This window comes from Bufo gargarizans, chromosome 7 (assembly GCF_014858855.1).
Source record: "Bufo gargarizans isolate SCDJY-AF-19 chromosome 7, ASM1485885v1, whole genome shotgun sequence".
Classification (NCBI taxonomy): Eukaryota; Metazoa; Chordata; class Amphibia; order Anura; family Bufonidae; genus Bufo; species Bufo gargarizans.
In genome coordinates, this window is record NC_058086.1 from 186,116,118 (window position 1) to 186,260,296 (window position 144,179).

The 144,179-nt window shown below is 46.0% G+C and overlaps 1 protein-coding gene and 1 long non-coding RNA gene across 2 annotated transcripts; one reads left to right on the plus strand and one right to left on the minus strand.

Annotated features, from left to right (window-relative positions):
- Positions 1-45,154: 45,154 nt before the first annotated feature.
- Positions 45,155-112,705, minus strand: IL17RD (interleukin 17 receptor D). Its single transcript, XM_044301969.1, has 13 exons — positions 112,575-112,705; positions 63,887-63,941; positions 62,327-62,448; positions 60,914-61,032; positions 59,784-59,904; positions 57,979-58,023; positions 57,726-57,877; positions 55,167-55,232; positions 52,950-53,004; positions 52,675-52,785; positions 52,411-52,595; positions 48,295-49,219; positions 45,155-45,289 (listed from the first exon to the last, which is right to left on the minus strand). Exons 3-13 carry the CDS (start codon positions 62,403-62,405, stop codon positions 45,183-45,185), a joined length of 1,965 nt encoding a protein of 654 aa, XP_044157904.1. The 5' UTR covers positions 62,406-62,448; positions 63,887-63,941; positions 112,575-112,705; the 3' UTR covers positions 45,155-45,182.
- On the plus strand, positions 45,163-57,712 carry LOC122943881. Its single transcript, XR_006390902.1, has 4 exons — positions 45,163-45,291; positions 49,163-49,248; positions 52,424-52,580; positions 57,380-57,712. It is a non-coding gene; the product is annotated as an uncharacterized LOC122943881 (long non-coding RNA).
- Positions 112,706-144,179: the final 31,474 nt, after the last annotated feature.

Here is a 144,179-nt window from a genome sequence, read left to right on the forward strand (position 1 = left end):
TCCTGATCGTGTGCAGGGGGCCTTAGGGCTCGTGCACACTGGCAGTCCAGCTCCACAGGCCCTGTGTACTGCCGTACAGGGGGGCATAACTTGCGGCCCTTGATACCATTCTGTGAGGGTCCCAATCATCCGACTCTTGTGTCTAGCGGCAGCGCAGATGTATTTTCCATGTATTCTCTCATTAGATGGGAGTCCTGGAAGTGCAACCAGCACCTATCAGACATTTATGGTGTATACATTCAATGTGCCACAACTGTGTCAGTTCATAATACCCCTTTAAGTTTTATTTTCGGCACATGGGATTGGTTCAGCCTGACAATGTGACCTCCGACAAGAAGAGCGCCCACCCCGTATGAGCTACAGTGAATGGAGAAATGCTTCAAGGGGAGGATGCCTCAATATCTATGGAGTCAGAGGGCTCATCTGCTCCTATTTTTTATTTATTTGATTTAAAGGGATAATTTTTATTTTTAAATCAATATTCATTGTAAACAATGTTTTTAAGAATCTTTGCCTTTTTTTATTTTAATTTTGGAAGTAATATTTCACTGAAAATGAAATAGCAAATACTGTCCTTCTGCAGCAGTCAACACACATGATAAGACCTAGGTAATCCATTGTCCGTTTGCTGCTGCTGTGAGGGAACGATTTTATCTGCATGGTAATCTTCATGATAATAGTAAGTGTAGAAGCTCTATTGTTAGGCCTGGATAAAGAAGAGCATTGTATTGATCAGTGTAATGTGTGATGCTCTCATTGAGTCACTCATCCTCTTCCCTCTCTGGTCTCAGTGATGGTCTGACTGAAGGAGATAAGCGAGGCTGTCTACTGTGCTAAATGTCCAATCAAAGGAGGAAGCTAAAAGGGTTATCCGACCCCTAAAATGCCCCACACACCATGTACTTACCTCACTCCCCGGCACCGGCGTCGATCCTGGTCCCCACACGGCCTTTGCTGCAATCATGGTGCCAGAAGGGGGGGGGGCAGCCAATGGCAGGCGGTGACGGGAATGAGCCTCCCTAGCGTCACCCACAAGGGAGATGCAGCGGCGGCCGTGCGGGGACCAGGAGTGACGTGGGAGCCGGGGATTAAGGTAAGTACATTGTGTGTGAGGGACCCAGGCATATGGGGGGAGCATTTCAGGGGTCGGATAACCACTTTAAAGAACCATAACAGGAAGTAGAATACATTGAGTGATTTCAAAAATTATATCCCAAAAACATCCACCTGTTTTTATAAAAAAATGACATAGAGTTTTCACATATAGGTTGTTCATATGTGATAATAACTATTGGAGGCATATAGAGGTACAGTATAGGGCTCATGGGCCTCTATGGCAACAGTATTAGGGTCCATTCACACGTCCGTTGTGTATTGCGAATCCGCAATACACCCGGCCGCCACCCCCATAGAACTGCCTATTCTTGTCCGCAATTGCGGACAAGAATAGGACATGTTCTATTTTTTTCCGTAGCGGCAGACCGGAAGATCTGGGGCAGCGCTCCGGAAATGCGGATGCGGACCCATTCTACGGACTTGTGAATGGAACCTTAGGCCTCATGCACACTGACCGTAGTTCAGGGTCCGCATCCGAGCCGCAGTTTTTGCGGCTCGGGTGCGGATCCATTCACTTCAATGGAGCCGTAAAAGATGCGGACAGCACTCCGTGTGCTGTCTGCATCCTTTGCTCTGTTCTGTGACCCAGCTAAAAAAATATAGCAGACCGCAAAAAACTGAACGGTCGTGTGCTTGAGGCCTTACAGCATTGTACATGCAAAATCACAGCCATAACCCAGCTCCTAGTCCTTATGCTGACCAAACACATAACCCAGCTCTGGCCTGAAAGCTCGTTCACCCTACCATGTATCTCCACTGACCTCTCCGTGATCCATATGGACCTGCATTGCCCAGGAGTAACAATGCCCTCAGGAAATGCCCTCTTAGGTTTTTATCGTGTGGGGATTCTGCTAAGGAAAATATTCAGTTCCTGCAAAAACTCAAAACCGCTACGGCTTTTGTTATACAAGCCAAGCGGGAAAACGTGATAGCCATAAACATACCCTTGTCCTTGTTTAACGTGGAGCCACAAAGCAAAGAATGTGCCTTTCTCAACTGACCAAAGAGCCAGATGTTACAGGAGAAGCCTTCATTAAAGCCGGTCAGCGGTTTATCCTAAAGTAATAAATTGTGCTGCAAGAAGAGCTTCTGCAGTAATAGGATACTATCTTGTTTCAATCACAATCATCTCAGAAGACTTTAACTACTTCCCTTATGAGGATGCAGCCAGATTCATCATAGTCTTAGGGTGCTTTCACATGTGCCAAACGGCACCGTCTTTTTGCCTGTCAGCAGTTTATACCACAATTTGCCTTGGTTCTGCGAGGAGCTTGTTCGGCCCGTAGAAGGCATACGGCCAAAAACGACACAAAACCATGCGGCAACTCACGGTAAAAAAGCGTTAGGTGTTGCTCTATGGTAATTGGCCGCTCACAAAAAGATGCTGCCACTCGCCGCGGGTGAAAGTACCCTTTACTATAAAATTGAGAGCACGCCTAATTCGCTAAAATACATAGTTGAGGTCCTAAAATGGACACTGCTTTAAAGGGGTGAAAGTGATAGCATGTCACTAGGATATGTCATTAATTTATGAGAGGTGGGGGCCAGTCCTCTGGGACCCCCATTCATCCTAAAAGTGAAAATAAGGTGACAGCGCTGATTCAGAATCTTTCCATCCATAATGGCACCCGGCCTTCGGTGTGCTTCCGAGTCCGTGCCGCAAAAGATAGGACATGCGGATCGTGGACCCATAGAAGTCAATGGATCCTCACCGCTTTGCAAGGTGCGCACAGACGGTGTCCTTGTCTTGAAGATCCACGGTTTGCAAAACAACCACGGCAGTCGCACGGTCCTGTGAATACGGCCTTAAACAGAAAATACCTCACCGACCGACTCCAATGCTCGACTCTGCAGATTCTGGACCTTCTAGTTCTTCCTTTCTCTATTTACTGTGTGGTAGAGATTTCTCTGTGAGTAATGATTCTCTGGGATGCAGGCCTAGTCAAAAGTGAGCATATGTGGCGTCTCACTTCCTCAGCTAGAAACTGACTGAACTAGGGGCAGACCTAAGTCCATCACCTAGCTTCCAACAAGGATTGTTAACCCTGACTTAGCCATACAACGTTATGAGGGTTATACAATCAAATGCATCATGAAATAACATCAGTTCCATTCAGTACACAATGGATGGAGCTTTTGGGTTCTGGCGCCAGAGCTACTCCATAACAGAGGATCAGCAGGAGGTGCAGAACCTCTGATTAGATATTCCTGGCCTATCCTAAGTACACTTGTAAAATCCTGGACAACCCATTTAAGGTTTCTTTCACACGACCATTTATTTATTTATTTCGTTTACGGGCTGCTTTTGCGTTCCGTATACGGAACCATTCATTTCAATGGTTCCACAAAAAAAAAAACGGAATGTACTCCGTATGCATTCCTTTTCCGTATTTCCCTTCCGTTAAAAGATAGAACATGTCCTATTATTGCACGCAAATCACGTTCCGTGGCTCCATTCAATTCCATGGGTCCGCAAAAAAAAAACAACGGAACACATACGGAAATTCATCCATATGCTTTCCGTATCCGTTCCGTTTTTGCAGAACCATCTATTGAAGATTTTATGCCCAGCCTAATTTTTTCTATGTAATTACTGTATACTGTATATGCCATATGGAAAAACGGAACAGAAACGGAAACAAAAAAACGGAACAACGGATCCGGAAAAAACGGACCGCAAAGCACTGAAAAAGCCATACGGGGGTCGTGTGAAAGAGACCTAAGGCCTCATGCACACGACCGTTTTATTCCGTGTCCGTTGTGCCGTTTTTTGTGATTTTTGGCGGACCCATTGACTTTCAATGGGTCCGTTGAAAACTCGGCTAATGCACCGCTTGTCATCCGCGTCCGTGATCCGTGGTTCAAGTCCATCAAAAAAATATAACCTGTCCTATTATTTTCGCGGAAAACGGTTCGCGGACCCATTCAAGTCAATGGGACCGCTAAAAAACACGGAGGCACACAAGATTGTCATCCGCGTCCACGCGTCAGTTTTTTTCCTATCATTTGCATGGCAAACCTGTCTTAGATTTTTTTTTACTTTCCTTTATGTCTGGTGATCCTCCAAAAATAAAGGAAGACACACGGAAACAAAAACGGATCACGGAACAACGGAACCCCATTTTGCGGAACGGAACACAACAACGGTCGTGTGCATGAAGCCTTAGGCAATAAAACGCTCCAAATTTATTCAGTATTAGGTCTCTCTCACACTACCGTTTTTTGCTTCCGTTTTGCGGGCTGTTTTTTGCGATGCGTATACGGAACCATTCATTTCAATGGGTCCGCAAAAAAAATATGGAATGTACTCCATATGCATTCCGTATTTCTGTTTCGTTGAAAGATAGAACATGTCCTATATTTGGCCGCAAATCACGTTCCGTGGCTCCATTAAAGTCAATGGGTCCGCAAAAAAAAATGAATGCATACGGAAATGAATCCGTATGTCTTCCGTATCCGTTCAGTTTTTTGCGGAACCATCTATTGAAAATGTTATGCCCAGCCCAATTCGCTCTATGTAATTACTGTATATGCCATACGGAAAAACGGAACCGAAAAACGGAACCGAATCGGAAACACAACGGAATGGAATCCGTGAAAAACGGACCGCAAAACACTGAAATAGCCATACGGTAGTGTGAAAGAGGCCTTAATGTGCGCTGACCCCTACCCTAGGAGATAAGTTGCGCTACCCTGCAGATGGTTTATTTTCCTCTTCCATCAGGGATGGACTGGGAATTTAAGGTGGCCCCGGAAAAAATACTAAAAGTGGCCCTGTTTAGTAGCGGGGTCCAAATTGATGGAAGGCAGGGCCAGCACAAGTAGACGGGGCCAGCAATACCATATTGCGACACATTATACCACCCTAACAGAGCCAAATACTACAGTCCATCACAAAATACTGCCCCCCAGCATCCCCATCCCCAAAAACTGTCCGGCTGTGAGGAGGGCTCAGGCGGACCCCTGGGGCATTTCCCTGTAAGGTCTATGGACAGGACCTGGAGTATGATGCACGGGTGAGCTGGGTCCTCCAGAATGAGGCACCACTTGTACTGGCTGATGGGGGCAGATATAATATAAGGGCAAGCTAGGTGATCTGTGTGGTCTTTTTACGTAGTTGGTCATGTTTGTACGTATTTGAAGTGGGATTTAACAAAAGTTAAAAACTAATATATATATATTATATTTTTTTTTTTATATAAAAAAATACTTCAAAAATACCTTACCCCTTTAACTGGGTAGAATAGCTCAGCAGACTAGACTCCTATTATGTTCATAACTCCTCCATCGTCTCTCCCACTACAGCTGATCCGTGCCCTCAGCCAGCTGGCAGCAACATGCCCGTCCTCGCTGCCTTACCCAGAAACCACATGAAGACATGCAATGCTTTCCAGCACATGTGTTCCTAAATTATAATGTCACTTGACACCGGGGCAGAGCGGGGCGAACGTTACTGTACATTATGTAATCCTACAGCAGCAACAAATAAATATTTTGGAATTACAAAACTATGATTAAATTGTTCCCTATGAGACGAGGAAAGGGTTAAAGGGTTTGCCCCCAACCTGTACCTGAACCGAGCCACAGGAAAAGTGATAAATCTAAGATGGTGGGGGTCCCCACAAACCACTATAAGGCCTCATTGCACACGACCGCACCGTGTTTTGCGGTCCGCAAATTGTGGATCCGCAAAACACGTACGCCGCCCTTTGCGGAACGGGCCGCCCATAAATAGAAATGCCTACTCTTGTCCGCAAAATTGACTATTTTCTTTGCGGAGTGACGGATGCGGACAGCGCACGGAGTGATGTTCGCGTCTTTTGTGGCCCCATTGAAGTGAATGAATCCGCATCCGAGCCGCAAAGACTGCGGACCCAAACATTCGTGTGAAGGAGGCCTAACAGAGGATCCGCGTTTCTGAAATTCATCCAAGACAGTGAGGAGAAGGGAAGTGGAAATGTTATTATAGACTATGGGGGATACAGAAACAGCCCAGTCCTAGTAATCAGGGGGTCACATCGGTCACAGCCCACCAATCTAACATTGATCGTTAAAGGGGTTGTCCGGGATTAGAAAAACATGGCCGCTTTCTTCCAGAAACAGCGCCACACTTGTCCGCAGGTTGTGTGGGGTATTGCAGTTCAGCCCAATTCACTTGGGGGGAAAAAACTGCAATTCCAGACACAGTCCGTGAACAACAGTGGCGCCGTTTTGGGAAAAAATGTCCGCTGAATATAAGTAGCGCTGCAATGCAATCGTCAGTCAATGCTGGGCACGTAACTTAACGCGTTTCTCACACATGCAGAACTGCCAAGCAAAGCCTCCAGTTTCAGGGCCAAAAAAAGTTTTTCCGTTTTCTAGGAGGAAGCCATGTCTTCGTGGTAATACCGCCAGACATGTGCTTATAATCCAGCTTATTACTGCAGCAGGACACGTGCCCAGCCTGAATGGTCTCTATGTCTCCTCGCGGGTCCCGTATTGCTGGGTAACTAGGAAATGGAGATGTTTATTTTTCTTCCAGTTAATCTCTTATAGAATATTCAATAGAGCGACGTGACCCCAGGAGGAAAAGAGCATTATACCTGCAAGTCGGGACATTAAAGAGGTTTCCGGCTAACGCGCTTTATGCCATGTCAGGCAGGCAGGTCAGCGAGGAGGAGCAGGCACTTGGGTTCTTTCTGATTCTCCCAATACCTGTAATGGAAAATGCCTGCGGAAAACAAAAAAGTCCCCCACCGTGTGCCGTGGTGAAGTCTCTACAGTGATGTCAGCAGAAATAAGCCGCCATTGTCACGTCATCTCACTGGATGACATATCGCAACGCAGCTTTCCAGACAAAGGACCAACCAGGCTGGTGGTAGAGGAACCGGCTTTACAAGATCTTATTTCAGTGCATCAAAAATGACACTTTTTAAAGGTGTTGTCTAGTTTTGAAAACCCATTTTCATACCTCTTAGGGCTCATACACATAAATGTGTTCCGGCCATGCCTGTATTGCGGACCCTAAAATAGCCGGTCGGCAATGTACGAGCCCCGGCCGTTTTTGCACCGCATCACTTGAATGGGTCCGCAATCCAGAAGGTCCGATGCGGAACGGAGACACAGAACCCACAGAAGCACTGCGGAGTGTTTCCGTGGAGTTTCTCTCCGTGCCTCCGCACAGCAAAAAAAATTGAACATGTTTTTTTTTTGCAATGCGGACGGATCACGGACCCATTCAAGTTGAATGCGCGTGGATCCATCTGCGGAATCTGCACGGGTGTTGCCCGTGCATTGGGGACCGCAAATAGCGGTCCCCAATGCATGGAATGGGGGACTAACAGCCGTGTGCATGAGTCCTTATTATGAGGGGTTCCTCTGCTTTTTGGCCAAAGAGCATTCCTAACCCTATGAAAACACATGAAAACCAATGCTTCCCTATGGGAATGGTTCTCACCTGGGCGTTTTACAGCGCGTACGATCGCGCTGTAAAACGCCCGATGCATAATCAAGTACTTGAGCTCCTTTGGGGCGTTTTGACGCGCGTTTGTGGCCATAGGACACTGCAGTCAATCACACAAACGCGCGTCAAATGCGCGTTTACTATTACAAAAAACGTGCATAAAAACGCGCGTAAAACGCGCGTTTGAGAAACGCTCAGGTGTGAAAGCAGGGTAAGGCCTCTTTCACACGGGCGTCATGTTTTTTGCCCGGATCCTTCAACTGCCACCAGCTGCAGTAGAAAGGACACGCCCCCTGTGAAAGAACACCCCCCCCCCCCCAAGCTGCCAGCTTCAAATAAATCTAGCAGAATAATTGCAGCAATTAACAGGGGGAACTCTGGATCCAAGTGAGGTACAGGGCTGGTGCTAGCTTTATTAGGCTTGTTTCACATATACGTTTATTATTTCCGACAGGGGAGCAGCCCGCCAGAGATGTCTGGATCCGGCACTGTGGGATGCTAACTGACATCTGCCTTTGCTTGCAAGGGAGATACGCTGCTGCCCCTCTTCCCAGGCAGAAGACATGCATCCCCAGCCGAACCGAGTTTGCATATCTGCCGGCCAAAGAGCATTTGACCATCAGCTCAGCTACTGAATGTGTATGGCCACGTTTCCACAAACCCCAGTGTCGGCCACGTGTTGCATCTTGATATCTGGTTTGGCTTTCCATTATTTTGAGCAGGATGTTTTTTCAGAGACTATATATTACGTTTGTCAGATCACTGTAATTACAGCGCTAGAAAGAGCAGAGACACAGCAGCGGGCACCCAGATCATCTGCCCCTCACTGCCTGTCACCCAGCACCCCCATACATTCACCCGCTGGGAGACGACTGTCCCGTACCACAGTGATACACATGAAAACGTGATGGGGACAATAAGGAAATAAGGCTACTTTCACACTTGTGTTTGCGGAGGATCTCAATACCGGAATTAAACGGATCCGTTTTGATTTTGCACATCAGGATGCATCTGTTCTGTTAGGATGCGGTTGTGTGAAAACTAAACGGAAAAAACGGAGCCTGCACTAAATACATTGAAAGTCAATGGGTGATTTAGTCCCCTAAAAAAACGGATCCGTCACTATAGACTTACATTGGTTTCAGTACCGGATTCATTTTTAATAACCGGAAACAAAACAAAATGCCGACGGAACGGATCTCTTCTCATTCAGAATGCATGGGGGCAAAACGGAACCGTTTTTTTTTTGGTACTGAGATCCTCTGCCGGATCTCAATACCGGAAAAACACAAGTGTGAAAGTAGCTTAAAGTAACATTCCAAAACTCATTTTTATATATTTACTAGATATATCTGCGGAAACGACTTATAACCGAGCAAGATTGTTACACCTGTTGTATATCTCTTTTGTAAGAAATTGATTATATAATAGTAATAATTTTATTGGATGGCTACAATCTACCAACGCAAATTATTTTTAGGGAGACAGAGATCCTTCCTTCCATGTAAAGCACCAAGGCAGAATATATCATATTATATCATATCATTATATCATGTTCACACTTGTTATATCGTGCTCACACTACATGCTGTAATTAAAGGGCATCTGTCAGCAGTTTTGTACCTATGACACTGGCTGGCCTGTTACATGTGCGCTTGGCAGCTGCAGGCATCTGTGTTGGTCCCATGTTCATATGTGCCCGCATTGCTGAGAATCATGATGTTTTAATATATGCAAATGAGCCTCTAGGAGCAACGGGGGCGTTGTCATTACACCTAGAGGCTCTGCTCTCTCTGCAACTGCTGCGCCCTCTGCACTTTGGTTGACAGGACCAGGCGTGATTACATTTACACTGGCTGGTCCTGAGTTCAGGATGCAGAGAGAGCCGAGTCCTTGTTGAGATTTCCAAAATCTCCAAAGCGCAGGGACTGCATCTGGGAAATAAACAGAATGATTTATATGTTTAGTGTGAAATAAGCAATACTCTTGGGCTGCCCGTACACAATGCGTTCCGACAGGCTACACCTGTACTTGTCAGCCCACGCCTATATGTGCTATTTAAAACAAATCACGTGTACAGGTGCGGCCTGGTACGTACAAATTGGTGGCGGCTTGCATGCGGATCCCACTGCCGGACCGCATTGTGTATGGGCAGATTAAGGCCGCATTCACATCTCCAGCAAGCTCTTCAGGCTGCCTGATCAGACACAAATGCCAGTTGTTGGCCGGACCAAAAAACGCTGCATGCAACGGTTTTTGTCCAGCCAAATCCCTGCATTTATGTCGGAAAGCGGCCGGATCACCACCAGATCCTATTATAATCAATAGGGATCCAGCCGTGATCTGTTACATTTACCAAAACAGCCTGCCGGAACCGTTCACCGGAGATGTGAACGTGGCCTTAATGCTGACCATACAGTCAAGTGGCGTTTTACCGGAGCAATGATTTCCCCCCCCCCCATACTCACGATAATCTCCACCTATAAATGGCACTTAAAGGGGTTGTCCCACAAAAATATTCTACAGTTTTTAAACCAGCACCTGAATCTGAATACTTTTGTAATTGCATGTAATTAAAGATTTAGAATAGTCAGGCTACTTTCACACTGGCGGCAGCAGAGTCCGGCGGGGGAACAGCCTGCCAGATCCGTGTTAACGCTAGCCCACTGTGCCGCCAGAGGTCCGCTTCGACCCCATTCACTATAATGGGGACGGGACGGAGGTCCAGCCACAGCGCGGCAGACACGCCGAGAGGCAGGCAAACAAAAACTACAGCATGTTGCGGTTTTCGTCCAGCGCCGGCCGGCCTCCATTGAGTTATTCAATATAACGTATCTATATAGCGCCACCTGCTGTTTGTTTTTTCTTATTTGTTTGTCCTACTTACTGAGAAGGCCGCACATGCTCAGTTTTATCCTTCAGCTGCTTCCTGAGCTGTGATAGGAGAGCTCCAGCAGAAAAGACACGCCCCCTAAGCTGTGATAGGAGGAGAGCTCCAGCGGAAAAAACACACCCCCTTAGAAAGGACATGCCCCCTGAGAAAGGACACGCCCCCTGAGCTGCCAGCTTGAAATAAATCTAGCAGGTCAATCAGAGCAATGAATGTGGAGATCCCTGGATCCATGTGAGGCACAGGGCTGGTTCTAGCTTTGATAGAAAAAGCTTGTTATTTACTATATGATAATCCCCTTTAACGAGCACCGATCAACATGCTGTGTCATCGATCTGTGTGTGTAAGGACAATAGGACAAAACCTCATTTGGCCAATGCCGATCTTTAACAATTCTCTCTACTTGTTCAATAAGGAGGGACATACAAGTGAATTTTTCACTGTAAAAAACATATTTTATATATATATATATATTGTAAGGGATCACTCTCTCTTTCAGGGGGTCGCAGTCATAGACTTTTTTGCAGACAACCGGATGTCCAAACTGGTGCTTTATTGTCGCACTTCAGCACCCGCACAAACATAGGCATCAAAATGAAACAAACACCTGCCCGTCTGGGCTCTAACTAATGCACAATAGTTTCCCTGACTCACCTCTAAGCACAGGGTCTCAGGCTCCAAGTCTTAGCAGGTCTGCTCATCAGACACAAGTTCATACAGGAAGAGATCAGGCTTCACATAGCCTCGTTGCCCCTCAGCCACATACGGTCCAGTAGCCTCCAGGCTGTGACCACACTAGCACCCTTGGAGGAGATGGTCCAGAAGTCCTCCCGACTCTAACCGTGCGACCCTCTTTTTGTAGGCGTCGCTGGGCCCCCCAATGTCTAGTGGCCCCTCAGCCCTCCTGTCTGAGACCACACAGAGCCTCTGTTTCCAAGTTTTCTCTCTCCAGACTGACACACAGAGGGTTGTTTTCATCCCTCCTTGATTACAGCAGGCCTCACCTGCGATCACCTCAATACCCGGACTGGCAGATCCCACTACCTAACCTATCCACCAGTCCAAATGAAATCCAGCCCAGAACAAAATGTAAACAAAACTGTCTCAGCAAACTATGCTTTTCTGACACTCCTGCAGCTTTCTGGATTTTATTAATCTCACCCAGCCGAGGAACCTGGGTGAGATATACACCCCTTCCAGGACTTTTACTGTACACATCGCCACTGTATATATATATATATATATATATATATATATATATACATATACCATAGTGTACATAGCATAGCTTTCCATGTTATTCTATATTATAAATCTGTTTGGTCTATAGAAATCTATGGGTAAATCCAGCATTAGACTATGGTGCCTAGGCCCCACCACTAAAATTCATTCTGGGGTCCCACTTTGAAGCTACATGCATATACTACCTGCCCACATTATCCAGTTTTTCATAAGGACATAGGCAATGTACTGTGTAACATCTCAGCCAGTCTACTGTGCCATGTGCCACTTGTGCAGGGGGTGGGGGACTAGGGGCCCACCTTGCTCAGGGGCCCACCGGGGGAGTCACCTGTACCCCTGTGGGCCAGTCCGAGCCTGGGTAGATGATTGTGAACTGTGCAATTCTTCTTTTTACCCAAAGCTATCCGGATGCAGCCGCTAAACACGGTGGGAAAGCGGACGAAGATTTTACTTTTTCCCAGCGTCGTTATAATGTCGTCCCTGAGCTTATAATTATCCATAAGACCTATTACCTATTCAATACAGATATGACGTCCCATAGGAAGGGGCGAAGTCCACTGAAAGTGAATATGCGGACAGCTCTAATCCCCTCATTAGATTCTTACTGGTAAAATGAACCAGAGACTTCAAAGACAACTTTTCCTCCATAGCGGCGGCCGGTGGCTGCTGGGACGTACACTAAAAGTGGCCCCATTGTTGTAGGCGGGCCCGAAGTGACAGACGGCAACACAAGCGGGCAAGGCCTGCAATACTGTAGTGCAGCATAAAATACCGCCCCAGCAGAACCAAATACCACAGTGCAGCACAAAATACCACCCCCGCAGAACCAAACACCACAGTGCAGCACAAAATACTGCCGCCTTCACCACAGTATTTTACCGTATCACTGTCCTGAGGAGGGTGATACAGTTGAGTTCAGGAGGACACCTGTGGTCTGGTACATGATGATCTGATGCTCTCAGCAGTAATTGAAGGGGATATCCAACCCCTATAATGCCCCCAGGGGTGCACCTAGCCTTTCTGCTGCCCGAGGTGAAAACTGAGACTGTGCCAATTTCTTAACCTAACCCCTTCCCTTCAGCCCTTGGCCCTTCGGCTGCCCCCCTCTTGCCCTGCCTAAGGCGATCTCCTCACCTGACCTCATTGATGGTGCACCCCTGAATGCCCCCCAAAATGTCCAGGCCCCTTATACTCCCCAGCCCCTGCGTCGCTTCTGATACCCACACGGCTGCCGCTGTATCTACCCGTCGCGCAGATGAAAACATCCGGGGGGGGGGGGGGGAGGGGAGGGATCGGCCACGAAGGGTGATGCTAGGGAGACTTGTTTCCGTTGCAACCTGCTATTGGCTGACCCCCCCCCCATATGTTTTTTTATCCTCGTGACAGGGAGATGCAGCGGCAGCCGCGTGGGCATCAGAAGCGTCGCGGGTGCTGGGGAACGAGGTAAGTATGACCAGTATGAGGGGCCCGTGCATTTTGGGGGGCATTATAGGGGCTGGATAACCCCTTTAATTACTGCTGAGAGCATCAGATCATCATGTACCTGGGTGGCGCCATAAGGAAGGTTTGGGCGGCCCCCTGGGCATCGGCCCCCGGAGAAATTACCCCATAGGGTCTATGGACAGTCCACCCCTGACTGGAAACCATCACCTGGTGTCCATTTTCAATGCGGCGAAACCACAAGTAAATTCTAAGTAAAAAACTGCGGCGGAAACCATACTGAAAACTAGACTCGCCATCGAAACGCCATTAAAGTCTACGGGCGCTGCTTCCAAATAAGCTTGTGACAGAGATAGTCGCCTCTTCATTCTAGTGATTGCTTGGGGTCCCACCTCGAGGATGTCCACCCATCAATACGAAGTGCCCCTAAATCTGGGTCCCTGTCTGTTTGTGCGCAATGTCCCCCACCACATGACATGGCGCAGAATACAGCGAACACTGCGATTAAAAAATGCCGTCTCACCTTGGTACTTACTAACCTATCGGGTGCTAGCATCATACTGAGCCATGTACAACACTGCCATATGTGGCCCCAGGTGTGCTGCATAATGTAGTGTCTGTGCGGCTGACTGGACCACCTCTATGTGCCTGACTGCAACACCCATCATTTCCTGACAGCAAAGCAGCACCTGCGGGGAGCTGTAGTCCATCCTGGAGCCACAAGCTGCCGTGTTATTAGTCACCCCCTCACCTCTCAGCCGGACTGTTCAGGCTTCCTCCCTGATGCATGAGAGCGGTGCCAGGCTGTGGGGGTCCAGGCGCTGCCTCTGTGGTGCCAGGCTGTGGGGGTCCGGCCGCTGCCTCTGTGGTGCCAGGCTGTGGGGGTCGGGCCGCTGCCTCTATGGTGCCAGGCTGTGGGGGTCCGGCCGCTGCCTCTATGGTGCCAGGCTGTGGGGTCCGGCCGCTGCCTCTGTGGTGCAGGCTGTGGGGGTCCAGCCACTGCCTCTGTTGTGCCAGGCTGTGGGGGTCCAGCCGCTGCCTCTGTGGTGCCAGGCTGTGGGGGTCAAGCCGCTGCCTCTGTGGTGCCAGGCTGTGGGGGTCCCTCTACCTCTGTGGTGCCAGGCTGGGGCGGTCCCGCTGTCTCTGTGGTGCCAGGCTGTGGACGTCCAGCTGTCTCTGTGGTGCCAGGCTGGGGGGGTCCCGCTGTTTCGATGGTGCCGGGCTGGGGGACCTCTGTCTCTGTGGTGCCGGGCTGGGGGGGTCCCTCTACCTCTGTGGTGCCAGGCTGTGGACGTCCCGTTGCCTCTGTGGTGACAGGCTGAAGGGGTCCCGCTGTCTCTGTGGTGCCAGGCTGGGGGGGTCCCTCTACCTCTGTGGTGCCAGGCTGTGAACGTCCCGCTGTCTCTGTGGTGCCAGGCTGGGGGGGTCCCGCTGTCTCTGTGGTGCCAGGCTGTGGACGTCCCTCTACCTCTGTGGTGCCAGGCTGGGGGGCACCCGCTGTCTCTGTGGTGCCAGGCTGTGGACGTCCCGCTGTCTCTGTGGTGCCAGGCTGTGGACGTCCCGCTGTCTCTGTGGTGCCAGGCTGTGGACGCCCCGCTGTCTCTGTGGTGCCAGGCTGTGAACGCCCCGCTGTCTCTGTGGTGCCAGGCTGGGGGCACCGCGGGTCCCCGCAGTTTACTTCAGCCCCCAGTAGATGGAGCGGCGCCGATGTAACGTCCGAGACTTCCCTGTCACTCTGCCCTGAGTTTGAACGCTAGACCCCGCCTGCTGCTCCCTCCTCCGCCCGGTCCTGTCACTGGGGCTCCCGCCCAGAATCACCGGCGCGGACTGCACACAGGAGATGAAAGGACAGAGAATGGTAGGAAGGTAGCTAAGCGCCGTGAAAGTGTCATTACCTACTGTCCCCATGACTACGAGCCAGAGTGCCCCCTCTACTGCATCCCCAATTACCAGAGTGCCCCCTCTACTGCCAGTCACAGTGCCCCCTCTACTGCATCCCCAATTACCAGAGTGCCCCCTCTACTGCCAGTCACAGTGCCCCCTCTACTGCATCCCCAATTACCAGAGTGCCCCCTCTACTGCCATTCACAGAGCCCCCTCTACTGTATCCCCAATTACCATAGTGCCCCCTCTACTGCCAGCTACAGTGCCCCTCTACTGTGTCCTCAATTACCAGGCACAGTGCCCCCCCTACTGCGTCCTCTATTACCAGACACAGTGCCCCCTCTACTGCCAGTACCCCAAGTGACAGCTAACGTGTGGGTGACCGTGCACCCATAGGTGCCACACAAAGGGGCCCTGGACCCCTTTAAGGCTCCCTGCAGACTGTCACTCCTGTGCATGGAGTAGACATCAAACATTTCCATAGGGCGCCATTTGCCCAACTGAAGCTAAAAGAGGGTTTGAGGGTTGGCCTGTGTCGGGCAGCACGTTGCCCTGGGTATACGACATAAAACAATATGGGGACGAAGGCCTGTAATAATTTGTATCGATAAGGGGCGGCAATCAACCTGCTGCATGGATTGGCGTTCCTTAAGGGGCAGAAATCGGACCACAAAAATAGGGATGAGCGAATTGATTTGTCTCACCAGCAAGAGTTCTTCACCGTTGAGGGGCTGTCCCCCCTGCGGAAAAAGCCCCCCTGCCGATTTAGGGTCCATTCACACATCTGTGGTGTATTGCGGATCCGCAATACACCCGGCCGGCACCCCCCATAGAACTGCCTAATAGGACATGTTCTATTCTTTTGCAGAGCCGCGGCCCGGAAGTTCGGGGGCGCTCCGGAAATGCGGATGCGTAGAGCTCATAGTGTGCTCTCCGCATCCATTCCTGCCCGATTGAGAATGAATGGGTCCGCACCCGTTCCCGATATTGCGGAACATATGCGGACCCATTTGCGGACGTGTGAATGGACCCTAAGTAGTAGCGCATGAACAGTTGCTGCTGGAGCACTACTTGGAGCAATGACATAATGGAGATGTCACAGTACAGGGATGATGCACACAGTGATACCACAGCACAGGGAAGATGCAGTTAGTGATGTCACAGCATAGGAATGATGCATAGTGATGTCAGAGCACAGGGATGATGCACATAGTGATGTCACAGTACAGGGATGATGCACACAGTGATCTCACAACACAGGGATGATGCATATAGTGATGTCACAGCACAGGGATCATAAACACAGTGATGTCACAGCATGAGAATGATTCATATAATGATGTCATAGCATAGGGATGGTGCACATAGTGATGTCACAGCACACGGATGGTGCACATAGTGATGTCACAGCACACGGATGGTGCACATAGTGATGTCACAGCACACGGATGGTGCACATAGTGATCTCACAGCACAAGGATGATGCACATAGTGATGTCACAGCACAGGGATGATGCATATAGTGATGTCACAGGACAGGGATGATGCACACAGTGATGTCACAGCACACGGATGGTGCACATAGTGATCTCACAGCACAGGGAGGATGCACATAGTGATGTCACAGCACAGGGATGATGCACACAGTGATGTCACAGCACAGGGATCATGCACATAGTGATGTCACAGCACGGGGATAATGCATATAGTGATGTCACAGCACAGGGATGGTGCACATAGTGATGTCACAGCACGGGGATAATGCATATAGTGATGTCACAGCACGGGGATAATGCATATAGTGATCTCACAGCACAGGGATAATGAATATAGTGATGTCACAGCACAGGGATGATGCACACAGTGATGTCACAGCACAGGGATCATGCACATAGTGATGTCACAGCACGGGGATAATGCATATAGTGATGTCACAGCACAGGGATGGTGCACATAGTGATGTCACAGCACGGGGATAATGCATATAGTGATGTCACAGCACGGGGATAATGCATATAGTGATGTCACAGCACGGGGATAATGCATATAGTGATCTCACAGCACAGGGATAATGAATATAGTGATGTCACAGCACAGGGATGATGCACACAGTGATGTCACAGCACAGGGATCATGCACATAGTGATGTCACAGCACGGGGATAATGCATATAGTGATGTCACAGCACAGGGATGGTGCACATAGTGATGTCACAGCACGGGGATAATGCATATAGTGATGTCACAGCACAGGGATGGTGCACATAGTGATGTCACAGCACGGGGATAATGCATATAGTGATCTCACAGCACAGGGATAATGCATATAGTGATCTCACAGCACAGGGATAATGAATATAGTGATGTCACAGCACAGGGATGATGGACATAGTGATGTCACAGCACAGGGATGGTGCACATAGTGATGTCACAGCACGGGGATAATGCATATAGTGATGTCACAGCACAGGGATAATGCATATAGTGATGTCACAGCACAGGGATAATGCATATAGTGATGTCACAGCACAGGGATAATGCATATAGTGATGTCACAGCACAGGGATAATGAATATAGTGATGTCACAGCACAGGGATGATGGACATAGTGATGTCACAGCACAGGGATGGTGCACATAGTGATGTCACAGCACGGGGATAATGCATATAGTGATGTCACAGCACAGGGATAATGCATATAGTGATGTCACAGCACAGGGATAATGCATATAGTGATGTCACAGCACAGGGATAATGAATATAGTGATGTCACAGCACAGGGATGATGCAAACGTTGTTTGTTGTTCAGGAGAGGCTTGACCAGAGGAATACGACATTTGAAGCCCATGTCCAGGATCCGTCTGTGTGCGGTGGCTCTCGATGCACTAACTCCAGCCTCGGTCCGCTCCTTGTGAAAGTCCCCAACACTTTTGAATGGCCTTTTCCTGACAACCCTCTCCAGGCTGCGGTCATCCCTGCTGCTTGTGCACCTTTGTCTTCCACACTTGTCCCTTCCACATCACTTTCTATTAATGTGCTTTTATACGGCACTTTGGGAACATCCAACTTCTTTTGCAATTACCCTTTGAGGCTTTCCCTCCTTACGGACGGCGTCAATGATGGTTTTCTGCACAACTGTCAGGTCAGCCGTCTTTCCCATGATTGTGATTCCTACTGAACCAGACTGAGAGACAATATAAAGGCTCAGGTCCCCTTTGCTCAGGGGTAGGGATTAATTAGCTGACTAGAGGGTGACACTTTGAGCCCAGAATATTGAGCCTTTTCACAATATTCTGAGATTGTGACTTTGAGATTTCATAAGCTGTAAGCCATTATCATCCAAATTATAACAAATAAAGGCTAGAAATATCTCGCTCTGCCTGTAATGAGTCTCATATGTTAGTTTCACCTTTTAAGTTGCATTACTGAAATAAATGAACTTTTACACAATATTCTAATTTTTCGAGTTTCACCTGTAGTGATGTCACAGCACAGGGATAATACAGTTAGTGATGTCATAGCCAGGGCCGTCTTTAACGCGGGCAAAACGGGCAGCTGCCCCAGGCCCAGTTTCTCCTGGGAGGCCTCTTGAGCCCCGCTGGCCACTGGTGACGTGGGGGGTGGCGGCAGGGCACAGGGAGATGAGTTCTTCCATTGTGGAAGCGCTCATCTCCATAGTCATCTGTATCGCCGTCCTCAGGACAGTGATACAGATAGATGTGCTGCGGCAGGGGACATAGAGGCGTCTCAGTTCCCCAGTCCTCTGATAGGCTGCAGGCACTAGGCCTGCAGCCTATCAGAGGCCGGTGCAGGCGGCGCAATGGCATCATCACGCCACCTGAGCTGTACAGCGCGGGACACAGGCCAGAAGAGGATTGCATCGCATCGCTGCCAGCCTGATGGAGGTAAGTATAAGTGTTTATTTGTTTTATATTGTACTACTACTGGCACATGATTGGGGGACATCTATGGGGGCACTTGTTATTGGCACATGATTGGGGGGCATCTATGGGGGCACTTGTTACTGGCACATGATTGGGGGCATCTATGGGGGCACTTGTTACTGGCACATGAGTAGGGGGCATCTATGGGGGCACTTGTTACTGGCACATGATTGGGGGGCATCTATGGGAGCACTTGTTACTGGCACATGATTGGGGGGCATCTATGGGGGCACTTGTTACTGGCACATAATTGGGGGGCATCTATGGGGCACTTGTTACTGGCACATGATTGGGGGGCATCTATGGGGGCACTTGTTACTAGCACATGATTGGGGGCATCTATGGGGAGACTTGTTACTGGCACATGATTGGGGGGCATCTATGGGGGTACTTGTTACTGGCACATGATTGGGGGCATCTATAGGGGCACTTGTTACTGGCACATGATTGGGGGGTATCTATGGGGGCACTTATTACTGGCACATGATTGGGTGGCATCTATGGGGGCACTTGTTACTGGCACATTATTGGGGGCATCTATTGGGGCACATCTTACTGGCATATTATTGGGGGCACTGTGGGGGCATCTATCTATGGAGGCACTTTTTACTGGCACATTATTGGGTGGCACTATGGGGGCATCTATTGGGGCACTTCTTACTGGCATATTATTGGGGGCATCTACTGAGGCCACAAAGAAGGGGTATTTTATATAGGGGGCTCTGTATAGGGGCATTTTATACTGGGGCACATTATGGTGGGTACTATGGAGAAGGGGAGAGAGGAGTACTATGGGCTCATCTATGGGGGGCACTAAGAAGGGGTATTTTATACTTGCAAATTATGGGGGACACTGAGGGCATCTACTGGGGCACTATATATGGGGCATTTTATACTGGTACATTATTGGGGCACTAGGAAGCAGGGGGAGAGGAGCACTATGGCGAATTTACTGGGGGCACTATATAGTTTTTTTTTTTATACTGGCACATTATGGGGGCACTATGGGGACATTAGCTCAACTAGGGGCATTAAAATGGGGGTATTTTTTGCTCTGGCACATAATAAGGATAATTATTACTACGGGGGGCATTATGGTGGGCTTTATTACTACTGGTAGTCTATGAGGAACATGATTGGCACTATGGGAGCATAATTACTTCTGGGGCACAGTGGGGACATGTAGGAGCACTATTACTACCATGTGTGCTCTATCAGAGAATTATTCCTATTGGTGGGACTTTTGGGAGCACTATTACTGTGGGGGCACCTTGGCACAGTATCAGCTTACCACAATTATTTGGGGGGATGTTAGTGTCAGGGGCACTATTTGCAGGGCGCAGTTATTTTAGGGCACTGTATGCCAATAATTATTGAAGGGCACTATCTGCATGGTACTAGTATTATCAGGGGGTTTATCTGTTTCTGCAGTACAGTATTGGGGACCACAGCGGCACAGTATTGGGGGTGGTAGGATGATTTGTCCAGAAGATGGGAGGATGATGGAAAAGTAGTAAACTAAGATTTTGTTTGTCAAAACTGCAGAGACGAGAAATGGCTGAAAACTGGAGGTCTGGTCTAAAGGTCTGAAAGGAGAAGATGAGGAAAGAGAACATCTACATCAAAGAGACATCACTGGATGTAAGAGGTATGAGGCGCTGTATTACCCTACAGTCATGTGAAAAAATTAGGACACCCTTTGAAAGCATGTGGTTTTTTGTAACATTTTTAATAAAAGGTTATTTCATCTCCGTTTCAACAATACAGAGAGATTAAAGTAATCCAACTAAACAAAGAAAACTGAAGAAAAGTCTTTTCAAGATCTTCTGTAAATGTCATTCTACAAAAATGCCTATTCTAACTGAGGAAAAAGATAGGACACCCTCACATGTATTCCCTCTTAAATTGGCTCAGATCTCACACAGGTATATCACACCAGGTGCACATAATTAGTAGATCGTTACTCTGCATGTTGAATGAGGCTTGCCCTATTTAAACCTCAGACATTTAGTTTGGTGTGCTCCTGACTGTTGAAGTGAGAGTGAGCACCATGGTGAGAGCAAAAGAGCTGTCAGAGGACTTCAGAAAAAAGATTGTAGCAGCCTATGAGTCTGGGAAGGGATTTAAAAAGATCTCAAAAGATTTTGAAATCAGCCATTCCACTGTCCGGAAGATAGTCTACAAGTGGAGGGCTTTCAAAACAACTGCCAACATGCCCAGGACTGGTCGCCCCAGCAAGTTCACCCCAAGAGCAGACCGCAAGATGCTAAAAGAGGTCTCCAAAAACCCTAAAGTGTCATCTCGAGAACTACAGCAGGCTCTGGCTACTGTTGATGTAGAAGTACATGCCTCTACAATCAGAAAGAGACTGTACAAGTTTAACTTGCATGGGAGGTGTGCAAGGAGGAAACCTTTGCTTTCCAAGAGAAACATCAAGGCCAGACTGACATTTGCCAGAGATAAAGTTGACAAAGACCAGGACTTCTGGAATAATGTTCTTTGGACAGATGAGTCCAAAATTGAATTATTTGGACACAACAGCAGAGGACATGTTTGGCGTAAACCAAACACAGCATTCCAAGAAAAGAACCTCATACCAACTGTGAAGCATGGAGGTGGAAGTGTCATGGTTTGGGGCTGCTTTGCTGCAGCAGGACCTGGTCAGCTCACCATCATAGAATCCACGATGAATTCTACTGTGTATCAGAAGGTGCTTGAAGAACATGTGAGACCATCAGTTAGAAAATTAAAGCTGAAGCGGAACTGGACCATGCAACATGACAATGACCCAAAACATACTAGTAAATCAACCAAAGATTGGCTGAAAAAGAAGAAATGGAGAGTCCTGGAATGGCCAAGTCAAAGTCCAGATTTGAATCCCATTGAGATGCTGTGGGGTGACTTGAAAAGGGCTGTACGTGCAAGAAACCCCTCAAACATCTCACAGCTGAAAAAGTTCTGCATTGAGGAGTGGGGTAAAATTTCCTCAGACCGATGTCGAAGACTGGTAGATGGCTACAAGAACCGTCTCACTGCAGTTATTTCAGCCAAAGGAGGTAACACTCGCTATTAGGGGCAAGGGTGTCCTATCTTTTTCCTCAGTTAGAATAGGCATTTTTGTAGAATGACATTTACAGAAGATCTTGAAAAGACTTTTCTTCAGTTTTCTTTGTTTAGTTGGATTACTTTAATCTCTCTGTATTGTTGAAACAGAGATGAAATAACCTTTTATTAAAAATGTTACAAAAAACCACATGCTTTCAAAGGGTGTCCTAATTTTTTCACATGACTGTATATGTAGTGGTGGATGGAGGGGGTAGTAGTACAGTACTATCTGCACATTGTAAAAAAAAAAAAAAAGTAATCTGCAAAATACTATATATTTGTGTAAGAAGTTGTGCTTTTTAAATTTTTTGAATAATGATACAGCCATTTTATTTGATACTTTTGTGCTGATTCTTTTTTCCCCCTCTATATTAAGGGACACTATAGTCACCAGAACCACAACAGCTAAACGTAGTAGTTCTGGTGTCTATAGCGTGTCTCTGCAAGCTTTTTAATGTAAACGCTGCGTTTTCAGAAAAAAAGGCAGTACTTACATTACTTCCAAGGAACACCTGTAGTGGCCACTCATCATTATTAAAGTTTACTACTCTACGAGGTGCGTGGATTTTGTGTGTCTATGTTGTGGTGGAGGGCGTGATTGCCTGCTAGGGTGTGGGAAGGCGGGATCCAGCAGGCCCAAGTAAATTCTTGCCCAGGGTCCAATCAATATTAAAGACGGCCCTGGTCACAGCACAGGGATGATGCATTTAGTGATGTCACAGACAGAGTATAGAGAAAATACAAAAATGTATGTGGCAGGCTGTCTAATGTGTTCCTTAGGGCCCTTGCACCCTCCTGCTCTTACTCTGTGTGAACCCTGAATCTCAGAGATACCTGGCTAAGGGACACAAGGGGGCAGTGGCGCTGCTCAGAGAGCTCTGCTCCTTTGGCCTTGGCCTCATGCACGCGGCCGTTGTTTTGGTCCGCATCCGAGCCGCAGTTTTGGCAGCTCAGATGCGGACCCATTCACTTCCATGGGGCTGCAAAAGATGCGGACAGCACTCCGTGTGCTGTTCGAATCCGTTGCTCCGTTCCGTGTTTTGCGGATCCGCGATTTGTGGACTGCAAAACACACAACGGTCGTGTGCATGAGGCCTTTCGGCGCCTCTGCATGTGGAGCGTGGTTCTCATACACTGTCTGTAGATCAGTATGCCACGTTTTGAAAAAACAAACATAGCCGATGAAATCCAAAGGGGCATGGCACTCTGAGCTGCCATTCTCAGCAATGCCATGACATATAATCTATCCTTGGCAAAGGACCACATTGCGTGGCTGAAAGCAGGCGTGATACTACAGCACAATCAGGTGTCTGCTGGATGCCACCGGTGGGCACGGCTGGGCTGAGTGTGGCCAAACGCACCAGGTGGTCTAACTATTATATTGGACTCAACTTTAATTTCTTAAACTGCTGTTACGCTTCTGACTAGGATGACAGCATATGAAGCTGAAGGGATACCTCCCGCTCAGTTATTGCTCAACTAATTATATATCATTTGTATATTTCACAATTATCCATGATCCTTGTGGAAAAAACATGTAAAGGGAAAACCACCCTAAATGTAAAATGGGTCATGTGTTAAATCCAAAGTGAGCAAAACAGAGAAGACAGGGGGCGCTACCCTCGTGTAATACCTCCAGTACAGCGGAGTGTTCCGGATAGCGCTAGTCTCCTTACCAGAAGGTGTTCTGCAATGCCGTACACAAGACTGGATCAAAGCAATAGTCCTCTAGAGCAGGCGTCCTCAAACTGCGGCCCTCCAGCTGTTGCAAAACTACAACTCCCAGCATGCCCGAAGAGCCTACAGGTATCAGCTTACAGCAGGGCATTGTGGGAGTTGTAGTTTTACAACAGCTGGAGGGCCGGAGTTTGAGGATGCCTGCTCTAGAGCATGGATCACCAACCTCCGGCACTCCAGCTGTTCTGAAACTACAACTCCCAGAATCCTCCTTTCACTTCTATGGGAGTTAGGCCTCATGCACACGACCGTTGTGTGCATCCGCGGCCGTTGTTCCGTTTTCCGTTTTTTTCCGCGGACCCATTGACTTTCAATGGGTCCGTGGAAAAATCGGAAAATGCTCCGTTTGGCATCCGCGTCCGTGAAAAAAATATGACCTGTCCTATTTTTTTCACGGACAACGGTTCACGGACCCATTCTTGTCAATGGGTCTGTGAAAAATCACGGCTGCACACAAGATTGTCATCCGCGTCCGTGATCCGTGTCCGTTTTTTCCTATCATTTCAAAGGCAAACTTGACTTAGATTTTTTTTTTTCATTTTTCATGTCAGTGGATCCTCCAAAAATCAAGGAAGACCCATGGAAGAAAAAACGAACATGGATCACGGAACAATGGAAACCGTTTTTGCGGACCGCAAAAAAAAACGTCCGTGTGCATGAGGCCTTACAAGAACAGCCAAGAAAGTGTGCATGCTGGGAGTTGTAGTTTCACAGCAGCTGGGGTGATGAAGGTCGCTGTAGAATCAAGGAAACCCAGGCCGCTGCACCTTCCTAGCGGACACTGCCAAAAGAGGCCAGAAGTTGTCGCACAAAAACGCGCAAAATCCAGGATAAACAGGGTCCCACACTGGATACTCTTGAAAGTACTTCTATGAAAAACAAAATACGATATACAAACTTGTTATTTTATTTATTTGTTTTTAATAAAAGTACTTCCAAAAATATCCAATGTTGTGCCCTGTTTATCCTGGATTTTAGGAGTTTTCATGTGAAATCCGAAGTCAGAGCAGGGTTTTATAAACATTTGAGGGTTCTTCAGCCCGGTCACCGAAGGTGTTTTGGCAAAAGTGACAACAGGTTCAGCCATATTTTTGTCATTTTTGTATTTGATTCGAAGCAAAAGTAAAAGTACTATCAAGAGTATCCAGTGCAGCGCCCTGTTTTTCCCGGATTTTGCGTGTTTTCATGTGTAATCCAAAGTTAGAGCAGGGTTTTATGGACTTGCGGCAAGTGTTTTGGCAAAAGTGACAACAGATCCAGCCATATTTTTGCATCTCCTTTTCAATAATTGATGATCATAATAATATTTATTTATAGAGCACCAGCATATTCTGCAGCACTGGATGATAGACTATCATTTGGTCAGCATGTGCTATCAGTATCGAACTGATCCTCTACCATCAGTTTCTAAGAAGATTTGCAAAAGTGAGTCAATCTGACAGCACTCACTGCTGCCACCTTTGCAAAAATGGCTGCTGCTACATCAAAACTAAAAGTAACAAGTTCCCCGTGAGTATATGCAACATGATTATGAGATGTTGGTTTCGCCTGTCTGATGTACTACTATGTGTCCAATGTTACACTTTGGGTGAAGTCCTCATTAAAAGGGGTTATCCCCATTGTCTGACAGGTGGGACCCGTGCCTATGTCGAGAAGGGAGCCCCGCAAGGTGATGGCTGGAGGACTCCGGTCCGGCCACCACCAAGCCGACTTCCCATAGAAGTGAATGGGAGAGTACCGCGCATGCACGGCCCCCGCTCCCATTCATTTCTATGGGCCCGACGGAAATAGCAGAGCTAGCGCTTGGCTATTTTCGCCGGCCCCATAGAAGATGAATGGAGGGCTGCTGTGCATGCGCAGTGCGCCCTCCTTCACTTATAGGGCTCTGTTCTCGATATAGTTGCGGGTCCCAGCGGTGGGACCTGCACCTATAAGACAATGGGGGCATATCCTAGCGATATGCCCCCATTGTTCATGATAAAACAACCCCTTTAAAGAGGACTTGTCTGTTTTACTAAATACTTATACTATCCATGAAATAAAAGTTCTGGGCATAAATTGACAACTGGATGTTACCATTTGCCCTGTATATGGTGCACGTCTAAGGGCATAGCTTAAGGGGTACAGAGGCAGCAGTAGCCCTAAGGAGGCCGAAAATACACCAGTAATATAAATGGCACACAGCGGGTGGGGTCCGTTGGGCGTGTCCCTACATACACTGTGCAGACAGTGTAAGGGCTCATGCACACGATCATGTGTGCGCCGTGCTGTGATGTGGAACGCAAATTTCGGTCCACAATGCACGGGCAGCGTTCGTGTGCACGCCGTATGAGGATACAGACCTATTCACTTGAATGGGTCCGTGATCCGCAAGAGACGGTCTGCACAGCTGAAAAATAGGACGTGTTCTATTATTTTGCGGTGAGGAGACACGGACCAGAATCCCACTGGAGCTCTTTGTAGTGCTTCCGATCCGTGCCTCCGCACCGCTCCATATTATGCGGATTGTGGACCCATTCAAGTTAATGGGTCCGCATCCATGACACGGCGTGTACACCTTACGGCCAGTGCCCGTATATTGCACGCCGTAATACAGGGACGGGGCACATGTGCATGAGCCCTTAGACTGTGTAGAGACACATCTTATTGACAAAGGGAATACTAACACCTACTTTTCAAGTTATTCATACATTTCCCAGAGGAATAACAGAGGAACAACACAACTGTAAGTGCTCAAAAGATGCCCCAGAATAGTCGTGTCTTAGAGAATAGAAGTATATCGTAAGTGGTGCCAGCTCTTCTTAAAGTCTTTGAAAGCACCCCTGGGCCTAGATGCCCCCCCTCCTTATCTGCTCGTGCCTATGCTAAACTTTCTAGTTATGTTGCCACATATATTGATGTTTCACACTCCGACACACTTGTGCAAGGCAACTATCTGGAACATTCTCGTGAAATGTGCTCCTGACAGCTGCGTGCCCGCGTTCTGCATCCATCGCCTGCAGGGTCATGCTATTTCTAGCATCATTGCCACAATAAACTTCAGAGACTTTGTGGAGGACTCAGTGTGTCACTGGATGATAGCAACGTAGGAAGATCGGGAACTAGAGGATACAGGCGGCCTACTCCCAGAAACTGCAGCATACGCAAAACGGCTGCCAAGTCTCCCAATAATGCCAGGTTTTAATAGGGATACCCACCCAAAATCTAGGTTTTGACATACCATAGGGATGTGTCATTACAGGGGCATAGCTATAGAGCGCACAGAGGAAGAAATCCATGCCAGGCTTGTACCTCCACTGATTTTCTAAATTTTAGTGCCTCCAAACCCTTTGGAACCACTTAAATTTTCATCAATAAACATTTCTGACACAACGCTCTGAGCAAATTGTGCAATTGAAAAACTAGGCCTAAGTTCACACACCGAGAATTTGGCGCTGATTTCATCACAGATGATGCAGAATATTTGTCAAATCCAATGGTATCCACAGGTTATCCTCAGGACGGGTCATCAATATCAGATCGGTGTGGGTCCGACAACCGGCACCCCAGGTGGTCAGCTGTAAGATGGGAAGGCGCGGGCAGTGTGCACAACCTGAGGAACCCCTTTAAGACCCTCTGTAGAAAACAGTTCTTAGTAGAGATGAATGAAGCAATTCGTCTCATCAACAAGAGTTCTTCAACTGAAAGGGGCTTCTTGGTAGCGGCACATGAAGCTGCTCCAGAAGCAGAAGAGCCCTTGGGCTTGGGCCTCAGGTGTGAGATTATTAGGGTCGGACGAGATATCTGGTCCTGTCAATCAAACAGCAGGGAAGTACTTCTTCAGCAGCGGGGACAATCCCACACACGTGAAGAACTCTTCATATGAATTAATTAGCTCAGGCATGCTCAACCTGCTGTTCGGGCATGCTGGGAGTTGTAGTTTTGCAACAGCTGGAGGGCCGCAGGTTGAGCATGCCTGAATTAGCTCATCTCTAGTTCCTAGTGATCTGTTTAGTCACAGAATATACCTAAAGGGGTTGTACCACAAAAAAATATTCTACAGTTTTCAAACCAGCAATTTATTTGTAATTGCATGTAATTAAACATTTAGCATAGCCACTGAGTTATTCAATAAAATCTATCTGTTGTCTATCTGTATAGCATTGGCGGATCCGGGGGGGGGGGGGGCGGTCAACGGGGTAGTGAAACATTTCGGGCCCAGCGGCGGTGGCAGCAGTCCTCCGGACAGCGATACAGATGAGCGGTGGAGGGCACGGTTGAGGCGTCTCCCTTGCCCGTTCCTCTGATACGCTGCCGCCTGAGCCGTACAGAGCGGGACACAGGCCAGAAGAGGCCTGCATCGCATTGCAGTGTCATGGAGGTAAGTATAAGAGTAAGTATATACTGGCACAATATGGGGGGGGAGCACTATGAAGAGGGGGGGAGAAGCACTATGGGGGCCCTATATACTGGCACATTATGAGGGAGCACTATGGAGAAGGGGGGGGGGGGGAAGAGCACTATGGGGGCATTATATAGTGGCATTTAATACAGGCACCAATTTTGGTGCCACTATGGGGAAGGGGGAGAGAAGCATTATGGGGGCATCTATGTGGTAAAGTCTATGGTGGCATTTTATACTGCCACATTATGAAGGGCAGTATGGGGACGGGGAGGAGCACTATGGGGGCACTAGATAGGGGCACTATGGGCACCTTAGCTCAACTGGGGGCACTACGTTTTTTTTTTTGTAGTGGCACACAGTACGGGTCATTGGAACACATGAGGGCATTCTGGGGACATTGACTGGGGGCACTAAGAGGAGGTATTTTTATTTAATTTTTAACTGCCACACAACAGGGCATTTTTTTTGTACTGGCGCACATTATAAGGGGGCTTTATTACAACTGGGGTAGTATGGGAGCATTTTTATTTCTGGGACACAATTACTGTTGGGGGCACCGTAGGAGCACTATTACTACTAAGTGCACTCTGGCACAGAATTATTGGTATTTTGGGGAGCACTATTACTGTAGGGGCACCCTGGCACAGTATCAGCTTAGCACAGTTATTTTTGGGGGACATTATGGTTACACTATTAGGGTCCATTCACACGTCCGTTTTTTCTTTCCTGATCTGTTCCGTTTTTTGCGGAACAGATCTGGACCCATTCATTTTCAATGGGTCCTGAAAAAAAATCGGACAGCACAATGTGTGCTGTCCGTTTCCGTTGTTCCGTTCCGCATGTCCGAAAAAATATAAAACATGTCCTATTCTTTTCCGCAAAAATCGGATCCTGGTACAATACAAAGTCAATGGATCCGCAAAAAACGGAAGACATTCGTATGTCATCCGTTTTATGCAGATTCTGTTCCTGGAAATTAAATCCTGCAAACAGAAACTTTTTTTTTTTTCAATTTTTTTTCAAAGAAATCCAAACAACTTTATTTGCTTATTGAAATTTATACGTTTCCGTTTTTTGCGGATCCGCAAAAAACAGATGACATACGGAAACATTTTCAGGAACAACAGATCCGCAAAAAACGGACCGTAATTCGGGATATAGAAAAATACTGACGTGTGAATGTAGCCTTAGTGTCAGGGGCACTATTTGCTGGGTGCAGTTATTTTTTAGCGCATTGTGTTCCAATAATTATTGAAGGGGGCGCTATCTGTGTGTAACTTGTATTTTCAGGCGGTTTATCTGTTTCTACAGTATAGTTTTGGGGGGCGCAGCATCTCAGTATTGGGGGTGCATAATGGGATGTTGAGAAGTTGGGAGGAAAAGTAGAAAACTAAGATGTCTGTCAAACTCTGCAGAGATGAGAGATGGCTGAAAGAAATCATGGCGGTCTGCTGAATGGAGAAAATGTAAGAGGTATGGGTGCGATATATGGGTGGGGCTGTGTGTGGGTGTGGCTTGAGGGTGGGCAGGGACACATGGGCCCCATAATCTTCTATTTCCCGGGGAAGTGCCCCTCCCGAGACCAGGCTATAGCGCCATCTGCCGTTTGTTTTTTTTTCTTATTTCTTTGTCCTGCTCACTGAGGAGGCCGCACATGTTCAGTTTCATACTTCAGCTGCCTCCTGAGCTGTGATAGGTAGAGCAAGGACACGCCCCCTGAGCTGTGATAGGTAGCGCATGGACACGCCCCCTGAGCTGTGATAGGTAGAGCATGGACACGCCCTCTCTTAGCTGCTGTAGAAAAGACACTCCCCTTGGGCTATCAGCTTGATATAAATCTAACAGAGGAATGAATGGGAAATCTCTGGATCCATGTGAGGTACAGGGCTGGTTCTAGCTTTTAGATGGAGATCGTCATGTCTGATTTTCATTTTTTACATTAGTCATGGAATAACCCCTTTAAATAATAATATAAGGCCCCATGCACACAACCATATTTTTGTTCCGCATCCAATCTGCATTTTTTTGTACATCGGATGCAGAACCTTTCATTTCGATGGGGCGGCAAAAAATGTGGACAGCACACCATGTGCTGTCCTCATCTGTATGTCCGCGCCATTACCTCGCAAAAAAGATAGAACATGTCCTATTCTTGTAAATTTTGCGGACAAGGATAGGACTCTTCTACAAAAGGGAAAAAATGGTGGCATGCACATGGCCAGTATCCATATTTTGTAGATCCACAATTTTCTGACCGCAAAACACATTCAGTCGTGTGCATGAGGTGGATAGTGTTCCTAAATTTTTATTGTAATATTTTAGCTTAAATGAATTGTTGGCAGTGAAAAAAATACCGTAGTGCCAATAACTTAGGATCCTCTTATAGTCCTCATTTAGATATCTACTGTACACTGAAAACCCAGAGGGATCGTATAGTATGGGACTGGCCCACCACCGTACCAGAGGATTCCCCGGTGGGCCCAAGCTTGGACGCAGTAATGGGCCCCTACTAAAACCTCAAAGAGCAACTTGAGCTGAGTGGATATACTGTACCATATGTGCAGCTGCACAGGGGCCCAGTAGAAAAAAGGGACCCAAGTTGTCAGGCTAACAGATTTGTTTTCAAGCGGAGGTGAGTAGTAGCCTGGACTGAGGGGCGGCTGTGGATGTAGTATTTTTGGATTTTGCAAAGACTTTTGATACTGTCCCTCATAGACATTTAATAGGAAGTAAGATCTAAAGGCTTGGAAAGTATAGTTTGTAATTGGATTGAAAACTGTCTGAAGAACCGTGTCCAGAGAGTTGTGGTCAATGATTCCTATTCAGAATGGTCCTGGGTTATAAGTGGTGTACCCAAGGTTCAGTGCTGGGTCCTCTATCATTTAATTTATTAATGATATTGAGGACGGGATTAACAGCACAGTTTCTATTTTTGCAGATGACACTAAACTGTGTAGTCCAAAAACTACAAGCTGACTTGGACAGTCTGAGTGTTTATGCATCAACTTGGCAAATGAAGTTCAATGTGGATAAATGTAAAGTTATGCATCTAAGTAGTAATAATCTACATGGATCATATGTCCTAGGGCAAATAACACTGGGAGAGTCACTTATAGAGCAGGATTTGGGTGTACTTGTAGATTGTAGATTAAATAACAGCATACAATGTCAATCAGCTGCTCCTAAGGCTACCAGGATATTGTCAAGGATGTAATATTACTAATTTACAAAGCACTGGTGCAGCCTCATCTGGAATATGTAGTTCGGTTCTGGACACCAGTCCATAGAAAGGATGCCCTGGAGCTGGAGAGGGTAGAAAAGAGAGCGACTAAACTGATAAGGGGCATGGAGGGTCTTGGTTATGAGGAAAGATTCTTTTAAGAATTACATTTATTTAGTCTTGAGAAGAGATGTCCAAATGGGGGACATGATTAACTTATACAAAGATATAAATGGCCCGTACAAAAATGTGGTAAAAAGCTATTCCATGTAAAAATGCAGTCTAAAGACAAGGGGGCACTGCCTCCGACTGGAGAAGAAAAAGTTCAGTCTCCAGAGACTTCTTCACTGTAAGAACTGTGAATCTGTGGCATAGTCTAGACGTGGTCACAGCAGGAACAGTGGACAGTTTAAAAAAAAAAAAAAAAGACTGAGATGAATTCTTAAAAGTAAATGACATTAAAGCTTATGAAAATGTGTAGAAATCTGGGTCTTACTCCCTTGTTCTAAAATTCACATCCCCACCTATCCCATGGTAAAACTTGATGGACCTATGTCTTTTTTTCAACCATATTAACTATGTAACCATCTAATCAAGAAAATGCTAATGCTTCCTAATGACTATTTAATTACATGTAAGGCGCTGTTAAAGGGGTTGTCCAGGTTCAGAGCTGAACCCGGGCATATCCCCATTTTTCACCCAGGCAGCCCCTCTGAGATAAGCATCGGAGCATTTCATGCTCCAATGCTCTCCCTAGCCCTGCGCTATATCTCACAGGGCAAGGGCTTTCGTCTAGCAGTGTTCCCGGTGACATCACCGACACTAATGGGCAGGCTTTAGCGCTGTAAACAGGCTAGGGCAGCGTTAAAACCCGCCCATTAGTGCCAGTGACATCACCGGGAACAGTGATAGATGTCCGTTACGTCACAGGATCTAATGAAAAAGCTGAGATGCTCATCTCACAGGGGCTGTCTGGGTGAAGATGGGGATATGTCCAGGTTCAGCTCTGAACCCGGATAACCACTTTAACTATTGTCATAGGTTTCTTGTGCAGGGGCCCTTTGCAGTCTGTGTAATAATAAAATCCATCAGCTCTTCAGACGTCTAAAGTCCGGCCGCAGGTATCAGGCCATCCCTGCAAGGACATCGAGGAGGCTGAACACTTTCTTCCCAACGGCTGTCAGACTGCTGAACCCACCACGCCCCATCCCATCACCCGCTCATAATCCCTCGCCCCTGCTGTGCCCATTGCAGAACCTTACCCTCCCCCTCGTGTTCCCCACCGCCTCTTGTCAACCACTAGTACTATTCCTGTACCTGTGCCTAACCCAATTCCGGGCACGATCGATTGTGTCGTCTTTGGCGAATAAAGCCGATTCTGATACGTCCTTCATGTTCAGTGATACAAATGACTTTGAATGGGCACATGTCCTGTATACAAAGAGGGCGAATCCTCATAATTGAATTTCGTCTGATGGGCCCAAGGAACTCAGTCTGACACTGGGATCGTATAAAAGGTTTTTGTGCTCACAGGGTGAAGAATTTTATAGTAAAAGATTGAGCCCTCGCCGCAGGACCTCATACCATAGAGGTGGTACGTCGTGCAACTGCTATGAGGCCGATTGAAAATCTGCATGCATTACTTGTGGATCGTGCTGTGAATTCGCTGTACGTTTCAACCCTCCTACACTGGAAGTGGCGAAAACCTGGAGCGTGCTTGTTTTTTTCTGTGCAAAAAAAGTCCACAGCATGTGCACGAGATTTGTAAAATGTCATTCATATGCCTTGCCCTGTAATCCGCCTTGAGTGAATTCACATTAAAAGGGTTTCTGAGACTTAAAGGGAACCTGTCACCAGGATTTTGCGCATAGAGCTGGGGACATGGACTGCTAGATGGCCGCTAGCACATCTGCAATACCCAGGTCCCATAGCTCTCTGCGCTTTTATTGTGTTAAAAAAAATGTTTTGCTCCATATGCAAATGAAACTCATATGTGTCCTGTATCCGGAGATGAGTCCAGCGGAAAGGAGCCCAGCACCGCCCCACGTCCTCCGAACCTCCTCCTTGCTGGCTGACGTCACAGAGCTGGAGCGGCGAAATCTCGCGATGCGCGAGCTAGCGCATGCGTAGTTCGTTCCCTGTGCTGATGCCAGCACAGGGAATGAACATGATGCCGACACTGCGCATGCGCTAGCTCGCGCATCGCGAGATTTCGGCGCTCCAGCTCTGTGACGTTCCGCCAGCAAGGAGGAGATTCGGAGGACGCGGGGCGGTGCTGGGCTCCTTTCCGCTGGACTCATCTCCGGATACAGGACACATATCAGGTTCATTTGCATATCGATCAAAACTTTTTTTTAACACAATAAAAGCACACAGAGCTATGGGGACTGGGTATTGCAGATGTGCTAGCGGCCATCTAGCAGCCCATGTCCCCAGCTCTATGCGCAAAATCCTGGTGACAGGTTCCCTTTAAATGCTGATGACCTATCCTCTGAATAGGTCATGAGTATCTTATTAGTAGGAGCCCGACTCACGGGACCCTGGCCAACCAGCTCTTTGAGAAAGCAACATGCTCCTGTTAGCGCTGCAGCCTTCTCCTTGCTCACCAAGCACCGCGACGTACATCGTATAGTGGTATCGCAGCTCAGCTCCATTCACTTCTATGCGCTGCTCCTAAGCCACGTGACGGATGAACATGTAGTCACTGGCCTAGAGAAAGCTGCGGCGCTACTGCGAGCACAGATACCTTCTCAAACAGCTGATCGGCAGGGGGCCCGGATGTCGGACTCCCACAATCAGATACTGAAAACCTATCCAGAGAATAGGTCATTAGTATTTAAGTCTCGGAAGACCCCTTAAAGGGTCTGTTCACACAGTGCAGATCCAGTGCCTGAATCTGCATCAAATCCAATGACAACCCTCCTCTGACGTATATGGATAAGGCTTCTTATAACCCTGTTCACATGCTCTGGAAGAGGAACCATGCAGATTATCTCAGGCAGAACATAAAACCGCACATCTGCAGCAGAAATGCGAGCGTCGGCTTTGGATCTCTGCTGCCGATTCTATACTAAAGGGGTCGGATTCTCCATAAGCAAATCCAACACGCGTGAACATATCCTTACACAGGGACTGAGGGTAAAACCGATAGAATCAAGTGCATGAAACACATAAGGCTACGATTATGCTCCGTGCAAAGCCTGCTCTGGTGAACACATGGGTTTCCAACAACGAGCTCCAGATTATGGTCCGGCGCAGGCCCATACGGTCACCAGGTGCCTACTTCATGTATGAGAACTAGGAATGAAGGGGTATGAAGACCGACTCGGGGTGTTCAGCACCTTGCAGATATAATACAATGTAAAACATATGACGCTTGTGTTGTTGAAGTCATCTGAGCGAGCTTTACATGACGATGATGGGAAATGATTCAGGAATAGTTCACATCTCCCTCTTATAAATCAATATAAAGGAGAAATCCCCCGTCATGTTGTCAAATAGCACAACACACACAGACTATGACCCGTCAGTTCAGCCAAACATGCATGCTATTTTAGGTTATGGCGACACAGTAGGGTATGGCTAGATGGCGACATCTCATATAATGTGTAGGACTTGGATGGATTTTTTGCCACTGTAATGTCGCAGTGCCTCTATTTCTAGGTGACCAAAGGATTGAATCTGCCAGTGTTTTCTCTGACATCTGGGGACCATTTACAGGGGTAATATACGCAAGAATGCCAGATGATCCTGTCGAAAACCTGGTGCATGGCATTACATGTTTAACTGGGATCTATTGTTGCATGGAATCCCATGTACACATGCAATTTGATTCAAACTTATAGAAATACAGTGCGGACAATAGCACAGAAAGATAAAGGCCAAATGGTCTATCATCTAGTCCAGGGATGCTCAGCCTGCGGCCCTCCAGCTGGTGCAAAACCACAACTCCCAGCATGCCCTAATAGCTGTAGGCTGTCCAGGCATGCCGGGAGTTGTAGTTTTGCAACAGCTGAAGGGCCGCAGGTTGGGCATCCCTGGTCTAGTCTGCCCTTGTATCAACACATCGCAGTCTAACAGTAACACATTAGGCCTCATGCACACGACCGTTGTTCTGGTCCGCATCCGAGCCGCAGTTTTTGCGGCTCGGGTGCGGACCCATTCACTTCAATGGGGCCGCAAAAGATGCGGACAGCACTCAGTGTGCTGTCCGCATCCGTTGCTCCGTTATGTAGCCCCGCAAAAAAGATATAACATGTCCTATTCTTGTCTGTTTTGCGGACAAGAATAGGCATTTCTACAATGGCCCGCCTGTTCCGTTCCGCAAATTGCGGAAGGCACACGGTCGGCTTCCGTGTTTTGCGGATCCGCAAAAAATTGAACGGTCGTGTGCATGAGGCCTTAGTGTGATAACTGTGGCAGGCCTAAATTTGGAAGGCACTTTGTCGCGATCAACCAAAAAAATTAGCCAACACTTGCTTGTTGGCTGAGCGGACAGTTTATTCTAAATAGGGGGGTATGCTGCCAACAAAATGTAAAAGCATGGTGGATGGATAATCGGATAAATCAGGGATGCCCAACCTGTGGCCCTCCAGCGGTTACAAAACTACAATTCCCAGCATACCTGGACAGCCTACAGCTATCGGGGCATGTTGGGAGTTGTTGTTTTGCAACAGCTGGAGGGCCGCAGGTTGGGCATCCCTGGTATAAATGATCGTTCATTCACCATGTGCTTTCCTCCAGCCTGTGTGAAGGCCCATTAATAGGACTCTTAGGCAACGAATTGGAGTGTACAAGTGAAATGTTGTCAGCACTGGTCTATCCTTCTGCTCGTTTTTTGGGTCTTTAAAAGGGGTTGTCCCACAATAAACTTCTTACAGTTTTTAAACCGGCACCTGCAACTAAATAGTTTTGCAATTCCATGTGATAAAAAATTTGTATAGCCACAGTTATTCGACACCAGGAACCCCCACCGATCAGCTGTTAGAAGAGGTTGGATACTCCATGAGCACCACATCCTCTTCTTAGACCATGTGACGTCACCGTACATTGGTCACATGACCTTAGTTGCAGTTCAGCCCCATTCAATTCAATGGAGTTGAGCTGCAATACCAAGCACAGCCACCATAAAATGTATGGCGCCGTGCCTAGTAAGCTACCGGGAGCCTATAGAGCCCCGACGCGGCAACTCCCTAAAATAGCTGAGTGGCAGGGGTGCCGGGACTCGGACGTCCACCAATGTGATAATGATCACCTACCTTGAAGATAAGTCATCATTATCAGTTCCCGGATAACCCCTTTAAATATTGTCAACCCTACAAAGACACAAATATCACCATTTGTAACAGTTATAGGTATGGACTATAAGCTCATGCCCACTAATGTTTTTTTTTGTCCTTGTCCGTTCCGTTCCGTTTTTTTTTGCGGACAGTAAACCATCCATTTCAATGGGGCTGCAAAAAAACGGAAATGTCTCCATGTGCATTCCGTATCCTTATGTCCATTCCGCAAAAAAATAGAACATGTCCTATTCTTGTCTGTTTTTCGGACAAAGACAGGCATTGTTACCAAAAAATCCAAAACAATGTGACACGGACGTCATCCATTTTGTTGCAGACCACAAAATACATAGGTCATGTGCATAAGCCTTATAAGTGCAATCAGATTGCGAGGGTAAAACAAAATAGGTGGTAAAAAAAAGCCACAAGCATTTAGCCGCGGTTTTCAGTGCGGTTGCCGGGTTGTGGTTTTTACATTTAATTAAAGGGGGTTTTCCAGGAGATATTGATAGCCTAGCCTCAAGATATCTGGCACCCTCACCAATAAGCTGTTTTGGGCAGTTTCAAGTATTAATTGTATTTCCAGTTTGGGAAGCTACTCCCAGCACCTCAGTTACATCAGGTTAGGACTAATTTATCTTTTGCGGGACACATTTTTGTCGGCGTCAGTGATACGACTTCCCTCGAGGCTGCAGTATCACATTTAAAATAACTTTATTAAACAGGTAATTTTCCAGATTAAGTTACAAGCTGAAGCTCTTCCTCGGAAAAAAAAATTCAAAAGCCTCAAACAGGATGAAATTAGAGTGGAAAAAAAGGGTTTTTGGAGCCAAAGGACTTATCGAGTTACCAGTCAAAAAAAACAACAACTTTGGGACCTTTGCAAGTCACGTACAGATTAACCCTTTCAGTACACATTTACTGGAAAGTAGAAGAATCTGATGTAAATGGGAATCAAAATTTATATATTACAAAAACAAACCTGAAAGGATCTCTCCCTGCAATCTGCAGCTTGAAAGGCCTGTGTAAAAATGCTGCATTAACCGCCACCGATACTGCACGCTGCTGTTTAAAAAACTGCACCATTTTCAACCGCACTGTGTGAATGAGATCATATTAAATTCTATTCATTTGGTCTCTTTCACACTTCACATGTACCCATTGATTTTAATGTGTTTATTTACACATTAGTGGTTTTCCACTCAATGCGAGTCAGTGGGGAAACCACTGAGACAGGCTCTACTTTGGTCCATGGTGTGGGCCAACCATGCCCATCGAAGGCTATGGGTCAATGAAAACCACTGACAACACGGATGGCGTCCGTGATATTCATGGACCATAGGTAGGAGACAGGGGCAGACTGGCTGTAGACCTTTCATGGAAATTTCCCAGCTGGGTCGATACCCAGGGGGCTGTCTGAGCCCTCCACATGGCCCCGGCCCGATACATAATGATCTGATACTCTCAGCTTAAGTAATGCTAGGAGCATCAGGTACTTATGCACCTGACAAGCAGCCACAGGTGCCCTCCTAAACCCAAATGTATCGCCATCCTCTGTACGGTGATAGAGTTGAATAAATACTGCGTTAAGGGGGGAGTATTTTGTGCTACACTGAGATATGAGTTTCTGCTGGGGCAGTATTTTGTGCTGCACTGTGCTATTTGATACTGCTGGGGCGGTATTTTGTGCTGCACTGTGCTATTTGGTACTGCTGGAGCGGTATTTTGTGCTGCACTGTGCTATTTGGTACTGCTGAGGCAGTATTTTGTGCTGCACTGAGATATGAGTTTCTGCTGCGGCAGTATTTTGTGCTGCATTGTGCTATTAGGTACTGCTGGGGCAGTATTTTGTGCTGCACTGTGCTATTAGGTACTGCTGGGGCGGTATTTTGTGCTGCACTGTGCTATTAGGTACTGCTGGGGCGGTATTTTGTGCTGCACTGTGCTATTAGGTACTGCTGGGGCGGTATTTTGTGCTGCACTGTGCTATTTGGTACTGCTGGGGTGGTATTTTGTGCTGCACTGAGCTATTTGGTACTGCTGAGGCAGTATTTTGTGCTGCACTGAGATATGAGTTTCTGCTGCGGCAGTATTTTGTGCTGCATTGTGCTATTAGGTACTGCTGGGGCAGTATTTTGTGCTGCACTGTGCTATTAGGTACTGCTGGGGCAGTATTTTGTGCTGCACTGTGCTATTAGGTACTGCTGGGGCAGTATTTTGTGCTGCACTGTGCTATTAGGTACTGCTGGGGCAGTATTTTGTGCTGCACTGTGCTATTAGGTACTGCTGGGGCGGTATTTTGTGCTGCACTGTGCTATTTGGTACTGCTGGGGCGGTATTTTGTGCTGCACTGTGCTATTTGGTACTGCTGGGGCAGTATTTTGTGCTGCACTGTGCTATTAGGTACTGCTGGGGCAGTATTTTGTGCTGCACTGTGCTATTAGGTACTGCTGGGGCGGTATTTTGTGCTGCACTGTGCTATTTGGTACTGCTGGGGCAGTATTTTGTGCTGCACTGTGCTATTAGGTACTGCTGGGGCGGTATTTTGTGCTGCACTGTGCTATTAGGTACTGCTGGGGCGGTATTTTGTGCTGCACTGTGCTATTAGGTACTGCTGGGGCGGTATTTTGTGCTGCACTGTGCTATTAGGTACTGCTGGGGCGGTATTTTGTGCTGCACTGTGCTATTTGGTACTGCTGGGGCAGTATTTTGTGCTGCACTGTGCTATTAGCATACAGGGCGCGAAACTAGAATGGGGGGGGGTACAGCGGGGGGGACGGAGAAGCCGAGCTGAACAAAAATAAACCATATCACATCTCCTCAATATGCCCAACCCTGCCAGGTACTTGTATTGTAATGTCAGGTCCTCTGGAAATTAGTTTTCAGCTTAGAGTGCATGTGGAATATGGATGACACACGGGCCAAACAATTATCCTTCACAGCCTTACAGAGTAGCGTATGGCCACTGAGCGCAGTTAGGGCCTAAAAGAGGACGTCTTTATGCTTTATCAGTACATGAGAGAACAGACGCCTGGTCTACAGCTCCTCTGCTCCTGTGTCCTTTTCACGACACTCCCTTTTAGGTGTTCTGCCAGTTTAGCTTCACCATTTGGGGAGATTTATCAAACTGGTGTAAAGTAGAACTGGCTTAGTTGCCCATAGCAACCAATCAGATTCCACCTTTCATTTTTCACAGCTCCTTTGAAAAATGAAAGGTGGAATCTGATTGGTTGCCAGTTCTACTATCCACCAGTTTGATAAATCTTACCCATTGTGCCTCCTGATCCCTAGCCGCATCAATGCCCAGATCTAAACTGCCATAAACAGGGACAACAACTGTGTAATTCAATCCCAGGTGTCTGTATCTACGGTATTTTGTACCCGTGATAACAATAAACTGCCGGCGCATACAACCCAAAGGGTTATCATGGGAATGCAAGAAAATGCCGTTCCTTATAAGACATACAGAAGGATCCCAAATCTTTTGAGGCAAACTGTGAATAAACATACACATTTTTATAGACATTATAGGCTTCTATGTATGAAAACTGTCCCAAGGAAAAGCAGTCTTGTGGGCCAAGTCAACCGCTTTCAAATATTTAAAAAGGGTTGTCCGGACGGAATGGTGTTAAAATAAGTTAAAATAGGTCATATTTACCTTCCGATCCACCTCAGCCAGTTATCAGTGGGGAATTGGTTATACCGGCGAGTGACCAGTAAATGTCAGAATGGGAGCGGCAGGGGTCGGTAAGGTTAGTATGACATATTATTCTACACCATTCTGAGCCTGACAACCCTTTAAAGTGTAAGGCTGAGTTCACACGGGCGTGACGGATTTGTTCAGGATGCGTCCCGGGTGTACTGCGGCAAACCCGCGCGAGTAGGTACCCAATTGCAGTCAGTTTTGACTGTGATTGCGTTCCGTTGTTCAGTTTTTATCGCGCGGGTGCAATGCGTTTAGCACGCGCGTAATAAGAAACTGACTGTGGTACGTCAGATCACATGGTCCAATCACATGGTCCATCACCACGGTGATGGACCATGTGATGTGCTGTCACCACAGGTCCTTTAGCCGGCAGCTCATGATTAAAGAAGTAAGAAGAGACCGGCAGCTACGCGATCAAGAGGAGAAGGTGAGTTAATTATTTTTTATTCTTTAACCCTCAATTGACCACCTACTAAGCATTCTGTATTAAAGAATGCTATTATTTTCCCTTATAACCATGTTATAAGGGAAAATAATACAGTGAATAGACTGTCATCTTAGCAACCATGCGTGAAAATCGCACCGCATCCGCACTTGATTGCGGATGCTTGCGATTTTCACTCAGCCACATTCACTTCTATGGGGCCTGCGTTGCGTGATAAACGCACAATATAGAGCATGCTGCGATTTTCACACAACGCATAAGTGATGCGTGAAAATCACCGCTCATGTGCACAGCCCCATAGAAATGAATTGGTCCGGATTCAGTGCGGGTGCAATGCGTTCACCTCACGCATTGCACCCACGCGGAAATCTCACCCGTGTGAACTCAGCCTAACAAAAAAAAAATTGTAATGTATAGGGGCAGTGTACCTTAACATTTTTGTAATATACATTAATAACTGAAATCGTATATTTCTATTAGAAAAATAGCCGTAAAGTAGCCCATTTTGAGCCTTCGCAACGCTCCTCTGTCTTCGGTCTACATAACAGGAGAGACTTGCTCCACACTGACCGTGTTATGCAGACAGTAGACAGAGGAGCGTTGCTAAGGCTCAAAATGGGCCACTTTACAGCTATTTTTCTAATAGAAATATACGATTTCAGTTATTAATGTAGATTACAAAAATGTTCAGTATCATTGCCCCTACACATTAGAAAAATTTAAAAAAGAAAGAATGAGACTTATACTTTAGGCAACAAAAGGTAAACTTTCCGATAACAGGTGTGACGTCTGATAGGTAAACCATAGAAAACTACCGTAACATTGCAATCGTATCAACGTAAATTTATCTGAAATGAGAGAACTCACTAATTGAATGAAATATTGGTCAAATAAGTGTTCAACATACATTAAATATGGAAAAAAAATTTACTATACAATATAAAGGTACCGAGTCACATGACATTGTTTCAATATTAACATATCCGATACAATCTAATTTATAACAAATGTACATTTCACAACTTGCTACAGCTCGAATACAGCTACAATATTTACAAAGAAAAAGTCAAATTATGTAAAGGGAGGATCAGAATTTATAAAAAGGGAGGATCAGTCGTTCATTTGGCCTTTTATTCCTGCTGAGTTTTTGTATTATTCTCTATTAGTCTCCTTTTATGTACGTTCGTTGCCAGGTTCTAACGCTGCCCATACAACCTGCAACTGCTGATACACTTAAAGGGGATGGACCATCTGGGACATTGATGGCATATTCTTGCGAAATGACATCAATGTCATATAGGTGCGGGTCCCACATCTGGGACCCACTCTTATCTCCAGAAAGGGACCATCGAAGTGAAGGAGAGCGGCGGCTCATGCACGACCATCCTCCATTCATCGCTATGGGAGGTCTCAAAATAGCAGAATGCTGGCTCGACTATTTCCAGCAGTCTCATAGCGGTAAATGGAGAGGTGGCCGAGCGCGCTCACTTGGCAGTGACTTCAGGCGCCAGTCAGACTCTCCAGGAGCAAATTGGATTTGGTAGCTCAGTAATAAGAACCTTCATAGGCATCTACAGAAGTAACTGGTTACATGACTCAAAATCTATGAGACATCGCACAATGCAGGCAAATTAAAGATGTTTTCCACCAGACAGAAATTGGTGCTTTTTGCTTTAAAGTGTTGGAATAATAATGGACATGACTTTTCCGCACGCATGCAGACGCAAACTGCACCATACAGCATGGCCCCAAAGAGCTGCACTCAGGGGCCACACTGTGCGGCACCATAGAAGTTTAGCACGTATGTTGTAACAGAAATTGCACCAATTTGTACCCCTCAGAAAAGCACTACCGCCCCTCCCAGATGCTGGGACAGATATCCGTACGTACTCATAAGCCGCAATGAATTTTCTGAGATTGTATTGCAGGCTGCTCGCTCAATGTCCATTCCACAGAGCTTGTCCAACCGTATATCAGCAAACAACGTGCTACAACCATCATCAAGGTACCTGTAGTCATAGTTATATGTGATGGGCAGACTAGGTGCCGATACAAGGATTAACCCTTTAGTACATTTAGAACATAACCATGCATGCAAGCTGATAGGAACTGATACAAACACCATGAGCCTTTTACTTCCAGTCTATATGGATGAGCTCTAAACTGGTGATATTCACACTACTGGTGGCTTTCCAGTACGGAATAAAAATTTCAGATAAAACGCTAACTTGAAGATAAAGAACCGCGGGCACACGACTGTCCGTATTGCGGTTTGCAAACCACGGATCCACAAAATACAGACACCTTCCATGTGAGTATTTTTCTCACACTCAGAACTAGAAATGACCATTCTTGTCTGCAATACGGACAAGAATAGGACATGTTCTATCATTTGCGGGACGCACGCATGGAAGCAGGCATGATACAAATAACATCCGTGTTCCGTCCATATTTATTTTTGCGGACCCATAGAATTGAATGGGTCCATGTGCAATCTACCAAAAATGCATATTGGACACTGATACAAAATACAGTCGTGTGCATGCGGCCTTATAGCCGTGCAACTAGCAGGGTGCACATTATACCTAGTACCCGTTAAGCTTACAACAAAGCATACGTAAATAAAGGTGGATGTAAGGTACAGGTGCTAAGCAAAACTTGTAAAAGTTTTACTTCAGCGTTTAAAGTGGACTTTCCACCCGACTAATAAAACATACATGTTGCCGGCTGAGCAAGAAATGTCTAGGGACTTGACGCATTTCTTATTCTAGCCACAAGAGGGCAGGTGTGAGCAGAGCACATTTCCGGAGATCCCTATGCTATGAATCAGGATATATAACCCGATAGATAAACTCTTGGTCTCTGTGATTGAAACATGTTCTACGCTTTACAAGCGTGTCTCTACTTAGCAAGAGTTTGCTAAATCAATACGATCTGGTTACGTCTTCGTCCATTCACGTCAATGGGATCAACCCTCACATATAGGGAAGGGCGCGTCGGAAAAAAAATGCAATGGTATTTACGAACCAGTAAAAACCATGTGGTATATAAACCTCAACGCTCAAAGTTTGTCAACCAATGGAATATGATGTTCGCTTCTTCCTTACATTTCTCAACGTACTAAAAACGCAACTGGAAAAAAAAAAAAACTGTTGTGTGCACGCAGCCTCATGGGTTGTAGAAAGTGTCCGACGTGGCTCTAGGACTAGTCAGAGGGCCCCTCTGAAGTGCCTCAGCATGCTCTAATTGGACATTTTACTGGGGCTTTTCTATAGTCGACAACCCCTTCAAGAATTATAAATTATATTTACAAAACTTCCACACATTTGCTAACATTATGGTTGTGCAAGTAATTTGCCAAATTTGCACCATCGTCTAGAACAGTGATGCCCAACCTGTGGCCCTCCAGCTGTTGCAAAACTACAACTCCCATCATGCCCGGACAGCTTACAGCTCTCAGCCTACAGCAGGGCATCGTGGGAGTTGTAGTTTTACAACACCTGGAGGGCTGCAGGTTGAGCATCCCTAGTCTAGAACAAAGGAAGCACAAGCCAGAACGCAATACAAGGCGGACTAGGCGACACGGGTCACTTGTGAACACATCAGTAGGCTCAGGTATAGTGTGATCGAACAATCAGACCCCATATTAAGGTGGTTTCATTCCCTTGTAAATTAACCATGGAAGGCAAAAATGAAAGGCGGTAGGACCCCCACATGAGGCCACGCATTAGTACCAGCATCATCTCTACCTATAGAAACTCATGCAAACATCTACATGGAAATGTCCAGCAGGGTAGGTATAATCCATACACAGTTCTCAGCTCTATAAATCCATTAGTGGTCATGGTAATTCATCTTCTGGCCATTCTCAAGGATTATAGATCCAATTATCAAATGTCCACCTAAGTGTCGGTTTCAAGCTTCATGGCCAGAAAAGCAATTTCAGTCCGGATTAGAAGGGAGATCTGTGTATCGGGGGAGGTCTTCACGAACATGCTAAATATCCAGCAGAAGACATCATCGTTCTTTCCCCCCTATAAAGGCATAAGCTGCGAATTCCATAAATGAATCCATTAAACATATGACGACCGTCAGTGACGTTTAGCATCTGAGCCCCATATTTTTAATATTTTTTTAACTATTTCACTGGCCCAGAGGTCCCGGACTTGCGTAGGAGGAAACGAGAATAGATTCTCTCAGTCTTTCAATTAATTCAAGTAGGTTCAGGGTCTGCAGTGATATGATGACTTTATTAACAAATCCTGTTTGTTTAAAGTGGCAATGCATATTAACTCCTTTCGCCGCCAGTGGGCTGCTAGCCATCGGCACAGAACGGGTTAACCAGTACACTACAAAGGCGCAACGGCTTGGAGCTCGTCAGGATGAATGTGGCAATGAAGATCCGCTTTGCAGACGCTGTACACAACAGATTTAGGGATACTGGGCTCCTCCTCTCCTGTAAGAAAACAAAATAATTAGACATGTTTTATCATAAGGCAAATATATATTTAAAAATAATAATGTTTAAGGAATCAATAACGGGGGGGGGGGGGGGGAATATGTGCTTATTTGACAAACCGTCTCATACAGTTCGGCTTGCCATTTCTGGCTCATACAGGGGTGTCCCAGGAGGGAGACCCCCTCTGTCATGTCCAAATACAGTGGTGCTAAAAAGTTTGTGAGCTCTTCAGAACTTTCTATATTTCTGCATTAATTTGACCTAAAACTACATTCGATTTTCACATAAGTAGATAAAGAAAATCAAACAAACGAGTTAAATATATTCGACTCGGTAATTAATTTATTGAGGAAAATGATCTAATATCACAGGTCTGAGTGGCAAAAGTTTGTGAACCTTTAGGATAAGCAGATAATTTGCAGGTGAAATTATAGTCAGATGTTTTCAATCAATAGGATGACAATCAGGAGTGAGTGGGCAAGCCCTTTTATTTAACCCCTTAGTGACCAACCTGTTTTAGGCCTTACTGACCAAGCGTTTTTCTCCCTTTTTTCATCGTCGCGTTCCAAGAACTATAACTTTTTATTTTTCCGTCTATATAGCTTTATGAGGGCTTGTTTTTTGCAGGACAAGTTGTCGTTTTTAATGGTGCCATTTCGGGGGAATACAAAGCGTTCACATTAACTTTTATTAACTCTTTCTGGGAGGGAGATGGGAAAAACAGCAATACTGACACTGCGTTTTTACGTTAAATTTTACGGCGTTTATTTTTTTTAGGTCAGTACGATTACTGTGATACCAAATACATATATTTTTTTTTTTTTACACTTTACTACTTTTTTGCAATAAAACCCCCTTTTTAAAAAAAAAAGAAAGAAAAAATGTTTTTGCATTACTGAGTGCCAAGACCCATAACTTTTTTATTTTTCTTTCTATGGAGTTGTGTCAGGACTTTATTTTTGCAGGACGACTTATATTTTTAATTGGTATCATTTTGGAGTAAATAGCGCTTTTTGATCGCTTGTTATTACGTTTTTTCGGTGGCAACTAAGAATAAATTAGCAATACTGTCTTTGTATTTAGTTTTTTTTACCGTATAATTTACATTATATTTATGTAGTCTGGGTCGTTACGGATGCGGCAATACCAAATATATGGGGAAGATTATTTTTTGGAATTTTTTTCATTGAAAAGCGTATTTTCAATGGAAGAAAAAGCATAATTTTTTTTTTTACCACTTAATAGTCCCACAAGGGGATTCTAACAGATTGCTTTTAAAATGCAATGCACTATCCCTATAGTGCATTGCATTTTAAAGGCAACTCTATTCTAACATTGACCAGCAGGCTGCGCCAAAGAGGTGCAGCCTGCTGGAAATTACTGAAGGCTGGTCTGGGGCCTACATCAGACCCCAGGCAGCCTTCATACACATCGGCACACCGCGATCGCATTTGCAGGGTGCCGATGGCAGACAGGGGGAGTCCACTCCCTCTGTCAGCACTTTACATGCAGCGGGTGCCGATCTGAGCTGTTAGAGCAGGGCCGCGGCTCTCATGTGAGAGCCGGGTCCCCGCTGTACTGAGGACTCGTGCAGTGCTTAGACTGGGCCACCTTAAAAAAGCATCGGCCCAGCCTAAGGCCCCTCAGTGACCGCCGTAAAAACACATATGGGTGGTCACTAAAGGGTTAAAGAAAAGGGATTATCAAAGTCTAATCTTCACAACACAGGATTGTGGAAGGGTATCATAGCACAAACTGAGATTTCTGAGGGCCTCAGAAGAAGAGTTGCTAATGCTCATGAGGCTGAAAAAACTTACAAAACCATCCCTAAAGAGTTTGGACTCCACCAATCCACATTCAGACAGCCTGTGTACAAATGGAGGAAATTCAAAACCATTATTACCCTCCCCAGGAGTGGTCAACCCACGAAGATCATGTGAATAGCAAGGAATGTAATAGTCTGCAAAGTCACAAAGAAACCCAAGGTAACCTCTAAGTCAACTAAAAGCCTTTCTCACATTAGCTAAGAGGACATTGAACAACAATGGTGTGCACGGCAGAAAGGAGAAAGCTGCCCTCTAAAAAGAACATTACTGCCTGTCTGCAGTTTGCTAAAGGTCATCTGGAGTAGCCAGAAGGCTAATGGAACAATTATTTGTGCACGGATAAAACCAAAATAGAACTTTCTGGTTCAAATGAGAAGTATTATGTTTGGAGAAAGGAAAACCCTGCGTGCTCCCTCCGTTCATTTCCCCGCTCCGTTCTCATTGTAGGTGCGGGTCCCAGAGGTGGCACCCACACCTATCAGACAATGGGGACATATCCTAGCCATATGACCCCCATTGTCTGTGATGAGAATACCCCTTTAATCCAATAAAAATATTGTGGAAGGGCCTGAAGCGAGCAGTTTATGGGAGGAATCCCACAACGTAACAGAGTTGAAGCTTTTTTGCACAGAACAATCAGCTAGAATTCCTCCAAGCCGATGTGCAGGACTAATCGACAATTACCGTAAACGTTTAGCTGCACTTACTGCTACACAAGGGAGTCACACCAGATACTGAAAGCAAAGGTTCACATACTTTTGCCACTCAAAGACATGTGATAATTGGATCATGTTCCTCAATATATATAAATGGCCAAGTCTTCTTGACTCATTTCTTTGATTTGGTTATCTTTATGTACTTTATGGACTCGTGTGAAAATCTGATGTAGTTTTAGGTCAAATAGATGCAGAAATATAGAATATTCTGAAGGGTTTACAAACTGTACTATAACATAGAAGGTGTCCCTGCTCAGACGGCCATGAGTCAGACAGAGTTCCTTAGACAGCTGCTTTTGTGGACCTCAGCTGTCCATGCATGATATGAACAGACATTCACTAGTACAGCCAATGAAGACTTCACCGGGCATTAAGAAGCTGTTTACTGCCGGGTTGTAAGAAGTTGGACCAACTAAAATGGACAGTTGACATGAGACATAAATTTAGCCATATGCCTTACCTAGTCCAGAGGATGAAGAGACACTCTCTGCAATAGATGATGTTTCTACCTGATCGGGTGATAATCCGTCCATTAAAGGTAGCGACAGCTCAGAAGATGGAACAGAAGAGTCATAAATCCCAGAGTCCCGAGGCATGTCTGCCTGGTTGACAACCTTAACAGAGTGAAGAACTGGTTGGAGAACACAACACTCAGCTGGTGTGCTTTGTCCTTCAATATCATCCCCAGTGTCACCGCTCAATGTAGGTACGTGACATTCAGCTGATGCCACCACATCGGTCTGTACTGGGAAATCATGTTCCATCCCCTGTTTCCCTGTGTCATCATTCAAGACTAAGCCAGAGTCAAACTTTTCCATCACAGGTTCCTGGTAGTGTAAGGTAGGAGAGTGTGAGGGTACATGCTCCTTCTCAAACCAGTCCGGTTCTTGATCAATATACTGGTGCATGTTACAAATGGCGACATATAACGATCGTCCAGCTTTGCTTCTGAAATAGTTGCGTTTGCTGATGTTGGTGGGATAGTGCTCGTGGTCTTGCAGGCTCAGCTCTTTGGAGTAGAGGTGGAAGTACAGCTGGGGGAGGTGGTCCATGAGTTTGTACTTTCTAGTCACATCCAGAACACTAGGAATGTCGTTCTCACTGGAGTAATCAAAGTAAACGGTGATGAATCGGCTCAGGTCGTCTGAGCTGTCCTGGGCCTTGCTTAGTTTCTCAGCGATCATAGCCATGGCGCTCACAAAGATCTCTCCTTTCCCAGATTCAAGGCTGGTGGACTTGTTCTTTTTCTTCTTCTTCTCAATAAAATACTTCATACCCTTGGAACACACGACGATGATGTAATGAGAATCTTTGATTTTTTGTTTCAGCCACTCTCGTTGCCCCTCTTTGCAAATTTTCAAGTTTTCCCACAAGTCCAAAGAAACCTAAAGGAAACAACGGCACATTAAATAAAGTAAGAACACGGAGAGTTAATGGAGGACTTTAAAGGGTTTTCCGGGATATTTTTACTGATTACCTGGACAGGTCAACAGTATCTGACGGTGGGGGTCCAACACCTGGGACCCCCGCCAATCAGCTGTTCGAGAAGACACTGTCGCTCGCTTTAGCGCCAAAGCTTTCTCGCGGTATTGCCTAGGCCATTTGACATTATGTTCATTGGTCACATGGCTTAGGCCTGTGATGTCTAACCTCCGGCACGTGGTAAAACTACAAGATGTACACTTACTTGGCAGTTCTCAGAACTCCATAAAAATGAATTGAGCATGCTGGGAGTTGTAGTTTCACCACAGCTGGAGTGCCGGAGGTTATCCATCTCTGGCTTAGGCACAACTCACCTCCCACTGAAGTGAATGGGGCTGAGCTGCGATACCGAGCGCAGCCCCTATCAAATGGACGGCCGATTGGTGGGAGTCCCACGTGTCAGACCCCCACCTATAGGATACCGATGACCTATCCAGAGAATATGCCAATTTTCTTGTACAGTAAAAATGCACATACAAATAATGAGTTAATGTTTAAAAAGTAGCTATTAAAGACAAGTAGTAGTCAAACGGGAGCGCTCATCGCATGTGCTGTATATAAACATATTTTGATCACAAATTATCAAAAAATTAAACAGAACAGCAATTTTTCAAATGCAAACATTCAAGAAATAGACTGCATGATGTAATAGGCCACTATCTGTTGTACGGGGGTGCTCCGTTCTCACTATTTTGACACATGGTAGAAAACTGTAATATAGCAACTAAAGACTTCTATGGACCCTACAGTACCCCGCAAGCCTTCATCGGATGCTGTATTTGAGACGTATACAATGCTTTTACAGGAGAAAATCTCCCACGCAGAGTGCAGCACAGAGCACCCTGCGGTGGCAGAAAGAGTCCCTATGTCCTCTGCACTGCCACCTACACACTCTATATATACCTGTATCTACCTTGCCATTGTCTCTTGACAGATGCACAACAAAGCAGTATTGACATTAAATGGTTAAAAAAAATTAACCAAGCTGATAGTCACCTCGCCAATCCCCACCACTGAGCTCCAATTCCTGCTCCACGTCCCAACACAGCAAGACACGGCTGGGAATCACTAGTTGAGGTGGGTCAAAGACGCTCCAGCGGTTGGACGAGCGGCATTCTCCACCGCTTCCCGCTGTGTCGGAGCAAAAGCAAGGAGTGGAGCGCAGCAGCAGGGCATTGATGAGGAGAGCATAAGGATGCTTATATTTTTAAACCATGTGGTGGCCATGGAACCATTGCTGATCCTCAGAATAGACCATCAATATCGGATTGGTAGGGTATCCCACAGACCAACCATTTGAAGGGTAGAGGCGTTTGTGCTGGCACTGCAGGGTCTTCATTGTTTACCCGAGTGGCATCTACTTAGTAACTTTGCAACGTTCACTAGAACACGATGAAGCTGCCATATTCTGCACCACCAATGCCGAGTAGATGCCATGCAGGTAGACTGCTCTGTGTCAACAACCAAAAGACTCCCACAAACCCTGCGGACCCTTAATACAGCTGATCAGTGGGGTGCTGAGAGTGGGATCCCCATCGCCCCGTACTGATGGCCTAACCTGAGGACAGACCCTCAATATTCTCAACATGGAATACTCCTCTAAAGTGTAACTGTCATTGCAGTTTATTTTACTATTGTGTAGGGGCAGAGATGTTAAACATTTTTGTAATGCACTTTATTAGGGAAAGAAAGAGACTTCTTTTCTCTAGAAAACACTGTATAGCGTTTTCTTAGCAAAGCTTTAACTGAGCGCTGCTAAGGAGCATCTGTCTTCAGCTTTCCAATAAGCGCTGAAGACTTCTGTGTGTCATAAGTCAGACAGGCAGGGTGATGGGAAATGATAGGGCACACGTACAGAGTCAGGGACCAGGTTACTGACAAGAGCCTCTCTATGTTCCACACAGGCATCTTCAGCGCTCAGTAACTGAACACTGAAGACAGATTCTCCTCAGTTACAGCTTTGCTACGGCTACTTTCACACTTGCACTGGTAATTCTGGTATTGAGCTCCGGCAGAGGATCTCAATACTGGAATTAAATGGATCCGTTTTGATTTTGCACATCAGGACGCATCTGTTCCGTTAGGATGAGGTTGTGTGAAATCAAAACGGAAAAAAAACAGATCCGTCATTAAATACATTGAAAATCAATGGGTGACGGATTCTGTCTTTTAGACTCTTAAAAAATAAAAAAACGGATCCGTCACCATTGACTTACATTGTTTTTATTGCCAAATCCGTTTTTATGACCGGTCACAAAACGGAATGCTGACGGAACAGAAGACATCCTGAACGAATCTCTTTCCATTCAGAATATATGAGGACTAAACGGAAATGTTTTTTTTTTCCGGTATTGAGATTCTCTGCCGGATCTCAATATCGGAAAACAACAACGCAAGTGTGAAAGTAGCCTGAAAAGATTCTTTACACTGTTTTCCAGTACAAAGAAAGATCTTTCCCTAATAAAGTATATGACAAAAATGCTTAAAGGGGGTTTTCTCATCTCAGACAATGGGGGCATATCGCTAAGATATGCACCCATTGTCTTATAGTTTCGGGTCCCACCGCTGGGACCCGCACCTACAATGAGAACGGAGCCGGGAAATGAACGGAGGGCGCATGCGCAGCCGCCCTCCGTTTATTTCGATGGGGCCGCCGAAAATAGCCAAGCGCTGGCTCGGCTATTGCCGTCTGCCCCATAGAAATGTGCGGTGCGCTCCCATTCACTTCTGTGGGAGCAGCGCTTAGTGGTGGACGGACCCCGGGAAATCCAGGGTCCTCCAGCCACAGCGCTTCCCGCTTCTTTCTCGTTGTAGGCGCGGGTCCCAGCGGTGGGGCCCGCACCTATCAGACAATGGGGGCATATCCTAGCGATATGCCCCCATTGTCTGAGATGGGAATACCCCTTTAACATTCCTGTCCCTACACAATAGTAAAAAGCTAAAACAACAGTTATACTTTAAGAAACGAGAGAAAATATAAATAAACATATATTTAACTGTGTTTTTTATATAGATGGTATTTTATTTTGGAGGAAATAAACTGCAAAAAGATTTATTTATTTTTTAATAAAAAAAAAATATTTAAACTGCTCACTTCACATCCGCAGAAATCCTGGAGAAAATAGGCAAAACACTGGATGACGTTGATGTGCTTCTGACAGTCCTTGTTGGAGTAACAGATGAAGACTTTGGGTCGTGGTCGAGGCCTTTCCACATGGAGGCTTCCGGCGTAATTGGAGGACTCGGAGCTCTCCTCATCAAGGTGTGAGTAGATGTTTTCTAGAAGGTAAAAATACAGTCAGTGGAGGAACAGAGACCAGGAGAAGAAAGAAAGACAAATTCCTTTTATGACATTTACCTTGCTGTTTTTTCCTGCACATAACTGTAAAAAGTGTGGCAAAAGCAGATATGATGACCAAAGGAACGGTGATAGCAATGGCACGGATTGGTCCAGCCCAGGGAGAATGCACTGCAAGAGCAAGAAAGACAGTCAGTTACCATCCATTTACCGCCCTTCTTATCCCCATCAGAGACATGTATGGCTATATCCACAGGGTACCCACTGACTCCTAGAACAGGGCAGTCCTGCCCCTAACAAAGAGGTTGTGGTGCAAGCAAAAATGAGAGGCATACCGGGTTTCAGAGAGTAGTGCATAGAGCGCCGCGTTGTATTGGTGTCGTCAAGAAGCTGTAAAGGGTTAAAGAGAAAACAAAGAAAGGGTTAAGCCGTTTATCCGATTCATCATATTTCTGTAAACACATCTAAAATCATCTGCATATTTACTTTACTTACCAAAAGCCTACACGTTAAGGCTCCATTCACACGTCCGCAACGAGTTTTGCGGATCCGCAAAACACAGACAGCGGTAATGTGCGTTCCGCATTTTGCCGGCACTAATAGAATATGCCTGTTCTTGTCCGCAATTCCATGTCCGGGCAGCACGAATGAATGGGTCCGCAATTCCGTTCCGCAAAATGCAAAACGAAATTGCGGACGTGTGAATAATGCCTAAGGGTCCATTCACACGTCCGTAAGTGTTTTGCGGATGCGCAAATTGTGGATCTGCAAAACACGGACACTGGCAATGTGCATTCCGCAATTTGCAGACCGCAAATCGCTGGCACTATAATAGAAAATGCCTAATCTTGTCTGCAATTAGGGACAAGACTAGGACATGTTCTATTTTGGGGCGGAAACGGGAGCACGGATGCGTAAGTGCGGATCCGCAAATGCGGACAGCACATTCCGGCCCCATTAAAAATGAATGGGTCTGCACCCGTTCCGCAAAATTGCGGAACGGATGCGGACCCATTTTGCAGACGTGTGAATGGACCCTAAGTGCCCACTTCTATGAAAGTTCCTAGGCATCTAGTGACTTCACTATAGTTTAAAATAAAGTGCAGTACCACAGCATCCTCTAGTGGTTGATTACAGTAAAGCATAAGAGTCAAATCTTTCTATATGGTCATGATTCTTGCATGTATTGGAATGAAAAACGTATATTTTACACCAATTTTAACAAGGGTATGTTTATAGGCAGGAATTGGTGAACATTTAATGGACACTATGGACATAAAAAGGAGGATCCTTATGTCATACATATGGGAAGTATATTTCAATATGCCCTTTACTTTTTTTCATAATCAGAACCAATGGGTGACAAATGCAGCTCTATAACTTGCAATTCTATACATAGGGGCTACAATACTTGGCGGTGTGAACAAAACCTAACTGTAATTAAATAAGCAGAGTTTGATGGCGACCATAAAGCCTCATTCACATGTCAGTGTTCTCCACTTACAGCACACGTCCCAATTCTTATTAATGTGTGTATTCACACATCAGTGTTTTAGAATGGTCCGTGTTTTTAGAACACATGCATGCTCTATTTTGTCCATGTTCATGGATCCATCATGCCCATTATAGTCTATGGATCCGTTAAAACCACGGATGCCATCCGTGTTTCACGGATCATTAGGCACAGACATGTGAATGAGGCTTAAAACGAGAATGAGAAAAGTCCGGCTTATTGATCAAATTATATAGTATGGTCGCACCTTTAAAAACGAGCTGCCACCTCTCCCGACATGTCTGTTGTAGTAACAGACAATGATTCTGGAGCAATATTGGGTTGTTCTTCTGTTATTCCTCCAGGAAATGTATAAATAAATGTACAGTTGCTCGTTGCTAATCACCTACGTAGTCTCAGGCCTGTTTCACACGTCAATGAATAGCAAATGTGCGCTACCTGTGGTTTCCACGGACCGCTCACCCCTTGACTATTGTGTGTATTCACACATCAGTGGTTTTCCACTTACTGTGGGTCCATGCCCTCATTAGAATTACAGATCCCTAACGCACATTATAGCCTATGGATCCGTGAAAACCGCGGACACAACATCCATGTTCTGCCAGTGGTTTTCATGGACCATTGATAGGAGAAGCTCTGGAAAATAATTTTCAGCCTAGCAGTGCACATGAAATACGGATGACACACGGAGGGGAAAAAAACGACACACGGATCCTTCGTAGACATTCGTAGGATAAACCACTGGCCATCTTATCATGGACGTCATCCCGGACATGGACGTATGAAAAAGGCCTGACATTGTCAGCTCCGATTGGACAGTGTCAGTGCGTGTAGAGACGCCCTGTGGTCAATTTCATCATCATTTCCTTGGAAAATAACAGAGGAACAGCACAAAGCACTGTCTTCAGAAATGATTCTCTAGAATTGTTATTTCTCGAGGAATCCAAATATTTACTAAAACATGTCAGAAGCAGTAACAAAAAAGTAACATGCAGTTCAATCAAATAATATCAATTAATAACTAAAAATCACAGATTACCTCGATGACATAATCCCCGGGAGAAACGTTCTGGAGAAGACAGTTTGTGTAGTCGCTATTTTGAACCTAAAACAATCATTGAATTGTGTTACAATTAAAAATCATTAGTTCACAAACATCCCAGAAGGAGATTCATTATGGGGAAGATTCATGAAGCATTTTATGTTAAAAAGTCACAAATTATGGCAAATGCCATATTTGTGCCATAATTTGGGACTTTGAGCATCTCAACATGTTTCTAAAATGGCTATAAAAGAGGTGGAGCGTAGCGGGATGGGCAGAGCCACCTAAAGCCAAATCAGACTGAGGGTCCATTCACACGTCCGCATCCGTTCCGTAATATCTGAAACGGGTGCAGACCTATTCATTCTCAATGAGGCAGGACGGGATGCGGAGAGCACACTATGTGCTCTCCGCATCTGCATTTCAGGAGCACTGCCCCGAACTTCCGGGACGCGGTTCCGTAGGAAAAATAGAACATGTCCTATTCTTGTCCGCAAAATGGGGGGTGCCGGCCGGGTATATTGCGGGTCTGCAATTTGCGGGTCCACAATACACCACGGAGATGTGAATGGACCCTTACTATGATTTATACCAGAAACCAGCTTACGTTGTAGCCCAAGTCTATGTCGGCCCCTATGTGGTGTAGTTTTGAGTTTTTTGCACATGGAGGACCAGAGATGAGACTAATTTATTAAAGGGCATCTGTCAGCAGATTTGTACCTATGACACTGGCTGACCTGTTACATGTGCGCTTGGCAGCTGAAGGCGTCTGTGTTGGTCCCATGTTCATATGTGCCCGCATTACTGAAAAAGAATGAAGTTTTAATATATGCAAATGAGCCTCTAGGAGCAATGGGGGCGTTGCCGTTACACTTAGAGGCTCCGCTTTCCCTGCAACTGTCGCACCCTTTGCACTTTGATTGACAGGACCAGGCAGTGAAAACGCCATAACGCTGGTCATTTCAATCAAACTGCAGTTGCAGAGAGAGCAGAGCCTCTAGGTGTAATGGCAACACCCCTGTTGCTCCTAGAGGCTCATTTGAATATATTAAAACATCATTTTTCTCAGCAATGTGGGCACATATGAACATGCGACCAAGGCTACTTTCACAATGGCATTTTGGCTTTCCGTTGTGAGATCCGTTCAGGGGCTCTCACACGAGGTCCAAAACGGATCAGTTTTGCCCTAATGCATTCTGAATGGAAAAGGATCCGCTCAGAATGCATCAGATTGCCTCCGATTAGTCTCCATTCCGCTTTGGAGGCGACACCAAAACACTGCCTGCAGCGTTTTGCTGTCCGCTTTACGAAACTGAGCCAAACGGATCCGTCCTGGCACACAATGTAAGTCAATGGGGGCGGATCCGTTTTCTCTGACACAGTCTGGCACAATAGAAAACGGATCCGTCTCCCATTGACTTTCAATGGAGTTCATGATGGATCCGTCTTGGCTATGTTACCAGATAATACAAACTGATCCGTTCATGACGGATGCATGCGGTTGTATTATTGTAACTGATCCGTTTTTGCAGATCCATGAACGCGAGTGTGAAAGTAGCCTAACACAGATGCCTTCAGCTGCCAAGCGCACATGCAGCAGGTCAGCCAGTGTCATAGGTACAAAACTGCTGACAGATGCCCTTGAAGTGCTCTAACTAAATTAGGAGCATCTTATTGCACATCCAGTCTTGATAAATCTCCCTAATTTTTCTAGTAATGCTACACTGGAGTTAAAAAGTTGCACAAGTCACAATGATAAATCTGGAGTAAAACAAATAACGACAAAACAGCTAATTATCATAGCTAACCATGCCCACTCTCCCATCTACTTTTCAAAATTACAGAGAGCGGTGTAAAAATGCAAAAAGTCGCAAAGTCCGATTTTATGACTTATTGAAGCCAGAATTCTGGAGTGCAGAACGTGATAAATTCCCCCTTGGTGTTCACCAGTTACACAATATACATTAGGGAGAGAGATTGGTCCATCAACTTAAAACTTCCCCTACTCTGTCCGCCAAGGCTCCGCAGCTACAGCTATCGGTTCGGCAGCATGTGCCAAAGGATCGTCAGTGCCATGAAGGAAGAGCAATAAAATTATTCACACTCGGAATTAAACCTGGAGAGAGGGAGTTGTTTTTTTTTGTTTTGTTTAGTTTTTTTGCACCATGATAATCCTGCCAAAGTAAGTATGGAATGCTCCTCATTCACAGGACTGGACCGCGGGCTGCGAGCTCCATGTGCTGCTGATGCCGACTGGAAAACGTCCTAGCAATGCCTTAGAGCCTTTCATTGAGCAAACAGCGTCCGGATCCAACACACACAAGACAGTGGTGATAACTCGGGCAGAAAAGAATCTCGGCAGGAGGCCCAGAACATCGCTTCTCTACAACCAACTTCCTTTCTGTCGGGTTAACCGTCTCGCAGCAGAGTCGGACAAGGAGGATGCAATAAATAAAACCTCAGAAGTGATCCAGCCCAAAGGATTACAGAAGAAAACCACAGAAAGAGGTAAAACGTGCAAGAAAGAAAATGCTGTTGTGAAGAGATAGAACATACCTGTCTGCAGATCTTCTGTTTGAAGGAGACGTCATGTTTCATCCGGTAGTTTACGTAATATGCACTGAACCCGAAGTTATGGGGTGCGTGGTCAAAGGAAACCTGCATGTTAACGCCTTGCTGCGTGACATTCACGTTCTTTGGCCGCCAGTCTATGGGAAGAAAGGGAGAGCAAAGGAATTAAAGGTCTTCAAGATTAAGAAGGATGTTTTTTTTTTTTAGGAAACAGTAGGAAAATCCACAGATTACTTACATGGTCTGCAGGTTAAGTTGTCCGGTTGTAGCAAGGTCTCACAGGCTAAAAAGAGATGGATACAGTCAGTATAGGAGGGGGAAAAATCTAGCATTTTGCCCAAAAAAAAATGTGTTTTATACGTTTTAAGTCTTCTTCTGACTTCTCATAATCCCACAAACAGAGACAATAGTAAAAGTAGAGCCTCACGACTTGAATTTTCGCCTTTGTATACTGAGCGAAGTCGAGACCAAGCTATCACTATGCTGACATGTCGTTTTTGGGTAGCTCTTTTGTTTGCAGATTGCTTTCCCGCTTTTATAATAGTTGACATTCATAATATTTCTGTGGATTCTGTCATTTCCTTTCAAGTATTTTAAAGAAGATCAAGGGGCTATAAGTTAGAAAAGGCCCCACTGGCAAATGTCAATGCAAGTCTATTGACCGAGTGTAAGAAGACCCGCTTTGCCAGTTTTCATCAGGAGGTACACAAAGAATGCCAACCATAAGGATCAGCTGTATATTTGTCTAGCAATAGTAGTATATAGTATATGCTATACATGGGGCAGCCTATAAGACTGCATGAGCTTTATTCTAGAAGTGAAATTCTATAGCAAGGAAGAGGAGAAGATCAGTGCAGGGAAAACTGCCAACTCTTTCTCTTCTCCTTGTGGAAACATTGAGCCATCAGCTTTGGAATGCTTCCATGAAGAAGAATTCTGGCAATCGGCTTTCCGCGCTCATGCTCCAGACCTGGGATGTTTTTGCGGTCAGACACCTGACCACTTTAAAAAGGAAAGCGAAAAAGGGAAACCAATAGCAGAATGTCTTCCTGGAACTCATTACAAGATCACCAATTATAATTTACATTGGATGCATAAAAAAACAAAAACAAACATCATTTGAACAGTTAAAGAGGGCTGTCTGGGATTTTGATACTGACGGTCTATCCTCAGGACAGATGATGGAGAGATTATCATCAATACTTGGTCGGTGAGGATCAGACTCCCGGCACACCCAGAAATCAGCTGTATGAAGAGGCCGCAGTGCTCCAGCCTCTTCCTAGGCCAGTTATGTCACATTCATCGGTCACATGGCCTAGGCGCAGCTCAGAGACTGAGCTGCAATACCAAGTACAGCCACTATACAATGCGTGGCGCTGTGCTTGTTAAGCTATGAGTAGGCTGTGGTGCTCAGCAGCAGGGGTGCCAGGAGTCGGACTCCTGCCGATCTCATATTGATGGATAGACCATCAACATCAAAATGCCGGATGTAATCCTATAGCTGTCAGAAAACTACACAAAGCAATTCATAACTGGGAAAGCTGCATGATAACCAATATGGCTGACATTATAGCTACCACATGGGCTGTCCTAAATCGTAGTCTGCCTATAAAGCAACCCTGGAGACAAATCACTGTAAGGGCTCATGCACAAAAACGTATTTTCTTTCTGTGTCCGCTTCCGTTTTTTTTTTAAGGACCGTATGCAGAACCATTTATTTCAACTGGTCCGCATTCCGTTTCCGTATGTCCGTTCCGCAAGAAAAAAAATAGAGCATGCCCTATTATTGTCCGCATTACGGACAAGGATAGGACTGTTCTATTAGGGGGCAAGCTGTTCCGCTCCACAAAATACGGAATGCACACGGACGGCGGCTGTATTTTTTGAGGATGCGTTTTTTTGCAGACTGCAAAATACATAAGATCGTGTGCAGGAGCCCTATAACTGTACATATATGCTTGTGCCAGAGCCGCATTGTTTCCAGACGTCTGCAAAAAAATAATTAACCCAAGGAGGAGTTTTGATAGTAATGAATAAACTTACTCCGTGTTCTGAAGAAAAACGGATGGTAGTTGCTCTCATTTTTAATGGAGGGAAAGGGAACAATTTTCACAAAATAATCGGTTTCAAACTTCAGGTTCATAAATGGCTGAGTTTCCATAACCTGTGCAGGAAAAAGATCTCAAGTCAGGCAAAATCTAATGAGGTTTGATATAAGGAGCACAGTATTAATGAGAGCAGAAATATTTATTTATTTTACACACATATATAGCGCTACTAAGACATTAGCATCACAATGTCCCCGGTGGAGCTCACAATCTAAGTTCCCCATCAGTATGTCTATGGAGTGTGGGAGGAAACCGGAGAACCCGGAGGAAACCCACGCAAACACGGGGAGATCACATGTAGAAGTTGTCCTTGGTTGGATTTAAAACTAGGATCCCAGCCCTGCAAAGCACCAGTGCTAACCACTGAGCCACCATGCTGTCCATATCTTCTACTTATAGTCTATTTGCTTATGCCGCCTTATTCCTACACCTCCAGATAAATGGATAGTTCTCAAATGTAACATGCAAGTGTCAATTCAAAAAATTCTGGTGGGTATAAAGTACTGAGACCCCAATGATGGCTGAAACATAGGGGCAGAATTGCTCAACTGAGCTACGTGTCCATTTGGCTGTGATCGGCTCTGTTCAGCTTTCTTCGGAGAAGTGAGGTCAGAGGAGTAGACACTCATAGACCTGGTTTAATATATGCAGATGAGCCCCTAGGAGCAACAGGGGCGTTGCCGTTACACCTAGAGGCTCCGCTCTCTCTGCATCGGCCGAGCCCTCTGCACTTTGACAGGGTCAGGGGTGATATCGTTTTCACTGCCTGGCCCTGTCAAAGTGCAGAGGGCGTGGCAGTTGCAGAGAGAGTGGAGCCTCTAGGTGTAATGGTAACGCCCCCGTTGCGCCTAGAGGCTCATTTGTATATAGTAAAACATCACTTTTCTCAGGCCATGCGGGCACATATGAACATGGGACCAACACAGATGCCTTCAGCTGCCAGGCGCACATGTATCAGGTACAGCCAGCTTCATAGGTACAAATACCCTTTAAACAGTTTCGTCTGACACACGATACAAACAACACATCCAGAGAAAGGATAAGGCCGGATTCTACGCCACTTACAACTTTTTTAAAACTGGAATTCAGCTGCTTCGGGTCCTTGAGCACCATCTGCTGACACATACGCCCCTCGGATTTCAACTCTTCCAGAATAATGCGAAAACCTTTCAGATACTCGATGCCTGGAAAATACAACACACACTTTTTCCTTCCCCGTCAAATAAAAAAATAATCCCCCCCCCCCCTTCCTTTTATGCAAAACGTAGAATACTGTTGTTACAGATGAGTTCACTGTCGATGACCAAACACAGAGACACTAGCCAGGGCTGCAACTGTTTAATATCCCTAAGCTCCACAACACAAAAAGACAAACCATAAATTTGGCAAAGCCTTTGTAAAAGTTTCATAAAGTTTGATTCACGCTCTGCTTTAGGGAGGCACGGCCCCTCCGCCCTGCCTGCACAATGAACAATGACAGAGGAGCAGACAGTCTTACGGGCAGGTCGGCATTGTGCGCGGGTATAGATTGTGCTTTGTGTCTTGGACAACGCTCAAAAATTCCAGTTTGGTTCTTCGTTGCTGACAGCCAAAAAAAAAAAAAAAGAAGCAAGAGCTGCTGTTTTATTAGGCAGACCATGAAAAGCAGTCCTCATACTCAGCAATGATGAGCGTAGTGCTAGCCAAGTGTTTATTAACAGACCGCAATCATATTACCCACATAATATATAGACTGTAATACATCAAGTGGCAAGAGGTCAGGTACGCCTCCAAGTCAGGGGTCAGCGACGCCGGCGCTCCTGCTACTGCAAAACTACAACTCCCTACAAGTACCAGATTATAAAATATTCTTCTTCTCAATCATCTCACATAAAACCAATGCACTTGTCAAGGTAGAGATCCTCCAAGAAGACTAAACAGAAGCGACTAGCTTGCTTTCCCTTAATCAAAGGAGTCTCATTATTTCGGCTCAGACTTCTGCTTCTGTCCTTGAGAGATTTTAGATCGTCTTTCATTTCTGTGATAGAAATCCAGCTCTGAATGTCTGGATTAAAAGGAATGTTAAAGGGGTCTTCTGGGTATTTCATGCTGATTGGTGGAGGTCCAACATCCGGCACCCCTGACGATTAGCCGCTTGAAGAGGCCGCGGTGCACACGGCTTATAAAGCACAGCTGGATAGTGACCATCCTAGGCCATGTGACAGATGAACGCGACGTCTCTGGCCTAGGAAGAGGTAGTGGTCCTCGCTGAAGAGCCGCAAAAGCTGATCGGCAGGGTTGCCAATCGTAGGCCAACAATATTAAATATTCAGACAACCCCTTTAACGTGCATATAAATTCTAAATTTATGAGGGGGTGATATGCAGCCCTTGACATTTTAAACATATAATGAAAAAAAATTACTTTCAATACAAATTATGGCCTAATGACACTAGTAAGATAATGTGCTATGTCACTACCCTACACTCTTAGACCTACCTGTGGCAGTGGGTGTCCAAATAACCGATATGGCCACCTGGTCGTTGCAGGCGTACTGACTGATGGTTACATTCTGCATGTCAGGCGATCAGGTGCTTCCCTCCAGAATTAACTGGTGCAGTCTGTTTGGAGAAATCATCATTTAACGATTGTGATTTACAGAGGTCGCAATAACGCCTGTACAAGCGTTATAGACGCCTGTTCAGGCCATTTTACTCCCTGGAAAAAGACTCGTGTATTTTTACACATGGTTTTTTTCTAGTCAGGAGCGCTGTATCAGAAGCTGCCAGGTCTGGCACACATGAAGCCCCGCCCCTCACTGACATCTCTCTCACCAGGAGCGGCTCCAGACTACATTGTTGTGGCTACAGGACCTGTGGTGATGTCACAGTCATGTGATCAGCCATGTGTGTGGGAGGAGTTAGGGGAACATAGGCTCCGTGTAGGACTATGCTGGTGGAGGATGCAGAGGTACTTTATGTATGGAAGGTGTGTATAATGCAGGACTATGTCAGTATAACCAGTCTATTGTACAGTTTTCTGTGTGGGCGCAGCGTTTGGCAGCGTCCGGTGGGCGCAGCGTTTGGCAGCGTCCGGTGGGCGCAGTGTTTGGCAGCGTCCGGTGGGCGCAGTGTTTGGCAGCGTCCGGTGGGCGCAGTGTTTGGCAGCGTCCGGTGGGCGCAGTGTTTGGCAGCGTCCGGTGGGCGCAGCGTTTGGCAGCGTCCGGTGGGCGCAGCGTTTGGCAGCGTCCGGTGGGCGCAGCGTTTGGCAGCGTCTGGTGGGCGCAGTGTTTGGCAGCGTCTGGTGGGCGCAGTGTTTAAAAAAGATTAATCTATGAAGTTATTAAGCAAGGTCACGCAAGACTTTGCAAAGTAATAACTCTGGCTCATCTGAGCCAATACATTATAATCCTGTACAGAGCTCCTGCACCGTATAGTATTAGAACAAAGTTTTATGCGAATCGACTTCGCATGAAACATCCCGCTCATCCCTAATTATAATCTACAAACTGATCCGCACAATATGGAAATTTTTTCCCTGCAAGGTAATCCACATTAACTACATGCATGGTCAGACCTCTAATCACACATGGTCTGTAAAACCTATCCTGCTCCAGTTTTTCTCTCCCATTATTATTTTTAGGAGAAGAGGGTAGGGCCATAAAAATGCAAGATTTTGCAGCTGGTTGGAAGTCCCAACATCATCATCACTGGCAGAATGCTCTCTTTTCACATGGTATTTGAGATATACACATGGTGGATATGTATGAGCCAACGTGCCCACAGACCTTCACTGGTCTAACCCTTTAAGCCAAAGGAATAAAGTTGAACCTCATATCTTGGGCATTTACGACATTGATTTATGGCGTATTCTCTTATAGATTTGTTTCACACCCCACCTCTGGAACCATCACCTATGGGGAGTGGGACTCATGACTCCCATTCACCAATTCAAAGCAACCCGTCCACTATTGAAAAGGTAGCAATTTACAGAACAGCCATTTATATGTTCCAGTAAGTCCATCTGCAGATTTGTATGGAACAGACAGGGCAAACTTACTGTCGTATCGGAAGATGACATTGGGCTGTCCATTGTTCTTATTCAAAGATGCACCCTACGGAAAAAAAAGAAAAGAAAATGAGATTAGTGCATGTGAACCAGATTTTAGGATGTGCACATATGCAGGAGGATTGTACTGGTTTATGTGCCAAACATAGCACAATAACAGGACATGAACAGAACCTTAACCAGTGCGGTGGCCAGTTACAGTTTTAAAGGGTTTGTCTAGGATTTTTTATTTTTTTTATCCCCCTCTCCACATCTACCAGGACCCATGAAGGGAACGATACTTACCTGCTCCACGCCCATCATTCAACTGCATGGCTCCTGGGCTGACTTCACCCAACTTCCAGTTCCTCCCTGTGAGCATGGATGGGGGTCACGTGCGCAGCTGCAGCCAATGACTGGCCTCAGAGATCCCCAAGCGGCACATCCCTGCTGGGCCACATCACCACTGAGGCCATTCGTTGGCTGCAGCGGCACATGTCACCTTGTCAACGCAGGAAGTTTACAGACGGGGATGGTAAATCTGGTGAAGACAGACACGGAGTGGTGGGGGTAGGTAAGTAAGTATAGGTCCCTTCACAGGTCTTACTGGGTCGGAAAGGTGGGGGGGGGGGGATTACTTAGAAAAATCCTACAGAACTCCTTTAAGGGCCTACAATAAGAAATGTTTTCAATATAAAACAATCCATACAGCAGAGGAAAGGAAATACTAATATTAAATGGCACTCAATGAAATGAATGGGCAACCACATAATACACGGGGAGCTAGTCTTGGTTCACAAGCAGTAGTGGATTAAGGCCTCATGAACACATGTGCGCATCCGTGCAGCCGGGCCACAAATTATAGAACCGGACCTATTCTTGTGCATTTTGCGGAAGAATAGGCTTATTTACAGCTGGTCCTGCAAAAACTGCGGAATGCACACAGGCCGCATCCGTATTTTGCACGTCCACAATTTATGGGCCACAATACGGATACGTTGTTGTGTGCGGGGGGGCCTAATTCTGGTAACGAGTGCTGATTGACCATAGTCCACTGGTATGTTCACACAGGGCAATGATCAGAGACCAGCCTATGAAAGCACAATTGTTCACCCAGTCGTCGGCAGTGTAAAAGGAGACTTTAATCCGTTCGCCGCGAAAAGTAAGGAGCACTGACGTCTTAAGAACTAATGGATGCACATGATAACGCCCATGACTATATTCTACCCCCTACGCCCCTCCTCCGTTCTAAATAGCAACAGCTGTAATTCATAAACATTTCGTATCATCTAAAATATTGCACATACCAAGACTTTCAATGGTATTGCAAACAAAACGACCGCCTCATACAAACACTATTGGTACATGACCCCCGTAATGTTTTAGTGCCTCATTAGTACAGATGCCAGCTTCATTTGTCAGTCCCAGACTTCAAAGGGGGCCCAAGCGTATTAAATCGGCCTAATTAGAAGAGACTGGAAAACATTTCACCGACGTGAGGCCTTCATTCAATACCGTTATAAATACAAATGAAACTCCTTTACAAAAGTAGAAAAAAAAAAAGCTATTTAATTAAAAAGGGCTAATGAAAACGAAGGTTCATACTTGCCTGCTCGGGTCCACCGCTGTCTTCATCTTCTGGTCCCCGCACTGTGTACATCCGCCTGGCCATGGACATGGTCACATGCTCCGCTCCAGCCAATGACTGGTCTCAGCTGTGAAGTGTCAACAAGTAGCACATCACCACTGGAGCCAGTCATTGGCTGGAGCGGTGCATGTAATCATGTCCATGGCGGATGTAAACTGTGCGGGGAAAGGAAGATGACGATAGCAAAAAAAAAAAAACCTTTAAAGGAATTTTTGGTACAATAGTTCTAAAGCACGATGTTTATTCCCCCCCCCCCCCCCCCACTTGTAGTAAATTATAAAAGTAAACTTCTATTCAGCATAAAGCACCAGAAATAAAAGCGGCAGCGAGGATGCGATTGTTCTGTGCCAGTGTTTTGTACACAGAGAGGTTACAAGCCACCTATTATATGCGGGCTATTACACACAGAAACCAACAAAGGATCCCTCTGCCACCTTTATTTAGGGGATCTGTACAGGAGTAGGGGCCTGGGGCAGTGTTAGTGCCCAGCCATCTGTTTAACCTTATAACAGGAACTTCCTCTAGTGCACGCTAAGGCCTCTTTCACACGGGCGTCGCGGGTGAGGGCCGGATGCATTCAGGGTGCATTGCGGGAAACCCGCGCGAGTAGGCGCAGCAATTTAAGTCAGTTTTGGCTGCGATTGCGTTCCGTTGTTCAGGTTTTTTTCCGCACGAGTGCAATACGTTTTGCACGCACGTGAGAAAAAACTGAATGTGGTACCCCGACCCGAACCCGGACTTCTTCACTAAAGTTTGGGTTTGGTGTATTATTATTTTCCATTATAACATGGTTATAAAAGGAAAATAATAACATTCTTTAATACAGAATGCAAAGTCCAATGTCAATTGAGGGTTAAAAAATATTAAAACATTACTCACCTCGTCCACTTGATCCTCTTCCTTGTTCTTCTTGAAGGACCTGCAAAAGGATCTTCGCTGACGTCCTCGCGCTCACCATGTGTTGAGCGCGATGACATCAGAGCAGGTCCTTTGGCAGGTCCTGCAGAAGAAGAAAGAGGAAGATAACGGCTGCGCGATCAAGTGGACGAGGGGAGTAATGTTTTTATAATTTTTTTACTTCAAAGTACATTTTACTTAACATTCTGTATTAAAGAATACTATTATTTTCCATTATAACCATTTTATAAGGGAAATTAATAAAATTTACAGAACACGGAACCCAAACCCGAACTTTAGTGAAGAAGTCCAGGTTCAGGTCTGGGTACCACATTGAGTTTTTTATCACGCACGTGCAAAACGCACTAAAACGCTTTGCACTCGCGCGGAAGAAACTACGCAACGCAATCGCAGACAAAACTGACAGAAATTGCGCGGGTTTCCCGCAATGCATCCGGACCTCTTTCGCGACGTCCGTGTGAAAGGGGCCTAAGAGTGTCTTGCCTCATCATAAAGCAGGTGCAGTCCATGCGCCTATACCGGTATAGGGACTGGCGTAGATTTCAGTCTACTGATATGTCAGTATACTGGCGTAAAATATGATAAATGTGGTGGGGTCCCACCCTCAACACTCCCCCTTTTTAGGTAAGTGGCAAAATCGGCGGAGGAGCACCACGTGTTCAAAACTTTCTCTGCAGTGAGGCTGTACAGCCTTGTACAACCTTTCTGGGGTCTGTATCCCCCCTGTAAGAGGGCTAACTATGTCAGAAATAAACAAATGTAATGTCATACAAGAGCTTTGGGGGACAATTAAAGTGTAAAATTAAAAAACTAATACAAAAATAAGACAAAATAAAAAAAATGCCAACACACCATTCCATATATCAAAATAACATAAAATATATATTTTGGCTGCAATTTGTGCTATTAGATTTTTCCTTTTCATAAAAAATAAAATAAAAATACAGTACTAAAACAAAAATAATAAAAAGGAGATGGCTTTCAAAGATGAATTTAAGAAAAGAATAAAATAAAAATACTCTTGGGGGTAAATGGGCCGGTCTTGAACTGGTTAAAGGAGGGCTGGGTTATGTTCCTTGGACAAGTTTCCTGAAGTTCTCTCATTTGCTGTAATAATGCATTTTTTTATAGCTTCCATCCCAAGGGCCAAAATATCTGTTTAGGGCCAGCAATTGCCACTTGTTACTGTATTCATTTTTTTTACTCTGTAGAATATAAAATCCACTTTATAAGTCAAATTCACTTTTCTTTTTAAAAAATAAATAGAAAATGCAAAAGATGGAAGAATTTTTTTTTATTAAGTCAACGTATACGCTGGCGTAGAAAGTAGCTGATGACAGACGACCTCCGAACGGGCAGATTCCGTGCACACTAATGCCCCACAGATAAAGCACCATTCAGTAGCCGGGCTATCAAATGACTACAAAGGCAGAGATAATCATCCGAATCACTGGAGCAGGCTGTCAGCAGCCCGACAGAAAAAAAGGAAATGCATCACTTTCAGTCAAGTCACATTTTTGTCTATGGATCAAATGTCACATATTATTCATGAATCAGGAAGATCAGGATGAATAGTCATGTAAGCCTAAATATTAGGAGGTCCAACTCCCGACACCCCTGCCAATCAGCTGAATGAAGGGGCTGAGATGCCCCAGCGAATGCTGGTTGTCCCATTCATTTTACCCGGGTACAGCGCCATTCATACGCTTGTGGCTTTGCCTGGTAGTGCAGCGTAGCCCATGACTTGTACTGCAGCATAGCCCATGACTTGTACTGCAGCCGAGTCACAGCCACAACCCGTATGTATGGCGCTGTCCATGGGTAAACAATAAGTGAAGCAGCCCCTTCATATAGCCAGAGCCCTCACCAATCAAATGTTGATGGCCTATACCAAGAATGGGTCATCAATATTAAATCCCTTTAAATTCTTTCGCTGAGTTGCGCCAAATGACAAACTCAACCCTGCTGTGCGTGTGCACACGATGCAAAGTCATAAGAGACGTGTTATAATGTCGTGCTACCATGAGGCACAGGCATAGCAGTCAGCGCCTTGTGTACTTAAGGTAAGTCGCACTGTCTTTGTCACGATAACTCGCCTGAGTTATCGTGACAAGGAGCTTTTTGGAGAAGGGAAAAAAAATTTAACCACTTCAGGTCCAGACTGGCCCTCGCAACCTGGAATCTGTGATCGGCTCCACATTCCCTTCCGGCCTGCAAAGAGTCAGAAATTCCACGGCTGCCCGAGATGAGAGATGTCTGAACAAACACGCGTGCGCTCATCCCATGTGCGTGCAAAGGAAGTTGTGGCCACAACACGCAGATGTTATCACGGCTCCTCGGCAGCACAATGCAGTGCACAGGTGCAGGCACAGGAGGCCGGTGCACGGGGTGCAACTTCAAAAGGGGAGGCGAATGCTGGCATCCTGGCGTGCGTGACGGCAGAGGGGGAAAACACCGGCTTCGCTTTAAGTCCCATTTAAAGAGACTTATTTTGTTTAAAGTGATGATCCTAAGAAAAGCAGAGATTAAAAAAAAAAAAAAAAAGAAAGGTAGCTGACAGGAGAAGGAGACAGTCAGTCTTCATTCTTCTACCACAACTGGAGAAACCTGCAAGGAATGTCATTCATTCGATTCTAGAAAGGGGTGGATGAGCTTAGAAAAGACCCAGCGCAAGTACACTACGACTAGGCTATGAATGTCCAAAAGATGCGGGTCCCACCAGTAAGGGGCCCCTAACGCCCCCGGCTGGGAATTTGGTTATTTTTGAAGTGCTATTGAAGTGAACGGAGAGAGACACGCCTGTGCAGCCACCGATCCACCCCGACCAGACGCGATAGAGCCCACGTCCTGGAAACAGGAGCGGGTCCCACAAATGGACCTGCACCTATCGGACATTTATGGTATATCCACAGCACATGCGTTAAGTGTCCTCCCAGAGGGGGGCAACCTCTTTAAAAGTCAGCCGAACCAGATTTGGTGGGACCTGCCAGCCAATAAATATCTATGGAAACCAACTAGTCAAGCGCGAGACAGCTGTCGGCTAAATGACTGATCTGCTTACGTATGCCCAGATTAAAAGGAAACTGTCAGTAGGTTTGGAACTCTAAACCTCCAGTATTTTTCCTTTTACAATGAGGTAGAGTTCCAAACTTTTCAAAATCAGCCATTACGGTGTTCTTAAAAGGGGTCATCCAAACTAAATGCCCCCCTCATATAGATTATACTTACCCTGCTCCCTGGCACCTGTGTCGCTACTGATCCCCGCATGGCCGTCCCTGCATAAGCCTCCTTAGTGTCACAGTGGTGGCCGTGCTGGGATCAGGAGCTACGCGGGTGCCAGGGAGCGGGGTAAGTATAACCTATATGAGGTGCCTGGGCATTGGGGGGCATGTTTTATAGTTTGGAATGGATACAGATTACTGGAGATGTCTCTACGGGCGCATGCACAGATAAAGCAGAGGTCAGTACTGCGCATGCACAGATAAAGCCAAGGTCAGTACTGCGCATGCACAGATAAAGCCAAGGTCAGTACTGCGCATGCACCCGATGTGCACTACAGGTTTCTTTTTTTTTTTTTCACTGCAGTTTTTGGATTTGATTTCTTACAGGCACAGCAAATGTTCTTAATGTATTTCACCTATAAAAAAAAAAAAATGCCCCCCAAAAAATGAAATTAGCTGTAAACCCTCATGCCACATGAGCTTGGTGTACGTGCACCCTAAACACGGTCAGTCCCAACACCTGACTGTTTATCTTTTACAGTCACTAGAAGAAGAAGGAACCTCTTCAATGGGGTTTCCATAATCCACCCCTGATGTATGTGGTTCTTCACGTCAGTTACTGTCTGTCTCTGATTGAAGGACCTCTGGTCTTCATTTCCTCAATAGGAACACACTGTATATCCCCTTAAACAAACATACAACACATGGCGATCAGGTGCTCTATGGTATACAGACCGGGCTCATACCACACATAGCAGAATTTGCGCTGTGGATTTTCCGCACAGGTGAAATTCGTGGTGGATATCCACAGAATAAATTGACATGCTGCAGATTTCAAATCCTCACTGCGGGTCAACTTCTGCACGCAAACCCACAGCAGACAATCCACAGCATTTACACCACTTTTGTAAAGGGAGGCTAACAGTTACATGGAATAACGGAAATTAATTTAGCAGAATTTTTTTTTTCCTGTAGTCCTATGGCAGCAAAGCTTTTGTGCTGCTGTAGGATGTCCAGGAAAACGAAAATGTATTTACCTGAAATTTTTATTTCCTGTAGTCCTATGGCAGCACAATCACGAAAGCTGTGCGGCCATAGGACATTCAGGACATTTCCTTTGCAGATCACCACAAACCTGATTCACTGCGCATTTCACCCACTGCAATTTGCTGTATTTCCGCAACTAAATAGGCATGCTCATTTTTACTGGAGGGATTTTTTCTGCTACCTGTGAATGGGTTCTCAAATCCCTGTACTGTTTTTGCAGCAGATTTGCAAGAAATCGGCAGTGTCTAAACTGAGCAACATCTACCCTACCATCTTCTGCCCTCTTCACATCTGCCTCCATCTGCAGTTCTGTCACATTTAGGCTACCTGCACAATTAGTTTTCCTATGCGGAAAAACCGCAGCGTAATACAAATCTCACGTACACTGCGCATTTCCATTTTGTGTGAAATTGACCCGCCGTATGGATTTTGAAATCCACAGCATGTCAATTCTTTCACCCTTTTCAATGCAAGTGTGAGATCTATAGCAAAACAGCATCAAATTCACAGAAATTCCAATGGAAATTTGTGCGAAATTTCTATTAGACAGCCTGCATCCTTGTGCAGGTAGCCTTAGGGTCCATTCACAAATCCGTAGTTTTGGGTCCACATCCGTTCTGCAATTTTTGCGGAACGGATGCCGACCGATTCATTTCAATGGGACCGGCAAAAGATGCGGATAGCACACAGTGTGCTGTCCGCATCCATAGTTCCGTTCCGCGGTCCCGCAAAAAGAGATAGACCGTAAATAGGCAATTTTATCATAGGGCCGGCCATGTGCGGTCCGCAATTTGAATGCACCCTTAAAAGCAAGAACCGTGCAGCATAATGGGAAGCATCAAGCAATGAAGACGGTTTGCAGATTGATCACAGTACTGCGATCAGAGCTGAGCCCGCAACAACAATCGGAGCAGATTTCTTTTTCTGTTGCTCCCTTTCAAGTACAAAAGGATATGACTGCTATCTCGCATAACAATGGTCTCAAAGCCCCTCTGGCTTTACGGCCTAATAAATCGCCTTTGGTCTCCGCACCAGAGAACACCTGCAATAACACCTCAAGTGTTTTAGAAAAGTTTACACAAAGTTCAAAGGCAGTTTACAAGCGATCGGGAAGTGCAGCTTTACTGTACACAGCCTCACACCCCGATGTGACCAGATGGATTCATTCCCACATCCAAAACCTTCCAGTGTTGCAGGCTCAAACAGATCACCTCCAGGTCCTGTCCAGACAACACCAGCATTTTAGCTCTTCTTTCTTTGCCATGGGCTTTCCTCTCTCATAACACATACAGAGCTCATATCCGGACATTTCCTGCACTTCTCCCAGGAGCCCACGGCCGTTCTCCTATGAAAGGGGTTGTCTTCCTTCAACTAATAGCATTTATCATGTAGATAAAGTTAATACAAGGCACTTACTAATGTATTGTGACTTGTCCATATTGCCTCCTTTGCTGCCTGGAGTCATTTTTTCCATCACATTATATATACACTGCTCGTATCCAGGGGTTATGATCCCTGCAATCAAGCAGCAGTGGTCGTGCTTGCACACTATAGGAAAAAGCGCCGGCCTCTCTGGTGGGTGGGACAGTGATCCAGTCTCGGCCACCCTATCTGCGCTGCAGCGGTGCTGGCAACCCCTGGAAATGAGCAGTGTGCAATTCAATGGAGAAATGAATCAAGCCAGCAAAGGATCACCTGAAACAAGAGTTGCAGTCGCAACTCGGAGGATCCAAGGAGCTTACTGTATACTGTGAAATCAGTACCAAGAAAACAGTATGCAGTCAGCTCCTAGGCTCCCCCTAGTGGTGAGTGCAGGCAGACAAAGTGTTATTATTTCATTTTATTCCTAAAGACCTCTGGACCTTTAAGACTGGTAGAAAAGTGTAGTATAAAAATGTGATAACCTGCATTGTAATGTACTTTGTTGGTGCAGACTGCATACTGAATATGACCGACAAAAACGTTAGTGTGAATCCAGCCTTAAAGAAGTTGTCCGGCCTAGGAGATGGCAACCCATTGGTCGTAGCCTGCAGCCAGTTAAAAAACAAACAAAAAAACAAACAATGACAGAAAAGCATGAATTGTCTAGAGTCCCACCATTTCCGCGCTGGTGCCCCGATCTCGACCACTTCTGGTTCCCACTGGACCTGAAGTGGCTTGGTCCCATGATCCCTGCCACCATAAGAACTGCTAGTGACGTGCCACATCAGATGAGCCGCAGTCAGTGCAGGAAGTATGACCGCCACATGGACCCACCTGTCTGAAACGGCATCTCTCTCCCCGATGGTGGTGATGATGATAATGATGATGATATCAGAGTACAGCATTTTGGGGTCAACATTTTGATTTCTAATTAGCTTCAGTGTGAAAAAAAAGTTTTGGAGTGTTTCCAAGCAGAGGAGACCCCAGAGAGGATGGCGACCATTAACCTACTTGCGCCATACTTTTCTATGGATGGTTCTGGGTTTTTAAAAAAGGTAAATCCGAGGTGAGCCGAAGGCTATACATTTGTACTTTACAATCTGAATTGCTGTGAAGATTCCCCCATTAGGCCCCATACACACAACCGTATTTTTGTTCTGAACCAGATCCACACACGGACCCATTCAGATGTACGGGTCCACGAAAAAAATAAAACCCGGACAGCACGCCATGCGCTGTCCACATCCGTATATCCATTGTGCTTCGAACACGTCCTATTCTTGTCAGTTTTGCAGGACAAGAATAGGCATTATTACAATAGGTCCCCCCAAAAAACGGATGCAACATGGACGTCAAGGGAAATAAAAAGAGTTAATATGAAAATAACTATCCCTTCCAGACTGCAATAAAATCTTTCACTTATAAAAAGGCGCCCTTAAATTGATAAATGGCAGGGAAGGGGATCTAGTGATACAAGTTATAATGAACAGTTCAACCCCTCTGCACCACCACACTCCGATCCTCCCCGCTGCTGCAGCCATGACATAATCTTCTTGGTTGCAGCGATGACGTGCTCGTATACCACGCCGAGGGGGACTGGCACGGAGGGGGTCTGAACAGGTAAGTATAACTTTTTATTATTATTATTATTTTAACCCCTTCTCCTGACATTTAGAAAACTTTATTACCAACGTGGACAACCCATTTAAGTAGAAGACTTCTCTAACCCTTGGCAATAAGCTGGACAGGCTGAGTTCACTAGCGCGGTTCTGGCTCGTTGAGGAGGGTCCTAAGTGGGAGAGCCCACTCCATGGTGTGACATGCCCTAGTAGGAAAGGAGGAGGACAGGGGTTAGGAGACAACCCATTCAAGCAAATGAGACAAACTTCCAGATAAACACAATTAGGGCTGTTTTCTATATCCGTCTGAAGACGCCCTGAAGCGGTCCCCAGGAGTCAGCCTCCCATTACTACATCACAACCAGCAGAACGAATTTCCCTTCCTGTCTGCATCCAGCAGATTCCATGGATCCATGAACACAAGAGAACAAGCCCTGACTTATGGGAGTCAGTGACCCGGATCGGAAACACAAGACCACACGCCTCCGTTTTCTAATATCGCTGGGAAGCCTCAGACTCCCTGTGTGTTATTTCCAGAGGCAGGAGAAGATGGATTTAGCATATAGCCAAAATATAAAATCCTCAGTTTAGTAACAAAAAAATAAATAAAAAAATAGAATAAAATAAATGTAAAACAGATCACGTTCCAGATGTGACGGAAAAGTGAGTCCCAGCATGCCTTGCGGCTGTAAGTATGATGGGGCTTTTAGTTCTGTGGCACTGGAAGGGCCATAGGTTGCAGTCTTTTTTAAAGGGGTCGTCCAGATGGAGAAACACTTTGGCAAGTACTTTCAATGGGGATACAATAAAATAAACCACTGCTCCCTTTAAGATAAATACCAGCAGGGGACAACGGGGAACATAAAAAAAAAAACGAAAAGTGGCTCCATGTTGTAGGCGGGTCCAAATTGACAGAAGGAGGGACAACAGAAGTAGGCGGGGACAGCAATGCCTTAAGTGCAGCACAAAACACCACCCCAGCAGAACCAATTACCACAGTGCAGCACAAAATATCTCCGTATTCAACTGTATCACTGTTCTGAGGATGGCGATGCAGTTGAATTCACGTGTCCTAAACCGGCCTGATGCGAAACCACCTGATGCTATTTCATTAATTAATGCTGAGAGCATCAGATGGTCAAGTACCTGGCTGGTGGCCGTGAGGAGGGCCCGGGTGGGGTGGGAATTTCCCTGTACGGTCTGTGACCAGTCTGCCCCTACATACCAGGTGCCGGCTGGTATTTCCTGTGCGCCGATGCTTACTGGGTTCCCGCTGGTCTCTGCTTCTTGGTCCATTCTCAACACTCCAGAAATGCCTGCTCAGCCAATCGCTGTATGGGATGGGCCCCCACTACGCCCAGCGATTGACTACGTAGGCGTTCCCTGTATGTCTAGAGCGGACCAGGAAGCAGAGACCAGCGGGGACCCGTAAGCTTCGGAACGGATATGCCAGGGGATGGGTCAGGGTGAATATCACTTTCTTTATCTGATTATCTCACGTTGAGCACTTTCTAATGAATTCCCATCCCTGCCAACGCCTTTAAAGCCTAGTAATAGCCATAAAAAGGTCCATATAATAAACTCTGTCTTCTCCGCTACGTCCTCCACAAAGTATATCCGAGGAAGACATGACCGTTTACGTCTCGTGTGGCCGGGGGAAGCATTTCAATGAGTTGTTCCATCAAGACCTGCCATTGTCTACATGCAGAATTGCACGTCATAGCCGCCCTATAGTAGCATATCTAGGAATGACTGGACCCCCACAGCAAATTCTGGAACGGGGCCCCCCTCCCCTGGCAACTTCTTCACAACCCCCACTCCTAAGGCTAGTCAAGATCACTCTCTCAGACAAGGCCCGGTAGCCTCTCCATCTGTCTCCTACAGTGTATATAATGTCATTTTATAATACTCTTAAGGGGCCCTGACAATAAGCTCTTTTAGACCTCCTCCTGGGTGGGTCCCTTCTGGGTTCGGACCCCCGAAGCAGCTGCTTTCCCTGCAGCTACGCCCCTGGGGGGATAGCTTCTATGAGCCAAAAGCAGATGGTCCTCTACGTGGTTGTCTATTACCCTGTAGGGGGTATTGCAAGGGAAGCGGGTAACAGGCGTAAACTCATGGCTTGTTGGGCAATAGAAGATATTATGCTTTCACTACTATTCTTCCATGTAATATCAACCTTAGAAAATGGCTTGAGGTTTGCAGTATAATTTATCACTATTTTGCCACTAGATGGAAAGGATAGAGGGAACGGCCTTTTCCTGAGAGTTTAAGATATTTGCAATGAGCATAAAATCAGGAAACAACTTAGATAAAGAAGGTAAACTAATCAGGGAGCAGCGGGGCAGTCAGCCATCCGTAATTGTTGCATAATAATTACAGCAGATAGGAAGCAGCTAAGCCCCGGAGCAGTGCTGAGCAGGGAGTATTCTGCGGACATGTGCTATCCATTACAGGGCATGTGTTTTCCATCTCCCCACTCCTCCCAGCAGACATCGTGTTTTCCTGCACTTCCTCCTCCCGCAGATCAATACATTGACTGAGCTGTGATTTCAGCAGTCCGGTGCACCCACAATGAGGATGCCATCACATGCCATTCTGATGCCCTTTTTTTGTTAATGCAGTTTTTAAAGCCACTGCTATTTGTGAGTCTTAAATGGATGGAAAAAATTTAACTTGACCTCTTTTTGTTCAATCCAGTCCTAGTTTTGGCTATACAAAAAGTTGTGAAAGCAACTTTAAAAGGGGTTGTCCCAGAATGACAACTTACCACTGATCCTGAGAAAAATGATGTTTAATTATGTGCAAATGAGCCTCTAGGAGCAACGGGGGCGTTGCCATTACACCTAGAAGCTCCGCTCTCTCTACAACAGCTGAGCGAGCCATCTGTACTTCGATTGATAGGACCAAGCGCAATGAGGTTTTCACTGCGAGGTCCTGTCAAAGTGCAGAGGGCACGGCAGTTGCACCTCTAGGTGTAATGGCAACGCCCCCATTGCTCCTAGAGGCTAATTTGCATATATTAAAACATCATTTTTCTCAGCAATGTAGGTGCATATGAACATGCAACAAGTCAGCCAGTTTCATAGGTACAGATCTGCTGACAGATGCCCTAGTCCAGTCCTGCCGGGTCCCATTTGCCATGTTATTAGGCAATGGGACCTAATAGCAGAGAAACATTATTAGCAAACATGAGTCACAGAAACAACACAGCACCGTAATAGGGGGTCTGGCCTGATCTTTACCAATGGGCCCCCTCTCTTCCGTGTGCGCCACAGGCTGGACGTGCTTTATATCTCTAATATGGTCTGCATTAAAATTCAGCACCATGGCAGGACAACTGCTGTGCGGACCGACTGTTCCTACAGTCCATGAATGAGGCAGAAAGGTTACTGGCCGCAGCCCATGGATTTTCTCCAGCCCTACTTAGGTACGCGTTTCATATTTTCTGAAGAAAGTAAACAGCATTACGATTTCCATTCATGGTAATACAGAGAGATCGGCAGAGAACTGGGGCTTCCTGCAGAGAAGAGTTCTTAGTAGGTTTTGCTTTTCAATGAATATGATACAGCTGCCCTATTTGTAATGGAGAAACGTTGAATATATCAAATCTGATGGGAAAAAGGGCCCCATATGGATAACTTGTGCTTGAACCTCTGATTCGTCTCTGCACTGCAAGGCGTTCCTGCAGCGTCGCTGCGCTCTACTGCGCCCCCCACAAGATACACACAGAAGGAAGAGGCTTGGGGTGGTCTTTACCTGGCTTATAGAAACAGCTCCACACCGTATTACAGGTCATGTGCGGTACTGCAGTGGAGTTCTATTATTAAAGTGAACACGGAGGTGCTGCAATACCGCATACAACCTATCCTCAGGATGGGTCACTAGTATTTGATCAGTGGGAGTCTGACTCCCACCAACCAGCTTCTGTGAGTGCTGCGGCCTCCTCGAAGCTTACCCAGCAGAGCGCCGTCCATTGCATGGTGGCTGTGCTTGGTATAGCAACTCAGCCCCATTCACTTGGATGGGTCTAAGCAGCGCCTAGGCCATGTGACTAATAAATGTGACATCATTGGTCTAGGACAGGGGTAGGCAACCTGCGGCACTCCAACTGTTGTGAAACTACAACTCCCAGCATGCATACTTGCTCTGCTCTTCTCAGAACTCATGCTGGGAATTGTAGTTTCACAACAGCTGATCCCTGGTCTAGGAAGAGGCTGCAATGCTCTTCAAATTCATCGTCTGGGATGACCTATCCTGAGGATAACACTCAGACAACCCCTTTTAAATGTCAACGCCCGATTCTTTTGTTCTGACAGGAGATAAGCTGCCGCCAGAGGTGTCTGTCAGCAGTTTTCTTGCCACTGAGAACACATGTATGCTCGGCTGCATGCATATACTGTATATGGAGGAAGAAGTAAAAAACGGTTGGCCAAACGAGGGCTCAGATGAAAGCTATTGAAGGTGTGAGGGCGTCCTTAGGGTACCACAGCAAAAATCCACGGAAAAAAAACGGCACGCGTCACGTACGGAACCTGGTCACAGGATTTCACCCTAGGCGTTGCAAACGGTCAAATCCACGGTGGGAACGCGCAGCATAAAATTCACATGCAGCAGATTTAAAATCTGTGTCGCCGGTTACCTTACTCTGTGTGTGGATGAGATCCACATTGCCGCTGCCGGTCAGTGCTGAGGATTTGCTGCAGTGTATTTGCTATGTGAGAACTTACCTACAATATTCCCTCCCTCCCTGCTATAGACATACGCTGATTTTATCCATGCCTATGTCTAGCATGAAATTTTTCTTCAAGTCATTGAACCCAAACCCAAAAGTCAAACATTCGAAATGCAAAAGGAAAAAAATAAAAATAAATCCACAGCGCAAACCAACAAGAGCAGGCGGCAAGAGGAATAAAACAAAAAGCCAAATGAAGTCCTCATGAGCTCATCCACAGACTGCGCCCGCTAAATGAGTTAATTGTGTATGGACGGCATCTTGTGGTCTGCTTTATGATGTATGCGTTTTACGGAATGACATCAACCGGAGCCTCAGATCTCCGCTATGTACATATTAAACAGACCTTTCTGGGACCAATTTCGCTCGGAAATCCAATCCAGCTGAGAAGCGATCTGTATCTCCGTCCTACAAAGTGTTTTTCAGGTACCTGCATCTGTTTTAATAGACAACACGACTCGACTGCTCTGAAGGGAATTATAGTCTTGTCAGACGGCATTCATTCTTGACCGATCCTCCCCACCCCCCTTCCTCGGTTAAAATGAACAAAACAGGTACTGTGACAGGAACAGCGAATACTTTGTCCAAGTCACTGAAGAACCTCTAGAAAGGAGCATCGGTGTAGGGTTGCCATATTACATGATCGCTAATATTCATCTAATCCGTTACGCTATCCAATACCGCGAGCCGGGGCCTGCGGCAGTAAGACCGCCATAAATGTTACACCATCCGTGTCACAATGGCTAATAAATCTTACTAATCCCAGCCCAGATAGGAGGCTGGTGGCGGGATGAAGCACATCTGCTCTCGGTCCTGTCAGGATACGGCAGTATAAATGACACCCCGGTGACCAGGCCGAAGCCTTGTTTCCTGAATATGTTTAGCAGAGTTTTTCATTCTTGCGAGAACAAAGGGCTGTCTGTGCGCGGCGACTCCGGCTCGTACCCTGTAACGCAGGACACGGATTCGGGGACAAATCCAGGATTTGCAACAAGTGAAAGGCTTCCATTCACACGAATAATTAGGTGCTGCTGCATGGAACAGCAAACAATGGAAGAGGACAATCACTTCTTCATGTGTCTTCCTGATATTTCTATACAAAGTCACTATATAAAAATCAATCACTCTAGTGTCTAGGTTTAAAGAGGACCCGTCCCCTCTCCTGACACATCTGTTTTAGTACCTACTTGCTTTCCCCATATAATACCCATTCCGGAGCATTTTTATCTAATACACCATGTTCCTCTATTATTCCTACTAGATTAGGGATGGCCAACCTGTGGCTCTCCAGCTGTTGTAAAACTACAATTCCCACAATGCCTTCATGTAGGCTTATAAGCTGTACACAGTTTGGGCATGCTGGGAGTTGTAGTTGTGCAACAGCTGGAGAGCCGCAGGTTGGCCATCCCTGTACTAGATGTATGAATGAATTGCCAGCAATAAAGGACCAGTTGGGCGTTACCAGTTGGGGGCGTGACTCTGCACAAACTGACCCTGAGAGCACTGGTTGGATAGTGTCAGACTGGGAAGGGACACAACTGGCAAAACCCTGATGGGCCCAAGATGGCCGGCATTCTCTGTCGCCTGTTTCTACAGCAGTGCAGTCTGAACATACCCATATGGATTTTGTCGTGGGTTGGTTGCAAGTTTTGCTGAGCTTTTAAAGGTTCAATGTGGACATGTCCCAAATATTTGAACTAAACCCTAAATTATAAGTTTATGGGTGGGTGATCAAAACTGATAATAGTGGATCATTCTTATCAATCATGAATCCTGTGAAAATGGAAGCCAAAATGTCATGGTATACAAGGCCTAAGCCTAATTTTAGACTTAAAGGGGATGTGCCACCGTTAAATGGTATGTTAATATAATATATAATACTATTCAGCATAAAAAACTAGGGTAGTTGCTCAAATATAAAATATTCTCTTTATACTCGGATGATAATGGTGCCCCCTGGTGTTTAATCTGTATGGCAATGTGCGCGTCCACCCAGTGAAGTGGTCGTACATGCTCAGGTCCATCGTTCAACTACCCCACCCATATCTACTGTTAGAAGTTGTGAGAGTTATGCCTTATTCACACGGCCAGTGTTCGGTCAGTGATTTTGAGCCAAAACCAGAAGTGGAGCCTTATAAAAGGTATAAGGGAAAGATCTGCACCTGTTCTGTGTTTAGAGCCGCACCTGGTTTTGGCTCAAAATCACTGATGGAAATCACTGACCAAACACTGACGTGTGAAAGAGGCATTACAGTGGGAACCATATATACCCAAAGGCAGCGAATGTGAAGTCAATGGGAGCTACAGAAAATCAACCAGGGCGGAAGTGATTGCCATGACGGATCAGATCATCGATGTAGTCCAGGCATCCTCAAACTGCGGCCCTCCAGCTGTTGTAAAACTACAACTCCCACCATGCCCTGCTGTAGGCTGATACCTGTAGGCTGTTCGAGCATGCTGAGAGTTGTAGTTGTGCAACAGCTGGAGGGCCTCAGTTTGAGGATGCCTGATGGGGTCCAATCTCCCAGTATTCACAAAATTCTAAATACAAATACAAATGCAATAGCCAAAATCAGTCTGCCTGCTGCCACTTTTTATCAGATGGCCTCACTCAATTTCTGGGATGAACGCACGCTTGTGGCTGAATTTACTTTCCTTCGCCAAAGTTACGCCCTATGGATCTCTCACATTGTAAAACACTAGAGAAAAAAAAAAAAAAAGGAAGCAGCCAGTTGAAAATACCCATTTTCCTGAGGATTTGTTCTAAGTACACTTGAAAGCGAGCCAAAACAAAGGATTGCGTGAGCCGTCTCGAGTCGGGAGGCAAACTCGTAATTACAGACTTGGTGCAAGTACAGCTCCTCAAAAGAAGCGTAACTGGGCTGTTAAAGGCAGCATCAAACACAGGGGAAGTCAGAACATGCCGAGGGATGCAGGTTATGCTGTGGTCGTACCGGGTTGTCACAAGCTAACCTCATCTTCCTGGCACGCACTCCTGCAGGGGAATTACAAATGAAAAGAAAGCAATTATACATCCACCTTAAATTATATTTATAGGAACAAAAACGTTTTGGGGGTTTTTGCCTCGGGGCGTACACAGTAGTAAAAGCCTATTGTGCTGTGGATTTGAAGCCGATTTCACACATGCAAAGGCCGAAAATTGCTGCAAATTCGCAGCAAAATCCTCAGACAACACATCTGTCGTGAGCTTCTTCCACCTCGTTTTAGCTCTGCGGAAATAAGGATGAAGACTCTGGTGTGACTGATGTTAGGGTGGGTTCGCACTAGCGTTATGCCATTCCGTTACAGGTTCTGTTTTTAACAGAATATAACAGCGTGCTCAGACGGAATGCAAAACGGAAGCCTTTAAGAGGCTCCATCCTGATAGAAGTCTATGGCCAAGCATAACGGATCCGTCTGGTTTCCTGTCAAGAGGACTTTTTTTTCCCTGTCCTGCATAACGGAAAACAGACTTTTTTTTTCTAATTTCTTTTGATGTTCTCATTTTAGTTTTTTTTTAGTTTTTTTTATTCCATTTCCTTAACATGATTATGGGGGCGCCTGTTAATGATCTTGCCTGATCTGTTAATGTTTAGAGAGATGCTTTATAGTAGCCACCATGGGCCATAGATGCAATGGTCTGGAGGAGACCTCATTGACTTCTTTGGGAGAGAGTTTTCTAGCAATGCTCTGTGACCTGTGCAGAGGTCAGGAGGGAGCAGATAAGCTGTGATATCACCTACTATGAATGGTGGATCCTGTGTTATCCATATACAGGTGATATATGTCATTGTAATTCTGCCTGTAATACTAAGTAGATAACTAAAGGTGGATTTAGATGGGCAGATTATCGGGAACGATTGTTCCTGCGAACACTTGTTCCGGACAATCTGATTGTGTAGAGGTGCAGGCGTTCACCCCTGTTGTTCGTGTGGGCGCCTAAATGATCGTTTCTAGGCAGCAGATCGTGCCAGCGACCAGCCGCCCAGAAACAATGCAGCTGTATGAGGACGAGCATTTTCTGATGACACATTCCCTTTGAAGGGGTTGTCCATACTTTTACTATTGATGCCCTATCCTAAGGACAGGCCATCACTATCTGACCTGCACCCCCACCGATCAGCTGTTCTGCAGTAACTCCTGTGCCGAAATTACACATCTCCGTCCACGGTGTAGTGGACGGAGCTGGTTACCGCAACGCTGCTCCCACTGAAGGGGCTGTACAGCGGTATATGCAGTACCTGTGGCTTTGTATTATTTAGTCATAGGGACATCTTGTGACACCATGCAGTGGCCTGTGCGGTGCCATATTCTAGCATGCACACCTATTTGGCTGGAAAAGAGGATTCTGGGAGTTGTAGTTTCAGAACAGCTGGAGTGCCGGAGGTTGCTGATCCCCTTTTTAAGCCCATAATATGGCATATAATGAAATGTGCCGCAATTTTTTATATATAAAATATGGACCGAAGAAAAATCTCTCTACGTCTTCATACGAGATCGACTTCATAGGGAGGGACAGTAGGACCCCACAGACGTCTATGAGTGCTCCAATATGGCTGTGTTCAGAGTCTGCAGGGAGCGTATTATGCCTTCAGGATTGTTTTTGGTTAAATCGAGGGGTGCAACTTTCCGGAATATAAAAAAAAGAAAAAAGCTTCTAAATACATATATTCTTTGCAAAGATCCACATATGAGTGTTTTTGTAATATGGCAGATCAGGCAGGAAGATTGATTCATTCACTTCTGCTTCTTAGATTATGTAGGCAAAGGCAGCAGACAATGCGTCCCAAATGCAAAGTCTTTTTTCCACCGTCATAATCCCTGTAATCCTTTAGAGCCCGTTTAAAATTTTGGAATGTATTCATACCTATACAGTAAAGCAATTAGAATCCTAAGGGTTTTCTATAGTAAAGGTAAAGAAAATGGAAATAGCGGTAATATTCACATGGCCCCTATTACGCGTCCCACATTTCATGCTATTGGAGTATATATTATGGCCACTTTTTCCTATAGAAGTCAATGGATTAGTATTTCCACCCATATTTTACATCAAATAACAATGGGACAACGTTCCTCTCCCCAAACTTCAGCAATTGGTCTCCTCACTACACAGACATTTACAGAAGAGGAGAAGCTACACAATGGTAGACATGATCCTGTCCCAACATTTTTGAGATGCGCTGCTGCTAGACATGAGCGAATTTCATATTTTGAAATTCGTTCACGCTTCGTGAGGTGGTAAAAGCAGAATTGCGTTATTAATTCCGTTACCACGGACCATAACGCAATTCTATGACGGAATGCCTTTAGAGGCATTCCTTTATTCATTCCGTCATAATAAAAGTCTATGGGTTGCAAAACGGATCCGTCCCGTTTCCGTTATGCGTTAGCACCCAGTAGTCAATGTATTCCTAAATTTACAGGAAGAACAGAGGAGTGGTACAATGTAGAAGCTCTTGAATTATTGTTTTACAGGAAATACATTTATTCCCCGAAACAGACAGCAGACGTGACAGACGCTCTTTAGTAAAATTCGTCATTTCATCTTTAATATGGAAAACCTAGTAGAATATCCTCCTTCGATCCACGCTTTGATCGCTAGCCAAATTGCACATTTTTGCAGACTTTCACCTTGGATTAACTCTTGCCTCACTGCTACAGTAGCCGAATATAGAGTTCAAAGTTTATTTGCTATTTCTTGGTACAAAGCTGAAGGAGTAATGACGGGGTACTCTTGTACCAATAATGGGCGAGAAGAGATTCCACTTCTGTTAAAACAATGGGGGGGGGGGGAGGGGGGACAAAAAACGTAATTATCTTCCTATCTTGGCTGAAATCGGACACTTTTGCCCCTGCTCCATGGATCTGAATTGGAAATATTCCCTCTCCATGGCTTGCCAGTTTTGGCTCCCAGAGTGATGCAGCAGATGTCATCTAGTACAATAAATTCCTTTATTAGACATACATTTGAGACGCCTTCTGGGGGTTGAAGCGTTCGGTTTCATGCTGGAAAAATGTAATGGTATCTACAGATTGTCAATGCAAAGTCCAGGCCAGGGGTCTTTGATCACAGGCTGAGGAAAGGGTCCCCATAATATTTACCAGATATGACATTTCAAAAAACGGAACCCACCTGAGGACACTGGCATAGCTGTCTATGCCCACCTAAAGCTGAAAATAACATATTCCCACATCTAGAAGGAGGACGTCAGACCTCCAGCTAGATGTAGGGATCGGGGGACAGATATTTTCCTGGATGGCTGATAACTGGGGAACAACATATCATATTGAGGAGCACCCTATAGGCATGCGTGTCATAACGGACCCTGAATTCTGTAGCTTCCCCACTGCGCGATTCCTAAAAACAAGGCTACATGCACACACCAGTGTGGATGCTGCTGCGTTTCCGCACCAAAATATGCATGTTATACTTGCGTATTTTGATGCAGATTTGGCCCAGGTCTCACCCTTCGCATTGCAAATCTGCACTGAAAATCCGCACAAACCACCAACATGCTGCCAATTTCAAAAATCTGCTCGGCAGTAAAAGATTTAGAAATTCTCATTAACTTTGCTGGTACTCTATTACAATGCAGACCATAACCGCGCTCACTAAGCATCGAGTGCATATACCCTAATGGCTGGACTCCCATGGTTGGCGGTCGGTTGTGGCAGAAGTTGGGGGGGGGGGGGGGGGTCATCAGTGGGGCCTCCGGGCTGGCGCTAAATGGCTGGAGGCAAGATGGCTTATCTCGCCAGGGTAAATCATTTACTTGGGGCTTCAAGGACCTCCCCCTGTATTAAATATTATATGTTATACATATGGGGAATTCGTAAGTTGCATAGGTCGTTGCATATGGGGGTAGGGGGGGGTTTGAGGTTAGGTTGATTGTTAGGGTAATATAAAGGTTATAAATTTGCCAATAAAATGGCTGCTATGGCTGAATTAATCCAACCTGGTGTCTGTGTTTAATGGAGTTAGGGATTGGTGGAGTAGGGAGTCTGGGGGACACATTGGTTGGGTTGGTATTTATGGGAGGGGCAGGTAAGTATTAGAGGGATCGAACAGAAGTAACCAATACCTCCATCATGTACTTTACTGGCAAATATTTCCTATCTACTGGATTATGGTGTGCCTGATGGCCCGTGCACATGGCCATATTATGGCTGCTTATAGTACGAGTCTGATTTAGGGCTCTTGCACATGAGCATGTATGCCCCCTGGCTGTATTGCAGACCACAAACCCATTGACTTGAATGGGTCTACAATCCTCAAGATATGGAGCGGTCCATGCCTCCGCACCGCCAAAAAATGAACATATATTTATTTTTTTGCAGTGCAGAATGTCCCTTGCGGATCACGGCCTCATTCAAGTCAATGGGTCCACAAATGGAGTGCACATGGACGGTGCCTGTGTATTGCGGACCACCATTTGCAGTCCGCAGAACAGACAGGAGGCACACAAGCTTGTGTGCATGAGCCCTTAGGCGGGGTATAGAGATTATCTCTTGTCAGTAACATTGGGAATCAGCCAAGGGAAACAAAAAAACGGTCCCTCGGGCACCATATGACAGTGGTATGCTTCTAGGAGGTACCATACAGTGGTACACATAGGACCAGATTTACTAATGTCTCTGCACCTAGGATCTGTCTAAAAAGTGGCGCAAACTGGCACAACTAGGGTTTCTACACTTTTTCTGAGCAGGCAGAACGTCGCAGGAAACGAGGTGGTGCCTAAGTTGCGCCAGTTTACGTCAAAATTGCACGGCAATTCCAGAGTCAAATTTTGTGTCAATGTAAGCCTGGACACAGCGCTGCACAAAAAGCGTCGGCGCAAGGTTTTTTTTTTTGTCCGATGTTGTGAGGTCTGCATTAAAGGGGACCATTTTTGGTCCGGTATTAGGTTTGCGTTCAAGGGGCCTCGTTAAAAATTTGCTGTGGGGCTCAGTCAGTTCTAGTTACACCGCTGCATACTGCCTAATGTGCTTTATACGGAAAAAGTACAGACTACGAGGTCTGCTCTACATGTGACAACTCGTGTTGACGAACTTTTGTTTTCAAGTTTGGCGTACAAGGTTCGTGTTATCTAAGAATTCCGTTATGGAGTACGCTACTACGGACCATAACTTATGGTCTGTGGTAGCGGAATCCATAACGGAATTCTTAGATAACTCAAACCTTGTACGCCGAACTCGAAAACAGAAGTTCGTCAACACTAGTGACAACCACAATGTACGCCAAATTCAGAATGGCTTTCAATGGTTGTCACTTTTTAGCTCCCTCCGGTCACCACAGCAAAAAAAAAAAAAAAAAAAAACACAGCGCACAAAAGTGCACAATCAGATAAATCATTACGTTTAACAAAAATCCGTTCAGCTACCATTACACCGGACTGGCAGAACTATAATACCCGTCTGCTTCCCTTTGGCAGTGCCGCACCCATGGTATATCCATTTCACCTCTAATTACAAGCTACCTCCGTCTACCTGGTGCTGAGAGTGGCACTATGTCCGTGGAATGTGGAGAATCCCCAGAACGGAATAATAATATTATAAAAGGCACAATAAAAGCGCATTCTAATGCAATGACTCAAGCGTCTTAGATAACGGACTTATTATGTGCATTACAATGACAGCGCATTAAAGGATTAAGGGGCTGAGGGTACAGGATGTATAGTGAAGAACCAAAAGATGAAGAGAAATTATTTTACCAGATGAATTAAAAGACCCGGGAGATTCTTGGAACCGGTTCTGTTCAGAAGGGAATGCGGCAGTATTTCTCCGCTTGGCTGAAAGCGGCCGCCTCTCCGCATGACACTTCACGCTTTACAGTTCTCACTTAAAAGGGAACAGACAAGAGAAGAAAAAAACCTGACTGCCCTGATTATGGGGCTATTTGCTGAAATGTAAGCTCCGCCAACTCCATATTGTTCCGGCCTTATGAATAAAAGATGGGCCCTTTGTGAGAGTTTCCTTTTCTGGGCGCCAAGGAACAACTTTTCACCTGTTAAGTCAGACAGTTTTACTCCATGTTTCACGCTGACCTTTTATCAGAGTCAGAATAAAATTATATGGGCGACCTCCCCACCCGAAAAAAATAAAATAATAATTACTAGGGCCGAATTAATGGGAAAATTCACACATTCACCAAGATCTAGAAAATGTCACGACCTAGTCTTTTCTTTATGGCTCAGCAGGAGAGATTACCTGAAACTGGTGCAAAAAATGGCGCAAAACGCTGGTTTGCCACTGTTTAAATCCTATTGAGAAAAATTAGCTGCCCTTGGTGTGGTGTGCGCGGAGCCATCGGAGGATGTGCTGGACTGCGCATCGGATATGAAGATCCTGTGTAGATAGCAGCAGTAGTATGCTATCAAATATTATTTAAACAACAAAAAAAAAAAAAATGCTATTTTACCGATATTTCAGATTGTGTCCGTCTTAAATAGGAATAAGCGAAATTCTGTTTTCAAGTTCGGCATACAAGGTTCAGGCTCGGGTTATCTAAGAATTCCGTTACCACGGACCATAACTTATGCTCCGTGGTAGCGGAATCCATAACAGGATTCTTAGATAACCCGAACCTTGTACCCCGAACTTGAAAACAGAAGTTCGCTTAACACTAGTCAGTAGGTAGACAGTGTAAGGCCTCCTGCACACGACCGTAGGTGTCCCGTTGCTGTATTGCGGACCGCATATGCGGATCCGCAATACACGGGCACTGTTCCGTCTGTATCACGGATGCGCACTCATTGACTTGAATGGGTCCGCAAATCCAGAGATGCAGAACGGAAGTACGGAACGGAACACTACAGAAGCACTACGGAGGGCTTCCGTTCTGTAAAAAAATAGAACTTGCTCTATCTTTTTGCGGAACGGACGGATGCCGACCCATTCAAGTTGAATGGGTCTGGACCCGTCCCAGCAGCCACACTGAGGTTGCCCGTGCTGTCCGCATCCATTGCTCCGTTCTGTGTCCCCCCAAAAAAAATATAACATGTCCTATTCTTGTCCGCGCTTTGCGGACAAGAATAGGCAGTTATATGTAAAGGCTGTCCGTGCTGTACCGCGAATTGCGGAACGCGCACGGACGCCATCCGTGTTTAGCGGATCCGCGATCGCATGGCACGTCATCCATGCGCATGGGGCGCTCTGACGTCATTCTGGAGCGCCCCGGGAGCCGCACGGGCGGTAAGTATACTGCTCCCCTGCTCCCCACTACTACTATGGCAACCAGGACATTAATAGCGTCCTGGCTGCCATAGTAACACTGAACGCATTTTGAAGACAGATACGTCTTCAAATGCTTTCAGTTCACTTGCGTTTTTCCAGATCCGGCGTGTAATTCCGGCAAATGGAGTACACGCCGGATCCGGACAACGCAAGTGTGAAAGAGGCCTTATTATGGTATGTTTCTGGCTGTTTGTTCCAAGGAACAAGGATGTGGTTGGCCAAGGCTGGCATGGACCGGGGCTAACCACCCTGTTCCTCCCCACTTAGTAAGAGTCGGTTGGATCTGCTACCCGCCAGGAGGAGGAGTTCCTGCTGAGACAGGGGAAGGAGAGGAAGCCCAAGCCTGAGCTCCTGCATCAAAAGAGGATTCTCCAGAGAGATCATTTTAGTCTTTTCCTTCAAGTAAAGTCTTGAGAAGCTAGACAGCAGAGTGAACTGCTACAATCAGCTGCCACAAGGTGGGGGAGGGATTACAGCCAAGACACCCATCACCCAGAATGTTATTAGGCCAGTATGACCATAGAGCTAAATTGCCATCTTCCAACCTGTCTCCGTTATCCTTACTGGTGCCAGAGAAGATTTGCACTTGAAATCTGCTGCTACTGAATCGATTTAAAGTTGTGTTCTATGTTGCACTTAGTAAAAAAAAATATTAAAAAAAAGAGACAGTTTTACGTTTAATTCTGCCCTCATTCTTTAATACTACAATTTTCCACTGCACCGATCCCCAGGGAGCATCGTCCTGAGGGAGTACAATGTGACACAACACTGCATCAGGGACACTACCACTCCCATCCTCTGCACCAGCTCCGCCGGGGCTCGCTGCATATGCAGTTGTTAGTAAAAGAGTTGCACTTCCTACAACTTTGAAGTCCTACTCTCTTCTAACTACAAAGTCGCACGTGGAAACCTGGTGTGAATACAACAATAAGTCCAGAAGCAATGCACCTCACATAGGAAAATGCCAGCCGTTTTCTGACTGCTTGAGGGCGACATCTCCCATCACTGTGTGCCCTCGTTTTTATACACGAGGCCAAGTGTTTACTACTGCCCATCAATGACGATGGCAGACAAAAGCTTCCTATAATAAGACATTGCACAGAAATGTTTATAAACCATTTATTGAGATCTATTACCCTTCGGGTTGAAGCGAATGCAGAGACGCGGCACGTGGCGCTTCACGTCTCTCTTATTTAAACTTTGTGCCATTTTTGAAAAGTTGCAGCTTGGCCTGAAGCTTCTATGTCTGTATTTTTTATTTCTTTCCACCAGATGTGACCACCGTGCGGAGCATAAAAAAAATACATTTCTACATAACTTTGCTATAATGTCCGTATAATATAAAACATATTTGGGAAAGCACGCCCCGCGCCTTACCGTTAGCAAAGAGCTTTATCTCCAAGAATAAAAGAGTTTTCCATTTTCTGCGTTGTAATCGTTTAGGAGTAAAGACATAAAACCATGCTTTGGTATTATAGGCTTATGCAGAAGTTTAGAGCGGCTGCGATATAAAACACATCCCGCTATTAGACGGGATCATGTGGATGTGGGACCAGAAGGATTCTCTTAGACCATTTATATTGCTGTCTAAGCGAATACTGAATAAACTGAGATCTGTGCAGTCCCTGGACTATACAGGCGGCTTTCACACTTGCGTTGTTGTTTCCCGGTATTGAGATCCGGCAGAGGATCTCAATACCGGAAAAAACGGATCAGTTACTAAATACTTTGAAAGTCAATGGTGACAGATCCGTTTTTTTAGAAGCCTAAAAAACCAGATCTGTCACTATTGACTTAGGCTACTCTCACACTAGCGCTTGATCGGATCCGTTCTGAACGGATCCGATCATATTAATGCAGACGGAGGCTCCGCTCCGTTCAGTACGGATCCGTCTGCATTAATAACTTAGAAAAATTTCTAAGTGCGCAAGTAGCCTGAGCGGATCCGTTCAGACTTTCAATGTAAAGTCAATGGGGGACGGATCCGCTTGAAGATTGAGCCATATGGTGTCATCTTCAAGCGGATCCGTTCCCATTGACTTACATTGTAAGTCTGAACGGATCCGCTCGCCTCCGCACGGCCAGGCGGACAGCTGAACGCTGCAAGCAGCGTTCAGCTGTCCGCCTGGCCGTGCGGAGGCGAGCGGAGCGGAGGCTGAACGCCGCCAGACTGATGCAGTCTGAGCGGATCCGCGTCCATTCAGACTGCATCAGGGCTGGACGGAGGCGTTCGGGTCCGCTCGTGAGCTCCTTCAAACGGAGCTCACGAGCGGACCGACGAACGCAAGTGTGAAAGTAGCCTTACATTGTTTTCAGTGCATGACCTGTTTTTTTTCTGTTTTTATGCGGACAATAATAGGACATGTTCTATATTTTAACGAAAAAACGGAAACGGGATGCATACAGAGTACATTCTGTTTTTTTTGCGGACCTATTGAAACGGGCTGTATATGGAACGCAAAAAACAGAACGTAAACGGAATAAAAAAAATAAATGTGTGTGTGCAAGAGGCCTTGTTTATCTGTCCACCTGAGGTGGCAGGACATTTTCAGTTCAATCCTTCAACTGTGACCAGCAGCAGCAGCAGAGATCGCGCCCTGAGAAAGGACACGCCCCCTGAGCTTGCAGCTTGAAATAAATCTAGCAGAGCAATGAATGTGGAGACCTCTGGATCCATGTGAGGTACAGGGCTGGTTCTAGCTTTGGTAGAAAGATATTGTCATGTGCTATAAGATATCTGATTTTAAATTTTTTACATTAATCATGGGATAACCCCTTTAAGTATCCCCTATCTGCAGAGTATCTTACTTTAAGGCCTCATACACACGACCGTTGTGCGTTTTGTGGTCCGCAAATTGCAGATCCGCAAAACACGGATGGCGTCCGTGTGCGTTCCGCGATTTGCAGAACGGCATGGACAGCCATTGATATAACTGCCTATTCTTGTCCGCAAAACGGACAAGAATAGGACAGGTTATACGGAGCAACGGATGCGAACAGCCCCATTGAAGTGAATAGGTCAGCATCCAAGCTGCAAAAACTGCGGCTCGGATGCGGATCAAAACAACGGTCGTGTGCATGAGGCCTAAGTCTCACACAGTTCTGACAGCTGGACGTATAGCCCTTATCTCTGCATTCCTGACAGCTCATAAACGCCAAGTTAAGCCATATTCTTATAAGTGTGATAAGAATTTAGCTATGAGTGCTTAGGATCTGTCAGGAATTCAGAGATGAGGGAAATACAGAATGGCTCAGTGTGAAGCAAGGTTTCAGCAATAAAATAAAAATAAATGGATGACATCCGTGTGACGTCTGTGTTGCATCTGTTTTTTTTTTGCGGATCCATTGTAACAATGCCTGTCTTTGTCCGCAAAATGGGCAAGAATAGGACATGTTTTATTTTATTTTTTTGCGGAACGGACATGCAGACACGGAATGTACACAAAGTCATTTCTTTTGGGGGTTTTCTCAAGCCCCATTGAAATGAATGGTTCCACATATGAACCTGAAAAAAAAAGGGAATGGAAACGGAAGAAAAATATGTACGTGTGCATGAGCCCTAAAATACTTGCCAACGAAAACTGCAGAATATTTTTAATAAAGACCCAAAATTATTATTTTTTTGCCCAAAATGAGAAAATGCAATCATAAAAAACTGCCCCCAAGGTGTTCACAGCCTTTAAATTTATCAATTTTTTTTAAATGTGAAAATCAGTGCCGATTTAAGTTTACAGACTTCACTAAAGTGATTTTAAGAATATCTATGGGTCCTTTAATATGGCCCAATGCACAACGAGCGTTGATCGTCCATCGGTGCTTGTTTAAAGAGCCTTTACATGGGCTAATGCAAACTGCACCGGGGATGAACGATCACTAGTACGATTGTTCATCCCAGTGCAGTTACATTTTTTACATGGGGAGATGTGCTGACGATTAGTGTTGAGCGAACTTGTGTTTTAAGTTCGGTGTCTAAAGTTCGGGTTATTGAAGAATCGCGTTATGGATTCCGCTACCACGGACCATAACGGAATTTAGAATCTATAACGCGAACTTTAGACGCCGAACTTAAAACACAAGTTCACTCAACACTACTGACGATAAATGAATATTTTTGTGGCTGCATATAACATGCCATCAGCCAACCAATAGACTGATCTGGTCTATGAACATTCCTTCACCATCTTGGCCTGTATAAAAGCACCTTAAAGGGGTTGTCGCAGGGATCTAACTGCGCCCCCCACGATCACTAGAACGGAGACCCGTGTTTCCCCGTACAACAGGAGCAGCAGAAACGTATGCAAACCCAGGAGAACCGATTGGATGAACCATGAGTAATACTTTCTACAGCCGTTTGCTTTTAACGCCCAAATGAAGAGAAACCGAATCGCCTTTTTTCTAGTGCTATCTACAGACATAAGCATCGGCCGAAAAAAATACCAAGGTAAATGTATTTGTCCCAATTAAAATCTCATCACACGGGCGGCATAAATAAAGTGGATAAAGAAGAGAGGGCTTGAGAATACTCAGTGACATCAATCACTGTACTCCAGGGGGGAGATTGTCCCTTCAAGACCTACAATCAACCCTAAAGACGGAGAGCGAGGGGGGGCGGCTGTGGAGTGACAGGCGCTGGCCAGGTCTCTGTGTGACACCATTGTCAGGACACAGGTACAGATAATTGTCGGCTCAGATTCCCATAGTATCCAACAAGCTCGCATTGAAAAAAATTGAGAGAAAGGCCGACGGCCGGGTGACGGTAATGACTTCACGCAGGGTCACCTCGGAAACCTCCGATACAGGAGGTGTGGCGAGTCTCATTGTGCGGAGGCTACTTGCTAGGGAAGACACAGAAATCCCACAAACCCATACTGCTATGTGAACTCGCCCTTACATTAAGGTTTATATGAGGAACCGCTTCTTTTTAAGCCGCAGGAGCCGAGTCTAGGAGAGAATTTGCTTTAATTCAAAGCCAGCCAACCAGGAATTTTCTCACCAGACAAAAAGTCAGGAGAACCACTGACTGCAAGACTGCATTTCAATTCAATCCCTCGGGCAAAATGCCAGGGAAAGTAGGGACATGCCAGCCCATCCGCAACCTGCCATGGAACACACTGACCACAAGAACCACCAGAACATTTTTGGAATGGGCTCTACTGGGCGCCCATACACTAGGAGATATGACCTATTTCATACCAGTCTACAGATGTTCAATACCCAGCCCTTGGAGATAGGCCACAGTCTTTCGCCTCATGGAAAACACATGCATGCACAGCAGAGCATTTGTTTGGGGCAGGTTGGAGACATAGGGCGTTCAGCCGACAAGGTGTATGGGCACCTCAATACCCCCCAATCTCCCTAACCTCCTCCGCTGAACAATGTCCAAATGAATCTCATGATCTGGACACCGTTCAAGCCTTGGCCGCTGTTCTGAATCAAAGAAGATAGTCGACATGTTTTATGAATGTGCCTGTCCCAGCCTCTGCCAATTTAAAAACCCACAGGTTGTACTTTCAAGCTGATGCCAAAAGGACACACAGTGCAGAGGCTGGGTACAAAAAACCCTCAAAGAGGTTATTATTTCTCACACAAAGCACACTTTGTGTGCGATGACTGCATTTTTTGCAATTGTTACAAAACTTAGGCTACTTTCACATCTGTGTTTTTCTTTTCTGGTATTGAGATCCGGCAGAGGATCTCAATACCGGAGAAAAACACTTCCGTTTTGTCCACATTCATTGTCAATGGGGACAAAACTGAACTGAACAGTTTTCCGTTTGGTTGTGTTCCCATACCGGACAGAAAACCGCTGCAAATAGCGTTTTTCTGTCCGGTATGGGATGCGGAGCAAAATGTATTCGGTATGACACACAATGTAAGTCAATGGTGTCAGATCCGTTTTTTCTCAGACACAATAGAACACAGATCTGGCGCCCATTGACTTACAATGGTTTTTGCTGATCCCTGGCAGATCAGGGAAAAAGGCATATGTGAAAGTAGCCTTACAAAAGTCATGAATGATGAAACTGTCACATTAGAATTCTTGAAAATGGAGCCTTGATATTTTTATGTTAATGGCTTTAGTTTTAGATCAAATATACTGCAAATAGAACTGGATCAGGGCCGCACTGGGCTGACAGACCCCACCAGCCCACATGCGATATCTCGTAAAAAAAAAAAAGTGATGCACAATGCGGGGGCAAATTTTGCTTTACTTGGTCATGTCCCAATGAAAATCAGCAATACATGAAAGGAAATAAAAGTGGAACAAAAAAGGCCTAATGACATGGTCAGGGGCATACATTACCTTCCCTTATTGCAGCACACACCATGATAAAGCTCAGAATACATCTGCAGCAGGATCCGGATGAGTAGTCCGTCTACAAAGTGTGGTGGGTGCCGGACGCAATAAACCCTTTCCACATGCAGTAAAGTCATAAAGCATAAATTAGCATTACTTTACTGTCCTAGTCCAGCACGGCCTTGGTTCGTAACCAACAATAAATGCCCGTTTTCTTTCTCTCAGGTCCAACCCCTCACCCTGGCAACTACACTTATCCTACCTACCTTTAACTATATGCTGCCTATAAATAACCATTAGGGATTCACAGTGCACAAGTAAAAAGAGAACACTTTAACATTAGAGTCCTTAGGCAATAAATCACAACATTTAACTCTTTAACAGTGATGAAAGGGGAGTGTGAATATCTATATTTACTCCCAACTGGTATCACCCAGCTGTAAATAAAATATTAATGCATTTCTAGGCGGAGTAACAGAGGAACGTGAATAATGTGTGGTTGTGGGGACTGCTTTTACCAGGAGGCCTATTAGAACCTAACTAGCTACCCCGCACACAGTTCAGTCCCATTTGAATGTCAGGGTTCATACACTATATTGGCTCCTATAGACCAGAGATGCATGACCTGCGGCCCTCCAGCTGTTGCAAAACTACAACTCCCAGCATGCCCTAATAGCTGTAGGCTGCCCGGGCATGTTGGAAATTGTAGTTTTGCAACAGCTGGAGGGCCTGCTGTTGACTGTAGCTGAACACTTGGATACACTGCAGCACATTTTAGACACTACAGCATTTGATAAAGGTAACCTCAGCCTCATATGACATTTGGAAACAAAATGTCGAAAAATGGACTGTTCTTGCATTAAGGAAACCCTGAGAGAGCTATACAGGAGAAGGAGGAGATGAGACAAGTTTCTGGACTCCGAGCCTCGGATCTGTACGTGCGCTTGATGGGACGGCAGCGTTACCTTGCAAGCACTGGCAGCCAGCAGTATGGAGCCCCAAGGCGTATTCATATTTCACAAACAGCTCACTACAGCTGTGCGGCTGACATCTAAACAGTCTGAAACACTGCAGACACAAAGGCCCGGGGAGGGAGATGACGCCATTTCCAGTTATGTCAGTCGTGTAATAGCTTAACCAAAGCATCGTCAGCAGCATTGGGTGACTACAAGAAATTATTATATAAATAACAATATAAATAAATATGAAATGATACATTGTATATAGATTTATAAATAAATCTCTTACTTATTATAACTATATTGCCATATATTGCAGCACTGATGAAGAATAAACCGGGGACGCCACTAGATTGGGTTACCATGTAACGGTAACGTTGCTTCCTCTTCAATGCTTACCCGCAAGTGGTCGATATTAGGGATGAGCGAATCGACTTCGGATTTGGTTCCAAGTGGTACCTTGGAACCGAACCAGAGTTCGGGAATTGTTTTTTACAGTTGAAATAGATTTATGAAGTTATTATGCGAAGTCTCGCGAGACCTCGCAAAGTAATAACATCGGCTCTTTGGAGCCAATACATTCTAATACTGTACGGAGCTCCTGCTCCGTACAGTAGAACGAAGTATTATGCGAATCGACTTTGGATGTTTCATCTGAAGTCGATTCGCTCATCCCTAGTCGATATCATAGAGGCAGCGCAATGTAAGTACAACTGTTCCGTCCCATTCACGTGAATGGCACTGAACAGTTGTAATTACACTGCGCCACTGCTGCAACTTCGACGGCTTGCAGGTAACCATTGAAGAGAAAGCAGTGCTTGCATGAGCGCCGCTACCCCTTTAATCAGCTGATTGGTGGAGGTGTCAGACCCCGGCTGATCTGATACGGATGACATATCCTGAGGATAAGTCATCAATATAGGAAGACCGAAGAACCCCTTTAAGCAGTGTGAATAGCCCCTTTTAATAAAATGTTTGCTATTTTTTTTAGTAAACGTACCTTTTGACAGTGCTCCATTAGCCCCATGAAAGTGAATGAAGCTGTGGGCCGACGTGCCCACTACCACTCCATTTAGATTGGGGACTCCTTATTCTCAGGACCGTTGGAGGTTTCAGCAATTGAATCCCCCCACAGTCTGACATTTATCACCTATTTCAGGGATCAGCAACCTCCGGAACTTCATCTGTTGTGAAACTACAACTCCCAGAATTCTCCTTTCACTTCTAAGGGAGTTAGGACTCATTCACACATCCGCGTCAGTGCTCAAATCCGTGAAAAGGTGGTCAGTGATTCCTCGTTGAAGATGTCCGTAAAGGATTCATGTCATCCGTGTTTCACTGACCCTGCACAGCTGAAAAATAATTTTCTAAGTATCTCTTCCTAATGATCCATGAAACACAGATGGCATCCATGTTGCATCCGTGGTTTTCACGGACCCGTAGACTATAATGGGCGGGATGGATCTGTGAACACGGACAAAATAGAGCATGTATCCGTGCTAAAAAAAAAAAACATGGAAAAACACTGATATGTGAATACACACATTACAATGAATGGGGACGTGTTCTCCATGGAACACCGACATATGAATGAGGCTTTACAGGAACAGCCAAGAAAGTCTGCATGCTGGGAGTTGTAGTTTCATAGCAGTTGGCGTGCCGAAGGTTGCTGATCCCTGACCTATTCTGTGATGCTGCTTCTGCGATAACCCCAAATACTACACAGGTAGGGCAACATTGAAACATATCATCCTAGGACCCTGGGTTCACACCTGAGCATTCGCGATGGAGCGCTCTGTATGCGCGATTGTACCGGTGTTTACAATCGCGCATACAGAGACAAGCGTTCCCGAAAGTCTATGTACGGGAACGCGCGACAAAACGCCCCAAAGAAGCTCAAGAACTTTTTTGAGCGTCGGGCGTTTTACAGCGCAATCGTACGCGCTGTAAAACGCCCAGGTAAGAACCATTCCCATAGGGAAGCATTGGTTTCTCCTTGTTGAGCGTTTTACAGCGCGTAGGAACGCGCTGTAAAACTCTCAGGTGTGAACCCAGGGTTACTGATATTACATTTTTCTGCTTGTGACCCACCACTAGGAGTCAAACAAACCATCCCAAGGACAAGGCCACCATCTTCACAGCCAACAATCCCGATTTTGCCAGGACAATCACAGGAATCGGTCCTCAAAAGGGGCAGAACATATACAGACCCCTCCCAAACGTAGGCGGTCCCATGCAGTTTAGGGACGTTCCCGAGTTTCCAAGGGCAGAGCTTTAATGTCTCAATTGTGACAAGTATCAGAAGGGTTGCAGCTGGGACATTATAGAACAAAGCCAATGCTTTCCCTTTGCAATAAAAAAATATCTAAAAGTATGGTAAAACCTAGCGTGGTCCATATCACTAACACTGGAAATCAGATACCCAGGGAAAGAATGTTGCAAAACTTGGAAATCCACCATTCTTCCCCTTGTTTGTACCTTGGTCACAAGCAAATCAGAGTAAATGAAGGTCATTAGCGCAGCTTGCTACACCACAGATTTAAAAGTTTACATCTGCTTCTTAGGGGCCACAGATCGGGAGCGTTCATTTACTAAATGTGCCTAGTTTTGCGTGCAGCGAATGTAACCAATTTGCATCTCTCCCCATGCACCAACGTCTGCGGGAAAGCCTTTCATCCCAGCCAGCGGTTTCACCTATGCTGTAATCAGAGGCCGGGCGTGCATTGTGCCACAGGCCTTAACTTTGCAGGGTGAAGAGGTTAATTGTAGCCTAGTAAATTACCAGCTCTACAGACAAACACATGCTTGAACTAGGGTTGAAATGAGCTTGTTCCTGGTGCAGATCTGCTTCCTGATTTTCTAACTGATCTGCTTGAAGGGGCAGCTGTTTCGCATTACGCGCCCCTTTAAATACCCCAGGTTTAATTAAGCCATGTCCGTATCGCGCTAACATTAACAAACAAGGAAAAACCCCGAGGTGCACGCATCCAAATAACATAGTAAACGTAAGAAATAATGAGGGGGAACTCCTAAAACACAAGGCGCTAACATGAGGCGACTGAATGGTGCCAGGGCAAAGGGCAAGTCGGCCTCTGACCTCTTCTACCGAGTTAGGAATAACTACTAATTGTAATCTGTAAGGGGGGCAGGGGGCAAACGACTGGAGAGGGAAACGTGGCTTCAGGAAAATATACAGGGGAATCATGGCAGCCTTCCAACCCCTGGAGGGTTACTGCCCGAATACTGGAGAATGGGCAGCATCAAGCCAAGCAGAAAACCAGACAGCAATGGTGGAAGGCCAGCTTGTTTCCCCAGAGCGAACACGCTCGTCCGAAATAGGCCTAAGGGCTCACGCGTATGGACCACAATGCCTTGTGCCCGCCGTTAGCGGATGTGGCCCCATTCATTTGAATGTGTTGGCGAACCGCAATATTCAGTCCGCATGGCAAAAAAAAAATATACAAAATTTCAAATAAACATGTTCTATTTTTTTGCGGTGGGGAGGCACGGACTGAAATCCCATGGAAGCGCTCCTTAGTTTTTCTGCTCTGCACAACTCCTTATCTTGGTGAACGGTTTCCGCATCTGTGATACGGAGCGCACACGGGCGACGCCTGTATGTTGCAGGCCCGCTGTTTGTGGGCCGCAATACAGGCACGGGCCGTGTGCATGAGCCCTAAGAGTGCGAACCCACAGCGCGTGTAGCCATTGGTTGCTGTGGCTGCCGGGCTTAGATTTAGGCCTCATGCACACGACCTTGTGTCCTGTGCTGCAGACCGCTATTTGCATGGGTACAGGCCGAGTGCACGCCGTTTGCGGATGGGTCCGCAATGCGCAAGATATGTTCCGAACTGCAAAAAATGCAGTTGGTGCTTTTTTTTCTGGTGATTTTCACTGCATTTTCTAAAGGGATTGTCCAGTTTTTACTAAGTGATGGCCTATCCTCACATTACAAAGCTTTTGGAGGAATATCTCATTTTCCAGAAATCGTCTGAACATACCGGTGGGAAAAATACTAAATTACATACAGTAGAATAAACGGGAGGATTTTTAATCATGGATGGTAGAAAAACTTTATTGCTTTACCAGTCAACACAAACAATCTTCTGGGGATGCCGCGGAGGCGAGCTGAACACCGGGGAGGAATTTTAAGATTTATTTGCTTAAGGCCTCATGCACACGACCGTTGTGTGCATCCGTGGCCGTTGTGCCGTTTTCCGTTTTTTTTCACGGACCCATTGACTTTCAATGGGTCCGTGGAAAAATCGGAAAATGCACCGTTTGGCAGCCGCATCCGTGAGCCGTGTTTCCTGGCCGTGAAAAAAATATGACCTGTCCTATTTTTTTCACGGCCAACGGTTCACGGACCCATTCAAGTCAATGGGTCCGTGAAAGAACACGGATGCACACAAGATTGGCATCCGTGTCCGTGATCCGTGGCCGTAGGTTAGTTTCATACAGACGGATCCGAAGATCCGTCTGCATAAAAGCTTTTTCAGAGCTGAGTTTTCACTTCGTGAAAACTCAGATCCGACAGTATATTCTAACACAGAGGCGTTCCCATGGTGATGGGACGCTTCTAGTTAGAATACACTACAAACTGTGTACAAGACTGCCCCCTGCTGCCTGGCAGCACCCGATCTCTTACAGGGGGATATGATAGTACAATTAACCCCATCATATCCCCCTGTAAGAGATCAGGGCTGCCAGGCAGCAGGGGGCAGACCCCCCCCCTCCCCAGTTTGAATATCATTGTGCGGCCCCCCCCTCCCCTGTTGTTAACTGTTGGTGGCACAGTGCGCGCACCCCCCTCCCTCCCTCCCTCTATTGTTTTAATACATTGGGGCCAGTGTGCGCGCGCCCCCCAACCCCCCCTCCCTCCCTCTATTGTTTTAATACATTGGGGCCAGTGTGCGCGCGCCCCCCCAACCCCCCCTCCCTCCCTCTATTGTTTTAATACATTGGGGCCAGTGTGCGCGCGCCCCCCCAACCCCCCCCCTCTATTGTTTTAATACATTGGGGCCAGTGTGCGCACCCCCCCCAACCCCCCCCCCCCCTCCCTCTATTGTAATCATCATCGGTGGCAGCGGAGTAGAAGATTTTCATACTTACCTGGCTGCTGGCTGCTGCGATGTCTGCGTCCGGCCGGGAGCTCCTCCTACTGGTAAGTGACAGGTCTGTGCGGCGCATTGCTGTCACTTACCAGTAGGAGGAGCTCCCGGCCGGACGCAGACATCGCAGCAGCCAGCAGCCAGGTAAGTATGAAAATCTTCTACTCCGCTGCCACCGATGATGATTACAATGGGGGGAGGGAGGGGGAGGGGGGTGGGGGGGTGCGCACACTGGCCCCAATGTATTAAAACAATAGAGGGAGGGAGGGGGGGTTGGGGGGGCGCGCGCACACTGGCCCCAATGTATTAAAACAATAGAGGGAGGGAGGGGGGTTGGGGGGGCGCGCGCACACTGGCCCCAATGTATTAAAACAAGAGAGGGAGGGAGGGGGGGTTGGGGGGCGCGCGCACACTGGCCCCAATGTATTAAAACAATAGAGGGAGGGAGGGAGGGGGGTGCGCACACTGGCCACCAACGAGTTAACAACAGGGGAGGGGGGGCCCACTGGCCACCAATGAGTTAAAAACAGGGGGGGGTCTGCCCCCTGCTGCCTGGCAGCACCTGCCAGGCAGCAGGGGGCAGTCATGTACACAGTTTTTTTGTATATTCTAACCTGAAGCGTCTCCATCACCATGGGAACGCCTCTGTGTTAGAATATACTGTCGGAAATGAGTTTCACGATGTAGCTCATATCCGACAGTATATTCTAACATAGAGGCGTTCCCATGGTGATGGGGACGCTACAAGTTAAAATATACCATCGGATTGGAGAAAACTCCAATCCGATGGTATAACAGAACTCCAGACTTTACATTGAAAGTCAATGGGGACGGATCCGTTTGAAATGGCACCATATTGTGTCAACATCAAACGGATCCGTCCCCATTGACTTGCATTGTAATTCAGGACGGATCCGTTTGGCTCCGCACGGCCAGGCGGACACCAAAATGACTTTTTTTTCATGTCCGTGGATCCTCCAAAAATCAAGGAAGACCCACGGACGAAAAAACGGTCACGGATCACGGACCCACGGACCCCGTTTTTGCGGGCCGTGAAAAAAAACTGTCGTGTGCATGAGGCCTAAGGAGAAGTGGAAACCCCTTAAGAAATACGACATAAATCCTCATTTCGATGGAGCAAGACAATGTGGAATATCAATTAGGCCGCCACAACAGACAGAGTGAACTTACAACTCTGTCCCTGTCTGACTTGGAAGTGGATTTACAAAATGTAACTTGGCTTGGTAGTTAACGTCGTTGGACGTATCTGACATATATAAGTCAGTGTAATTGGTGCGGGGGGCGAAGTGATGCGATTGGTTTTGTTAGGAGCGGTGGACAATTAGCAAATCCCAGGAGTTGGGTAAACGTGAAAACATGGCTTTCTGCCTGAAAGAGCGCCACACCTGCCCACAGGTTGTGTGCGGTACCGCAGCTCAGACCTATTCATATCAATGGGTCTGAGATGCAAAGTGCGGTGCTGTTTCCGCAAGAAAGCAGCCATGTTTTTCTAGTCCTGTACAACCGCTATAAAGGGATTTTCCTAGACTAGGATAGGTCAATGATATCTAATCAGCAGGAGTCCAACGCTCGGCAAACCCGAGAGAGAGAGTCAGGAGGCCCCCCTAATTCATAAATGATGGGAATCGGTCAGTTTGTCCAACATTTATCTAATGTGTATGGACAACTTAAAGGATTTTTCAGAGATTTTTCAACAATATGTGATCGGTGGGCTTCCAATTCCCAGAACCCCCACCGATCAGCTGTTTAAGGGCTTATGCACATGACCGTATGTATTTTGTGGTCCACAAAACGAAAAAAAAAAAAAAAAAAACAGATGACATCCGTGTTGCATCCATTTTTCTTTTGCGGATCCATTGTAACAATGCCAGTAATTTTCCGCAAAACAGACAAGAATAGGACAGGTTCTAATTTTTTGCGAAACGGACATGCGGAAACAGAATGCACACAGAGTCATTTCCGGATTTTTGCAGACCCAGTGAATAATTCTATTGGATAGTGGCTGTACTTGGTATTGCAGCTCACCTCCATTAATATATGTGATACGACATGATTCAGATCCCCACTGATCTCATATTGATGACCTCTTCTGAGGATCTCAAAAACCCCTTGTAGTAACACTTGCGGATCCGCAATACACCCGGCCGGCACCCCCCAAAGAACGGCCTATTCTTGTCCGCAATTGCGGACAAGAATAATACATGTTCTATTTTTTTGCGGGGCGGCGCTCCGGAAATGCTGATGTGGAGAGCACATCGTGTGCTCTCCGCATCTCTTCAGGCCCCGTAGAGAATAAATGGGTCCGCACCCGTTCCCGATATTGGGGAACAGATGCGGACCCATTTGCGGACGTGTGAATGGACCCTACAATGTAATGGCCGGCCTAAGGCCTCTTTCACACGAGCGTGACAGATTGGCTCCGGATGCGTTCAATGAAGCTCACACCATTTTGCAAGCAAGTTCAATCAGTTTTGTCTGCAATTGCGTTCAGCTTTTTTCCGTGCGGGTGCAATGCGTTTTGATGCGTTTTTCACGCGAGTGATAAAAAACTGAAGGTTTACAAACAACATCTCTTAGCAACCATCAGTGAAAAATACATTGCATCCGCACTGATCCCCTATTCACTTTTATGGGGCCAGGGCAGCGTGAAAAAGGCAGAATATAGAACATGCTGCATTTTTCACGCAACGCAGAACAGGATTCCATGCGAGTGCTGTGCGTTCACATCACGCATCGCACCCACGTGGAAAACTCGCTCGTGTGAAAGGGGCCTAACAGTCGTTCTTAGGCCTCATGCACACGGCCGTTGTTTTTGTCCGCATCAGAGCCGCCGTTTTGGTGGCTCGGATGCGGACCCATTCACTTCAATTGGGGCCGCAAAAGATGCGGACAGCACTCCGTGTGCTGTCCTGCATCCGTTGCTCCATTCCGCGGCCCCGCAAAAAAAAAAAATATATAACCTGTCCTTTTCTTGTCCGCGCTTTGCGAACAAGAATAGGTATTTATATTGAAGACTGTCCGTGCCGTTCCGCAAATTGCGGAACGCGCACGGACGCCATCCGTGTCTTGCAGACCGCAAAACACACCACGGTCGTGTGCATGAGGCCTTAAGATAATGCCAGAGCTTTGATCTTTGGGAGGACTGATAAATACACGGTTTGTTTGTCGCTGACATGTAAGCCACTTCTAAGCATCTGCTGACCTCATTATACGTGAAATTCTGCAAACCGTTTCCACCTGCGCCTCGGACGACATGTTATACAGTATACTGGGGCACTGCATAACTAGTAATTCCAGAATATATGCCTATTATCGGAATTGCTTCATTTACTAGCAAAAGTGATCCAATAATATCACAGGGAATCCAATTTCCTTCATTCTGTCAGGACGGTAAAGTGGGTGGTGGTATAATGCTAAATGCGTGCCGTATAATACAGACAGGGATCGGATTCCGCCATGTGCAATCAGGAAAGCTATTTCCAAAGTTTTCTTGATTACATACGACAGGATCCAACCTTGCTCTGACTCCATAACAGCCTCAAATAAGAGGCCTGGAACCTGCACAAAGTGATACATATGGACAAACAATGTATTTAAAAAAACTGTAATATATCAGGCCATTTGGGATCCATCCATTGGCATCTACATAGCCCATGTATATGGATAGGATACATACATTAAAGGGCATCTGTCAGCAGATTTGTACCTATGACACTGGCTGACCTGTTACATGTGCGCTTGGCAGCTGAAGGCATCTGTGTTGGCCCATGTTCTATGTGCCCGCATTGCTGAGAAAAGTGATGTTTTGTTATATGCAAATGAGACTTTAGGTGCAATGGGGGCGTTGCCATTACTCCTAGAGGCTCTGCTCTCTCTGCATCTGGATTGGACCAGGCGTGATGGTGTTTTCACTGCCTGCTCCTGTCAAAGTGCATTGGGCGTGGCAGCTGCAGAGAGCAGAGCTTCTTAGATTAAAGGCAACGCCCCCGTTGCTCCTAGAAGCTCATTTGCATATAATAAAACATAATTTTTCTCAGCAATGCGGGCACATATGAACATGGGACCGACACAGATGCCTTCAGCTGCCAAGCGCACATAATACAGGTCAGCCAGTGTCATAGGGACAAATCTGCTGACAGATGCCCTTTAAAGGGAGCATTTCATGCTCCGATGCTCTCCTTTGCCCTGTGCGATTCAATGCTTTTTCTGGAGATCCGGTGACGTATCGGGCTCTACATGGGTACAGCTAGGCGGAGGCTCCCGCCTAGCAGTGAGCCCGGTGACATCACCGACACTAACGGGTGGGCTTTAGCGCTGCCCTAGCCTGTAAAACGGGAACAATGTAAACAAAAATGCCCTTGCCCTGCACGATGCTCACATCAGAGGAGTTGCCTGGGTGAAAACAGGGGATATGTCCGGGATCAGCTCTGAACCTGGACAACCCCTTTTATCCGCATGTATTCCTATTTGCTGCTGTCTGGTCCCCAGGAAGAACTCCAGCACTGGTCTGCGGAGCCATTGCAGCACTGGTCTGCGGAGCCATTGGGGTGGATCTGCTAGATGAAACGCACCTAGTTTCATCCTGTTTGGACCATTATTCATTTATCCTGGGGTCTTGTTTTTTGTTTTTTTTTTGCTTTATCTGCAAAATCCTAAAGCGTAACGCTCTTTCCAGATGTCAAGTCCAGGAGAAGAAAAAAAACCTTGCTGACAAAAAACCTGCAAGTTCAATGCTGAAGACCGGATCAATCCATATGTGCACAGCTGCTGGCAAAGGGAGAAATTCTACTAAATGCCACACTATGCCGCCCAGCAGTGCCCGGCTGACATACACTTACACCAGAAACGTCGGGCCTGCTTCATAGTCCATTCTTTGGTCAGGTCTTAGATTTTATTATTATGACTTTGGAAAGTTCTCTGCTGTGTGAACATTGACCTCGGATGCCTTTCAGTCAATTCTAGTTTTATTCCCCCCTGATAAAACTTAGATGCAAAAGCGTTATTGTCGTCGTAGGCAGGAATACCGCCATTCAGCTGCTTACGGAGCCGAGACGCGTTGCATTTCAATCAGTCTGCGTCCCTGCAGCTTGTTGAATGACAGAGGGAAGTGGCCTGTGGTTTAAGGGGAGGAAATGAAAAGGAATTTTAATAGAACAAACAGCGTCTTCGCTTCCTATAGGCGATACTTCAAAGGCAGCCCTACCCCGGAGCAAACAATATGTTTGAGGGGCCGTCAGTCATCTAATAGCCTTGCAAGCCTATTCTGGGTTTGAACGAAGGCGAATGCAAAGCTGGACAGGCGGCATAAAAGGAACAAGTCATGCAAGTCTGTCTGAAGATGCTGGGGGTGATCCTCCGCTAGCCAGACATCGGGGATCTGACGCTGTTCATAAGAATGTCAAGCAAAACAAAACAAAAAAAAACTTTTTTCTATGCACAACAGCAACCTGAGAAGAGCCGTATTATTGCCGTCATTATAACACTTCAAAGGGCTTTGGTTTCACACAGGTCGTGCACTAGGGGTGCGGAAGTATCTTAAGACACGGTATTAACTTCAAAGCACTTTGAGCCTGTTCGGTAGGCATGCATGGGCATGGCACAACTGTCAAAAATAGACGTAGCATGCCATTCTCGCTAACTGTGCAACAGTCTGTGCTAGGAGCAATGCCAGCGTTAAAGCTGAGCCACTAAAGGGGTTATCCGAGCCTGGAAATGCCCGTGCCCCTCACACCGATTCTACTTACCTGGCTTCCCGCGCCGCTCCGGTTCCACACATGGCCGCCACTGCTTCTCCCTGTGCGCAGATGAAAACATCCGATGTCAGGGTGGGGCAGCGGTGACAGGGACGAGCCTCCCCCTAGAGTCACCCCTGCCATTGTTACTGAGATCTAAGGCCTCATGCACACAACTGCGGATCCGGAAAATACGGATGCGGTCTGTCTGCCATCTGCATTTTTTTTGCAGATCCATTGTTTTCACTAATTATCTGTGTGCTTTCCGCATCCGTATGTCCATTCTGCAAAAGCATACTATACTGTCCTATACTTGTCCGCAAAATACGGACCTATTGAAGTTAATGGGTCCTCAAAAAAAAAAAAGGCGGATGCCATGCGGACCGCAAAACATATAGTTGTGTGCAAATCTACAACGTTTTATTCCACCAGCTGCAGATTTCACCTTTTGCAATGCAAAGGATGAAACCTGCAACAAATCCACAGCAATAAAGAAAAGAAAGCAAAACTTCAGCTGTGAAACTTCTTCTTTGGAAGTGCGGCAAAATCCAACGTGGCTATACCCTATAACTGTCATCATGCTGGTCTGACTGGACAATACACTACATCATCGAGCAGATCCATGAGGCCCCTTTCACGCAAGCGAGTTTTCCGCGCGGGTGCAATGCGTGACCTGAACGTATTGCACCCGCACTGACTCCTGACCCATTCATTTCAATGGGTCTGTGTACATGAGCGTTGTTTTTCACACAGCCCTGGCCCCATAGAAGTGAATGGGGATGCGTGAAAAACGCATTGCATCCGCAAGCAAGTGCGGATACAATGCGTTTTTCACTGCTGGTTGCTAAGAGATGTTGTTTGTAAACCTTCAGTTTTTTATCACGCGCGTGAAAAAAAACGCATTGCACCCGCCCAGAAAAAACTGAACGCAATCGCAGACAAAACTGACTGAACTTTCTTAAAAAATGTTGCGCGTTTCACTGAACGCATCCGGACCTATTCTGTCACACTCGTGCGAAAGAGGCCTAAGGCCTCATGCACACGAACGTTGTTTTGGTCCGCATCCGAGCCGCAGTTTTTGCGGCTTGGATGCGGACCGAGTCACTTGAATGGGGCCGCAATAGATGTGGACAGCACTCGGTGTGTTGTGCGCATCCATTGTTCTGTTCCGTGGTCCGCAAAAAAAAATATATATAACCTGTCCTATTCTTGTCTGTTTTGCGGCCAAAAATAGGCTGATATATTAATGGCTGTCCGTGCCGTTCCGCAAATTGCGAAACGCACACGGACGCCATCCGTGTTTTGCAGATCCGCAAAACACACAACGGTCGTGTGCATGAGGCCTAAAACAGAGGGATCGGAGTTGATAAAATATGTAACTGAGACAATCCAATTCATCTTTATCCTAGCAAAATCCTCTCCACCCGAGTGACCTGCCCTCTCCATTCATCCCTACACCCTCTTGGTGACCCTATTATCTGCCGTCAGGAATCTCCTACTAGTGAAGCACTGTCTGAAGGTGATGAAAAGACTTCTTCAAATGACTTCTTCACACTCTCTGGTTACAAGATATTTGTCCTTCTGTTCTGTGTCCCTCTGGGGAAGAATGGAAATGCTTATCTCTTGTGAAAGGGTATGTTAACAACCCCCCCTCCCCAAACTCCCTGCCCAGGTGTAAGTTGAGGGGTAAAAGAAAGATAACCCTGTGCACCGTCTCTCACACTTCCAGCAACAGGTAGATGGACCACAATGATAGGAGTCATCCAAATATTTCCCATCACAGGAGATACACCCAGATGCCCCCCATTGTTTTACATAGGGCCTTATGGCAATCAAAATCTGGCTCAGTAGAACCGCAGAAGGTCAAGGCGTTGTGACGTTAATGGGGTTTTCCGAGGTTTTTTAACCGATGACCTGTCCTCTGGGTGGGTCATCAGTAACTGATTGGTGGGGGTCCGATACCCGGGACCCAGCTGTTTGAGAAGGCCTCGGTGCTCGGGTGTCAGACCACCACTGATCAGATACTGATGACCGTATCCAGGCACAGCTTCCTCAATTACTCTAACTATAGTCTACCAGTGATGGCTAACCCTGGCACTCCAGCTGTGTTGAAACTACAACTCCCAGCATGCTCCATTTATTTCTATAGAGTTCTGAGAGCAGCCAAGCAAGGGCGGCATTTTGGGAGTTGTAGTTTTACCACAGCTGGAGTGCCATGGTTCGCCATCACTGAATCTATAGACTGAGAGCACAGGGCGGAATGACGAGCCATGTTATACACAGCACACTGCCACATCACCAGTATTGCTCATGCCAGTCTTTCCTATGGCAGTAAATTGCACAACGACACCCACAAAGCAGCTCGATGCAGCTCTGGCAGCGGTCCACCCAACCTACAGGCTGCCCCCCATGGAGCCTCGAGGTAAGGCTAGGTCTACACGACGACATGTGTCGCGCGACAATTTTTATAATGATAGTCTATGGTGTCACACCGCAACATGCTGCAAAAGCGACAGTCACAAAAAATCCAGTCATGTCGCAGTCGAAGCATGTCGCATGGCGACACCATAGACTATCATTATAAAAATTGCCACGCGACATTGGTGCGACAAATGTTGCAGTGTAGTTGTGCCCTGTCACGCGACACATGTCGCCGTGTAGACCTAGCCTTACCGTACTTCTTCTATTTGCAAAAAGCAATGCCATGCACTGTTCTTGCGCAGTCACATCACTACCATGCTCCTGTACTGTGATACCATATATGTGATATCACTGCCTGTATACGGTAATCCCAGCGTTGTAATCCTTGCACTGTGACATCAAGGTGTGCACTATCCCTATACTGCGACTACACTGCGTACATTATTCCTGTACTGTGATATCACTGCCTGTATACGGTAATCCCAATGTTGTAATCCTTGTACTGTGACATCAGCGTCTTTCTCATCTCTGTGCTGTGACATCAAGATGTGCACTATCCCTAGACTGTGACTACACTGCGTACATTATTCCTGCACTGTGACATCACTATGTGCATTACCCCTGTATGATGACATCACTGTGTGCATTACCCCTGTACTATGACATCACGGTGTGCATTACCCCTGTACTATGACATCACGGTGTGCATTACCCCTGTACTATGACATCACGGTGTGCATTACCCCTGTACTATGACATCACGGTGTGCACTATCCCTAGACTGTGACTACACTGCGTACATTATTCCTGCACTGTGACATCACTATGTGCATTACCCCTGTATGATGACATCACTGTGTGCCCATCCCCAGTGCATTTGGGAGACCAATCATAAGCGTTTCTGAGCACGTTGCTAAAAGTAGTCATTCCAAGTTTTGCTATGGGGCCCCATGGTTACTTGTTACACCCCTGATATGAATCTGACGCAAAGTAAGTGCACGTTACACTGCATGTGCAGCATTCGCCAAGAAAGCTCCCGAAGTGTTCATCAAAAGGATCCATTGGCCCCAATGCACCTGACTAAGGCCAAAAGAGCGTCCAATACATCAGTATGCCTTTTATTACCAACGTATACCTCCAGAGGACGCTGCAAGACAGTATGGAAAAGTAGCCTCATTTCTTGCATGCAACATTCATTCATTTCTGTGGGGGGGGGGGGGGGGGGGTCATTCTGGCACTATCACCCCCATTCTCATGGCCGCTCCCCAGCCTTATAGGAGGGACTGCATGCACTTACCATACTGTACAGATTGCCTATTATATTACAATAGATCTAAGAAAACTGACAAAGTCCCAATCACAGCAGTCAGCATATTATGTACCCCCCCCCCCCCTCCCCCGCCTTACACCCCAGACCTGTCAAATGTGGTAGTGCAGAACGTGGAATTAAACAGATGGACCCCCGGCCCCGCTCCCTTCCATCACTACATACAGTCTACATCTACAATGTCAATCACAGCCGCTTCACATCCTTTACAATTACCCATCACCATTTCCCATCCTATTTGGCTACATTGTGACCTATTTGCAGTAATCCAAAACATTATGCAACTAAACTTTGCAGTACATTAGGTTTTTGAAACTTTTTTTCTGCTGATCAACAACGTACTAGGTTTTTCCAGGCGTTTTTCTGCACCTTTAGTGGCCTTGTTATGGCAGTAAAAACACCAGTTCCAGGTTTTTGCTACAGGTCTATGGGAAATTGTTTTATATTTTTTTCCTCCTGGAATTTTTTTAGTTTTGTTCTCTAGGTGATGTTTTTAGTCTTTCTGGCTTCTTTTTAAAAACACAACGTGATGGGGCTCTTGGCGTTTTAGTTTTTTTCCAGGACTTTTGACAACACTTTCTCTATAGGGAAAAATCGCCATGAAGAAAACACCCAGTGGAAAGACGCATTGGGGGGTCATCCTCTTTCTGGCATAAACAGAAAAAAATTGCAAATCCCCAGTTTGCAAATCTTTGAACGCCACTGCGCCTACATTTAGCGGCGTTTCTCACCACTGGATTGTGGTGGGGACATGGCGGGACCAACAGCCCCTACAAAGTCACTGTCACTTCTTGGCATAAATGACAATTGAAATCTACTCCAGCCAGCAGATTTCCATCTAGGTGCACTGACTGCCGGAGGATGCACCTAATTTATGACGAGTAGGGATGAGCGAACTTGTGTTTTCAAGTTTGGCGTACAAGGTTCTGGTTATCTAAGAATTCTGTTATGAATTCCGCTACCACAGACCATACGTTATGTGGTCTGTGGTAGCGGAATCTATAACGGAATTCTTAGATAACCAGAACCTTGTACGCCGAACTTGAAAACACAAGTTCGCTCAACACTAATAACGAGGACTGCGCCTCATTATAAATTAGGGCTCGTTCACACGAAAGTGATGCACGTTGCCGTATTGCAGACCACATTTGCTGATCCGCAATACAAGGGCACCGTTCCGTGGCCATTCCGCATCACGGATGTGGACCCATTCATTTCAATGGGTCCGCAAATCCGGAACGGAAGAACAGAACACTATGGAAGCACTACGGAGTGCTTTCTGGGGTTCTGTTCCGTGCTTCCGCTCCGCAAAGAGATAGAACTTGCTCTATCTTTTTGCGGAACGGAAGGATCGCAGACCCATTCAAGTGACAGGTCCACAGCACGGGCACAGGCTTCACGCGCCCTTAGGAGCATCTGACGGCAGCATGGGGGGGGGGGGGGGAGAAATATCAAAGACTGGCATCAACCGCTGGTATTTAATAAATGCCCCCCACTGTTTACAAAAAAAAAAACTAAGAGGCAAAGGTGCATAAAAAAAGTAACAGCTATTCTTTTTTTGGGGTTTTTTTTTGCTGGGAAAGACGCCAGTGCCAAATTCATGCGTGTAAAAATGACAAAAAAAATTCCATCAAATCTCGACTTTCTGACTGATCAATTTTGAAGCAACCGATATAACGCGATTCATTTCCAATGGTGGCGATGCCACACGTAAATAATTTTGAGGACACCCCAAGAGCTTACAGGGGCATCGCCATGGATACGTCACCCACAGATGGACACATGATACAATGTATCACATCAAATAATCACCTATACAAGAGGCAACAGATGAGAACACATAATGCACTATACAGATAAAAGCCCACCTATAGATCCTGCGAATACAATGCACATCATCTGCACACAGAACAGTTCACAAGTCCGGGCAAAACTTTCTGCAAAGTTGCAGCCAACTCTCAGAAGTGTCCTACAGCCGGGAGAAGACTGACCTTGGGTGCACACGAGTCCGCAGGTGTCCTCCGGAGTCCACCGGTAGCCGCACAGCCCCGGTCCGGATATATTAAGAAATTCACAGATACCGCAAAGATGAGGAGACGCAGACACCGTGCCATGGTCTGCAGCCCAGGGAAACTTCTCTGAGCTGTGCACTGCGCATGCGCTCTGGAGCTGGCGCAGGCTCCGCCCTCTGCTGGAGCAGCGCCCGCACTGCAGCCTGTCAGGAGCAGGCCGTCCTCTGCTGCTGCGCTTCACTGTTACACTGTACCGGACACCTCAGCCGGTCAGATGGGCAGGCCTGCCATAGCTCAAAATGTATTGTAGGTGATTATTAGGGCTCATAAAGTATAACAGATAAGAAAGAGCACTTGCTATCAGCGATCAGATTTAGTCATTTAATAAAATTATCCAGGTTCATCAATTTTTTTTTTTTACATTAGGATGTGTAGGAAACCATCACAGACCTAGCAACAGATAATGAGCAGTTAGAAGCCTAAGGTGTAGCTCCTGGGCCCCCACCTATAGGGCTTCATCATATGTGTATGGGCCCCCTCAGGCTCTGGGCTCCGCTCTCTGCACCCCCTATAGAAACATAGAATGTGTCGGCAGATAAGAACCATTTGCCCCATCTAGTCTGCCCAATATCGGTGCGCGCCTGACCTCACAGTCTAAGGGTATGTTCACATGCGGCAGTCCTGATAACTTGCACAGTTTTGTGGACGCCCACGCCCTTTACACATTTATCCATAGCCGTCCATACACCCTACTAGGACACATTCCCATAGCAACCACTCCGATTCCAGCCCTAATTTCACAGGCCTGGCTGGTTGCTATGGGCAACTGCTGCCCTATTCCATTGCACTGATTATATCTCTCCCAGTGTTTGCATAGACTTCAATGTATACAGCATGTATTTAAAGAGGACCTGTCTCCTCTCCTGACGTGTCTGTTTTAGGCTATTTTCGGCAGCCTGCCAGATCCGTGCTAATGCTAGCCCACCGTGCCGCCAGAAGTCCGCTCCAGCCCCATTCACTATAATGGGGGGGCGGGCTGGAGGTCTGGACACAGCATGGCAAACAAGCCGAGAGGCGGCCAGACAAAAACCACAGCATGCTATCGTTTTTATCCGGCCGCCTCTGGGCATGTTTGCCGTGCAATATTTCTCGAACTGATTACTGCTCATCTACTGTCCTCACTGGATGCTGTGAGTTCCTGCCAGGTCTACTGTCCTCACTGGATGCTGTGAGTTCCTGCCAGGTCTACTGTCCTCACTGGATGCTGTGAGTTCCTGCCAGGTCTACTGTCCTCACTGGATGCTGTGAGTTCCTGCAGGTCTACTGTCCTCACTGGATGCTGTGAGTTCCTGCCAGGTCTACTGTCCTCACTGGATGCTGTGAGTTCCTGCCAGGTCTACTGTCCTCACTGGATGCTGTGAGTTCCTGCCAGGTCTACTGTCCAGTCCTGGATGCTGTGAGTTCCTGCCAGGTCTACTGTCCTCACTGGATGCTGTGAGTTCCTGCCAGGTCTACTGTCCTCACTGGATGCTGTGAGTTCCTGCCAGGTCTACTGTCCTCACTGGATGTTGTGAGTTCCTGCCAGGTCTACTGTCCTCACTGGATGCTGTGAGTTCCTGCAGGTCTACTGTCCAGTCCTGGATGCTGTGAGTACGGGACATCAGAGCTGCAGTTGGGCCGGCTTCATAGATCACCAAGGCTGGTTTCACACTGCCGCCACCGCCGTCCGGCAAAGAATGCCAGGAATTGGCTGGACTGGACACAAACCGGAATTTGGACGATTCTCTGCATATTTGCCGGGTTCCAGACGGATCACCGCCAGCAGTAACGGATCCAACCGGCTGTTCCGGATCTGTAAGCGCTAGGGAACCCTGACCATTTGACTGTATGGAACCCAAATATCTGAAATGGTGTCCATGCATTCATCAGATCATCTAAATCAGGGACCTAGTCAGATCTCGCATGGGAGTGGAGGCCAATGTAAGCGACCTTTGCATACATTGAAGAAAACTAAGAGGTAGACCTTCACAATGACACGTGCCATAATCGAGGTGTTACACATATACGTGAAGCCCACTTGGCATTGTTCGGGTGGCTTGGCTTCTGTTTTGTCTCAGTCCAGAAGCCATCAGCATGTAAATAGCTGGTGTTTAGGAGAAAACAGGAGAGGAACTGCTCAGGAATCCCCCGCTGAGATGTTTGCTGAAGGACTTCCTGCCAGGGCTGAGATTTTCTCACCTTATTCATGGTTTACATGAAAGACAATAGGATCTTTGGTCTCAAGTGCTTGTCAGAGAGCCTCCTTACTCCTGGCGCCTTCTCCCAATCCATTACGTATTTGTTTCCTTGGGGCAATCCTCTCGGACTAGTAAATAGCAGCAATTAAGTCCAACTGTGGAAATATCAAGCGCTGAGAAGGTTCTGTTCATATTGAGCCTTCTGTGATAGGTATAGACCGGGAGGATTTCATCACATATACCACTAATGTATGGCTATGTGGCCCCTGCCCACCACCGCTCCACTATTCCTGGTGGTCATTGGCGCCACTCTACTCTACAGCCCCTCTTCTCCCATTTTCCGCGGTCTTGGACTCATTGCTTCCCGGAGGGCCTGGCCAGCAGAGCTGCCTGGCTGTTCTTCCTTGCAGGCCACGGCCTACTTCTAGCCCAGTCCAAATCCTTGTATAGGGGTTAAAAGATGAAAAGCAGCGGGCCACTTTAATGACACCTCTTGGGAGAAGCCCCAAGCCAGATCTGTTAAAGTGACACAGCGGGTCCACACTCGTTGCGTATCACATTGTAAGGGCATAGACTCACATGTTACAAAAAGGTAGAATCTGCCCAATATAATTTTTTTCCACGTCTATGGAAATGTCCTATCTAAAACGGACATTCCGCATCCGATCCCCCAAAAATACGGAAACAAATACGGACATGTACATGGGGCCTTAGCAGATTTCCAACCCTTCTTGACTTTTGCTTCACGTTGTAGTGGTATGGGGCAGACAGCCGCCAGCAGAGTCTATGGGAGCAGCTCATTCTACTACTTGCGGCCCTCCACAGTAATGGCAGCAGAGAACCGCTTGCATCAAGGTGGATGCCATCAACAAGTGGTGGGGCCCCTGCTGACAAGTCTACCCCCAACAGGAAATATTGAATTCCTGCCGATGCCAGCATTGGGAAGTCATCACTAGCTTATTGTGCCATGTATCGCTTCCCTGCACATGATGAGAGGATTGTGCTCGGGGCAGGTTGGGATCAACAGAGACGACATTGGACTACAGTAGAGGACAATTCCAGCTAAATGTCCTATTGTCTATACTGCAGCTGATTATAATGCTGGGCCCTCGCTCAGGCATTAACACACAGGAGCAGGTAAGTATAATGTATATGAGGGGCCCGGCCATTGGGTGGGGCGTTACAGAGGTTGGATAACCCCTTTGATAACTTCACACCTATTGTACGTGTGTTTTTATATTATATTGTACTTGTGTTTTATATTTTGTATGTATATCCCCAAGCCATGGAACTAAAGGAGCAATCAAATAAATAAATATTATTATTATTTTACGCACTTATATAGCGCTGCTGACATATTCTGCAGCACTTTACAGACATTAGCATCACGCTGTCCCCGGTGGGAGGGAACCGGAGAACCCGGAGGAAACCCACGCAAACACGGGGAGAACATACAAACTCCATGCACATGTTGTCCTTGGTCGGATTTTAACCCAGGACCCCAGCGCTGCAAGGCACCACTGCTAACTACTGAGCCACCGTGTTAAAATAGTAATAAATAAAAATATTTTTTTTACAGGTCAAAGGGTGAATTACTGTTTTTCAACCGCATTGAAAACCATGGCAAAAATCGCAATCTCGGGAGTATACGCCCACGCCCTCAATACGTGAGTATGGCTTTATAGATCCAAGGGGGAAAGAAGTATAGAGGATGAATAAAATGACATTTTTGGATTTTTGTGTGTTCTGTAGTCTTATCACTTTAATTGCTGCCGCGATGTCTTGAATATTATGAGATGCTCAGCTTTCTAGACCTTTCACCTGATCATCATACCATGAAAGCTGAACAGAGAAGACTTGGATCCTGTGAGCTGGAATTTCCATTCTTGACTGATCAAGAGAAAGCAGTACTGAGGGATACAGAGAGAGAAAACGTATCCTGTGAACTCCTGGGCTTAAAGCCATATAGGCAGAAGAGTTTCTCCTCCCTTGAAGAAATATCTCAGGCGGACAGTGCACAGATTGCGTCCATTTCTTGCTTCCTGTATTTGGTATGGGAATGGAGGCTTTACAGGACCTTGTAACAATTTATACAGAAACCTTTGAATATTTGTTAAATAAGACTAAATATAGACACAATGCTTTTTTTTTTTACATTTTAAACATTTACAGCATATGCCATATATGTCTCATACATGGGACCCTTACCTATTAGGAGAATGGAAATTTCTCCTTTGCAAATCAGGGTGCAGACTGCCATTCTCCCAACAGGTGGGGTTCCAAGTGGCAGCACCCCTACTTGTGGAAATACCATAAATATATTCAGGAATTTAATCTGATTTCATTTTCTGAAGGCTACTTTCACACTTGCGGCAGAGTGATCCGGCAAGCAGTCCCGGCTAAACGTATGCCAACTGATGGCATTTGTAAGACTGATCAGTATCCTTCCCGCAAAACGGCAAAACGGATCCGCCATTTTTTTTTCCACCTTTTTTCGGTCTGCGCAAAGGACAGATCCGGTATTTCGGTATTTTGAATGCCAGATCCGGCACTAATACGTTCTTATGGGAAAAAAATGCCGGATCCAGCATTCAGGCAAGTATTAGGTTTTTTGGGCTGGAGATAAAACCGTAGCATGCTGCGGTTTTATCTTTTGCCTGATCAGTCAAAATGACTGACTGGAAGACATCCTGATGCATCCTGAACGGATTGCTCTCCATTCAGAATGCATTATGATAAAACTGATCAGTTCTTTTCCGCCATTGAGGGCCCTTTCACACTTGCGTTGTCCGGATCCGGCATAGAGTTCCGTCGTCGGGGCTCTATGCAGGAAGAATCCTGATCAGTTTTATCCTAATGCATTCTGAATGGAGAGAAATCCGTTCAGGATGCATCAGGATGTCTTCAGTTCCGGAACGGAACGTTTTTTGGCCGGAGAAAATACCGCAGCATGCTGCGCTTTTTGCTCCGGCCAAAAATCCTGAAGACTTGCCGCAAGGCCGGATCCGGAATTAAGGCCCATTGAAAGGCATTGATCCGGATCCGGCCTTAAGCTAAACGTCGTTTCGGCGCATTGCCGGATCCGCCGTTCAGCTTTTTTAGAGTGGTTACCATGGCTGCCGGGACGCTAAAGTCCTGGCAGCCATGGTAAAGTGTAGTGGGGAGCGGGGGAGCAGTATACTTACCGTCCGTGCGGCTCCCCGGGCGCTCCAGAGTGACGTCAGGGCTCCCCAAGCGCATGGATCACGTGATCGCATGGCACGTCATCCATGCGCATGGGGCGCTCTGACGTCATTCTGGAGCGCCCCCGGAGCCACACAGACTGTAAGTATACCGCTCCCCACTACTACTATGGCAACCAGGACTTTAATAGCGTCCTGGGTGCCATAGTAACACTGAACGCATTTTGAAGACGGCTCCGTCTTCAAATGCTTTCAGTACACTTGCGTTTTTCCGGATCCGGCATGTAATTCCAGCAAGTGGAGTACACGCCAGATCTGGACAACGCAAGTGTGAAAGGGCCCTGAGCCCTTTTGACGGAACTCAGCGCCGGAAAAGAAAAACGCTAGTGTGAAAGTACCCTCAGACAATATATTTCCTTATTTCTTAAAGGGGTTATCCCATGCAAAATATTCAACATTTTTTAAATCAGCACCTGGACTTTTGCAATTGCATGTAGTTGAAAATTTGGTTATTCAATAAAATCCATTTGTATAGCCCCACCTGCTGTTTGTTCTCTGCCTTATTTCTCTGTTCACCTTGTTGAAGTGGACACACATGCTTAGTTCTATCTTTAGGCTGACATCAGCTATTTATCTACTGTTAGAGCTGCAGCAGAAATGCCATGCCCCTGAGAAAGGACACACTCCCCGAGCTCCTAACTTTACGTCTAGCAGAGCAACTGCAGCAATGAATGGGCAGATCTCTGGATCCATGTGAGGTCCAGGGCCAGTTCTAGTTTTGTTAAAAAGAGACTGTCATGTACTATATGATGTCTGATTTTCTTTTTTTTTATGAGTTATGGGATTACCCCTTTAAGGACAGAAGGCATATGCTTGGAAGCCGTATGGCAGTGAACAGTTCCCTAGCATGGAGCAGTGTAACCTATGTGTGCTGCTCAAGTGGAAATATCCTCCCTTAGGCCTCTTGCACACGACCGTGCACTGCATCTTATAAAGGGAATACTAGTGAGCTATTCCATAAGGAAAGCGCTCACTAGTCTGCAGGAAGAGGGGGGAGAGAAGCGCTGTGAGCGCTGTACAGTACTTACCCCTCCTCCTGCTCGCTCTTCCCGGTGCCCGCGCTGCTGTGTCCCGGCTGCCTGCAGCGTCAGGACGTACAGAGCGCACTCTGACCTGACGCTGGAGGTCAGGTGACTGCAGCGCGGGACCTGAGAAAAGATGAGAGCCCAGGAGACCGCCTGACCGGAAGTGGAGCGGCACAGCAGGAGAGGTAAGTTTGTTTATTTATTTTGTAGTCTGATCTGAGATCTGATTGGGGGTCTGAAGAGTCTGACTAGGGGTCTGATAAGGGGCCTGAAAGGTCTAATTAGGGTATGAAGGATCTGATTGGGGGGTCTAAAGGGTCTGATTGGGGGTCTGAAGGGTCTGATTGGGGGTCTGAAGGGTCTGATTGGGGGTCTGAAGGGTCTGATTGGGGGTCTGATTAGGGGTCTGAAGAGTCTGATTAGGGGCCTGAAAGGTCTAATTAGGGGTATGAAGGATCTGATTGGGGGTCTAAAGGGTCTGATTGGCGGTCTAAAGGGTCTGATTGGGGGTCTGAAGGGTCTGATTGGGGGTCTGAAGGGTCTGATTGGGGGTCTGATTAGGGGTCTGAAGAGTCTGATTAGAGGTCTGAAGGGTCTGATTAGGAGCCTAAAGGGACTGATTGAGGGTCTGACTGGGGTTCTAGAGAAGTATAATGGGAGTCTGGAGGTCTAATGGGGGTCTGATTGCGGGTCTGGAGGTCTAATGAGGGTCTTATATAGGGGTCTAGAGTTCTAATGGGGGTCTTATCTGAGGTATGATATTGGGGCAGGGTCTGACATTGAGGTCTAATGGGGGTCTGGTCTGAGATAGGGGGTCTCATCTGGGGATCTGATCTGAAAGGTAAGTGGGTATTTTTTGTACTGGCACACTATCTGTGTGGTACCAGTATTTTCAGTGGGACTGTTTCTACAGTATAGTATTGGGGATTGGGGGGGGGGGGCAGAATGGGGTGAGGAGGAGGATGGAAAAGTAGGAAAGTAAGATGTCTGTTTGTTAAACTCTGCAGAGACGAGACGCAGCTGAAAGAAGTCACCATGGCGGTCTGTTCTGAAGGAGAAGATGAGGAAAGAGAATATCTACATCAGAGGAGACATCACTGGATGGAAGAGGTACATATGTGGGGCTGTATTACCCTGTATGTTCTGTAGCGCTGTATGTAATGTTTTCCAAGTATGTCTTTAAAGGGGTTGTCCGCTTTATTTTGTCGTACGAGCTGCTGCCTTCTCTGCTCTGTTTACCTGCTCATCGCTGCAATTGCTGCCGTGAGCAGGTGAACAGAGCAGAGAAAGCAGCTCTTATATCAGCACTGCCCTCTCTTCAAACAGCTGACCTCCCGACACCCCTGCCGGTCTGATATTAGTGACCTTTCTAATCTTTAGGATAGGTCGGCAGTAGTAAAAAGAGGACAACCCCTTTAACAGTAGGACTGGAGGGAATGGTTTAGGTTGAGAATTTGGCATGGGGGGGGGAGGGATGTTTCATTTTCTGCCTCAGGCTCCAGAAAGGCTAGGTGCACCCCTGCCCCTTGCCATAAAGCACTGAGGGAAGGTGGTGTTGGGGGGCCCAAGCTGAACTTCTGCACCAGGGCCCATGAGCCTTTAGCTACGCCCCTGCTTACGTATGTTGCACTTTGTGCATGTTCTGCCTACCTGGATCAATGATGACATGAAATATCACACTGACTGACCTCTAAGCCGTCTATACATGTCCTCCCCTTGCTGTCAATATTTGCCTACTGCTTGATGTAATATCCTCACCTCGAGGATGTAGGTGACCTTACAGAAGCCTAACACGTGTATTTGCTGTTCTTCAGACATACCCGTCACCTCACAAAGCCTATGCAGCGTGCCACTTGACTGGTCCATGGTGCTAGTGACCACATCAGAACATGTACTGACATACTGTACATGTACCTTCAGACAAAACCACCTTTTTTCTACATATAAACTAATAGGCTAAGTACAAGTCATTGGGCATCTACTGGTGGTGTTTAAAGGGGTCTTCCGTACATAAATACAGCTTAGTTTTTGTATAAGCAACTTACTAATATAAGGTATTTCAATACGTTACTACAGGGGCTGCAACCTTCAGCATTCCAGCTGTTGTAAAACTACAACTCCCAACATGCACAGTTGCTTGGCATTTCTTGGAGCTCCCAAAAAGAGTAAACGATGCTTGTTGGGAGTTGTCGACCCTTGCCTTTCTATTTGTAAGATCTCGGCTTGCAGTCAGCAAATGGAACAAAGCTAAATGCTTTGACATATCTATCCTAAGTAGGGTTTACATTGATGTCATGTTTCCGATCTGTCACTGTCACGGCTGTGTCTCGGTCGTGTTGTTGTTCGCAGTGACACATTTGCAGTGCATGCTTGTTGCCAGGGGCAACGTGTTGTTGTTACAGCATGTTTGTGCTTTCCTCCTTTCTCCTGGTTCTTTCCCTGTCTGGTGCTGGATGGGTTAACTTTCTGGCTGGGCGTGGTCACTAGGTGTTTATATTGCCTGTGGCTTGCAGGCTGGAGTAAGTTGTACTCCAGCTTCTGTTGGTGCTGGAGCTATGCTCCTGTCCTGGGTGTTTCATCTGCCCAGTTCTTTAGGGCCATTTTGTGGGACATCGATGTCTTCTTTATATTTTCTACCCTACCTTCCCTATTCTATGTGTGGTGTGGGTTATGTTCAGGATGGTGTTATGTCTAGTTTGGTGTTCCATGTTTGGTCTGTGTTGGTGTTGCTTGTCCAGCTGGTTGCTAGACTTTCCCCTCCTGTCTGAGCCTTCGGTGAGAGGGTGCCCCAGGGTTCCCCGGTGGGGGAACTACTAGTCTGTGTGCAGCTCTGCCCGGGGCCACCATGCATCCTATCCACATGGGGGTCCAGGCAGTAACTGGTGTGCTGGATACCTGTGTGTGTTGTTTGTACTGTGTCCTGTGAATGGTGTGTGGGTTCCAGTACATATCATATGCATGGGTTCCAGTTGTTTTAGCTGCGGCAGGTAAGTGTGTTGTTCTGTGTTCTTACCTGCCGATCCAGTAGCTATTCACAGTCTTTTCCTTTCTTGCATCTAGGCCGGTGGAGACTCCTGTTCTTCAGTGTCTTGGAAGAACAGGTCGTCTCAGCCCTGTTTCTATCCCAAGGATGTTTAGAATTAGTAGGGCCCGAGGGTACTGTGTATAAGCCCTCCTACCATCTGGGTTTGCTCATATGGATAGGAGTCAGGGTGAGGATTAGGGATGCATTAGGAGGTGACCTGCTCCCTTATCCAGGCCTAGTTGCTATTCTGCTTCCTTTGGTGTTCGGTGGGGAGTTTTTCCCTACTCCCCATCGTGATAGTCAGGTGTCCATTAATCCTAGGAGGCAAAATAGTGTAATTTACTGCTCTGGTAAAAAAAAACTTGCCGGCTCCTCCAGAGGTCCGATGAGGAGCCGGCATGTTCTACCCCACAGCCTGACAACTAACTGATATCTACTGTGGCTGTGGGTGATTTATATACCTCGTTGTACTTTGTACCTTTGACTGTAACCTTGCAGCATTAGGGCCGTATACAAAGTCCATCAATTTACCCTATGTCTATAGGGGAGTGTATATGTATAGTGTCTTGTTCATATTTTGTTTTCGACCGACAGGCATCTATCCTACCCTCTATCACTGACTTATTGGTAGGGTTGAGTTAGGAGTTTGGAGTCCCCACCATTAGGGGCCGCCCCTGGCCTGAGCATGAGACTAGGGTGAGACTACAGGGACAGCTTCCCCACCCGTCAGTATATTTTTTCCTGCGGTAGATTTATCTTAGTGATTTGTGTTCCGTATGTCATACTTTTAAGTAAATTAATTAAAGTGTATCATTTTAGAGGGTTATTACAATTGCTGGAATTTGGTGTTTTTCTATTGACCCTGTATTGGATTGCATATTTACTTGTTGGATTTGTATTTAGCATAGGCCCCTTTACATTCATTTAGTCCCCTTAGAATGGTGTACCAGTGTAAAGCCCCTTGCACATGACCGTATGTTTTTTTCAGTATTTTGCGGTCTGCAAAAACGGATCCGCAAAAAAATACAGATGACATCCATGTGCATTCCGTTATTTTGCACAACAGAACATCTGGGTACCCTTAGGGTACTTTCACACTAGCGTTTTTCTTTTCTGGTATTGAGTTCCGTCCTAGGGGCTCAATACCGGAAAAAAATGATCAGCTTTATCATAATGCATTCTGAATGGAGAGTAATCCGTTCAGGATGTCTTCAGTTCAGTCACTGTACAGTTCTTGGACGGAGAAAGTACTGCAGCATGCTGCGGTATTTTCTCTGTCCAAAATTCCGGAATACTTGCCGGAATGCCGGATCCGGCATTATTTTACATTGAAACGCATTAATGCCGGATCCGGACCTAAGGCCCCTTTCACACGGGCGAGTTTTCCACGCCGGTGCAATGCGTGAAGTGAACGCATTGCACCCGCACTGAATCAGGACCCATTCATTTCTATGGGGCTGTGCACATGAGCGGTGATTTTCACGCATCACTTGTGCGTTGCGTGAAAATCGCAGCAAGCTCTATTTTGTGCGTTTTTCACGCGACGCAGGCCCTATAGAAGTGAATGGGACTGCGTGAAAATCGCAAGCGTTCGCAAGCAAGTGCGGATGCGGTGCGATTTTCACGCACGGTTACTAGGAGACCGGGATGGAGACCCGATCATTATTATTTTCCCTTAAATAATAGCATTCTGAATACAGAATGCATAGTACAATAGGGCAGGAGGGGTTAAAAAAAAAGTAAAAAATTATATAACTCACCTTAATCCACTTGTTCGCGCAGCCGGCATCTCTTCTGTCTTCTTTGAGGAATAGGACCTTTGATGACATCACTACGCTCATCACATGGTCCGTCACATGATCCATCACCATGGTAAAGATCATGTGATGGACCATGTGATGAGCGCAGTGATGTCATCAAAGGTACTATTCCTCAAAGAAGAAGACAGAAGAGATGCCGAGCTGCGTGAACAAGTGGATTAAGGTGAGTTATATTATTTATTTATTTTTAACCCCTCCAGCGCTATTGTACTATGCATTCTATATTAAGAATGCTATTATTTTCCCTTATAACCATGTTATAAGGGAAAATAATACAATCTACACAACACCTAACCCAAACCCGAACTTCTTTGAAGAAGTCCGGGTTCGGGTCTGGGTACCACATTCAGTTTTTTATCACGTGCGTGGAAAAAACATTGCATCCGCGTGATAAAAACTGAACAACGGAACTCAATCGCAGTCAAAACTGACTGCAATTGGGTACCTACTCGTGCGGGTTTGCCGCAACGCATCCGGACACACTCTTGTGAAAGAGGCCTAAGTGTTCCGGAAAAACGGATCCGGTTTTGCAGTCTGCGCATGCTCAGACGTTTAAAAATGTGAAAAATATAAATACCGGATCCATTTTTTCGGATGACAAGCGGAGAGACGGATCCTGTATTGCAATACATTTGTGAGACGCATCCGCATCTGAATCCGTCTACAAATGGTACCCGTTTGCATACAGATTGCGGAACTGCCTGTCGGAATCCAGCGACGCTAGTGTGAAAGTACCCTTAGATAGTACTGGTCTATTAGGCTTCATTCACATCACTGTTCAGCCTTTCCGTTCTCCTGCTCCGTTTAGGACCAGGAGAACGGAAAGGACGGAGAAGGCACATAACTGAGCCAAACGGAGCCTAAGGACCCCATAGACTATAATGGGGTCCGTTATGTTTCTGCTCAGAAGATGATTTGGGAGCGGAGACAAAAGTTGTGCAGGCAGGACTTTTGTCTCCGCTTCAAAATCATCTTCTGAGCGGAAACATAACGGACCCCATTATAGTCTATGGGGTCCTAAGGGATCTGTTTGGCTCAGTTATGCGCCTTCTCCGTCCTTTCCGTTCTCCTGATCCTATAACCAAGCAGGAGAACGGAAAGGCTGAACGGTGATGTGAACTAAAGCCTAATAGAACAGTACTATCCTTTTCCGTTATGCGGACAATAATAGGACATGTTCTATGTTTGAACAGAACGGAAATACTGAAACGGAAGGCATACAGAGTACCTTCCATTTTTTTTGCGGATCCATTGAAATGAATGGTTCGGTATACGGTCCGTATACGGAACGCAAAAAACGGAACGTAAATGGAAAAGTTGTGAAAGAGGCCTAAGTGAATGAATTACTGCAGAATGGAAAGTGAAAACCACTGGAATGCCTGTGACATGCCTATCATCAAGTCATCAAATCAGAAAGCAAATATTAAATGTTATGGAAAATATCGGTAGAGGGCAAAGTGAGTTATTTCACAGAGAATTATGTTATAGCAGATTAAGGAAGATAAACATAAAATACCATCTGGACTAGCTGAATGCAGGCCACACAGGATGTGCTCTCCCTGAAAGCAAACAACTCTCTCACATTTCAGGACAAATACATATCCTGAAAATAACCGTATAGAGAAATGACGGTCGGAGCTCCAGGCACCTGTTCTGTGGCTGCGCCACATCCCAACCACACCGCCAACCACTTACGGTAGAACAAGTGCTTGGTAAATGTTGCCCAAATGCATTAGATCATGTTACTGTCTTGAATCAATCGTCAACTCAATGAAATTCCTAAGACACTGAGCGCCACCTACAGCCCATTGTAGGTACTGCAGCACACTATTACACTTTGTTGAACCTAGACTGCTATGTCATTGTACTGACTGTCATAATCTAACATAAATATAATGCACTTATTATAATCTTCGAATTTTTCTCCTATGCAAAATGCTTTAATAATATCCATACATTTTCTCTCTCAGTAAGTACAAAATGTATGTACATATGAATAAGTAGTAATCTCTGGTGCTGCCAGCAGGGGGAGTACAACAGCTGCCCTACTGTCTATGGCAGTGATTTTTTTCCAATCACTATTTAATGGATTTCTTGACAACTTTATTCCCTTCAGGACCAGGTAATTTTCAGTTATAGTTTTTGTTTTTTTACTCCCTACCTTCCCAGAGCCATAACATTTTTATTTTTCCATTCACATAGCCATATGAGTGCATGTTTTTGTGGGTCAAATCGTACAAGCAATTCTGCCACTGTTTTACAGGTTTTGTTTTTACTGTATTTTTTATGCAGTAAAACTCACCTGTACCCTTCAATCTCTGGGTCAGCACCAATACAACGATACCACATTTGTATAGTTTTTCTTGTGTTTTAATACAAAAAAAACTTCTGTCTGTGATGTTTTTTATTGTGATTTGAAATTTTAGATATATTTTATGTATTTTTTTAGTTTACTTTTTTAAGTCACTTTAGGTGGCTTTAACAAGCAATTATTAGATTAGCATTTGTATTCTGCAATGTATTTTTATCCATTACAGAATCTACCATTTAGTATACGGTATTCCAATACAGTGCTGCCATCTGCAGGCCTGTATTGGAATATACCAGTGATAGGCATCAGAGCCTCAAGCAGGCTCCGGCCTATCACTGCAATGTGACAGCTTTCCCAGTCTCAGCCCGGAGGAGGTGTTACCAGAGCGGGAGCACGCGGCTTCCAAATATTTACCGTTCAGATCCAGTGTTCTGAGGGATTAAAATGTTAATTGTCAATCAGAAGGACAACAGAAACCCAGCGGCTATGGCACTGCTGCACTCACAAGCAGATGCCATATTTAAAAAACAGACATCCACCATACATGTACGACAGATGTCCTGAAGGGGTTAAAAAATAAATTGTACCTTCATATTTCCTCCATAGAGTAATGGGAAGTATATAAAGTAATTATCACTCATAATTGTTTGGAGTACTCTAAATTATTGCTGGAAAAATCCTCAGCCCTAGCCATTAGATTCCAAGTGCTGTTGAGCAGCCTGCAGCCAACAGGCCACATATGGGCTGTGATGTCATTCTTTGTGGTCCCCAACCATCAGGAAATGCCTGTGTATGGCTACATGTAGGTTTCACGTCAAAGACAAGGGAAGCGTCACAAAGTTCAGGAGTAGGGCTGGTAAGTAATAATAGTACACTATGTACCCTTCTCTAGGTCCCCCATTTATCTGGAAAATGGGGTCTCTTGACCCTTGAGTATTTGAGTTATAGAGTCGGCAGACCATATGGTTCTCTCCATTGTAGTCTACAGAAGTTGGAAAAATTAGGCTGTTACTTAACTTTTCCCACTGATGAGCTTTAATAGAAAGAGGCAGAGTGTGCATGATCTCCTCCTCTATGAAGTCCTGATTGTGGAAGAAGGAGACCCCCATTCTCCTGGTCGATGAAAGTTCCTGAAGTGGAACCTGCACCTGTCCGACATCTATGGCATATACTTTTGATATGCCATAAATGTTATAAAAGGTAATATCACTTTAGGTTTTATCAGGGTCGGAGTGGCCCACCAGAGTAGGTGAAGCCACCTTTTGGAGGTAATCTCCAGCCACTAGGGTCTATTTCTTTGAGTCAAAATCTATTAGATTTTATTGATGATTTAGGGGTTGGGACCCAAAAATAAATACCTCAGGTAAACCCAAAGAACCCCAGTCAAACACTGGGTTTTATTGTGGCCCTTGGAATTAGTTCCATGACAGTGTGGCCCTCACATGAGAAAAGGTGGAGAACATCTTCTGTAGAGTCTCGGAAATCTACCTATATCTTTTATATGTGCCATAGTTGAGGCTACATTCCTAAGTTGTTTGGGTCATATCCATGCCCAGACTAAGGGCTTGTTCACACGAACGTATGTGTTCCGTTTCTGTATTGCGGACCGTATATGCGGATCCACAATACACGGACACCGCTCCGTGTGAATTTCGCATCACGGATGCGGACCCATTCACTTCAATGGGTCCGCAAATCCAGAGATGCGGTACGGAAGTACTTTTCGTCCGGCCGTGCCGCCACCGTGAACTCCGCCCCCACGCCCATTATAGTCAATGGGGATGGAGCGGCAGTCCGGGGGAACACGTGAACTAGCGGCAGGATGGATCCGACAGGCTGTTCACCCGCCAGAACAGTCTGCCGGAGTCCCCTGCCGCTAATATGAAAGTACCCTAACTAAAACCAACTTGTGATTTCACATCTGACTGAGACACAGCTGCGATGTCACAGCACTTTCCTGGCAAAAATACAGATGTGATGTCACAGGGGCTGACATGACGAAAATCAACTTGTGATGTCACAGTAGCTTATCTGACTGAGATTTTCTTGTGATGTCACATCAGCATCTCTGATTCTAAGTTTCTTGTGATGTCAAAAAGGCACAACTACCTACCTAGTTGTTGTTTCACAGCAGCTTACTTGACACAAACCTATTTATGATGTCACAATAGCTTATTTGATTGGAAGTCTCTTGTGATGTCATAGAAGCATTGACTAAGAATAGTTGTGATGTCATAGCAGCTTCTCTGATTGGAAGTCTTTTGTGATGTCATAAAAGCATACTTGACTAGAACTAGTTGTCATTTCACAGCAGCTTACCTGAATGAAACCCATTTGTGATGTAACAGTAGCTTATCTGATTGGAAGTCTCTTGTGATGTCATAGAAGCATACCTGACTAAGGTCTCAAAACAGCGTATGTGAATTAAACCGGCTTGTGATGTCACAGCAGATAACCAGGCTGAAAAACCAGCAGGTACCCTACTGAAACCCCCTGGTGATGTCACAGAAGCTGAAAAGTTGTGATGTCACAGGTTAGGGCTACACAGTGAAGTTGACTGCAACACGGTCAAAAATGACACTTTTACTATTCCTCGTGGAACTGAAGGAGACATTGTGAACCACGGGTGGCTGCAACCACAACACAATAGTTGCAATAAATGCAACTCTACCAGATTTCTAGTGTCTCCGTCACTATACTTTAAAGGGAACCTGTCATGTGGATATTTGATTATAATCTAATTATATACAATCATTAACTACTAAAAAGTGTCTTAGATGTATTCACTTACTGGTGTGACAGATGGTTACCTCATAATATACACACAAAGATGCCGCATGCTAATGAGCTGATTTGAGTCCAGTGTGATGTCATTGAGTCCAGCGTATATTTAATTCAGAGCTATAGCCACTCCCCTGCCCACCTGCTGCTGGTTCATATGGAAACAAACTGTCATTCAGCAGCTGGTGGGGGAGGAGAGTCAGGAGCATAAATATTCATGACTCATCATTATTAGCTGTAGCTTTTCAATACAAGATGTTGGCAGATTGACTGGGTCAATTAAAGAAAGTGACCCAGCATTTTGCTAAGAGAATCAGTCACTTATTTATGTTGCCCTTAGTTAGGACACCATAAAACTGGTGACAGGTTCCCTTTAATGTAGCATAATGAAAGTGCAATCTTGGCTTGCACAACGGGTGCCATGGCCAAGATCACTGTGGTGGTCCTAGCTTGAGTCATCCTAGACCAAGGTGCCCATTATCTGCTGCTCACTCTTCCTGTCATCCCACAAAGACCATTCTTGCCCTCCTATTATATGGGAAGAGCGATCTTTGTGGGTTGTATAGCTATATTTATATATATTTATTTCAATGTATCTAGTATTTTGTATAGTTACCAAGGTCATCTTTAAATGAGGTGGTCTTCTGGTACTGTTCATCTGGCGCCATATTAAGAGCTTATTATTGTGTCATTGTGGATGATCCTCCACTACGACTACTAGTCACACCAGACTCGGCCTGACAATCACAAAAGTGGGAAAAAGTTAAAGGATATGGCAATGTTTGTATTCCAACGCATGTCAATAGACCAAATCAGAATCAAGAAAACTGTCTGGCAACCCCATTGAGCCCTACAGTGGCCATCATTAATGACCCTCACAGGTAAATCTGTCTGGATGATGTTCGTCTTATGCCCATGATTTTTAGATAATGAGTTTGGGATTGCTAATTGGTGGTTTAAGAAAATTGTGTCATGTAAACAGGCCTTAACTATAAATGTGTTGACAAAAGTCAGATTTTTAGTCAGCTAATGGTCCTTGTTGGAAATGTGTATTATCCTAACGAGGCCACTTTGTCTCCCTGACTTATCAGTGTGATACAAGAACCACGCCTAACAGGTCAATCATGTGGACTTAATGCCCTAAATCCCCTAAGCCTGAAAAATACATTAGTGTTATTCCCCTGGACACGTCGGCCATTGTTGTGCGTTGCTAATGTTAGGTTGTAAGAGTAAACATATATACAGATCAGTCCCCTACTTTCAAGGTATAGTATAGTATGGTCTTATCCAACATCTTATAGGGGGATTTACAGGCCCCCAACGGGATATTTTCAGTATACTAGAGACTGGATATATGGGGATGCGAGCTAAACATTGCCCTATAAGCAGAATGATACATCTGGTCTGGAACAAAATTAAAACGGTTCTTGGAATTTCACACACCTTATAGTTCACTCCTTTATGGCGTAATAATAATTTTAGGGAATTTCTGTTACTAGAGGATTTTAAGTTTTGGGAAAATCGCGGTATTACACTAGTTACACACTTAGTCACTTCTGGGAATATTAGATCCTTAGAGGAACTGCGTCCTGATATAGAATTAGAGTCACTTATTAAATTTAGATATTACTAATTAAAACATGCTTTCGCTTGTAGTAAGAGTAAGTACTATTTCATTATCAAAGACGACGAATTCACTGATTTTTGTTATAATTTTAAGGCCATGAAGGTGTCCACTGCACAAATTTATAAAAGAATTAAGAAGGGGTTAGGTAAGGTAATTAAGTACAAGAGTGAGAATAAATGGACACATGAGATCGGCACTAAAAATGCACTGGACTGGGGGACTATATACAGGAATATAAAAAGGGCATCATTATCAAGCAATTTTAGGCTTATTCAGTTTAATATAGTTCACAGATTATATTATACGCCATTATTGCTTTCCAAGATATATAAAAAGCAGGATTCCAGATGTTGGAAATGCAAAAGAGAACAAGCAGATTTCTTTCATATGATTTGGAGCTGCCCCATCATTCAGATATATTGGGATAAGATCTGTAATGAAAACTTTAAATCTCCCATTGGAAATTGTGACAGCTGTATTAGGATACTTCCCGCCTCAAAATATAGAGAAAAAGATAAAAAAACGACCTGGGTAAGGGTACTTTCACACTAGCGTTATTCTTTTCCGGCATTGAGGGGCTCAATACCGTAAAAGAACTGATCAGTTTTATCCCAATGCATTCTGAATGGAGAGCAGTCCGTTCAGGATGCATCAGGAGGTCTTCAGTTCAGTGCTTTTTGCCTTTTCAGGACGGAGATAATACCGCAACATGCTGCGGTTTTTCCTCCATCCAAAATTCCGGAACACTTGCCGGATGGCCGGATCCGACATTTTTTCCCATTGAAATGCATTAATGCTAGATCCGGCCCCGAGTGTTCCGGCAAAACGGATCTGGCGTTGCAGTCTGCAAAAAAATGTGAAAAAAATAAATGCCGGATCTGTTTTTCCAGATGACATCGGACAGACGTATCCGGCATTCCAATGCATTCGTCATACGGATCAGGATCCTGATCCGTCTGATAAATGCCATCAGTTTGCATACGTTTTGACAGATCCGGCAGGCAGTTCCGGTGACGGAACTGCCTGACGGAATCCTCTGCCGCAAGTGTGAAAGTAGCCTAAAAGGGTTACTGCTCGCCAGAGTCATCATTGCGAGAAACTGGGGGTCTGACAGACATCCTGATATCGTGGAATGGAAAAATCTAACTAATAAGGTAAAGAATTACGAAAACTATGTGCTAAAGGGAAAATAGATGAGTACCTAATGGGAAGGATATGGATAAATTGGCCTAAGAGGCCCTCTATGGCTGACGAGCTGGTCTCAAGTGGCTCCCTTGACCTAACTGGATTCTATAATTATGGGCAAGTGGTCATCCCGTTGGCTCCTGAGACATTGAGTCGGTTTTTGGGTGGGGTAGGGTTTAAATGGATCTCAAGACCCTATCGATAATCATCATTGTTTGAGAAATATTTATACATGGATTATAATAATTATTTTTCTATGACACTTTATAAAAAAAAAAACTAATAATAATAAAAAAAAAAGCTGAGCGGCTCTGAAACTCAAGCCAAGCGCTCAAAAATAAAACAATAAAGAAGTCTTCGTATTTTCTGAGGGCCAGTCAAGAGTGAAGTCTGAAGCCATTTGCTTCACCTTCCATCAAGGTGACAGAAGACTTAAAAGTGTTAGGCCCCTTTCACACGGGCGAGTTTTCCGCACGGGTGCAATGCGTGAGGTGAACGCATTGCACCGCACTGAATCCGGACCCATTCATTTCTATGGGGCTGTGCACATGAGCGGTGATTTTCACGCATCACTTGTGCGTTGCGTGAAAATCGCAAGCTCTATTTTGTGCGTTTTTCACGCAACGCAGGCCCCATAGAAGTAAATGGGGCTGCGTGAAAATCGCAAGAATCCGCAAGCAAGTGCGGATGCGGTGCGATTTTCACGCACGGTTGCTAGGAGACAATCGGGATGGGGACCCGATCATTATTATTTTCCCTTATAACATGGTTATAAGGGAAAATAATAGCATTCTGAATACAGAATACTTAGTAAAATAGCTCTGGAGGGGTTAAAAAAATAAATAAAATTTAACTCACCTTAATCAACTTGTTCGCGCAGCCCGGGTACTCTTCTGTCTTCATCAGTGAGGAAAAGGACCTTTGATGACGTCACTACGCTCATCACATGGTCCATTACATGATCCCTCACCATGGTGATGGACCATGTGATGAATGCAGTGACGTCATCAAAGGTCCTATTCCTCAAAGAAGAAGACAGAAGAGAAGACGGCTGCGCGAACAAGTGGATTAAGGTGAGTTAAATTCTTTCTTTTTTTTTAACCCCTCCACCCCTACTGTACTATGCATTCTGTATTCAGAATGCTATTATTTTCCCTTATAACCATGTTATGCAAATCCTGGGTGGATTGATCATTTGGGCATGAGGGCCTATGGCCAGAAGGGGTAAGAATTTAAAGGGGCTGACGGGGGAATAGATAATTCTCTAGAAAGGGTTTTAAAGTGGACATAAAATATAAAAGAAAGTGTGCTGACCCTTACCAATCCCCCAGTGCTCCTGTTCTGATGCTTACCAGGTGCACACTGGTCTCTACTTCCTGCTCAGGTCTGGACACACAGGAAGTGCTTGGAGATGCCTTTTCAGCCAATCACTGCCAAGGAAGGGCACCACTGCAGCCAGCCACTGGCTGATCAGGCATTTCCGCTTAAAGGATTGTCCATGATTAGAAAACATGGCAGACTTTTTTCCTCTATAAGCAATGCCACATTCTTCCATGGGTTGTGTGTGGTATTGCAGTTCAGCTCCATTGTGAATGGGGATGAGCTGCAATACCAGGTACAAACTGTGAACAGAGGAGGCACTGTTTTTAGAGAAACCTGCCATGTTTTTCTAATCCTGGACAACACCTTTAAGTGCAAGGTGTGCCAAAAACAGAAACCCAAGATATACATGAGATTTAAAGGGTTTTCCAAGACTTTACTACTAATGACCTATCCGACCTGTGCGACACCCGGGAACTGATCGGTGGGGGTCTGACACCCAGGACCCTCGCTGATCAGCTGTTTGAGAAGGCAGTGGTGGTCCTATCAGCGCTGTGACCTTCTCTCTGCTCACCAAGCACAGTGCCGTACATTGTATAGTGGCCGTACTTGGCATAGCAGCTCAGCCCCATTATTTTCAATGGACTGAGCTGCGCCTAGGCCATGTGACCAATTAACATGAGGTCACATGGGCTATGAAAAACAGCGAGAAGGCCGCTGCTCTACTGCAAGCTTCTGTGCCTTCTAAAACAGCTGATCAGCGGGAGGCCTAGGTGTCAGACCCTCACCAATCAGATACTGATGACCTATCCAGAGGAGAGATCATTAGTAGTAAAGTCTCGGAAAACCCCTTTAAAGGGGTATTTCCTTCACATACAATGGGGGCGTATCGCTAGGATATGCCCCCATTGTCTGATAGGTGCAGGTCCCACCTCTGGGACCCGCACCTACAACAAAAATGGAGCAGGGAGAGCTGTGACTGGAGGACCCCGGATTTCCCGGGATCTCGCTGCTCCCATAAGAAGTGAATGGGAACACACCGCGGACGCGCGGTCCCTGCTCCCATTCATTTCTATGGAGCAGACGGAAATAGCCGAGCCAGCGCTTGGCTATTTTCGGCAGTCCCATAGAAATGAATAGAGGACGGCTGCTCCCTGCTTCGTTTCATTGTATGTGCGGGTCCCAGAGGTGGGACCCGCACCTATCAGACAATGGGGGCATATCCTACCGATATGCCCCCATTGTCTGAGATGGCAAAACCCCTTTAAAGCTTTGGAATTCTGTTAACCCAACTCAAGTGTATTTTAACCATGGTGGTTGGTAAGTGACCCATACTTGCTAAGGACCCAGACTACTTTTACCGCTTCACCTCATACATTCATTTATGATGCAGGCCTTCGGTATGCACCATTCATGTGTTTGCAGAAATCTGGGTGACTAGGCTAGTCTCTACCACAGCATGGAGATCTATTATAGACACCCACTGGCTGTGGGGCCCAGAGACATAACCATATGTAATACTGGTGTCTTCCTATGTGGCTGAGAGGCCTATGGTCCCCTCAAGGATCATGGCCTGCTACTTCTGCACTACTTATAGTTGTACCTCTAGCAGAACCTGTTGTATTACATAGTAACATAGTATATAAGGCCGAAAAAAGACATTTGTCCATCCAGTTCGGCCTGTTATCCTGCAAGTTGATCCAGAGGAAGGCAAAAAACCCCAGTGAGGTAGAAGCCAATTTTCCCCACTTAAGGGGAAAAAAAAATCCTCCTGACTCCAATCAGGCAATCAGAATAACTCCCTGGATCAACAACCCCTCTCTAGTAGCTATAGCCTGTAATATTATTACGCTCCAGAAATACATCCAGGCCCCTCTTGAATTCCTTTATTGTACTCACCATCACCACCTCCTCAGGCAGAGAGCTCCATAGTCTCACTGCTCTTACCGTAAAGAATCCTTTGCCATGCAAATGTTGATTTCTTCTCATTAGGTATGTCTCTTGCATTACCACTTTTCACCACAGATGGCAGTAGTTACTCTCCTTGGCGTCAGTGCAACAGCGCCCCCTACACTATTACATCTCAGGTCCACTTTTTTATGCAAAAACTCTTTGCAATAAACCAATTTAATTTGGGCCAGTGCTTCCTTTAAACATTTTTTCTTTCCACATTTTGGATGGATTATATATTTTTTCATCTGACGCACAGAATGAATGATGATGTACAGAGCTGAAGGGATCTGAATCTACTCATCAATATAAAATACTAAACAGCTATTTCACCGTCAGGATTATAATGTGCCCACATCTGGTATTTTTCTACATCCTAACTATCCACATATGGAACTCATTGTGAGATTTTATCTCTTAGATGTGATCTGAATGCTGGGTTTAAAAGGGCATTTTTTTCTAAAATTGCCTTAAAGCAACATTTTACAGTATAGGTTATAACCGACCCATTCTAGTCTGTCAGCTCTTAGCCGTCTTAATACTTCCACATTTACATGGGGCCACCAATAGATTGCACTCTGCAGTGCAATTGGGCCGGACCGATGTATGCACAAAAATTGTCAAAATCTGCAGAGTGAGTTCGCAATTAGGGTATGTACTCTGCAACCCTGTCAGTTTCCCCTTTTTAGGGCACTATGTAATAACATATTTTCCGAGCAGCAGTGTAGGTTTATGCCGTGTTCAGCTCCAGCGGTGGACATACAATTGCTGCCGCCTGTGAAGCCACACAGGGACCCACTAAGCAGTGGAGCCATTCCACAGTAAAAAAAAATAAAGGACATCAGGGATCCTCTGGGTCACAATTACTCATCGGCTGCAGGGTTGTTTAGAGACTCAGTATATAAGTATATGCACTATGCTGCAAGACACTGTTGTCCTACTTACCTCACCTGGTGGCTTGGACCTGCCTCCCGCTGCCTTCTTTATGGCGGGTATGACCACTGGGTCTACTCTATCCCTCCACACCGGCTGCAGCTCGCGCTCCCTTCGGCACTTAAAGGGCCAGCGCTCACCCCCCCCCCACCCCCCAATCCAATATCAATGACTGGCAACCCTGGGGTACTTAAGTCACCTTCCCCTGTATGAGGGTGCCTGAGCAATAGGTTGTCTAGTTCCCTGCAAAGGTGTGTCGTGTTCCTTTGTCTGCCTGTGTACTGCCTTCTGCCTGTTTACTGGATTTATTATTGAAATATATAGAATGCATGGATATTCCATCTAGTAATTTAGGCATCATGGGTGTTCCAGTCACAAGCATTTATCACCTATCTGACAGATAGGTGATTAATTATAGATTGGTGGGTGATTGACCACTGGGACCCCAATGTGCTAGAACAAGGGACCCTGGTCCCCTGTTCTCTGCGGCCTCAGCTAGGAGAAGCTTGAATAGAGTGGCGTTTGAACATGTGCCCTCCAGCTCCATCCAAAGTCTATGCTACTGATTGAAAAAGGTCCAAATCACTGCCTGTAGATGTGGGGTGATACGCCTGCAGGAGAATGCACCCGCCGCTCAGTTATGATGTCCTGATGGGAATTAAAACCTCCTCTGTGTCTGAATTCTGCCAATAGTGAGCAACTCTGGGGCATCTGATGTTTGAATACTCTTGCAGACCTTCCAAGGGATATAACCAGCTTGCATATCAGCAGTTTATCTACATGCGCTGGCCAAGGTACAGTAGATTGCTGGCATACCTCAGTCCCTCTTCCCCGGCACCCACATGGGTCCCAGCCATGCCAGCAGTGCACCCAGTGTGACTCCCACCCACCAAAAGTGGTTGATAAAACTTAAGGTATATTAAATATGAATGTGAATCTGCAAAAATCTTCCTCTGTAATCCCCCCCCAAAAAAAAAAAAAAATATTATGTGCATAACTAAAACCATTAGACTGTTACATAACAGTTTCTTCAAACTCCCTTTTTATATGGCCGCTTGTAATGCACAGGCATACCATTAGTATAGATTAACCTGCCCAGCTTTGCCTGGGTATTCCTACGTCAGTCCCCGAGGCGTGTTGTAATAGCTGAAAAATCCATTTGTTGTCTATTCCTAAAGAGTTAATTAGTACACGACGGGGAGCTCTTTAGCAGAACAATGCAAATCATCTCAAGCTCTTTGTAAGGCCTGGGGGCTATGCTGGGTGTGAGGCCACTTCAACAAATTAGCAATATCCAGGTAATAGGTGAGGAGCAGAAACCTCCATATTTATACCAACTGCTCCTCCTAGGAGATTACCAGGACGGCTTGCCTCTGTCATCCATGGATGCATATCTCTCACTGTCTGGCCATCCGTGATGAGTTGTCAACTTAACACCTATGGTCAGTAAGACCTCTTTGACGCAGACGTGTGCTGTCGGTGGTTGGTCTCCATGCTCCACTCACGAACCCATTGACTTTAAAGTGGTTCTCTGGGCTTTTAGTATTGATGACCTATCCCCAGGATAGGTCATCAATATCAGATCAGCGGGGGTCCGACACCCGGCACCCCCGCGATCACCTCTATGAGTGTGTGCCGTCTCTTGTCTCTCTTCCTGCTCTCCATAGACATACAGCAGCAAGCAGGAAGAGAGGAGGGAGGCGGCACATGCACGCTGCGCGCGCCATCTCCTCGTACAGCTGATCAGTGGGGGTTTAGGGTGTCGGACCCCCGCCGATCTGATATTGATGATCTAACCTGAGGATAGGTCATCAATATTAAAAGCCCAGAGAACCCCTTTATTATCAGTGGTTTTTCATGGACTGTTGGTTCGTGGTGACACCATGGAAGCATGCTCTATTTTTGTCCACGATTATGGATCCCTCTCCAACATTATAGTCTATAAGTCCGTGAAAACCATTGGCGCAACACAAATGGTATTTGTGTTTGGTCCGTGATTTTCATGGACCACTTGTAGGAGATGCTAGCAGTGTCTGTGGGACATGGATGACACACGGAGTGCAAAAAAAGGACACGTGGACCAAACACGGATCCTTCACAGGCATATTGATCACTGCTGATCTTGTCACCCGTGTTATCATGGACATGGTCCATTCACACGTCCGTATTTGTGGCTCCGCATCCATTCCTCAATTTTGGGGAACGGGTCTGGACCCATTCATTTTAATGGGGTCGCAAAAGATGCGTACAGCACACCGCGCTCCGTAGTTCCGTTCCACGGCGCCACAAAAAAGATAGAGCACGTCCTATTCTTATCCGCAATCGTGGACAAGAAATAGGCCTTTCTATCATAGGGCCGGCCATTTGCGGTCTGCAAGATGCCGAATGCACATGGCCGGTATTTGTGTTTTGCGGATCTGCAATTTGCGGACCGCAAAACACTTACGGACGTCTGAATGGACCCTAAAGCTGCGTTGCCTATGGAGAAACCATGCTCCTGGACGCAGCTCGTTACAGATTATGTAGAAGATTATAATCAGTGGCCCACCCCTCCCCCCTCACATCTATGCAATACATTATACTAACAACGAACCCCCTCTCCCAAAGGACAGTGCGAGGATAAAGCATGTAATGGGCCGATAGTTTATACTACATTTTATATAATTCCTGGAAACACAGAAAATTGCTGAGACTTCAAATACTCCCTTCCGCGCAGAAGATTGCAGTGCCTACGATCTAAGATAAATGAATGGTCTGGCTTTAGTCAAACATATTAAGTAATTAGGGGACCGAGTGGTAGAGGATAAATGAAGAAATCAAATTCATCAGCCAGGATTAGCAATGGAAGCTTGGATAGCAAGAATGTCTCATTAACCCTTTAACAATGTGACCTCCCATGCAACCCGTGGGGCTTTATATATTTGCTCTGAAATTACAGGGACTGAGCACTGAGCATGAGTACAGCTGCGACCACATGTTTTTGCAGGGTCAGCATTGAGGTGGTCGGGGTACGGATGCCTGGTTGTACTTCGACAATCTCAAAAACATTTGCAATCACAGTTAGACAATCGACCCATTAATATACAATATTCATCGTCCTGGAAAGAAAAGCTAAAAAAAACTCCAACATTCCAAAATTACAACCTGATTTTTTTCTAACCTCCTTAAAAGAAAATCTTGGCGTGAGTCATTCTAATGCTGCCATGCAGTGGATGATGCCACGTCACAGTGGCAGTGGCATACCCTCAATGGGAGGTGCACCACGGAACTGCTATGGGGCACGGGGAGGGGAGGAAAGGGCTCACCACTGAACTCCCTCTTCTTTTCTCAACATGAGAACACTGGATTTACATACAGTTGCCACTAGGGGGAGCTCAGTGCAAAAATTATTACAGCTTCCATTTCAGTAAATGGCAACAGTATACATTCCTATGCACTGAGCTCCCGCTAGTGGTGGCTGCAGGAAGCCAACTATGTAGTAGAAGGGAAGCCGGAGATTTATCAATGTATATATGCCAATTCTCTGGTATTAATAAATTAAGAAATATGGTGCTCAGAATAAGAGCCATATTTATGAAGCACCTAATTCTACTTTTTCCGACGTAGAAAACTGGGTGGGATAGTGGGGCCTATACCAAGTTTTGCAATGGTACTCCCTTGCACTCGGGCACCCTAGCATTATACTGGGCACTCACATTTTTCTTTCAAGGCCTCTTGCACATGAACGTTTTTTTTTTCATTTACATTCCGTTTTTTGAGTTTCGTATACGGTCCGTATATGGAACCATTAGTTTCAATGGGTCTGCAAAAAACCCGGAATGTACTCCGTATGCATTCCGTTTCCATATTTCCATTTTTCCATTCAAAGATAGAACATCTCCTATTATTGTCCGCATAACGGACAAGGATAGTACTGTTCTATCAGGAGCCTGCTGTTCCGTTCCACAAGAAACAGAATGCACACGGGTGTCATCCGTATTTCTTAGGGATTTGTTTTTTTGCGTACCGCAAAATACTGAAAAAGCCATACGGTCGTGTGCAAGAGGCCTAACACTGTATGTGGTACAATTTGCTTCCTTAGTTTGAAAGCATCAGGAGGGTCATTTATGATGAGAAGTATGGCACTTTTTGGCGTACTTTTGTCACAGATTCGGTCGCAATCACCGAATCTGCGATTTTTGCCCGCTCACGACACTTTTTCAAGGTGATGTGGGCTGGGAAGGGCGTGGTCTGTCTCATTTATCATTTTCTATGCCTATTTCTCCGTGGAAAATTACTTAAATCGACAGTGAGGGAGCTAGCAAAGATTGAAAAAGTCGCACAGCCAGCGTCCGCCTCTACATAACTTAGGTGCTCCAAGCGCAAGCGCAGGGTTATAATAAATGACCGCATATATCCTTTTTTAATGCCGATTTTATTTTTTATTTTTTACATCCCTTGCGTCGGACCATAAAGCCAATCCCATGCTGAATGGGAAAGATGAACACTGGATATGACGCAGCGATTTTGGACAGCATGACGCTACTGGCACTTTTACAGACAGGGGAACTGGGGCCGGCCTTTGGGGTGTGCGGGCTGTGCGGCCGCACAGGGCGCCATAGCAACAGGGGCGCCGGGCGGCCGACAGCCCGCAATGTAATATGGGCAGGCGAGCCCCCCCCCCCCCCTCCTGTACTCAGCAGGGGGCGCCCGGCGCCCGTTGCGGTAAAAAAAAAAGTTGCTTATATAAGTTGGGGGCGGCTGGCGGCGCCCCTCATTCTGCGCCGCCTGAGTGGCTTGCCGCTCTAAAGAATCCTGCCTGCGCCTGTTAGTGTAGCGTGGCCGAGCTCTGTTAGGTCCGCGGTACAGGAGCTTTTGTTTCCTGTACCCGGCCGGACTGACAGGAAGTGCTCACTTAGTGTGCACTTCCTGTCAGTCCGGCCGGGTACAGGAAACAAATGCTCCTGTACCGCGGATCGAACAGAGCTCGGCCACGCTACACTAGAGGTACACTAGAGTGACAAGGGGGGAGGAAAGAAAGAGAGAGTGACGAGGGGGGAGGAAAGAAAGAGAGAGAGTGACAAGGGGGGAGGGAAGAGAGAGAGTGACAAGGGGGGAGGGGGGAGGAAATAATGAGAGTGATGGGGGGGGGAGGAGGAAATAATGAGTGATGGGGGGGGGAAATAATGAGAGTGATGGGGGGGGGGAATAATGAGAGTGATGGGGGGGGGGAATAATGAGAGTGATGGGGGGGGGGGGAAATAATGAGAGTGATGGGGGGGGGGGGAAATAATGAGAGTGATGGGGGGGGAATAGTGAGAGTGATGGGGGGGGGAATAATGAGAGTGATGGGGGGGGAAATAATGAGAGTGATGGGGGGGGGGGAATAATGAGAGTGATGGGGGGGGGAAATAATGAGAGTGATGGGGGGGGAATAATGAGAGTGATGGGGGGGGAAATAATGAGAGTGATGGGGGGGGGGAATAGTGAGAGTGATGGGGGGGGAAATAATGAGAGTGATGGGGGGGGAAATAATGAGAGTGATGGGGGGGGGAAATAATGAGAGTGATGGGGGGGGGGAAATAATGAGAGTGATGGGGGGGGGGAAATAATGAGAGTGATGGGGGAGGGAAATAATGAGAGTGATGGGGGGGGGGAATAGTGAGAGTGATGGGGGGGGGAATAATGAGAGTGATGGGGGGGGGGGATAATGAGCGTGACAAGGGAGGGCGGGTGGAATAATGAGTGACAAGGGAGAGGGGGGATAATGAGAGTGACAAGGGAAGGGGGGGGGGGGGGGGGAGAGAATGACAATGGAGTCCCCAGAGCCAGACTGCAGCCAGAGTCCAGATCATCTTATTGTCCTGGTGGTAAGTAGACAATGCAATATGTTTATTATTTAATTGTTTAGTTATTAATACTACATTGGAAACAAATTTTCTCAGCTGGACACCGGCCGACACTGTGCATGCGCTGGGAGCCTCACCAGCGTTTAGGGTAGGGAAAAAGCACTGGCCCGTACGTAATTTTTCCCTTCCCTAACCGCTGGTGAGGCTCCCGGTGCATGCGCAGTGTCGGCCGGTGTTCAGCTGAAAACATCCATCCGATCACTGCGCATTGGCCCATAGTTTTTCCCTACCCTAACCGCCGGCGAGGCTCCTGGCGCATGCGCACTCTGCTGTGAAATTTCCCTAACCTGTCGTTGTGCGCCTGCGCGGCGCTGCACACCTCCTCACGTCATGTCCGGTGCGACCGGAAGTGACGAGGGTAGGGAAATCTCACGAACTAGGGAAGTATAACATTACACCGGCCTTTGGGGTGTGAGGGCTGGTAACTACTTGGTTGGATAGTCAGCCAGCCTATGCCATGATGCCAGCAACAAGCAGTGTTTTTTTTTTTTTTTTGGGGGGGGGGGGGGGGCGCCACAAGGTTAGCTCGCACAGGGCGCCTGAACACCTAAGGCCGGCCCTGATCCCATCTGATATATGTATATAAGCCCTACATGGATTAGGTTTATGCTTGTGTGTACCTTAACAAGACCAATTTTACCCACATTCAGCACCTCTTCTGGGAACATACACATGGAGCTAGAGGTCAGTGAAAACTCTTCATTACACAGATAGACTTAACTTAGGAGTTAGCAGATCCTACCAGTCTGCCGCCACTAATCCACCAAGATCAAGTGGGATTTTTTTCAAGCCCGAAGACTCCAGGTAATAGAAGGTGATTAGCAAACTTGAGACATAAGCCATTTTCATTCTTCACTTACCCATGGAAATCTTGTGCAGAAAAATCAAGTCATAAAAATATCTACATGGAACTATAACAATGCAGTTCGCTAAAATCTTGATGTGTATTAATCCACAGTCCGCCGTAAAACCGATTTTGTCAAACGTTGTGTGATACAATATAATTTACAATAGATACATGATGTTCTATTACAGCACTGATGCAGACTGTAGTCTCAGAAACAATAAATCTACAACCAAACTGGTAAATAATGATAAATAAATTAACCAATTGACCAAATGAATCAGCACAATGAACGAAATGATGAAAATTGCTATACATACATCAAAAAATTGGGTAAAGGGTGCAATTACGACCGTAATTCTGGGTCCGCAAAATTGCGGAACGGGTGCGGACCCATTAATTTCAATGGGGGCCACAAAAGATGCGCACACCACACCATGTGCTGTCCGTATCCATTGCTCCATTCCACGGCCCCACAAAAATATATAGAGAATGTCCTATTCTTGTCCGCAATCGCTGGCAAGAATAGGCATTTTCTATATAGCGCCAGCCATGTGCGGACCGCCAATCACTTACGGTCGCGTGAATGCACCCTAAATTAGCGTTTATGAGCAGTCAGGACACTAAGCCATCAAATGGAATTAGCAGAGAACAGGACAGAGCAGCCTGCAATAAATGTTAAAACATACAGGTTGTAGAGTTAAAACATTTTCATAAAAAACTATTCAAATTTTTTAGTTTCGCCCAAAATACGTGCATTACAATAATAAAAAAAAATCTCCACAGAGGTGTGCATAGCCAATACAGTATGGTGGTAAATGAGTTATTCCTGTAGGATGTTTTTTATTTTTTATTAAGCAACACTATGAATTCAGTATTATTCAGCATTGTACTGTGTGTTGTTATTTTAGTCATGGTATGGTGGTATTTTTTTGTTACAGTATAGTATTGGTATTTAGTCAATGTATGGTGGTGATATATAGTTGCAGTATGGTGGTGTTAATCAATCACAGTATGGTGGTATTGTGGAGTTATGGTATGGGGTGTTATCCAGTCACTATATGATCGTGTTATCCAGTTGTTGTATGGCGGTGTTATCCTATCATAGTATGGTGGTGTTATTTAGTCATTTCATACATCTTTTTATCTCTTAGTTGTCTATGGGCCTCCATAATGTAATAATCCATCAGGACCACGTTCCCCCATTTATCGGACAGACATCGTCTTTTGCTGCAAAAGGAAGCTAGATGGATCCTACGAACAGAGGCATTAGGGAAGTTAGGTCTGAAGGATAGAAATGATCTGAGCGTTTTTCTACTATTGATTTAGAATTACAACAGTTGGTTGGTTTTAATGATGTATACCAGGATGTGTTTGTTGGCATGTATCTATGTGA

Coding starts and splice junctions, on each gene's coding strand:
- IL17RD (XM_044301969.1), bottom strand. CDS start 62,405: ATGCAGAATGTAACCATCAGTCAGTACGCCTGCAACGACCAGGTGGCC. Junction 59,905..60,913: donor ATTCCAGTTTTAAAAAAGTT/GTAAGTGGCGTA, acceptor TTTCCTGCACAG/GTTATGGAAACTCAGCCATT. Junction 58,024..59,783: donor GTTTTTCTTCAGAACACGGA/GTAAGTTTATTC, acceptor ATCTCTTTTTAG/CCTGTGAGACCTTGCTACAA.